Source organism: Papio anubis, chromosome 11 (assembly GCF_008728515.1).
Source record: "Papio anubis isolate 15944 chromosome 11, Panubis1.0, whole genome shotgun sequence".
Taxonomy (NCBI): Eukaryota; Metazoa; Chordata; class Mammalia; order Primates; family Cercopithecidae; genus Papio; species Papio anubis.
The window spans coordinates 68,443,171-68,584,224 of NC_044986.1; the positions used below are offsets into that span (position 1 = coordinate 68,443,171).

The 141,054-nt window shown below is 50.9% G+C and overlaps 3 protein-coding genes and 1 pseudogene across 10 annotated transcripts; 3 read left to right on the forward strand and 1 right to left on the reverse strand.

Annotated features, from left to right (window-relative positions):
- Positions 1–7,413: 7,413 nt before the first annotated feature.
- Positions 7,414–54,809, forward strand: CHST3 (carbohydrate sulfotransferase 3). 5 transcript variants are annotated; one of them, XM_017962958.3, is made up of 4 exons: positions 10,675–11,797; positions 14,993–16,715; positions 51,982–52,228; positions 53,409–54,809. In XM_017962958.3, exons 3-4 carry the CDS (start codon positions 52,071–52,073, stop codon positions 54,703–54,705), a joined length of 1,455 nt encoding a protein of 484 aa, XP_017818447.1. In that variant the 5' UTR covers positions 10,675–11,797; positions 14,993–16,715; positions 51,982–52,070; the 3' UTR covers positions 54,706–54,809. The 5 variants fall into 5 exon arrangements, with proteins under 5 accessions (XP_031508121.1, XP_017818448.1, XP_017818447.1 ...); XM_031652261.1 differs by lacking the exons at positions 10,675–11,797; positions 14,993–16,715 and adding an exon at positions 7,414–9,613; XM_017962959.3 differs by lacking the exons at positions 10,675–11,797; positions 14,993–16,715 and adding an exon at positions 9,941–10,623.
- On the forward strand, positions 54,809–59,805 carry LOC101008994. Its single transcript, XM_009214724.2, has one exon. The coding sequence runs from the start codon at positions 56,940–56,942 to the stop codon at positions 57,429–57,431; it is 492 nt and encodes a 163-aa protein (XP_009212988.1). The 5' UTR covers positions 54,809–56,939; the 3' UTR covers positions 57,432–59,805.
- LOC103887543 lies at positions 57,237–59,805 on the forward strand (annotated as a pseudogene). The gene has a single exon (XR_651686.3). The product of XR_651686.3 is annotated as an uncharacterized LOC103887543 (transcript).
- Positions 59,806–104,468: 44,663 nt separating this feature from the next.
- SPOCK2 (SPARC (osteonectin), cwcv and kazal like domains proteoglycan 2) lies at positions 104,469–134,402 on the reverse strand. 3 transcript variants are annotated; one of them, XM_003903805.4, is made up of 12 exons: positions 134,321–134,402; positions 133,475–133,947; positions 118,222–118,230; positions 117,827–117,872; positions 117,470–117,584; positions 115,336–115,450; positions 113,214–113,328; positions 112,640–112,759; positions 111,928–112,146; positions 109,477–109,539; positions 108,448–108,585; positions 104,469–108,315 (listed from the first exon to the last, which is right to left on the reverse strand). In XM_003903805.4, exons 2-12 carry the CDS (start codon positions 133,661–133,663, stop codon positions 108,170–108,172), a joined length of 1,275 nt encoding a protein of 424 aa, XP_003903854.1. In that variant the 5' UTR covers positions 133,664–133,947; positions 134,321–134,402; the 3' UTR covers positions 104,469–108,169. The 3 variants fall into 3 exon arrangements, with proteins under 3 accessions (XP_003903854.1, XP_009212986.1, XP_021799072.1); XM_009214722.4 differs by having other exon boundaries at positions 133,475–134,321; XM_021943380.2 differs by lacking the exon at positions 118,222–118,230 and having other exon boundaries at positions 133,475–134,321.
- Between the last annotated feature and the right edge of the window lie 6,652 nt (positions 134,403–141,054).

Consider the following 141,054-nt stretch of genomic DNA (forward strand, 5'->3'; position numbering starts at 1 on the left):
ATTGAAATACCTCTGATTTTTACATTACTCCTCGTCTGTATAATAAAACAGAGCATGAGTAAGAAAAAGTTAAGAGACATTTAAAAGGTCATACTGGACATTTATCTTTGGATATTGCAAAACTGAAGGAATAAGTATTTCAAGCCTCTCAGGGACATCTGACACTAATGCCAGGAATTGAAGTGCTTGAAGGAGCTGCAGGTGGATTAGCAGCTATTAACCCGTTAAAATGGATCAAGACACTTGGAGGCTCCGTGATTTCAATTATGATTGTGCTTTAAATCTGTGTTGTTTGTCTTTATATAGTTTGCAGATGCAGAAGCCACCTCTGGAGAGAAAGCCACCGCCAAGAGCAAGCAATAATAACTGTGGTGGTTTTGCAAAAAAGAAAAGGGAGGCATGTTGGTAGAAGAACTGAGGCAGGACTGGCTTGTCTGTCATAATGTAAAAGATGGAATTTTTCCAATGTAAAAATTAGAAGATGTCCGGGATCTAGGGTCTAAAACTCCTCATGGCCTTTGGAACACCAAGCTCTGTGCCAAAGGGTGGAAGGCTGCCCTGCTGTACCACAAATCTAAGTCCAGGGCATAAAACCCCTCCTGGCTTGGATGGAATCCAGGGCTCAGGGCATAAAACCCCTCATAGCCTCTGGAATGTGCACAGACTTCGTGTTGGTTGCTCTCCCAGGCTTGTAAACATGTTCTCCATTATCTCAAGCAGCAGAGCATATTCTATATGTGTCAAAGAAAACACTAAACCATCACAGTTATGCTTGATGCACCACTACCTTTCTATCCCCACATCTGCACGTCCTCACCACCTTCTTCTTTGTTTGATCACCAATAAATAGTGTGGGTTCCCAGAGCTCAGGGCCTTCACAGCCTCCATACCAGCGTTGGCCCCCTGGACCTACCTTATGCACTCTTACCTTGTCTTTTCTCTTTCCTTTGACTCCGCTGGACTTAGTAGCCCCCAGGGCCTAGTGTTGGGTCTGATTACCCCATCATTTGAGAGGGATGAGTCAGTCCTGAGAACTCAGGCAAAGCCAAGTAGGTGGCCCTGCTATTGATTAAAAGAGATCGGCTTACCTGCTGCTAGTAGAGTTACCCTGGGCTCCAATGCAGTGATTGCAGTGGGGGCCAGGAGCCCTGGGCCTCATCAGTCTTCAGTGGCTAGGCCAAGGAGCTGTGGGAGTGCAAGCGGTTCTTCACTTTTTGTCTTATTGAAGGGATGGTAGCTCTGAGGAGCAGGGTTGTCTGTCCATCTGTTGAGAGCACAGTCAGACTTCCAGTGGCCAGTCTGCTGGCAGACTGGGCAAGGGCTCTTCGGCACTCATGGGTTGGGACATGCCTGCACCCAGGGGCCTTCTATGCCGCACTTAAAACAAAGCCCAGGAGGATTGCTGCTATCAGGTCTTTTGTGCCCTTGGGTACCATGGCTAGGCTGACAGATAGCTGTGCTAAAAGCTGGTATTTAGCATGATCTCTTTGGGTTTTGTCTAATTTATTTCACTGATCCCTGTGACTAAAGACTTTGAAAGCCACGTTAAGGAGGTCTTGTTGTGGGATTTGAGGGCCATCTTCAGCCTTTTTAAGTTTGCGCTGGATGTCGGGGGCAGATTGGGAAATAAAATGGGTATTAAGAACAATAGATCCGGGGAAGGTTCCAAAATGGCTGAATAGGAACAGCTCCAGTCTACAGCTCCCAGCGTGAGCAACACAGAAGACGCGTGATCTCTGCATTTCCAACTGAGGTACCGGGTTTATCTCACTGGGGCTTGTCGGACAGTGGGTGCAGGAGAGCACGTGCAGCCCACAGACTGAGCTGAAGCAGGGCAAGGCATTGCCTCACCTGGGAAGTGCAAGGGGTTAGGGAATTCCCTTTCCTAGCCAAGGGAAGCCGAGACAGATAGCACCTGGAAAATCGGGTCACTCCCACCCTAATAATGTGCTTTCTGAACGGTCTTAGCAAATGGCACACCAGGAGATTATATCCTGCACCTGACTCAGAGGGTCCCACACCCATGATGGGACTAGCACAGCAGTCTGAGATCTAACTGCAAGGCAGCAGCGAGGCTAGGGGAGGGGCACCTGCCATTGCTGAGGCTTGAGTAGGTAAACAAAGTGGGGGAGGTTCAAACTGGGTGGAGCCCACCACAGCTCAAGGAGGCCTGTCTGCCTTTTTAGACTCCACCTCTCGGGGCAGGGCATAGCTGAACAAAAGGCAGCAGAAACTTCTGCAGACTTAAACGTCCCTGTCTGACAGCTTTGAAGAGAGTAGTGGTTCTCCCAGCATGGAGTTTGAGATCTGAGAACGGACAGACTGCCTCCTCAAGTGGGTCCCTGACCCCAGAATAGCCTAACTGGGAGGCATCTCCCAGTAGGGGCCGACTGACACCTCATATGGCCGGGTGCCCCTCTTGAGACAAAGTTTCCACAGTAACGATCAGGCAGCAACAAGGCTGTTCTGCAGCCTCTGCTGGCGATACCCAGGCAAACAGGGTCTGGAGTGGACCTCCAGCAAACTCCAACAGACCTGCAGCTGATGATCCTGACTGTTAGAAGGAAAACTAACGAACAGAAAGGGCATCCATACCAAAAGCCCATCTGTATGTCACCATCATCAAAGACCAAAGGTAGATAAAACCACAAAGATGGGGAGAAACCAGAGCAGAAAGGCTGAAAATTCTAAAAATCAGAGCGCCTCTTCTCCTCCAAAGGAATGCAGCTCCTTGCCAGCAACAGAACAAAGCTCTGACTTTGATGAGTTGAGAGAAGAAGGCTTCAGATGATCGTAATAACAAACTTCTCAGAGCTAAAGGAGAATGTTCGAACCCATTGCAAAGAAGCTAAAAACCTTGAAAAAAGATTAGACAAATGACTAATTAGCATAACCAGTGTAGAGAAGACCTTAAATGACCTGACGGAGCTGAAAACCATGGCACGAGAACTACGTGATGCATGCACAAGCTTCAGTAGCCAATTCAATCAACTGGAAGAAAGGGTGTCAGTGATTGAAGATCAAATGAATGAAATGAAGTGAGAAGATAATTTTAGAGAAAAAAAGAGTAAAAAGAAATGAACAAAGCCTACAAGAAATATGGGACTATGTGAAAAGACCAAATCTACCTCTGATTGGTGTACCTGAATGTGACGGGGAGAATGGAACCAAGTTGGAAAACACTCTTCAGGAGAACTTCCCCAACCTAGCAAGGCAGGCCAACATTCAAATTCAGGAAATACAGAGAACACCACAAAGATACTCCTCGAGAAGAGCAACCCCAAGACACATAATTGTCAGATTCACCAAAGTTGAAATGAAGGAAAAAATGTTAAGGGCAGCCAGAGAGAAAGGTCAGGTTACCCACAAAGGGAAGCCCATCAGACTAATAGTGGATCTCGGCAGAAACTCTACAAGCCAGAAGGGGGGGGGGGGCGCCAATATTCAACATTCTTAAAGAAAAGAATTTTCAACCCAGAATTTCATACCCAGCTAAACTAAACTTCATAAGTGAAGGAGAAATAAAATCCTTTACAGACAAGCAAATGCTGAGAGATTTTGTCACCACCAGGCCTGCCTTACAACAGCTCCTAAAGGAAGCACTAAACATGGAAAGGAACAACCGATATCAGTCACTGCAAAAACATGCCAAATTGTAAAGACCATCAATGCTAGGAAGAAACTGCATCAATTAATGAGCAAAATAACCAGCTAACATCATAATGACAGGATCAAATTCACACATAACCATATTAACCTTAAATGTAAAAGGGCTAAATGCTCCAATTAAAAGACACAGATTGGCAAATTGGATAAAGAGTCAAGACCCATCAGTGTGCTGTATTCAGGAGACCCATCTTACGTGCAGAGACACAAATAGGCTCAAAATAAAGGGATGGAGGAAGATCTACCAAGCAAATGGATAACAAAAAAAAGCAGGGGTTGCAATCCTAGTCTCTGATAAAACAGACTTTAAACCAACAAAGATCAGAAAAAAAAATCCTTCAAAAAATCAATGAATCCAGGAGCTGGTTTTTGAAAAGATCAACAAAATTAATAGACCACTAGCAAGACTAATAAAGAAGAAAAGAGAGAAGAATCAAATAGACACAATAAAAAATGATAAAGGGGATATCACCACTGATCCCACAGAGATACAAACTACCATCAGAGAATACTATAAACACCTCTATGCAAATAAACTCGAAAATATAGAATAAATGGATAAATTCCTGGACACATACACCTTCCCAATACTAAACCAGGAAGAAGTTGAATCCCTGAATAGACCAATAACAGGCTCTGAAACTGAGGCAATAATTAAGAGCCTACCAACCAAAAAAAGTCCAGGACCAGACAGAGTCACAGCTGAATTCTACCAGAGGTACAAAAAGGAGCTGGTACCATTCCATCTGAAACTATTCCAATCAATAGAAAAAGAGGGAATCCTCTCTCACTCATTTTATGAGGCCAGCATCATCCTGTTACCAAAGCCTGGCAGACACACAACAAAAAAAGATAATTTTAGACCAATATCCCTGATGAACATCGATGCAAAAATCCTCAATAAAATACTGGCAAACCAAATCCAGCAGCACATCAAAAAGCTTATCCACCATGATCAAGTTGGCTTCATCCCTGGGATGCAAAGCTGGTTCAACATATGCAAATCAATAAACATAATCCATCATATAAACAGAAACAAAGACAAAAACCACACGATTATCTCAATAGACGCAGAAAAGGCCTTCAAAAAATTCAACAGCCCTTCGTACTAAAAACTCGCAATAAATTAGGTATTGATGGGACGTATCTCAAAATAATAAGAGCTATTTATGACAAACCCACAGCCAATATCATACTGAATGGGCAAAAACTGGAAGCATTCCCTTTGAAAACTGGCACAAGACAGGGATGCCATCTCTCACCACTCCTATTCAACATAGTGTTGGAAGTTCTGGCCAGGGCAATCAGGCAGGAGAAAGAAATAAAAAGTATTCAATTAGGAAAAGAGGAAGTCAAGTTGTCCCTGTTTACAGATGACATGATTGTATATTTAGAAAACCCCATCATCTCAGCCCAAAATCTCCTTAAGCTGATAAACAACTTCAGTGAAGTCTCAGGATACAAAATCAATGTGCAAAAATCGCAAGCATTCTCATACACCAATAACAGACAAACAGAGAGCCAAATCATGAGAGAACTCCCATTCACAATTGCTTCAAAGAGAATAAAATACCTAGGAATCCAACTTACAAGGGACGTGAAGGACCTCTTCAAGCAGAATCACAAACCACTGCTCAATGAAATAAAAGAGGACAAACAATGTTCTTCCAAACAAATGGAAGAACATTCCATGCTCATGGATAGGAAGAATCAATATCATGAAAATGGCCATACTGCCCAAGGTAATTTATAGATGCAATGCCATCCCCATCAAGCTACCAATGACTTTCTTCACAGAATTGGAAAAAACTACTTTAAAGTTCATATGGAATCAAAAAAGAGGCTGCATTGCCAAGACAATCCTAAGCGAAAAGAACAAAGCTAGAGGCATCACACTACCTGACTTCAAACTCTACTACAAGGCTACAGTAACCAAAACAGCATGGTACTGGTACCAAAACAGATATATAGACCAATGGAACAGGACAGAGCCCTCAGAAATAATACCACACATCTACAACCATCTGATCTTTGACAAACCTGACAAAAACAAGAAATGGGGAAAGGATTCCCTATTTAATAAATGTTGCTGGAAAAACTGGCTAGCCGTATGTAGAAAGCTGAAACTGGATCCCTTCCTTACACCTTATACAAAAATTAATTCAAGATGGATTAAAACTTCAATGTCAGACCTAATACCATAAAAACCCTAGAAGAAAACCTAGGCAATACCATTCAGGACATAGGCATGGGCAAGGACTTCATATCTAAAACACCAAAAGCAATGGCAACAAAAGCCAACATTGAGAAATGGGATCTAATTAAACCAAAGAACTTCTGCACAGCAAAGAAACTACCATCAGAGTGAACAGGCAACCTACAGAATGGGAGAAAATTTTTGCTATCTACCCATCTGACAAAGGGTGAATATCCAGAATCTACAAAGAACTAAAATTTACAAGAAAAAAATCAAACAACCCCATCAAAAAGTGGGCAAAGGATATGAACAGACATTTCTCAAAAGAAGACATTTATGCAGCCAACAGACACATGAAAAAAAAAAAAAAACTCATCATCACTGGCCATCAGAGAAATGCAAATCAAAACCACAATGAGATACCATCTCACATCAGTTAGAATGGCGATCACTAAAAAGTCAGGAAACAACATGTGCTGGAGAGGATGTGGAGAAATAGGAAAACTTTTACACTGCTGGTGGGACTGTAATCTAGTTCAACCATTGTGGAAGACAGTGTGGCGATTCCTCAAGGATCTAAAACTAGAAATACCATTTGACCCAGCCATCCCATTACTGGGGATATACCCAAAGGATTATAAATCATGCTGCTATAAAGACATATGCACATGTATGTTTATTGTGGCACTATTCACAATAACAAAGACTTGGAACCAACTCAAATGTCCATCAATGATAGGCTGGATTAAGAAAATGTGGCACATATACACCATGGAATACTATGCAGCCATAAAAAAGGATGAGTTCATGTCCTTTGTAGGGACATGGATGAAGCTGGAAACCATTATTCTGAGAAAACTATCACAAGGACAGAAAACCAAACACCACATGTTCTCACTCATAGGTGGGAATTGAACAATGAGAACACTTGGACACAGGAAGGGGAACATCACACACCAGGGCCTGTCATGGGGTGGAGGAGAGGGGAGGGATAGCATTAGGAGAAATACATAATGTAAATGACAAGTTAATGGGTGCAGCACACCAACATGGCACATGTATACATATGTAACAAACATGCACATTGTGCACATATACCCTAGAACTTAAAGTATATATATATAAAAAAAGAACAATAGTTACTTCTTGGGAGGCAGGGTCAATGCAGGTATATTTTTGGAGAGCCTCTGAAAGGCGGGAAAGGAATTGGACAGGATTTTCATCTGCCTTTTGGGAAATTTCTTTAAGTTTTTCAAAATTTACAGCCTTATGGGCAGCTTTGTTTTTGTTTTGTTTTGTTTTTTGTTTTTGTTTTTGTTTTTGTTGTTTTTTGACATGGAGTCTCGCTCTGTCACCCAGGCTGGAGTGCAGTGGCACGATCTCAGCTCACTGCAACCTTTGCCTCTCGGGTTCACACCATTGTCCTGCCTCAGCCTCCTGAGTAGCTGGGACTACAGGTGCCTGCCGCCACGCCCAGCTAATTTTTGTATTTTTAGTAGAGGCAGGGTTTCACCATGTTAGCCGGGATGGTCTGGATCTCTTGACTTCGTGATCTGCCCACCTCAGCCTCCCAAAGTGCTGGGATTACAGGTGTGAGCCACTGCACGCGGCCTTTACCGTGCAGCTTTGTTAAGGCCTGCAATGAGGCAAGTAATCATATGGTTACAGACGCCCGGCCTGGGTCTGTAGGTTGGTACTCCCAGAAAGGCTCTTCCCAGGGAACAGCGGCGGCTCCTACGGGCTTAGTAGGATCTTGCCCATGAAGATTGTCAGCATGTGCCTGTGCTGTGAGCCACACTCTTTCCTTCTTTTCTGGAAGGAGATATAGAAGAGAGGATAATGTAGAGATCATGCCAAGTGAGTTCATAAGATTGGGTAAGATGTTTAAATTCTTTGATGTAAGTATCGGGATCAGAGGAGAAGGATCCGAGACATTTTTCAATCTGTTGAGAGATTGGAGAGGGAGAAAGGGACATGGACACGGATGGTCCCCTTGGCTCCTGCTACTTCCTGGAGAGGAAGCAAGGGAGCTGGTTGCTGAGCCTGCTGGGCCCAAGAGCAGGTGAGGGGCGGAGATGGAGAGGACTCAGAGTCAGAAGCGGAGTGGTTGGAGAGAGGGGGACAGAGGTTTAGAGCCAGAGCGGGGACATACAGTGAAGGATCGTGATGCTCTGGTGGAGGATCATGATGCTGTCAGGGAGGGGGAAAATTGGTGGGGTCAAAGAAAGAGGAGTTGTCGGCTGGGGCTGTTGCAGGTGTGGTGGGAGACCAGTCGGGAGAGGAGGATTTGGAAAGTAGAGCAGGACTGTCAGAGGGAAGGGCGGTTACGAAGAGTGAAGAAATCCTGAACATCAGGAATCTCAGACCATTTCCCATTGCGATGGCAAAAGTTGTCTAAGTCTCTAAGTATATTGAAATCAAAAGCGCCGTTTTCAGGCCATTGGGAGCCATTGTCCAGTTGGTATTGAGGCTATGCGGTATTGCAGTGAAAGATAAGCCTCTTAGAATGGACCTCTGAATGGAGGCTGAGAGCCTTGAGATTGCGGAGGAGACACCCAAGGTGGGTGGTCTTGGGATGGGTAGACTGAGAGGCTCCCATAGTGAATGGAGAGTGGTAGGTAGAGGAAGAAGAAACTGCCAGTGACAAGGATGGCAAGAGAGGGTGTCCCCTGTCCTGTGGGCCTTGTCTGGAATACAGGAGGCAGCCGCCAAGTCAGGCATCCTCCAGGCCTCCTCTATTCTGGACACCTCTTTTCTGAGGGGTGATGGAGGGTGTGGGGGAGGAGAGAGAGAGAGAGAGAGTCCTCTAAGTACACCCAGCCAGAGCCTATCCCCTTCCTGGGTTTCGGCACCAAAATGTAACGTTAGCCAAGAGAAAGAATGCAAGAGAGACCCAAAGTCAGGCAAGTAAGTTTATTATCCTGCTGGGCTGCTTCACCCCAGTCAGTCAGAGGAGGCAGCCCTGGAGCTTACAAAATGAGGGGTTCATATGGGGGAGAGAGACCCTGGGGTTGTCAGTTAACTTTACCACATATCATCTGGTGACCGGCTTGCAATATAGGAATTTACAAGAGGATGTAACTTAGGTTTATCCACATTTTTTGTGACCTTCCCCATGCCGCCCATTGGGCTGTAAGCAAGTCTGGTGACCTTGCTGTAGCACCTAGATAAGGGTCCAGGAATGCAGCTGCAGAGTATTCAGGGTCAGGGTCAGCTGCATTGTGTGTGTGTGGGGGGGGGGGGGGGATCCTGGGGCAGCTTGTCCCTAACAGGGTCAGGATCAGTTCTATCTGGTTCTGTATTTGCTGTCCGTCTGTAAATGCTGAGAATGGCAGAGGAAGGTCAAATGTAGACGTTCAGGTTTTATCTTTTTTGGATTTTCCTACTTCTCCTATACAGGAAATAACTTATTGTCTAAACCTCATACTATCCCATTAAATGTCAAGAGTGCTGTCTTAGAGAGGCCTGAATTAGTTCATGACGTTAAGTACTGGAAGTCCCAGGAGGAATGCCCAGCAAGTGGAATCCAAGACGTTCTTGCCTTCTAGGGGACAGGGCCATCACCAGGATTCAGACAAGGAAAGGGGAGGTTTGGTTTGTGTTCCAATTCTGAGCCCTTTACCTCGTCCCTCCAGAAGCTGGCCTTTGCACCTCGGAGCTGGTGCTGCCCAGCCAACCACGCCATGCGCGGGAGGCCACTGGGACCCCACTTGCCTGGCAGCCCAACCGGAGACCCAGCTGTCTGGGAAGGTACGAAGATAATGACAGGCAGCCCTGGCGGGCCGGGAAGACCCTCTGTCCCTCTGTCCCTCCCGTTTCCCTGTTCTTGCATTCGGGGAGCCCTGGACTGGCTGGCGGCGCAGGAAAGCGCGGAAGGGCGGGTGGGGGACCTGCTACCGCCCAGGGAGACGGTGCTGCGTTCTTTGGAAATCAGGGAGACCGTCCTCCAGCCCCCTTGCCCCAGGCGGCAGCGGGAAGATCCTCTCCAGGCAGAGATGACGGAGAACCCCTGCAGCCAGAGGGTCTCCCTGGCAAAGGTCGGGGGAGAGGGGGGGCGGTAAAGGCCCGGGGGCTCCGGCACTGAGACGCCAAGGAGGTTCTCCAAGCAGCCTCCACCCACCAGCCTCGCCAGGAGAGCGTGGATACTTGAGCGGCCCCAAGCGAGTCCCCGGGGACTGGAGGGCCTAGGGGCAGCGCCCGGAACAAAGGCCCGCAGAGGGGTCCTGGAAAGAGCGGCTCCCCGGGGGCGGCTCCCCTCTCTCCCCTCCTCTCCCGCCAGCTCCTCCTCCTCCCCTTCCTCCCGCAGAGGCCCGGCCGGCGCGCGGCCAGAGCAGCGCCAACTTCGCCAACGGTTCCCAAGTTGCCGGGCGCGCAGGGGTGGGAGCTGGGTGGGGTGAGGAAGAAGAGGAGGAGGGCTCCCGGACGCCTTGGACGCGGTTCAGGAATCCGCTGCCGCTCGCCGGCTCGGGCCGGAGCGGGGAGGGCGCCAGGCAGGACTTCTCGCGGGCTCGCTGCGCAGGACGGCGCCCTCCTGGCGCCGCTTCCCTTCCAGCGTGCGGACCGGCCCGGCCGCGCCTGCATCCCTCCCGCCTGCCCCGGAGAGGGCGCACAGCCCGGGCCGCGCGGGCGCGGGGGCCACGGAACCGCTTCTGTCGGGATCTTCCAAGAGGAAGGCAAAGTTGCGAGCGGATGCTGCCCGCGCCGGACCCCAGCCGTGGAGGGTCGGGGCCGCCAGCGCCGGTGGAGCCTCGGCAGCTGGGGTAAGTGCGGCGCGGGCGTCCTGGAACCGCCGCCCGGCCCGGGGGAGGCCGCCCAGCCGGGAGCCCCCCGCCTTCCGCGTCCAGGCGCGCGCGCCAAACTTTGGAGGGAGAGGGGGACGAAGCGGAGGGTGGGAGGTGGAGTTCCTGGCTCGGGGAAAAGCCCAGGCAGGCACCCACAACCCGCTGCACCCGGATCACACCTGCCAGGTACACACAGCTCATCGCCACTCATACCCCGCACATCGCGCAGGCCGATCTGCTCACACCCACACCGGCCAGGCACGTGCCACCCGCCGAAATGCACATTCCTGGGAGCGCGGTGGATTTGGCCTCTACACCAGGCACGTCCTCACATCCCTCCCTCACATCCATGGCCTTTGTCTGCTACCCCCGCAGCCCCCAAGGAGAGGGAGCCCCCAAAGCGCAGCGGGCAGGAGAGAGGCTGCCTGGGTTTTGAAAAGTCGTGGCCAGAACCCCGAGACCAAGGGCGGGGGAGCAGACGTTGCAGTGGGTTCTCGGGGTTCTGCAGGAGCGGATTTGGTGTGGAAACTCGGTGTCTGGGTGATGTGTCTGGGTGTGCGAAGCCCTTCCGGAGGCGAGGCCCAGAGAGAGGAGGGAGTGATTCATAAACTCAGAGCCGGCGTGCCAGGGTCTGTGAGCAGAGTGGAAGAGGCTGGCAGGCTGTTGCTGCGCTAGACAGAAGGGTAGTGGCCGTGACAGAGTCTTCCAGGGAAGCAGGGACCCTTCCCCCCAGCGGATGTGCTTCCTCCAGGGACTTCCAAGGGAACTGGATGAGCAGATTCCAGTCCTGGGTGTGGACGGAGTAAGGGGAGGTAAGGGAATTTAAGCCTAAAAGGTTAGGGAGACCAAGGCAGGCCTGAAGCCTTAATGTTTTTCCTCGCACCTGAAATTGTGTTTGGTTTCTGATGCGTGGTGTTCCTGGGCCCCAGGATGTCCCTGGGATTGTCCTGGGCCTAGCATAGTGCCTGGCACAGTGGGCACTCAGTCAGTACTTGCTTGATGAATAATGACACCGGTAATTATCACTCATTATGGACTCACTGTGAGGCAAGCCCAGTGGGCCTCTGCTGGTTTGAAATTGGTCTTCCAGCAGAGAAGGGGACCTGAGTAGCTCCTGGGAGCCCTGCCTGATCTGTTTGGGCCAGTGGCCCAGGTACTGTGTGTTCCACTGTGTCCCGTGGGCTGGCCTTGGGAGACTTGAGCTCATCATTGGCCTCTGCCCCTCTAAGGGCAGCAGGAAAAGCTTCATTTCTGTATCTGGCTAAGATGGGGTTGATGTGGGTTTTGGTAGATGGCAGGCTGTTTGGCAGATTCTGTGGGTTCTCAACTGAAGAGTAACTTTAGATCTGCAGCACAGAGAGGAGTTGATTCCATCAACCGCCCCCCCCCCCCCGCCCCCACCCCCGTCTCCTGACTGCAGGAGAGAGGGGTGGGTACCTGGAGAAAGAGACGGGCCAGGCTGCTGGGCATGTGCTGGGGGCAGGTAGAACATGGGAACATGTAGCATTCAGGGGCAGCTGTTTTTCTGCCTGGCCTCTGATGGCCTGGCTGGAGATGGGTCTCATGAAGGTTCTAGGAGCTGTGTTCTGCAGCAGTGGCTTGGCTCTGTAGTGGCAGCAGTTAGAGGGGTGGTCACAGTCCCTTTACTGAGTATTGCTGTGGAGTTTCCCAGAGGAGCAGAGACATTCGTGTTCCTGGAACTGGATTGCCAGTAGTCTTGGGATTGAGAGTGCACAAAGATGTGGGGGCGGCCTGGGCATGTCATCCAAAAGAAATGTGTCATTCCCCACCCCTGCCCCCTTGTGAAGAGCTCTGACTAGGTTCAGTGTGCATTTCAAACTTCTAAATGCTGAAATCAGCAAGGCATGTGGGCGACACCAAGGACTGTGGCCTCAGATGGAAGAGTAGGTAATCTGGGCTTGGCCATCCCCAATTTCAGGTGGAACCCTGCAGCCAGTTCCTTCCCTATATCACCTTTCCACCTTCATTATGCCCTCTGTGAATCGAGAGTTCTGTATATGTTTCCTAATTATATCATTACATCCTTATGAGGTTAGCATTTCATCTCCATTTTGCAGATTAGGAAACTGAGGATCAGAAAAGTTAAATAACTTTTTCAATGTCACACAGGCAGTGAGAGACAAGGCCAGTATTTGTGTATTTGGTTTTTTGTAACTTTGTGTTAGGTTCAGAGGTACATAAACAGGTTTGTTACACAGCTAAATTGCATGTCTGGGGGTTTGGTGTACAGATTATTTCATCAGCCAGGTAGTAAAGCATAGTATCCAACAGAGAGTTGTTGGGTTTGTTTTGTTTTGTTTTGTTTTGTTTTGTTTGTTTGTGTTTGTTTTGAGACAGGGTCTCTATTGCTCAGGCCGGAGTGCAGTGACATGATCACTGCCACTCACCATAGCCTCAACCTCCCGGGCTCAGGTGATCCTCCTGCCCCAGCCTCCCAAGTAGCTGGCACCACCATCCTGACTAATTTGTTTGTATTTTTTGTGGAGACAGGGTTTCACACAAAAAAAATGTTGCCCAGGCTGGTCTCAAATTCCGGAGCTCTAGCGATCTGCCTGTCTCAGCCTCCCAAAGTGCTGGGATTATAGGTCTGACCCACCGCACAGGCCCGAGATAGGTGGTTTTTGATCCTCACCCTCCCCACTCCCTCCACCCTCAAGTAGGCCCTAGTGTCTGTTGTTCCCTTCTTTGTGTTCAGATGTATATTCAATGTTTAGCTCTCACTTATAAGTAAGAACATGTGGCATTTGATTTTCTGTTCCTGTGTTAGTTTGCTTAGGGTAATAGCCTCCAGCTCCATCCATGTTGCTGCAAAGGACATGATCTCATTCTTCTTTATGGCTGCATAGTATTTCATGATGTGTATTTATCACATTTTCTCTATCTGGTCTACCACTGATGGGCATTTAGGTTGATTTCATGTTTTTGCTATTGTGACTAGTGCTATGATAACCATACATGTGCATGTATCTTTATGGTAGAACAATTTATATTATTTTGGGTATGTACCCAACAATGGGATTGCTTGGTGGAATGGTAATCCTACTTTGAGTTCTTCGAGAAATCTCCAAACTGCGTTCCACAATGGCTGAACTGATTAACATTCCCCCCAGGAGTGTATAAGCACTCTGTGTTTTGTTTTGTTTGTTTGTTTTTGATGGGAGGCGGGGGGATGGAGTCTTGCTCTGTGGCCAGGCTGGAATGCAGTGGTGCAATCTTGGCTCACTGCAACCTCCACCTCCCAGGTTCAAGCGATTCCCCTGCCTCAGCCTCCTGATAGCTGGGACTATAGGCGCGTACCACCACCATGCCCAGCTAATTTTTTTTTTTTTTTTAATTTTAGTGGAGACGAGGTTCCACCATGTTGGCCAGAATGGTCTCGATCTCCTGACCTCGTGATCTGCTCGCCTCAGCCCCCCAAAGTGCTGGGATTACAGGCATGAGCTGCCTCGCCTGGCCAGCACTCCCTTTTCTCCACAACCTGACCAGCATCTGTTAATGTTTGACTTTTTAATAATAGCTATTCTGACTGGTATGAGATGGTATCTCATTGTGGTTTGATTTGCATTTTTCTAATGATTAGTGATGTTGACCATTTTTTCATATGCTTGTTGGCCACATGTATGTCTTCTTTTGAAAAGCATCTGTTTGTGTCCTTTGCCCACTTTTTAATGGGGTGGTTTTTTGCTTGTTAACTTGTTCAAGTTCCTTATAGATTCTGGATATTAGACTTTTGTCGGGTGTATAGTTTGCAAGTATTTTCTCCTGTTCTGTAGGTTGTCTATTTACTCTGTTGATAGTTTCTTTTGCTGTGCAGAAGCTCTTTAGTTTAATTAAGTCCCATTTGTCAATTTTTGTTTTTGCCACAATTGCAAAGCCAGTATTTGAACCTGGATCGTCTAACTCCAGAACCCACCCTGTCTCTACCATGCTAGGCTGTCTGCAAGGTCCTTATTGGTTCTCCATGGCAACAGGGAAACAGTCCTGATGCTTCTTACTAACACGGTCCCAGGGCCTCTGCTTGCATTCTTCTTTTTCCACACACTCTGCCGAGCCTGGATTATATCTTAGGCTGTGGGAATCAAAGGCTGAGTGGTACCAGGCTGCTGGAGCCTTCTGTGTGGCTCTGGAGTCAGGAAACTGTGGAGATTTGAGGGGGCACACAGGGAGATGTTGCAGTAATTCCAGTGAGAGATGACTCACTGCTTATCTGAGAAGTTGGGGCAAAGCTGCCACTTGTGACCATACCGTGAATAGGGAAGAAATTGCCAGGTAGACAAAACATCCTCAAATGTTACTATATTTTTTTCCCCTTTTTGGTCCTCTCCAGGGTAATCTATTACCTGGGGAAATCAGCCCTCACCTGACACTTCCGATTGTCATTCACCTGGTGAACACGAGGGGCCATGTCACAGCTGTCCTTCTGCCCCTCCACATGCTCTGGAGAGCTGGACTCCTCAGCAGTGCCTGGTCCACAGGAGAGAAGGATAGGGCAGAACCGCGACAGCCAGGGGAGGTGATAACCACATGCTCATCTGGTTCCCAGCTCTTGCTTCTATACCCACGCCCCACAGGGAGACAGCAATTATCCGCTGGACCCACTTTACAGCTGAGGACATGAGGCTCAGAGAGGTGCAGTGGTTGCCCAAGCTCATGAAGCCAGGGAGCTGCAACGGCCTGGGACAGCCACGTTTTCAGTCACGGTGGTATTTTCTATCCCCGCCCCCAAGGGCCGAGAGTGGTTATCCCTGCTAGGGCAGGGTCCTCACTGCTCCCCCCACCCTCATCTCTGCCCTGAGAGCCCCCAGTACAGGTGTCCACAGAATGGGAAAGGCTGGCACCCTTCAAAAGACGCCAGGAGCATTGGTTGAGCACTGCCCAGCCGGCCCCTGCCCACCTTCCGCAGGAAGCCCGCCTGGGTGAGTTCTGAGAGCTTTCCTAGCGCTGAGCTGCAACGAAACTGGAGCCCTCTCGGCCTCCAGTGCAGAGGGGACCCGCTGACCAGGATGGAAGTTGGGGGACTGGGTGTGGGAAGAAGCCATCCCACTGCAGGGGCCAAGGCTGTCCATCTTTGTGCCCCTGGTTCCATGCAGGTGCCTGAGGCATGGGAGGTTCTTGGAAATGCGGTCAGATGCTGGGTGAAGCCCCGGGAGGGGCTATGAACGCTTCTGCTGGGAACTCCTAGAGGGCCGGCACAGAGAGGCTCTTTGATGCGACCAACACTCAGAGAGTCTCTGGCTTTCGTGAGGTCGTGCCTCAGGAGAGGAGACACTTCTCCTTTTCATCTGTAAAACAGAAATGATATTTGTCACCTTTTCTTCTCTGAGGCCTAAAGAGATGACAGAATGCTGCTGGTCCCACCCTGAGCCCGTGGACTCCCAGCAGGGTGTGGGGTGGCCCCTGACAGGCCTGGACGGTTTGCTCTGTGCTTGCTGGTGGACACGCTTCAGCCCTCTGTCTCCATGGCCCCAAATCTGGTCTGTGGCTCCTGGGCCCCCACCAGCATGGAGGGCAGGGGTGGGCCCCAGGAGCCCCTGACCACCAGTGACTTCTTGTCTCCAGCCGCCCTCCTTCCTCTTGATCCCCCCCGACCCCCTGCCACCTCCTCACAAAGATGGCTGTGTGCTGAGGGACTGTGGCTTCCCTGGGCCCTGGGAAATTTATCACTGAGGTTTCAGAGGACTCTATGAAAAGGATCTGGAGAAAAAGTGTGGAAAATAAACAAGCCAGTTCCCAGCTCAGCCTCTCCTGAATGCCACAAGTAAACAGCCACCTCGGAGGCCAGCCCGGGATGTTCTTATTTGGCCTCTGTGGTTACACCTGCCCCTTCCCCGCCCAGTTCCTCCTCCTTGACTTTGAGAGCCTCATAAGTCAGGGAACACACCCTCCGCTGGCCAGTCCTTGTGCTGCAGGGACGCTGGTGGCCGGACACAGGAGGAACATGTATGTGGGAGAGAAGACGGCCGGGGGTCCCAGCTCAGCCCTGCTCCCTCTGAGTCAGTCCCAAGCCCGGACCCTCCCCAGCAGGCAGACGGTGACCTCTTGGTTGGTTGGTGAGTTTAACTTTGATGGTGCAGAATGATGGGACTTTTCTCCAGTTTTGTGGCATCTGAGAAGCTTTACTTCTTAAACATTGCTTTAGGTTGGATAGACCAAAGCTAATTTTCTCATTATGTCTCTCCAAGGTGGGGCCTACCTGTGAGCAAACCCTCATACGTTCATTTACTTTGTAGGCTACCTGAACAAAAATGTCAGATTTCTTTGCTTTGGGCTCGAGTCCTGTCAGCTCAGGGGTGGTGGTGTAAGGTGGCACCAGTGATTTCCAGAAACTCAGGCACTATTCTGAGTGACTAAGTCTGTGGAATAGGAAGCACATTTTCCATCTCTTAATAACTTCGATTTACTTAGTGACCAACTTTAAAACCAAGCACCTGGTGAGAAGCGGGAGAGCTGGGCTTGGCAGTGGAGGGTCCTCACCTTGCATCCAGGGAGTGGCTGAGGGCTCTTCTCATTCTCTGTGGCTGTGCTGAGCTGAGTCTGCAAGCCTCTGGGATTTGGGGAGTAGGGCACTGCCAGAAGGTTCTGGTTCCTGCTTTGTCCTGCTGCTGCCAGGCTTCTGGAGAGGGTGGTTGTGGGGTGAGTCCTGCATTCTGCACATCCACTGGTTCCAATTCTACATATTGGGCTTCCGAAGAAAGTTCTGGTTCGTAAGAGGGCTTCACAGCTTAGCCGTCTGCAGACTAGTCTGCAGGTTGATCGGCTTTCTGTCGTGTGCATGCTGTTCCTGTTCACACATGCCGCGCCGATGCCTGCCTGTGCCTGTGCCAGCCCCAGCCCACACAGCTACCTGAGATTTAGCCCTGGGCGTCCCCCCCACCCTTTCCCGCTTCCCCCTTCTCCTCCCTTCCTCTCCAGCTGCCTTGCCATCTGCAGGATTCTGGAAAGTGCTAACGTGTGTGAGCCAAACAGTGCTATCCGAGGAAATATTTTGAAAACACCCGGGCCACCCGCTTCCCCACACTGTGACTATGCTGATTTTCAGCGAGGAGTTCACAACTCCAGCCACAGGGCAGGGCTGCAGGTGCCTGGCTTTCCTCTGGAGACTTCCAGGGGCTTGTCAGGGACCCAGAGACAAGCTGAGGGCCTGTCCTGCAGGGTTGAGGACAGACATGTCTGAAGAGGCCCCGAGAATAGGAACCTAGAACCTGCCAGTCATGAAGCAGTGTCAGCCACCAGAGGATGAAGAACCGACCGTGATCTCACAGGTCAAGCACTTGCCTTCTTTTTACCCGGACACATGCTATTTCTTTTTCACTTTTCTTCCTTCTTTTGCATCTGGTGTAGGTGTCTGGGGGTAGCATGCACAGGAAACAATCATAGTAAGAGCAGCTGGCGTGCCTAGCACTACCCTGAGCACCTCCAGGACATCCTCACTGAGTTCTCACCGGAAGCTCCAGAGGTGGCTCCGGTTATTCCCAACATTTTACAGATGGGAAAACAGAGGCAGACAGGCTGGATAAGTTGCTGACATGCCACAGCTGGTGAGGGACAAAGCCGGGCCCAAACCCTGCAGCTGACTCCAGAATCTGCACTCTCAGTACCACCTGCGTGTGCATCTGTCCCGTTGTGGCTGCACCAAGAGGAGAAACGGCACACAGACCCTCATTTTCAAACCGTGGCCAGTGCATGTCGTTGCATTCTGACTGGGAAGCTCTGGCAATGCTGGCATTGCATGGCCCATTGTGGGCACTACCAGTGAGCCTCGGCCTTCTCCAGGTCTGACTCTGGTACCTGTTGGCTGCCCTGGGTGGGGCATTTTGGATCCTGCATCAGGGTCTTTTGCCCGCTCTGCTGATTCTGCTCCCCTGGTCACAGGAAGGGTGCAAATGGCAGCGGGTGTGGTCTCAGTTAGCAAGGGGGACCTGGCAGATCAGGGACTTCTGCCTCCCTAGTGGCCATTCCAGCAAGACAGAAACCCCACCCTGAGTGATGTCTGGCCCTGTGATCTTTCAGTAAATATTTCTTCCCCAGCCTCACCTGGACTCGGTATCCCACGTTCCAAATTGTCCTCATTTCCCAGACACACACACCCTGCTCTCTGTAGCCTTCCCAGCTGCCAAGGACATTCCCTTCTTCCCCCTTTTTCCCTTGGCTTGAATGCCACATTCTCCTGGAAGCCTGGGTGGTGGCCCTCCCCATGGCTGCCCATGGGTCCCCCTCGCCGCACTTTGCCCACGGTATTGTGATTGCTGGTTCAGTGATCTGTGGTCTGCACCAGGCAACGGGATCTGCAAGGGCAGGACAGCTGTCTGCCTTGTTCATCCTTGTAGCCCCTGACTTAACAGTGAGTGCTGCTACCTGTTTATGGAAGGAATGAGTGACAGATGTGGCACAGGACCCTCAGGGGGCTGCTGGCTGGGAGGGTGGGGCAGGCCCAGTCCAGGATGCTTCTGTGAGGGAGTGCTTTGTGTCTGGGGAGGGTGGCAGGAGTCATGGTGAGCGGGAGGGGTGGCTAACATGGGCCAAGGAAGGGACAGGAAGAGTGGGACCCGGGCACATGGCCTTTTGAAGTCATTATCCCGTGGGTATTGGACTGGGATACGGAGGATGAGCCTGAAACCCTTCTAGAAGCCCCTCTAGTCTCGCCACTAGTCTGTCACTAGTCTGTCTGCCTGCCCTGGATACCAGCTGGTGGCTGGCTGCACTCTGGGCCCACTGCTCAGCCCCACCAGCTTGTGGACAGCCGTTCAACCGCTCAACGGTCCAGTCCCCATCTCCAAATAACAAGGCCTCCCGTGGCTGAGTCGTTTCCCTGAGCAGAGAGAAGGAAGTCCTGCTGGCCGGCTGCCTCCCCATGGGTGGGTAGAAGTGTTCTGTGGCCCCAGCTCCAGCCCTCAAGCTGTCTGTCCTTGCAGAAGTAGTGGGGCGCAGAGTGCTGGGTTCTTGGGCGTCACCTGTCCAGGTATTGCTCACCTATGCTCATGCTGACACTGCAAGATGGAGGGACTTTCAGGCTGGAAGAGAGGAGACCTGGGTGCCCCAGTAACCACCTTTGATTCCCGCTGTGATGAGTCCACAAAGGTAGACATGAGGCAAGACTTGGGGAAGGCTTCCTGGAGGAGGCAGGCATTCCAGTGCACGAGGGAAGCTGGGCAAAGGCACGAGGATGGGAAAGTTCAGATCGAAGACAGGGACTGGTGAGGAGTCTGACTGGACTGAACTGAAATGTATAGATGCACAAGGAGAGAGAGACAGGCAGGGTGGGCTTGCGGTTACGCACATAGGCTCTAGAGCCAGGCTGCCTTCATGGGAACCCCAACTCCCCACTTACTGGCTGTGTGGCCGTGGCCAAGTAGCTTACCTTCTTTGTGCTCAGTTTTCTCACTACTGGTACCCACCACATGGGGATGATATGGGAATAAAATGTATTTCTATACAAGTGTTGAGAGCAGTGCCTGGCACACTGAGCATCAAGAAGGGTGAGCTGATATTATATAGGTATATGTTTTAATGCAGCTAGAAAAGGAAATCGAGGTCAGATCATAGAGGCCCTTGAATGTCATTCTTTCCATTCACTAAGCACCTGCCATGTGCCAGATTCTTCACAGTCATTCTCACCAAGCGCCCTACAACCCGGCAAGGTTGTTATCAATGTCTCCATTTCACAGATTAGGAAACTGAGGCTCAGAGAGGTTGAGTAACCTGCCAAAGGTCACTCAGTCAGGGAGAGTCAGAGCCAGTAATAACACCCAGGTCTGCTGTCGCTTGAGTCTTCTCTCAAAGTGAAGATTGGAGAGACATGGCAGGGGCATCACAGGGATGAGCCCTGGGCTGGGGCTGCAGTCAGGAGCAGAGCAGGAATGTGGCAACTGTGGGTCCCTGGAACAGGGCGGAGACGGGGAGAGATGCCAGGCGGGCCTGGAGGGTAGGGAGGCCCGGAGGCCACAGCATACAGCTCACCATTCATAGCCCAGGGCAAACCATTGAGTCATTTGGGGAAAACATGACATCACTGAGTCTCACTGTCTGCCGCCCACCTGCTGTCTGCCCTCTGTGGTTCTCCTGATGACCTCAGTGCTCCAAGTCCTGCAAGGGGACCCACACACCCCAGGTCGCAGGGCCAGGTCAGCACTCCAGCTTCCTGCACTGGGTTTCCCTCCCCAGCCACTGTCTCCCACTTCCCCACCTCTCCCCTCCCTGCTTGGGGCTCCTGCCCCAGCCCTACTCATACACACTGCTGAGGCAGAAGCTTCTGGAAGTGGTACTGGGCATGAAGAGCTTCCAGAAGGGCTTCCATGCCAAGCCCTTGACTGGAATTCCGGGCGGGGAGGGGACAGCTCAGAAGCCTGTGTCGAGCGTTTAGAGTTGCTTTTCCTTGAGAATGGTGCTGCTGTTTGGGTGGGATCACTTTTAAAAAGTAGAGCCTGGTAGAGCTACGTGACCAGCACTATGCCATGACCTAGAGGAGATTCCGACTGACGGGCAGGCCCCGCCTTCCTGGATAATACAGTTGAGTGTCTGAGAGTTCTTTCTGTACTAAGCATCTTTGAGCTGAGTACTTTATTTTCATCCACCTGATTGCACAAGGTAGTCTCATTTTACAGATGCCATTCCTGAGGCCCAGAGAGGTTAGGCAACTTGTCCAAGGCCACACAGCCAGGATTCACACCCATAACTGTCCAACTCCAGATGTGCTCTTAGCCACTCTGCCATCCGGCCACAAATGAAGCTACCAGAGAACCATAGAAGGTGGAACGTACGCAATATTTGCCCCATAAATTGTACAGTGCAGACAGGAAGTGCAGGGAGTTTTCATGTCAGAGTGTAGGTCACTCCCCCGAGTGGCTTGAAGTCTGTAGATCCATTTAGGAGAACATCCAGCTTCACTGGCTGTGCAAATCCCACCCATGCAGCTGTTTGGGGTGAGAAGTTTCTTTAAATGTCTGTTGACTCTCCTCTCTGGAAGGAGCACGGGGACTCAGGGGGCGCCCGTCCTGGTGTTGGTGGCCACACCTGGAAACGGACTATGAGTCAAACCAGGGGCCCAGTGCCAGCTTCTTTGGCCTGTCTGTGGGTGCAGATGCCAGCCTTTGCAGCCTCTGCGCCAACTCACAGCTCTCTCCCTGTGCCGCCCCCATCAGGCCAGCTGGAGTGGAGGGGCCAGTGGCTGGGCCCTGTGCAGAATGATACCCTCTCACCTTCGCAAGGGAAGTGTGTTTATCCTTGCTTTCCAGGTGAGGACACTGAGACCTAGCGAAGTTTTCTGGCTGCCTGAGCTCCCTCGGCGGGAAAGAGGTAGAACCGAGACTCAAGTCTTCTTTCTGCAGGGAGATGGCCAGTTTCTTCCTAGAGGAGGGAGGAGCCAGCCTGCCCTCTGGCACTGGGTGGCACAGCCCTGTTCGGTTCTCTGGGGCTTGCACTTCTGATTCATTCTGCAGTCACCGGCTGCCTGTGATTCGGGAAAATGACCCTCTAGGGTAGGAGAAAAGCTCTTGGAGCACTTAATGAAGCCATAGAGGCCCTTTCCAGGCTTTGGGAAATGTTCCTTCTCCACCAGGATGCCAACACCACCCTGGTCCTGGCGGTACCTGTCCCTGGAACGGCCTCACTGTGGTGACTGATTACCCAGCATGCAGCACATTGCCATTGCTCTCAATGGGCAGGTGCTGTGGGGACACAGGTCTGCTGGCCTGCCATCTTCTGGGGTCCCCCATGTCTTGTAACGCCTACATCAATGTACCCCAAGCCTCAGTTCTGTGTAGTTTGTACAACTCTGGCCCCTACCCCAAGGATTTCTGGGAAGCCCCCAGGAATGCTGCTAAGTCCACAGTCTGCCCTCCCCAGCCCCAGTCTCATCAGGCTTCAGGGATGGCCATTCCTCCCCTATAGGAGAGAGAGAACTCAAACCAGTAACTCCCCCTCCTCAGACTCAGGCCCAATCATTGCAGTAATCATTTCTGGGGAGCTGTCTTTGTTCTTGCAGAGAAGGCAGGCTTTAAAGTTAGACTGGAGGGGCCATTTTGCTTCCAGTTGCCCCCAAATTTTCCTTTCTGTGATAGGATTTGTCCTTTGTCTCTGCCTAAATTCAAAGACTTGTTAAAATGACTTCTCAAACAAGAGGCTAGCCTCAAAATAACTTTGCCTCTACAGATAGAAAACTGGAATCTACTTTTATTTTGGTTTTACTTTTATTAAATTTTATAAAATCAATAATACATGTCCACGGTGCAAAGTTGAAAAGTCACAAAACAGTCTATGTGCGGTCTCTTTCCCATGCCAGACTCGGACACTCAGCATTGTTAGTTTCGTGTATGTGTAAGCTGCATTTAAATTGTCCAGCTTTAAAACAAAACCCTTCCCTGTTTCACAATTAGGTCGACCGAGGTACACCCTGAAAAATAACCTGGAAATAGCATCGGGCCCCCTGCAGCGTCCAACTCTTCCCAAGGACTGTTTTTATGATAATGATCATTGCTAAGGCTGCCCCTTCCCAAGCAGTGCTGCTGCCCACAGTCCCAGCCCCCAGACCTGAGCAGCCACCCACGCAGCATGAATGCGGCCAGCCCCAGCCTGCCCGCTCAGCTTCCAAGCCCAGCAGTCTCAGGTTCTGGGCTAACCCTGCCCTTCCAGCTGCCCCTTCTACATTGTCCCCTCTTGTCTTGCAGGGCACTAGCCACAGCTGGGGCTGTGGGGTCAGGGCATGGCAAGGGTGATCTGACCAAACTATGCTGCCTCTTAGCCAGACTGTGTATTCGGAGTCCCCTAAGCTCGATTTTTTTTGTTTGTTTGTTTGTTTGTTTATTTGAGACAGGGTCTCACTCTGTCACCCAGGCTGGTGTGCATCAGTACAGCCATAGCTCACTGCAGCCTTGACCTCCCAGGCTCAAGTGATCCTCCCACCTCAGCCTCCCAAGTAAGTGGGACTTCAGGTGTGCTCCACCTAATTTTTAAAGGTTTTTTTTTTAGAGAGGGGGTCTTTCTATGTTGCCCAGGTTGGAGCTTGATTGCTTGTTTGTTTGTTTGTTTGTTTGTTTGTTTTGAGACAGGATATTGCTCAGTTGCCCAGGTTTGAGTGCAGTGGCACGATCTCAGCTCACCACAACCTCTGCCTCCTGGATTCAAGTGATTCTCCTGCCTCAGCCTCCTGAGTAGCTGGGATTACAGGTGTGCACCACCACGCCCAGTTAATTTTTGTGTTTTTAGTACAGACAGGCTTTCATCATGTTGGCCAGGCAGATTTTGTTTTTTGTCTTTTTTTTTTTTAAAGAATGTATCCTAGCAGCTGCCTCTGAGCCACTGGCTGAGAAGGGAAGTCCATGAAGCATTCAACAGTAGTAACAGCACCACCACCTCCCCATATTGAAGAAGCCTCTATGCTTCTTCCTATGCCTTCCTATGCCTCTATGCTGACTTCTGGAGAAGCCAGTCACTTGCCCGGTCACACTGTACAAAGTGGCTCAGGGCTGGACTTGCTGACTTATGCCTATAATCCCAACACTTTGGGAGGCCAAGGCAGGCAGATCACTTGAGGTCAGGAGTTCGAGACCAGGCTAACCAACATGGTGAAACCCCATCTCTAATAAATATACAAAAATTAACTGGACATGGTGGCAGGCGCCTGTACTCCAGCTACTCGAGAGGCTGAGGCAGGTGAATTTCTTGAACCTGGGAGACAGAGGTTGCAGTGAGCCAAGATCATGCCATTGTACTCCAGCCTAGACGATAAACTGAGACTCCGTCTTGACAAAAAAAAAAAAAACAACAACAAAGTGGCTCAGCTGGGCTTGGATCTCCAACGTGCTGGGCCCCAGTCACCAGGTTCCTAACCCCGTGCTGCCAGGCTTCCCCAGAGGGTCTCATGAACTCAACAATCTACCCCCTTCTTCCACAAGGTAACCTCTCATTCCCCAGAGCTCATTTAATAACAAGAGGAGTAATCATAGTTAACCTTCTTTACCCTTTACTATGTGCAAGGCATTGTTCTAGAAGCACACACATCAATCACTGAGTCCTCACAGCACTCCCAGGGGGTAGGCACTGTCCTTATACCCTTTTTGCAGATGAGAAGCCCAAGACACAGGAGCCTGCCTGATCAGCAGCCCATGTTTAAAGGGCAGCGAGGAGCCAGCCTCTAGGGAATGCAGGGCTCCTCTTGTGCCCAGAAGGGAGGCACCCTGCCTCTTCTCTGTGGAACCTTTGGAAATGGCCTCCGAGGGGCCCCTGCTCAGCACAGCTCTGTGGGTCAAGAGCAGGAGTGTTTGAGGCACAGATAGATGATGTCTGGACCTCTCCCCGGGATGCCTCCTCATGTCTGACCCTGGGGGTCCAGGGCCAAGGGGAAGTTCAATAACATACCAGGTTTCTCCTTGCCTTGGTACAGATTCCTTCCCTTCCCTCCTCCCTGTATCCTTCTTTCCTTTCTTCCTTCTTTCCTTACATATTTATCCAGTGCCATACAGCGATAGCGCACACATGTGACCTCTGATACAAGGTGAAAAGCGATATGAATGGTGCAAGGTAGAGAGAGGAATGGTGCTGGGAGAGGAGCGTGTGGTAGGAGGCCCTCCCTTCACATCCTGGCCTCAAACCTCCAGCCAGGTGGCTTTGGGCGGGTCACTCAGCATCTCTGGACCTCTATTTCTCATCTGGATAATGAGGGAGAGGTTGGAGGTGAGGATCCAGGTTGCCTGCCAGGCTCTTGTGAGAATTGGAGGTGTAAAAGGGCTTTCTTTTTTTTTTAGACAGAGTCTCGGGAGAGGGGTTAGATGGCGGGAGAGGGGTTAGACTAGTCCCCTGGGGGATTGGTTATGGTTGTGGGGGAGGACGGAGGGAGGCTCTGGGAATGTGTGGGGTTTGGGCTCAGCCATAAGGGACAGGTGGAATTTGGCCCGGCACAGATGGGGGAGGGGGTGGTGCTTTGGGCACCACCAGCCCTAGGCTCACGGTTGCCACCCTCCCTTCGGGCACTGCCTTCCCTTTTCTGCATTTCCACCCAGAGATGGACTGTCAGCTTTGAATGCTGTTTAGGAAGTGACTTTATTGTTTGTATTTTTTTCTCTATCTAAGGCAGTCAGAATATTATTTTTGTAATGATGCTAGATGCTTAGTATGTAAAATTCAAGTACAATGGGTAAGTACAGAGAAGAATGCAGCAAATCGCCACCAATGCCACCACCCAGATGGAACTGTTTAGTTATTTGGTCCGTATGCATATAGACACCTCAATAGGCAGGCCTACCTGGCGGGCCTGGGAGCACGGGGGCTGGAGGGCCAGAAAGGTTTATAAGCACAGGGAAAATGCACAGTTTAATTTACCTTCAGGCCAGAGTTGTAAAGATTGTCTGACCTGAAACAGCCCTTTCCTTCTGTCCGCTGCCTACATAACTGTATCGGATGGGGAAAGAGGGAGTGGGGAACTCTTAGGCCATGGCCTTCAAAATCTCCCCATTCAGACAAATTTCAGAAAAGGAGCCAGTCTCGGTGAGCATATTCCAGCTCCAGAACAGTGGCTTTCCACCTTTTAGACTAAAACCTCAGACACAGACACCCACACATAACTGAAACAAAAGCCTTATGAAACCCGTATTTTGGCTGGGCACAGTGGCTCATGCCTATAATTCCAAACACTTTGGGAGGCTGAGGTAGGAAGATCACTTGAGCCCAGGGGATCGAAGCTGCAGTGTTTGTAGCGTTGTACTCCAGCCTGGCCAACAGAGTGGAAAAAAGAAACTCATGCTTATCAACTCATGCTTATCATTATGATACAGAGGCATTCTGATATTTTCTAATCTACATAATGCTGTTGTGTTTAAAAAAGAAAAAAAAAGTTTATCTTAACCTACCAAATTGTTGGCACAGCCTGCAGTTTGAGAAATGTCACTGTTGACCAGCGATTTTCAAACATTCGTGTGCGTCAGACTCAACTGCAGAGTGTGCTGAAACAACTTGCTCCCAGTCCTAAAGTTCTGAGTCATTAGGTCTGGAGTGGGACCTGAGGATTCGCATTTCCACCAAGTTCCCAGGAGGGGCTGATACTGCCAGTCTGGGGACCCCACTTTGAGACCCACCCTCCTAGGGTGTTTTTAAGGCAACATGCTCCCTTGGCAAAGACCATCAAGGGATTTGCTTTATTGAATGGATGAGAATTGCTGATCGCTAACATCGGAACTGTGGATCTCTGAGATACTTGAGGATGCTGGTCAGGCACTGTCATTGGGATCTTTAACACCACCCTCCTAAAATCCAGCTCACACTATTAATACATAGTGCTGAATGTAGAAAAGGTCTGCTAAGCAAAAGGACATTTATGCCTAGCCCTGGTTGAATTCCCTGCCTCTCAAATCCCAGACCTGCAGAACATAAAACCCTCCCAGCCTTTCTGAAAACACTGTTCTTCTAAAGGCAATGAAAGGCGCTATTTAGCATGTGGGTTTCACCTTTCTGTTTTTTTAAAGGGAAGAAGGTAGGTCAAGCGTGACTGCCCCATGGGGAAGGCTGTCCCCGCTGGCTCTGGTAGGGGCCTGGTGGGTTTCACTGGCAGTCCCCAGTTTCCCAGCTTTAACCGGAAATTTTCTTGGCATTGTAGCACACAGCAGCACCTCGGCCTTGCAGCCTGCCAGCTTTGGAGACTGGCCTATATCCCAAACTGCTTCTGCTCTCCAACCAGGGACTGTCAGCCCCCACCCCAATCCTCCTCCTCTGTAGCCTTGGGGCCCCCATGGGCCCCTCCCCAGCCTCACAGCCCTCCAGAAGCCAGCCCTCAGCTGGGAGCAGCTTCGCAAGGGAGGGGAGTGTTAAATGGGCACAGAGCACCACTGTTCCAGCAACAATGGCCCGTTGATGACTAGATTCTGCCCAGGTCAACCCCCTCAACTGGACTTTGGGGAGGAGAAAGGACTCCAGCCCCCGCAGGCAGCCATTTCTGGGTGTGAGATTGATTCAGAGGCCTGAGCCTCTGTCTGCCCACAGAACCTCATTCTTTAGGCCCTGGTGCAGCAGGGAGAAATGCCCGTCCCAGGGCAGTGTAAGGGCCCAGGAGTGATTCCATTCCGTCCAATTCCACAGACAGTTATTGAACAGTCCTGGCCACTGAGGTGTGGTGCTAAGTAGCTATGGGGAATAAGAATAACTGCTGACGTGAATTCAGTGCTTCTTACTGTCAACTCCGCCCCTGACTGCTCAGTAGTCTCTAGGGAACTTATAAAAAATCCCAGGCACAGATTCCCCCTACCCCGGAATCTTCAGGGGTGAACCCTTGGCACTGATATTTTTTAAAAGCTCTCCGAGTGATTCTCATGCCCAGCTGGGATGCAGCATCACTGGCCTCCAGTCTGTCAGACGCTGTGCTAAGCATTTAACTTGGAGTACCCCACTTAAGGAAGCAGGTGCTTATGGGATGCTGAAATATGGCCCCCACAGATGTCCACGTATGAGCCACTAGCACCTGTGGATATGTGAGCTTGCATGGTAGGGACTGTGCAGATGGGATTAAGTTAAGGATTTTGAGTTGAGAGATTATCCTGGATTATCCAGGAGAGCCCTAAATATAATCACAAGCATCCTTATAAGAGGGAGGCAGAAGATTTGACTACAGAAGAGGAGTGTCAGAATAATGCATGGTGAGAAGAACTATCAGCCATTGCTGGTTTGCAGATGGAGGAAGGGGGCATGATCCATGGAAAGCAGGTAGCCTCCAGAAGCTGGGAAAGGCAAGGCTGCAGACTCTCCAGAAGGAACCCAGGCCTGCTGGCACCTCCATGTTAAGTCAGTGAAACTGACCTCACACTTTTGACATGCAGAACTGTACGATAGTCAGTGTGTTGTTCCAGCTAGGCACGGTGGCTCATGCCTATAATTCCAGCACTTTGGGAGGCTGAAGCGGGAGGATCACTTGAGACCAGGAGTTTGAGACCAGCCTGGGCAACCTGATGAAAACCCTGTCTCTACAAAAATAAAAAAATTAGCTGAGTGTGGTGGCACCCACCTGCCCCAGCTACTCAGAAGCTGAGGTGAGAGGATCTCTTGAACCCAAGAGATTGAGGCTGCAGTGGGCCATGATCATGCCACTGCACTCAGCCTGGGCAACAGAGCATGACCCTGTCTCAAAAAAAAAAGCAAAGAAAATAAGTGTTATTTGAAGGTACTAAGTTTGTGGCAATGTGTTACAACAGCAGTAGGAAACAGATACAGGGCTGTCATTAACCCCGCTTTACAGATGAAGCATGGGGGCCAGGCAGTCACCTGGGCTCACCCAGCTAGTGGGCTACCGAGCCGGAAGAACCAGGGTGTCCGACCACTTCTTCACTGCCCGCCCCGCCTCACCACACTGCCCCCTCTTGGCAGTCAGACAGATAAGGGTTCACTCAGCTCTGTCATCTTCTGTCTGTGTGTCCTGTGCTGCTGGTAAGGCTTGTTTGGCCAGGGGGAGGTTCCAGGAGGGGGAGGTGTGGAGACCAGTTGGAAAGATAGAGTGGGACAGGTTGTCCCCAGGTAGAACAGTTTGGACTTGATTTTGGAGGAATGGAGCCCACAGAGCACTGTCTGGTCTCCTCTGCCGTATTTCCTGATGATGCCTCAGACCCACAGGCCTGCTCAGTCTTTGAGATCAGACATAATGCAGCAACGCAGCTCCCATTCAGAACCTCAAGATTGGGACCAGAAGCATCATTCTACTCCTTGTCACCCACAGCCAGTGACAGCCATTTATCTGGGACGGCCAGTGAGCTCCTGTTTCCCAGGAAGCCAGCAGTGGCCTGGTGCCAGCAAAATATGTTTCTTCCAAGATTCTCCTAGAACCGTGTATTTGGGGCCATGTTTTTTTGTTTTTTTTTTTTTGTTTTTTTTTTCTCGAGACCGAGTCTTGTTCTGCTGCCCAGGCTAGAGTGCAGTGGCTCGATCTTGGCTCACTGCAACCTCTGCCTCCTGGGTTCAAACAATTCTCCTGCCTCAGCCTCCTGGGTAGCTGGGATTATAAGCACATGCCACAATGCCCAGCTATTTTTTGTATTTTTAGCAGAGACAGGGTTTTACCATGTTGTTCAGGCTGGTCTCGAACTCCTAAACTCAAGTGATTCACCTGCCTCGGCCTCCCGAAGTTCTGGGATTACAGGCGTGAGCCACCGCGCCTGCCCAAGGCCATGCATATTTTTTAGAGTAAAAGTATGAAATACAAACAAATACAGAGAGTTGTCCAGATGAGGCAGGAAAATAGGGTCTAGAGGCCGGGAATGTAAGGCCAATTCACACTTCAGCTATAACAGGAAATACCCTCTGCATAGCGCAGTGCTCCGTAAATGACTTTGTAACTTTACTTCATCCTCTTCATTTACATAGGGTGCACCCGAAATAACAAATGGAATCCTCTAGGGGGTATTTAAACTCACCAAAATTCTGTAATGGGCTTTTTGTTTGTTTGTTTGTTTTGAGACACAGTCTCACTCTGTCACCCAGGCTGGAGTGCAGTGGCACAATCTCAGCTCACTGCAACCTCCGCCTCCCGGGTTCAAGCGATTCTCCTGCCTCAGCCTCTTGAGTAGCTGGGATTACAGGCATGCACCACCACACCCAACTAATTATTGTATTTTGAGTAGAGACGGGGTTTCATCATGCTGTCCAGGCTGGGTTCAAACTCCTGACCTCAGCCACCCAAAGTGCTGGCATCACAGGGGTGAGCCACCACACTCAGCGGACGGCCTTTTGAGCTCCTGTGCTCGGGCCGCCCCACACTGTGGAGTGCACTTTCTCAGTAAATCCCTTCGTCCCTTCCTTGCTTTGTGCTTTTTGTCTAATTCTGTGTTCAAGACGCCAAGAACCTGGACACCCTCCACCTTTAACACAAAGCCGCACCACAAGTTGGTGGCAGGTCCTGAAAGATCAATCAGTTCCTGACCAGGACTCTGATCTGCCCACTGCTGTACAGCTGCTCCCTTCTGGCTCAGTCAGCTTGCTCAGACCTAGAGCACAGTGGCTGAATTCGTGGACTGTGGAGCCAGGCTTCCTGGGTTCAGATCCCAGCTCTGCCTTTAACTAAGGGTAAGTTTTCTCATCCCCTTGCCTTTGATGGGGATGGTGACTATTATCTACGAGCATTATCCAGGGTTCTTCCAAAGATTAAGTACATTCATGTACGTGAAGTACGTGGAACAATTCCTTGTTCATTGTGTTAACTTCCGTTACTATTCAGCTCCTCTAGAGCAGGGGCTGTGTCTTGTCTTTCCTGTTCCTAGTGCCTGGTTCCATGCTTGGCCCAGAGCAAGTGCTCAGCAAATGAATATATTTGTTTTATGTGAGCTTTTATCACTCAAGGATTCTTTAGGTACTTTCCCAAAAGCTTTCAGTCTCACAAATTTCCATCTTAGTTCTTCAAATATTTATTCTCCTCCTTCCTGCCTGGGAGCTGCTGCAAAATTGCCATAGAGCAGCCTAAAGCTTGCTCTGCCCCTTACAAAGTACAGCAAGCAATTCAAAGATAACTCAGATGTCCCAAACCTCCCAGCCAGAGTGCCTGTGCTGCACAGCTGGCATGGCTGCCCCAGTCTCCTTCACTCCGAGGCCACGCTTGGCCGACCTGCTGAGGTTGCACAGAGCTTTTTGGGCCCTGTAGCAGCCCTGCTTGGGCAGCAAGACTTGCATGGTCCCACAGGACTCACTGCCTGCAGCCACTAGTCCCAGCCCCCCTCCTTAACAGAACCCACACCATGTTGTCCAGCTGATGGGGGATCACATATCATGCTATTCCCTCCAGGATCCTGTCCCCTGTTTTTCTCCCCCTACCAAGAGGAGTAGCATCCTCATTTAGCCTTTCCCTCAGAAAGTCCCCACGCTTATTACTACACATGAGTAGACCCCAGGAAGGTCACTTGCTCATGGTTCTGCAAAAAGCTAAACTCCAGTTGAGTTCCAGTTTGAACCCAACTAGTTCACTCCTCTGCCCTAGGGAGGCCGTTTCTGCTCAATCTTACTGCCCCGCCTCTAATTCCATTTTGCAAAGATCTCTTGAAACTCTGCCTGCTGTTGTGGGAGCTAGTTTTCTTTTCTTTTCTCTTTTTCCTTTTCATTACATGGTTCCATTTTGACATAATAGTAGATTCACATGCAATTTTAAGAAATCGTACAGCGAGGTCTCATGAATCTGTTACCCACTTCCCCCTATGGTAACATTTTGCGAAAGTCTAGCTTAATGTCACAACCAGAATATTGACCTCATACAGAATCCCTTGTGTTGCCCTTTTATAACTACACTCACTTCCCTCCTGCCCCCACCCCTTCCTTGACCCTTGGCAATACTAGTCTGTTCTCCATTCTTACAGTTTTGTCATTTCAGGAATGTTCTATAAATGGAATCATGTAGTGTGTAACCTTTTGTGATTGGCTGTTTTCATTCAGCCCAGTTCCCTGGAAATTCAAGTTATTGTATATGTATGACTAAGTAGGTAAAACAAGGGACACAGACCTGTTCTCCTGGCATCCCTCCCTGGTTAGCAAGAGATTCAGCAGCCTGCTGCCGCTCTGGCCTTGCTGATAGCTAGTGTGTGTGCAGGCAGCAGCTCCCGCTGTCTCTAAGAGCGCCAGGGTAGTGAAGCTGGATGCTCTAAAAGTAGTGGCTTTCCATGTTTGCTGATTCTAGGTTAGAATCACCTACGGAGCTTTAAGTAATCTTGATGCCAGGCCATACCCACACCAATGCAATCCGAATCTGGAGGTGGCACTCAGGCCTCAGTAATTTTTAAACTTCTCTGGATGATTCTCATGCTGTCAGAGTTGAAAACCAGTCCTCTGAAACAGCCGCAGCAGATTCACAATAGCTACACCATCCTCTACTCATGACAGATGTCACGGAGCAATCGCAGCACTCGTATTTTCAAATACAGCGCCCCAGGCAGCCCCTTCCCATCCGTCAGCCTTGGCCTGGAGTGGAAATTGACTTGCCCTCTTAGCTGAGAAATGGTTTGGCCATGGCCATGTCCAGGTGTGCCCAGGCCCGAGGCCTGATGTGTTAGGTGAGCGTCCCTGTAAATAATGCTGGAAAGGTGGGCCCTTGACCGATAGGAATAGCTGCAGCAGGCAGAGATCTCCTGGGCTGGTTCTATAGGATAAAGCCGAAGTGGATCAGCCAGTGTCCCTCCCCTGCAGCCCAGCATGGGGAGAGATGTACCCAAGCAATACCAACCAACGGTGCCATTGGCATAGACGGGCTGTGGTTGACATTTGTTCAGACCAGCAGTAATGCCCAGCCTGTGTGCAATCTTCCAAATTTTCAGAGCTCACACAGCTTCCTTGATGCTCACAACAACCCTGTCGCGTCGACCTAGGCTCAGAGAAGTTAAATGCCTCACCCAACGTCAGCAGAGAGTAAGTGGGAGAGCTGGGACTCACTCCAAGTCTGTCTAAGTTCAGGGCCAACGGTCCAATGCTCAGAGCAGTTAGACAATTGACCTCTGTTTCCACCGGCAGGCCGAGTGTAGATGGGCTCTTTTGTGGCCGTAGATCAGCCAGAGGATAGCAGCAGACACACGTGGACCAAGCCTCCTGCTGCCCAAGACCCCTGTGGCCCCTCTCTCCCTAACCCCTGCTTCTCCTACAGATCTAGTGTGGAGATGCTGGACAGAACACAAGAGGTTGAAGTCAGGGCGGGAGCAGGAAAAAAAAAAAGAATAAGAAGAAAAGAGGCTGGAGTTCCTCTTTTCATCACAGGAATAAAACCCCTTCCTGCTGTCAATGGGACCATTAAGTGGGAGTTTGAGGAAGCTCCAGAGGATTCCAGTTCTGTTGCCACTGTATAGAAACAGGAGATCAGCGCGGTGACTCACGTCTGTAATCTCAGCCCTTTGGGAGGCTGGGGTGGGCGGATCACTTGAGGTCAAGAGTTCAAGACCAGCCTGGTCAGCATGGTGAAACCCTGTCTGTACTAAAAATACAAAAAATTAGCTGGACGTGGTGGTGCCTAACTATAATCCCAGCTACTTGGGAGGCTGAGGCAGGAGAATCGCTTGAACCCGGGAGGCGGAGGTTGTGTTGAGCCAAGATTGTGCCACTGCACTCCAGCCTGGGTGACAGAGTGAGACTGTCTCAAAAAAAAAAAAAGACAGGAAACACTCAGAAGTAGGGTTGGAAGAAAACAGGGAGCAGAAGAAATTCTCCTCTCTGTCCTGTCCCTTACTTGGTCATTCTCCAGGAGCAGAAAGTCCCCTTAGAAGGTCAGGAAGGAGGATAGAGCGGGAATTGGGTATCCTAGACTTACGCATGGAGCGTTTTTCTCTACTTGGTTATCTCAGAAATCCTGTAATGGAGTCGTCTTTACAGAGGTGCAGAACAAAATGGGAAGCTGTGGCCACTGTGTAGCCATTGAAGGCTAGCCCATGGTCCCCTCACAGCTTCCATGGGCTTCTTCCGAAAATGTGCATGTATGATGCACCCATTGCATGTATACGTACGTGTACACATTTCTGGTCAAGAGGTTGCTGATTGATAAAACAGACAAAAGCTCCAAACCCCACAAATAGGCACAGCATTTTGCAATAATGAGCGTGACTAAAATGGGAAAAAATAGGGCACATGAGGGATGAGGGAAGGAAAAGGACTCCAGGGCCCAGAAGATTCCTAGCCTTCGTTAGCCACCGCCTCCTAAAGTAGGGGTAACAAGTACATGACACATATGCCAGCCCTTCCCCTGTGATAGAGTTGGGATATTTGTCCCCACCCAAATCTCACATTGAATTGTAATCCCCAATGCTGGAAGTGGGGCCCGGTGGGAGGTGTTTGGGTCATGGGGGTGGATCCCACGTGGCTTGGCGCTGTCTTCCTCATAGTGAGATCTGGCAAGAACTTATTTAGAAGTGTGTGGCACCTCCCCATTCTCTCTCATTCCCGCTTTTGCCATTTGAAGTGCCTGCTCCTGCTTCGCTTTCCGCCATGATTGAAAGCTCCCTGAGGCTTCACCAGAAACCAAGCAGATGCCAGCACTGTGCTTCCTGTACAGCCTGCAGAACCAGGAGCCAATTAAACTGCTTTTCTTTATAAATTACCCAGTCTCAGGTATTTCTTCATAGCAGTGCAAAAACAGCCTAATACACCCTATCTATACACGCAGCAGACATCACTCATCAACGGCCACATTCTTTCCCATAGAAAACAAGCCTGACTTCAGGATTCTTCTCATCAAAGTGCTCCAGGCTGCCAATTACCAAACTATCAGGTTTTACTTATGAGATGAAAATGATTTGCCAGCCCAGGTGTGGTGGCTCACACCTGTAATCCCAGCACTTTGGGAGTCTGAGGCGGGTGGATCACTTGAGGTCAGGCCAGCCTGACCAAAATGGTGAAACCCCATCTCTACAAAAAATGTAAAAATTAGCTGGGCATGCTGGCACTCACCTGTAATCCCATCTCAGGAGGCTGAGGCAAGAGAATCTCTTGAACTCAGGAGGTAGAGGTTGCAGTGAGCCGAGATTGTGCCACTGCATTCCAGCCTGGGTGACAGAGCAAGACTCTGGGGAAAAAAAAAAAAAGAGAGAGAGAGAAAGAAAGAGAGAGAGAGAGAAGGAAGGAAGGGAGGGAGGAAGGGAGGGAGGGAAAAAAAAAGAAAGGAAGGAAGGAAGGAAGGAAGGGGAAGGAAAGGAAAGAAAGGAAAGAAAAGAAAGAAAAAAAAGAATAATTTGCCATCCTCGGCTTGAGCCCAGGAGTTTGAGACCAGCCTAGATAATAGGGAAAGACCCTGACTCTCCAGAAAGTTTTTTTAAAATAGCCAGGTGTGGTGGCACATGCCTGTGATCCCAGCTACTTGGGAGGCTGAGGCAGGAGGATCACTTGAGTCCAGTAGGTGAGGCTGCAGTGAGCCATGATCACACCACTGCACTCCAGCCTAGGCAATGGAGCAAGACCCTGTCTCAAAAAAAAAAAAAAAAAAAAAAAAGTTGGAAATCTGGTACAGTCACTATCTTTGTCAGGATCCCTCTTGCTTATTCTGGATTAGGTTCATCACAAAGCTGCTTAGATGGACTTGGTCATTCAAGTAAATATTAAGTGCTAACTGTGTGTAGGATGATGGATTGGGACACAACTCCATACGCTTTTTATTTCCATTTATTTTTATCACCGCTTTCTCTTATGTTGATATTTTATTTTAGTAACATGGTAACAAATTTAAACAATAGAAGAAGTTAAAAGTCAGTGACAGTTCCCACCCATTTCCCAGTTCTCACAACCACTCTTGTTAATCTCTTGTCTCCATCTCCAAAGATACCCAGCACATGCCCCATTTGTGTGGATCCAGCCCGGTTTGCAGGCAGTTGGTAGCATGCCATGCGTATTCTTGCCCTTGCTTTTATCACTCATGTCTTGAACAGCATTTTATGTCAGCCCTCCAGAACTGCCTCCTTCTTTTTAATCCTTCTTTTTAATCATTACACGGATAAGTGTACCTAACATTGAGCTAGGCACGGATAAATGTACCTAACATTGAGCTAACGAGTTACTGTTTCTTGTTTTTGTTTTTGTTTTGCCTATTAACATGTGTTAATGTCATGGTTAGCCTTTTGTAATTATAATCGATTTATTGTTTTATGTGTCCTTGTTGTATCTATGCAAGTGTATCAGCAAGATTAGCTCCTAGAAGTGGAATTCCTGGGTCGAAGAGCATTACAGCAGTCCTTTGGGGCTACTATAACAAAGTACCATACACTGAGAAACTTACAAATAGCAGAAATTTATTGCTGATGGTTCTGGAATCTGGGAAGTCCAAAATCAAGGAGCCAGCAGATTTGGTTTGGGGAGGGCTGCTCTCTGCTTCCAAGATGGCACCTACCTGTGGCAACCTTACCTGGTGGAAGGAGCAGACAAGCTCTCTCAGGGCTCTATTTTTTTTTTTTTTTTTGACACAGAGTTTTGCTCTTGTTGCGCAGGCTGGAGTGCAATGGTGTGATCTTGGCTCACCACAACCTCCACCTCCCAGGTTCAAGCAATTCTCCTGCCTCAGCCTCCTGAGTAGCTGGGATTATAGGCATACACCACCCCGCCCAGCTAATTTTGTATTTTTAATAGAGACGGGGTTTCTCCATATTGGTCAGGCTGGTCTCAAACTCCTGATCTCAGGTGATCCACCTGCCTCGGCCTCCCAAAGTTCTGGGATTACAGGCATGAGCCACCACGCCCAGCCTCTAATTTAAAAGAACACTAATCCCATTCATGAGGGCTCCACAGTGGTGACCTAGTCACCTCCCAAAGGCCCTACCTCTTCATGCCAGCGCAATGGGATTCAATTACAACACAAAAATTTTAGAGGGGCAGAAACATTCAGCCCATAGCAAAGAGTATGCACATTTAAAACTGTGATGGTTTGGCCCAGTCGTCCTTCAGAAAGGACACTGCCATGAACATTATGTATTAGGACAGGACGGGCTATGCTGCAGGAACAATTAGTCCCCCAAATCTTAGTATTTAACTCAGCAAAGGCTTGTTTTTTTCTCTTGTATCACATCTGATGCAGATGGGATGGCTTTCTAAGCAGCATCCCGGGGATCCAGGCTGCTTCCATCGTGAACTAAGCCAGTTGGAACCTGTGGCCTCCACTGTTACCACAGCCAGGGTAGAGAGGCCTGGATGAGTGTGTGGGATAATTTTAAGCGAAATGGCTTACATCACTTTCATCCACATCCTACCTGTCAGAACCAGTCATATGGCCTCGGCCTGACCGCGAGAGACTCTGGGCAATGTGGAGGAGCCCATGGCCACTCAATGAGTCTCACGTCTCTGCCAGTCGGTTCCCCGGAAATTCACCCGCACAGTATATTCCAGGACATTTTGTTCTTCGCTAATTAAATATATGAAAAATGGCGTCGCGTAGACTGTCGTTCTGCTCTGCACATCTGTGCTTTCTTTGGGCAGTTGCCCTCCGCCTTTTTCTGCTGAAATACTCATAGGGGATTATGTTCACACTCCAAACACACTCCAGTGGCCTTCTCCAAATTTTCTCAAAACCCAAAAACCTTTTGTGGGGAAGCCCTAAGACATTCTATATTTTAGCTGTTATAGGCATACCTCAGAGATATTGCAGATTCGGTTCCAGACCACTGCAACAAAATTAATATCACAATAAAGCAAGTCACACAAATTTTTTTGTTTCCCAGTGCATATAAAAGTTATGTTTACACAAACGGGTGCAGTGGCTCACACCTGTAATACCAGTACTTTGGGAGGCCAAGTTAGGAGGATCACCTGAGGTCAAGAGTTCACGAACAGCCTGGCCAACATGGTGAAACCCTGTCACTACTAAAAATACAAAAAATTAGCCAGGCGTGGTGGCAGACGCCTGTAATCCCAGCTACTCGGGAGGCTGAGGCAGGAGAATCGCTTGAACCCGGGAGGTGGAGGTTGCAGTGAGCAGAGATTCATGCCATTGCACTCCAGCCTGGGTGACAAGAGCAAAACTCTGTCTGGGGGAAAAAAAAAAAGTTACATTTATACTATACTGTAGTCTATTCAGTGTACAGTAGCATGTCTTAAAAAAGTACATATCTTAGCTTAAAAATACTTTATTTGCTAAAAAAAAAAAAAAAAGCTAACAATCATCTGAGACTTTAGCAAGCCAGTTGTAGTCTTTTTGCTGGGGAGAGTCTTGCCTCAATGGTGATGGCTGCTGACTAACTGCTGAAAATTAGGGTGACTGTGGCAATTTCTTTCTTTCTTTCTTTTTTTTTTTTTTTAGTTTGTTTGTTTGTTTGTTTGTTTTTTGTGTTTTGAGACAGGGTCTTGCTCTGTTGCCCAGGCTGGAGTACAATGCCATGATCACGGCTTGCAGCAGCCCTGATCACCTTGGCAATGCCCCCACCTCAGCCTCCTGAGTAGTTGGAACCACAAGTGCATGCCACCACACCCAGCCTATGTTTTTATTATTTGTGGAGACATGGTCTCACTATGTTTCCCAGGCTGCTCTCAAACTCCTGGGCTCAAGGAGTTCCTGGGCCCACTTGGGCTTCCCAAAGTGCTATTACAGGCGTGAACCGCTGCACCCAGCCGCAATCTTAAAATAACACAACAATAAAGTTTGCGGCATCAATTGACTCTTCTTTTCATGACAGATTTCTCTGTAGCATGCAATGCTGTTTGATTCACAGTAGCACTTCTTTCAAAATTAGATTCAATTCTTTCTAACTCCACTGCTGCTTTATCAACTAAGTTTATGAAATATTCTTTTTTTTTTTTTTTTTTTTTGAGACGGAATTTCGCTCTTGTTGCCCAGGCTGGAGTGCAGTGGCGTGATCTCGGCTCACTGCAACCGCCGTCTCCCAGATTCAATTCTCCTGCCTCCGCCTCCCGAGTAGGTGGGATTACAGGCGTCCACCACCACACTTGGCTAATTTTTTGTATTTTTAGTAGAGGCGGGGTTTCACCATGTTGGCCAGGCTAGTCTTGAACTCCTGATCTCAGGTGATCCACCTGCCTCGGCCTCCCAAAGTGCAGGGATTACAGGTGTGAGCCACCATGCCCAGACAGTTTATGGAATATTCTGAGTCAAGCTTGTCCAACCCATGGGCCACGTGCAGCTCAGGACGGCTTTGAATGTGGCCCAACACAAATTTGTAAATTTTCTTAAAACATGATGAGATTTTTTTTGTGTTTTTTATTTGTTTGTTTGTTTTCTCATCACGTATCATTAGTTGTTAGTGTACTTTGTATGTAGAACAAGACAATTCTTCTTCCAGTGTGACCCAGGAAAGCTAAAAGACTGGACACCCTGCTCCACATCCTTTGTTGTCATTTCAACAATATTCACAGCATCGTCACCAGGAGTAGCTTCCATCTCAAAAACCACTTTCTTGACTCATACAGAAGAAGCAACTCATTCATTCAAGTTTATCATGAAATTGCAGCAATTCGCTCATATCTGCAGGCTTCACATCTAATTCCAGTTTTCTCTTATTGCTTCTACCACATCTGCAGTTCATTTCTCCACTGAAGTCTTAAACCCCTCAAAATCATCCACATGGATCCACTTCTTCCATCCACTTCTTAGCATCCACTTCTTCCAAATTAGCATCCATTTCTTCCAAATTCCTATCCATGTTGATATTTTCACCTCCTCTCTTGAGTCACAAATGTTCTTACTGGCATCTAGAATGGAAGGTTTTCAGTTTACTTTGCCCAGATCCAACAGAGGAATCACTACCTATGGCAACTATAGCCTTACAAAATGTATTTCTTAAATAATGTAACTTGAGGGTCAGATATGGTGGTTCACGTTTGTAATCTCAGCACTTTGGGTGACCAAGGCAGGAGGATTGTTTGAGGCCAGGAGTTCAAGACCAGCCTGGGCAACATAGTGAGACATCTCTACAAATTAAAATTTAAAAATTAGCCAGGAGGCTGGGCGCAGTGGCTCACATCTGTAATCCCAACACTTTGGGAGGCTGAGGTGGGCGGGTCACCTGAGGTCAGGAGTTCAAGACCAGCCTGGCCAACATGATGAAACCCATCTCTACTAAAAATACAAAAATTAGCCAGGTGTGGTGGCAGGCACCTGTAATCCCAGCTACTTGGGAGGCTGAGGCAGGAGAATCGCTTGAACTCGGGAGGCAAAGGTTGCAGTGAGCCAAGATCACGCCACTATACTCCAGCCTGGGTGACAAAGCAAGACTCCATCTCAAAAACAACAACAACAAAAATTAGCCAGGTGAAATACCATGCACCTGTAGTCCCAGCTACTTGTGAGACTGAGACAGGAGGATCGCTTGAGCCCAGGAGTTTGAGGCTACAGTAAACCATAATCATGCTACTGCATTCCAGCCTGGGTGACAGAGTAAGAAGAACCTGTCTCAAAAGAAAAAAAAAAAAAAAAATTCATTAAAAAACGACCTTGAAAGTCAAAATTACTCCTTGATCCATGGGCTGCAGAATTAATGTTGTGTTAACAGGCATGAAAACATTACTCTCCTCTTACCTGTCCATCAGAGCTCTTGGGTGACCAGGTGCATTGTCAATGAGCAGTAATATTTTAAGCAGGAGGTGTCAACAGTGGGCTTAAAATATTTAATAAATCTTACTGTAAATAGATATGCTGTCATCCAGGCTTGTTCCATTTACAGAGCACAGGCAGAGTACATCTTGCTTAATTGTTAAGGTCCCTAGGAGTTTTGGAAGGGTCAATGAGCATTGGCTTCTGCTTAAAGTCGCCAGCTACCTTAGCCCCTAACAAGAGAATCAGTCTGTCCTTTGAAGCTTTGAAGCCAAGCATTGACTTCTCCTCTCTAGCTATGGAAGTCCTAGATGGTATCTTCTTCCAGTAGAAGGCTTTTTGGCCTACATTGGAAACCTATTGATTATTGTAGCCACCTTCATCAGTGATCTTAGCTAGATCCTTGGGATAACTTGCTGCCACTTCTCCATCAGCACTTCCTGCTTTACCTTGCACTTTTATGTTATGGAGATGTCTTCTTTCCTTAAACCTCACGAACCAACCAAAGCTAGCAGCTTTGAACTTTTCTGCAGCTTCCTTGTCTCTCTCAGCTTTCCTAGAATTGAAGAGAGTTAGGGCTATACTCTGGTTTAGGCTTTGGCTTAAGAGAATGTTGTGGTTGGTTTGATTTTCTATCCAGACCACTCAAACTTTCTTCATATCAGCAGCAAGTCCATTTCACTTTATTATAATTTGTGTGTTCACTAGAGTAGCCCTTTTCATTTTCTTCAAGAACTTTTCCAGCCGGGTACGGTGACTCACGCCTGTAAATCTCAGCACTTTGGGAGGCTGAGGTGGGCATATCACTTAAGGTCAGGAGTTCGAGACCAGCCTCGCCAACATGATGAAACCCCCTCTCTACTAAAATACAAAAATTAGCCTGGCATGGTGGCGGGCACCTGTAATCCCAGCTACTTGGGAGGCTAAGGCACGAGAATCACCTGAACCCAGGAGGTGGAGGTTGCAGTGAGCCGAGATTGCGCCACTGCGCTCCAGCCTGGGCAGAGCGAGAGGCTGTCTCAAAAAAAAAAGGAAGAATTTGTCTTTCGCACTCACAACTTGGCTAACTGTTTGGTGCAAGAGGCCTCACTTTTAGCCTTTCTGGCTTTCAGCATTCCTTCCTCACTAAGCTCCATCATTTCTAGCTTTTGATTTTAAGCAACAAAAGCGTGACTCTTTCTTTCACTTGAACACTTAGAGGCCATGGCAGGGTTATTAATTGACCTAATTTCAATATTGTTGCATTTCAGGGAACAAGGAGAGGCCTGGAGACAGGGAAAGAGACCAGGGAATGGCTGGTTGGTGGAGCAGTCAGAACACACACATTTATCGATTAAATCCATCATCTTCTATGGGTATGGTTTGTGGCACCCCAAAACAATTACAATAGTAACATCAATAATCACTGATCACAAATCACTATAACAGGTATAATAATAATGAAAAAGTCTGCAATATTGTGAGAATTACCAAAATATGACACAGAGACACACAGAAAGCTCATGCTTTTGGAGAAATGGCGCTGATAGACTTGCCGAAGACAGGGCTGCCACAACCTTTGATTTGTAGAAAAGACAGTTATCTGTGAAGCATACTAAAGCAAAGCACAATAAAATCTGGCCTGTTCGTATTCACAAAAGCATATAAAGGCATGTGAGTAATAATATAAAATTAGCTGGGTCAAGATCGTTGCCAGCCATGGTGTGGAATGGATTGGCAGCAGTTCTGTGCCATTTCCCAGGCTCGCTGTGCTTCCATCTCCTCCCTCATTCATGAAAGACAAGCCAAGCAAGGGACAAAGGTATACAATAGTTGCTGTAAATGTCCCTATTTCACCTATGAGAAAACTAAACTCAAGGAGGTTTAAGTTCCTTGCCTAAGGTCACAGGGCCTCAAAGGCAATAAGTAAAAGCAAGGAAACTGAAAGCACCCATAGTGAGAGAGATTCATTGCTAACTTTGTCAGATGTTGTGCCAAGACTCTCTCTTTCTCTTTCTCTCCCTCTCTCTCTCTCTCTCTCGCTGCCCGTCCCCCCACCCCGTATGTGTCTCTCTGTGTGTGTGCATATGCATGTAGATACCCTTTTTTTTTTTTAACAAAATAGACTGCAACTGGAGATACTGATGTGTCCTATTTTTTGGTGCAGCATCATAACATAAGCATCTTTCTGGGCAATAAATTAACGTTATGCTGGCCTTCTTTTTTCAGTGGAGCATTAATTAAGCATCTTGTATGTGCCCAATATTCTGCTGGTTCTGGAGGGGAGAAGGCCAGCCTACAGGAAACAACAGCTAACTCTTTAAGGCAGTGCATAAGTCCATTCATTTGCTTCACAAACGTTCATTGAGCCCTGCCACGTGCCAGGCACTGTGGGTATCGTGGAGAACAAGACTGCTGTACGAGGCAAGAGCTGGGCTCCTCCTAACTTCCTCTGTCCCCCTAACCTCCCCTCACCCACAGGCATTGCTGGGGGTATTTTCCTGGGTTGGTTTGTTTGTTTGTTTTGTTTTGTTTTGTTTTTTGAGACAGGGTCTCGCTGTGTTGCTCAGGATGGTCTCAAACTCCTGGGCTCGAGCAGTCTCCTGCCTCGGCCTCACTATGCCTGGCTGTTGTTTATTTATGTATTGTGGTCAAATGTACATAGCATAAAATTGACCATTTTAGCCATTTTCAAGTGTACAGTTCAGTGGCACTAAGTACATTCACACTGTTGGGCAACCCTTCCCACTCTTCCACTGCAGAACCCCTTTCATCTTGCAGAACCCAAACTGTCCCCATTAAACATTAACCCCCCAGCCCTTCATCCCAGCCCCTGGCAGACACCCTTCTGTCTGTCTCTATGATTTTGGCGCTCTGGGTACCTCATAGATGAGTGAGATTTATAGTATTTGTCCTTTGGTGACCAGCTTATCTCACCAAGCATGATGTCCTCTGGGGGCATCCGTGTGGAGCAGGTGCTAGCATCGTTTTGACTTCTTGAACATCTCATGGGTGTCACCTCCCCCTCTACCTCTCTGCCACTGCCTTGCTCAGCTGCCTGCTCTCTCCTGGACCCTTGCAGAAGGGACTGACTGGGCTCCTGGCCTCCAGTCCTGCCCTCTTCTAATGTATTTTTCATACCATTTCCAAAGTGGTAATACATTCCTCTTTTGAAATTTTAGATTTGGCTATTAAAGCGATACAGGTGTATGGTTACCAAAAATTCCAACAGTATAAAAGAGAACACCTGCCTGGGCAATGTAGAGAGACCCTGTCTCCATAAATGTTTTTTGTTTTTTGTTTTTTTTTTTCGTTTTTGTTTTTAGATAGAGTCTTGCAGTGGCTTAATTTCGTCTCACTGCAACCTCTGCCTCCTGGGTCCCGGTTCAAGCAATTCTCCTGCCTTAGCCTCCCAAGTAGCTGGGGTTACAGGCATGCACCACCATGCCCAGCTAATTTTTGTATTTTTAGTAGAGACGGGGTTTCACCATGTTGGCCAGGCTGGTCTTGAACTCCTGACCTCGTGATCCTCCCACCTCAGCCTCCCAAAGTGCTGGGATTACAAGCGTGAGCCACCGTGCCTGGACTCCATAAACGATTTAAGAAAAAATGTAGCCAGGCGTGGTGGCACACCCCTGTGCTCCCAGCTACTTGGGAGGCTGAGGTGGGAGGACTGCCTGAGTCTGGGATGTCGAGGCTGCAGTGAGCCAAGATCATGCCACTGTACCCCAGCTTGGGTGACAGAGTGAGACCCCGTCCCCCCAAAAAATAAATCAAAGGGTGTAAGGTGAAAAGAATCGTAACATTATGTTTTTGTAGCTCTGCATCTGTGATGGTGCCCCCTGCATGGCTTGCTTTCACTGTGCCAATGCCCCACAGTTACCCAGCCTGCCGGCTTTGAGAAGATGCTCGCCACGCTTCTCCCATGCTGGGCTTGGGCACGTCCTTGGCCATGAATCTTGGTCCATGTCCAGGTCGGTTCTGAATGAGCCAGCAGACTCCTCCCAGGGCTGCCCGGCTACATGGTTGAGGGCATCATGGACACCAGCTTCAGCCACAGCTCTTTACCAGGCAGGTGCAGTGAAGCCGGGAGGTGTGGGTCAGTTCCTACCTCTCCAACCTGAGGTCCTGCACTTCCTGCAGCTGTTGGAAAGGACTGTGTCCAATGGGAGCAAGAAAGTGTGCTCCCCCACAGCCCCACGCGGGCATAAAGGGCTGAGGGGCAGCCAGGCCTGTCCTGGCCGGGGCTGGCTCAGAGTCTGTGGCAGCCCCACCCCTGCCAGGCTGGTCCTCAGCCCCAAGATCCACCTATGGCACTCGCCCCTTTACAGCTACGTGGACATCCACTGACACTCAGGTGACACACTTTTGTCTTGGCAGTGGTTGGACAAAAGGAAATCAAAGATCGGTTCTTTCTTGGGAGAGGAAGAGGAAGCTGGAGCCCCGGGGGGCTCGGATGCTCTCAGGAGTGACATAGCCCCATAGCCCTGGGGCTCTACTGGGTGCCGGTGGGTGGAGGTGGTGGGGGAGCTGGAGCCAGGCATTCATTGACTTCCCCTTCTTTCATTCCTGCTCTTCTTTCGCTCACTGGCCCATTCAGCAGTCTCTGGGCTGGGCATTTACCCTCCTGTCAGACACCACACTCCTGATTGGGTGGCCTTGGCCTTCCCAAGCTGTGTCTGGATGTCCCCAAGTGAAATGGAATCTGGGCTGGACAGGCCACCGGATGGACAAGCTCTTCTCATCTAAAACCGAGGCAGTTGGCATTTTGGGCTAGATGGTAAGAACAAAATTAAAAAATAAAAACCAGGCAGGCTGGCACAGGAGCCCCATTTCTCTGCCCTACTGTGCCAGTGGCCTGGGGGCTTCCCCGCCACCTCTTTCTCCACTCTGCAGATGCTGAGAAAACTCACAAAAGAGCCCACTCCAAGGTGTTTGGCAACAAGGTGGGTGGGGGCAGCCTCCCAGCACCCAGCACACGTGGCGCTTTCCCGCGGTGGGTTTCAGCGCTCCCACTCTGCCTTGGAGCGCCTCTGTCACCAGCTCTTGCCCTCCCTTGGCTCCTCTTTCCCATGCAGCTCCTCCTCCAGCTCGTGGGAAAGGCCAAGAGGCTGAGCCAGCAACAGCTGAGCACCAGCCCCCGCCCAACCTCCCCCTACCCCACCCCACCCCACTGTGCTCTTGGCCCCAGGCAGGCGAGGGGAGTGGAGTTTTGCTGCCTGATGCAATGTCTGGCGGGGCCGTCCCTTATCACAGCCGACTTGCTGGGACCCCCACCTTCCCTGGGGGAGGCTAGAACGGGGCCACAGTCCATTTTGGGCCTCAGTGGAAAGGCCTGGTTGGAGACCATCCAAGTAGAAAACTCGTTCTCTGGGAGGCACCTTGCCAAGTCACGAGGGAGGCCTGAGCAGAAAGACCCCTGGGGGAGAGAAGGGAGGGAAGCTGAAGCCTCACTTGCTGGAGCTTGCCCGGCCTCAGCTCACAGCCCCCTTTTTCCACAGCGTTCCCTTGCTCACATTTGTCTGCAGATGGCTTAGGCTGTTTTCTGCCCTCCCCCTTGTTAGCCCACAGCTGTAAAAGGCTGGATGGAAACAAGAATTCAAGAGACTAAAGTTATGTGCAGTCCCAAGTGTGAAGTTTTGCCCACAGTCGGTGCCCATGGTTCACACTATGCTCCCAGCACAGGTTTCCAGCACACACCCTTGGCATGTACCTGTGGCCTACGCACTCATGCTCACAGCCTGTGCACACGTGGACCACTCATCTATGGAGCAACTGCCATTTTTTCTTCCTCTTCACATCTTCTGTCAACTTAGAACGATTAAGCATCTTGCACTGGGCTCAATGCTTTGGGAAGGACATTGATTCATTCATTCATTCATTCAGCAAGTATTTATGAAGCACCCACTCTGTGCCAGGTACAATTCCGGGCATTGGAGATGCAAGGGTAGAGCAGACAGATGAAGCTCTCCTCTCGCGGAGCCAATGTTCTGGGGGATGAGAGGCCATCAGCAAGCACATTTCCATCTATGAAGGGAGTAAAGCAGGGTGCCGAGAGGGAAAGTGATGAGGGTGGCCCACATTAGGTCAGGGGTCAGGGAAGGACTCTAGAGCGGGGGGGCATTTGAGCTGAGTCCTGATTGCTTAGAAGGAGCGAGCCAGAGCAGATCTGGCCCTGGCAGAGGGACCAGCTGATGCAGAAGCCCCCAGGTGGGGAGCAGCAGGAAGGGCCGGGGTAGGGGTGTTGGGAGAAGAGGTGGGAAGGGTGAGCAGGGTCTGGATCTCGAAGGCCCTTACAGGGCTTTTTTTTTTTTTTTTTACCAAGTAGTGCATGGAGTGTTTGAAGCAGGAGCTGCCTTGTTGTCTGTGCCTCTGAGAAGTTTCCATGTGGCTGAGAAGCTGGGTGGCAGCACAGTTGTGATCAGGTGCTCAGGTGCTCCCCTGTCTGGGTGGCAAGTGTGCCCACATGGGATCCCATAGAGGAGGCCGGGCCTGAGGAAGCCAGGGAAGCAGGAGGGGGCGTGGGGAGGCCAGCAGAAATGTGGGCCTCCGCGGGGAGGGAATAGGCGATGCAGCATGGAGGATGAGAAGCCCACAGCAGCCGCACTAGGGCCCCGGGAGATTGTGGATGCCGTCGAGAGCATTATTCGGTGGAGGGGTGGGGACAAAAGCCAGATGAGACAGTTCGGAGGTGATAGGCAGGTGAGGACGTGAGACAGAGGGAGAACAGTGATTTGAGAACTGTGTCATAGATGGGACAGGAGTTCACATCCCAGTCAGCACCTGGAAGGTTGGGCTGGTTCTGCCCAGGGCCTGGCACGTAGTGTGCACTCACCAGATGGTCGCTGCCCTGAAAGAACTCAGCACTGTGCCTCCTTTCCTGCCTCTGGTGTTTGCTGTCAATGTGCAGAGTGCTGGACAAAACTGGGCCAAGGGAGCTGTCCCACTGCCTGCTGCCCTCAAGCAGAGCTGACCTGGCACATGCCTCTGGCATGCTTCACTGTTGGCCTGGCCTCCCCAGTGGGCCCAAGCAGGGGATGCCACCTGTTCCTTGGGCTGTTACGTATTTGCTGGGGCATTGAGGGGATGACAGGTTTTTTGTTTTTTGTTTTTGAGACAGAGTTTTACTCTGAGTGCCCAGGCTCCAGTACAATGGCATGATCTTGGCTCACTGCAACCTCCACCCCCAGGTTCAAGCAATTCTCCTGCCTCAGCCTCCCAAACAGCTGGGATTACAGGCGACCGCCACCACACCTGGCTAATTTTTGTATTTTTAGTAGAGACAGGGTTTCACCATGTTGGCCAGGCTGGTCTCAAACTCCAGACCTCAGGTCCACCTGCCTCGGCCTCCCAAAGTGCTGGGATTATAGGCATGAACCACTGTGCCCGGCTGGATGAAAGGTTTTGAGTACCAGGGGCTAGGAAGGAGCAAGAGAAAGAGGAAGAGATTTTTTGGTTCTTCCCATGAACTAAGCAAGGGAGGCAGGGCTAGCCCTTGCACCATGAAAGTGGGAGAGAAGTGATACAAAGGTTCATCTGATGTCACAGGTGTCACAGGTCTGCTTCTTGTAAAGGGCCTCCTGCACGGGGGGCCTCCTGCATGGTGGGTTCTGCATGGGGCTTTGCTGAGTAACCCCCATCCGGGCCCTATCCCCTTCCCTCATGGCCCTGTGACCTCCTGGCACCATGACCCTCTCCCTGCTCCTGGCTCTAGGAAGCTCCAAACCTCTCTCACCTGCCTGCCCACCTGCCTGCTAGGTTTCCAAAGCTGAACAGAGGGGCAGCTGTCTGGGCAGGGCAAGGGAGCCAGCAGCCTGCCTGGGTTCCTGTCCGAGTGTCCAACTTTGCTTCTTCCTTTTAGGGCAGCGTCAGGAAGGATCTTAGGAACGCCGTGTTGCTCTGGGGATGAGGAGGCTGGAACAGCAACTTAAAAATAGAAATAGTACCTGGAAGGGAGGGAAGGAGAAGGTTCAGAGGCTTGTCATTTAGGCACCCCAACTTCTATACCTTACCAAGGTGCCAGGCCCAGAAGGGAGGGGTAGCTAGGGCAGCTCCCTCACCCACACCTGCCTTCTCACCCCTCTCCTATTTCATGAGCATTTACCATGCATCAGATACATTCCTCACAGCACCTTTATCAGCAGGGATGCCCTTTTCATGCTACAAACAGGATCAGAGAGGTTGTCACTTATACAAGGTTGCACAGCATCTAGAGACACAGAAAGGACTAGAGCCCAGGACTTCTAACCCCAGCTCCTTCTGCTTCCCTCCCATCATCAGCCCCAGACAACCTGAGAGTGGAGAGGACAGAAAGTCAGGATATCAACACCTTGTACTCCGAAAACTCAGTGGTGGTTCTCACCCTCTCAGTGGGGTAGGTGGCCTCACACCCCACCACGGGCTAAACAGGGTGCATGGGGGATGTAGCCCCACTGGCCATTCTACACATTCTTGCCAACAGCTGCCAGGCACCAGCCTCACCATTGTTTTTTGCACAGCTGGTCTGTGCCAAGTGCCATTCTAGATGTGACCCCCAACTTCGGGGAGCTTGCATTCTGGGAAGGGAGATGGTCAGCCGGAAAGCCCCACCACAGGAGCTAGGCTGGAGTCCCCAAGGTACACCAAGAAGCTCAAATGACCTGGACCTGGGAGGGGTGGCCAGAGGCTTCTGCTGGAGGAACCTTAAGTAAGTTAGTGAACTTGTCTCAACCTCAGTTTCCTCACCTGGAAAATGGGTTAGTTGCTGCCTCATAGGGCTTTGCTGAGGATTGGATGAGTGCAAGTGCTTAGCATGGCACCTGGCACAGAGAAACATGCCTCAGTAAACTTCAGCTCCCCATATCATTGGTTGACCCTCCCAACCAGAGTACAAGCCCCGGGAGGGCACAGATCATGCCTGCTTGTTCACCGCCGTATTTTCAGTGCCTAGGCCAGAAGCCAGCACAAGGTAAATGCTCAGAAAATATTAACTTAATAAGTTCATGAGAAAAGGCCCAGAAAAATTAGGAAACGGCAGGACAATTCCAGTTAGGAATAGACTCTCCTAGGCCAGGTGAAGTGGCTCACACCTGTAATCCCAGCACTTTGGGAGGCCGAGGCAAGCGGATCACCTGAGATAAGGAGTTCGAGACCAACTTGGCCAACATGGTGAAACCCCATCTCTACCAAAAAATACAAAAATTAGCCGGGCATGGTGGCACACACCTGTAATTCCAGCTACTCAGGAGGCTGAGGCACGAGAATCACTTGAACCCGGAAGGCAGAGGTTGCACAGTGGGCTGAGATTGCACAACTGCGCTCTAGCCTGGGTTGCAGAGTGAGACTCCATCTCAAAAAAAAAAAAAAAAAAAAAAAAAAATATATATATATATATATATATATAGGAATAGACTCCTTTCTGCACCTGTATTTGCTCTAGCCGTAAAAAACTTTATAGTCAAGTGCAGTGGCACACCTGCAGTCCCAGCTACTCCGGAGGCTGAGGAGGGAGGATTGCTTGAGCCTAGGAGTTTGAGGCCAGCCTGGGCAATATAGCAAGACCCTGTTAGATATTATCTATTTAGATGATAATAATAATGACCTGTAATCCCAGTACTTTGGGAGGCCTAGGCAGATGGATCATCTGAGGTCAGGAATTCAAGACCAGCCTGGGCAACATAGTGAAACTCTGTCTCTACTAAAAATACAAAAATTAGCTGGGCGCAGTGATGCATGCCTATAATCCCAGCTTCTCAGGAGGCTGGGGCAGGAGAATTGCTTGAGGCGGAGGTTGCAGTGAGCCGAGATTGCGCCATTGCACTCCAGCCTGGGCGACAGAGCAAGACTCCATCTCAAAGTAATAATAATAATGATACATACTATTTTAGTCGAGAGTCATTTTTTCCTTTATCCATCTGTTGTTCACCAACTGTATATCTCTTGCCTGGCCCAGAATTGAGAGATAATGAGGGGCCCAGACAAACTCCCTGTCCTGCCTGAAGGGATGTTCAGTATTGAACAATTGTTGCTTTATGGCTTTATGACAAAGCCCCAGTGCTCACGATAATCTTTGTACAGTGGTGGGGCTGTAGGGAGCCCTAACATAGCCTGGGGAAGGCTGCCTAGAAAGTGGAGACCTGAAGGCTGAGGCCATGTTAAGGATTTAGGTAGAATTTATGCACTATGGTATTTTTTCTTTCGTTAATTTTTTATAATTTACACATACACATGGTAAAATGTGTAACAAGGCACAGTGTTACATAGCAAACATAAGCCTCACTCCACCTTCTCTCTCCACCTACCTGTCCACCTTCTAGATGCAGCCATTGTTACCAGGCCTTGCGTTTTCCTGCAGCCAGAGTCCATTTGTATCCCGCATCTATATTTTTTTCCCGGCATTTGTTTCCGAATGGGATCTTGCTACTTCGGAGGTTCTCCACCTGGGATGATTTGGCACCCCCCCACCTTCCCACCCCAGGAGACACTTAGCAATGTCTGGAGATACTTGATGGTTACAGATGAACAGGGGGTGCCAGGCATGGTGACTCGTGCCTATAATCCTAGCACTTTGGGAGGCCAAGGCAGGGGGATTGCTTGAACTCAGGAGTTCAAGACTAGGCTGGGCAACATGGCAAGACCTCATCTCTACAAAAAATTTTTTAAAGTAGCTGGGTGTGATGGTGTGCACTTGTGGTGACTAAGGAGGCTGAGGTGGGAGGATCAATTGAGCCTAGGAGGTTGAGGCTGTAGTAAACTATGATCATGCCACTGCACTCCAGCCTGGGCAACACAGTGAGACCCTGTCTCAAAAACAAACAAACAATTATTGCCAATTAGTGGGTAGAGGCCAAGAATGCTGTCAAACATTCTATAATTCACAGGACAATCCCCACTTATCTGGTGGAAAATGGCAACAGTGCTGAGGTTGGGAAGCCCTGTCCTGCATAAGCACAGGGTCTGCACCTTGTGTGTGTGTATATGTGTGTGTGTGTGTGTGTGTGTGTTCTCATGTATTTTCTGGATCATTCACATTTATAGATCCACCTCATTATTCTTTGTGGCCACATAAAAATCCATTACCTGGATGCTCCACCATTTTCATTTAGGTATTTGCACTCTTTCTGATATTATAACATTTATGCTACAAGGGTTATTCTTTTCCATGCACATGCCTTTGATGTGTGAGGTCAAGGGAGAAACTGATGGAGGTGGGATGGATGAACCCAATGGTTCATTAGCATTTTAAACAACCTATTAAAGATACCTTCAGTCTCTCTGGGGCACATTATGTCTGGAGAGTGGGTCTGGGCCCTGGCTGCTAACCAGGGCTGAGATCCTCAAAAGTCTGGTGGAGAAACATCCTCTGCATTCCTCGTGTACAGACAAGGGTGTTCTGACCACCTGTCTCTCCACAGGATGAGGGTGTCCCCCACCTGAAGACGACAAGCCGGGTCCTGAGTGATGCCCCTGAGCTGAGTGTCCAAGGCCGGCCCGAGGAACCCCCATGGCCCCACCTTTCCCCATGGAGAAAGGACTCACTTTGCCCCAGGACTGCCGGGACTTTCTGCACAGCCTGAAGATGAGAAGCAAATACGCTCTTTTCTTGGTTTTTGTGGTGATAGTTTTTGTCTTCATCGAAAAGGAAAATAAAATCATATCAAGGTGAGGGTTGCAAGCCCAAGTCTTCATCTTCCTTTCAAGGTGGGGTGGGTGGGGACAGGGAGGTAACTGCAGGGCTCTCTGTGGACCTGCAAATGCATTCCTTCAACAAGCCATCCCCAGGCCCCTCCTGTGTCCCAGGCAGTGGCTTCTGCACACGTCCTCATGACTGCACAGGGGCGAGACTTGGGCTCTGGACTCAAACAGCCTGGGTTGGAGTCCCCCGTGTTGGCCCTCTACAACTGTGAAAGGTTAGGCAAGATACTTCACATTTCTGAGTCTTCAGTTCCTCTTCTGTAAAATGTGGCTAATGATGGGACCAGCATTGTTGTAAAGAGTGAATGAGAAAATGTAAAAGCATTTAGCCCAGTGCCTGGCACATAGTTGGTGTCCAGTATTTGCTGGCTGCGACTATTACTATTAATTTACTTCCTGGCCTTGCATTAGCAGCACATCCCCTATAGAAGTCTTGATGTCATTGAACCCGTGGAAAGGCAAGGTCCTAGTATGGATACTCTGATGGGCAGGGCTGCCATGTGCAGCTGCCAGGCTGTGTACTGCTCAACTCCAGGAGCATGTCCCTCAAATAGGCTACCCTGGGAACGCCCCTTTACCTCTTTGAATTGGCAGCATACAGCTATGTGCAGTGGGCCTGTTAGATGTAGAAAGATTTCTTAGCCTGTTCTCCTCCCAGGCACAAGCCCTGCAAGAAAGCGTTAGCTAAGATGGGTGGGTCAGGGATTGGGCAATACAGTGGACACTGTCAATGCCCCACTTGGGTCACTGAGCAAGGACCATTCTAACTTGTGCCTATTGGGTTCTACTGCAAGCCCCTACAGCTCTGCACCTGAGAGCTTTCTCGCCACCAGCACACTGGCAAGCCGGAAGTACTCGGGAGTAAATGTCCCCCCAGATTCCCATCAGACTGAGCCTCTGATGCCCACACCTGCTTCTAGCAGCATATCTGTCATGGACCTCTTTCCTCCCCTGCCTCACTTCCCTATCCAGTTCTTCCTGTGATCATGTCCCAAATAAACTAAGCACAAATCCTTGCCTGAAAGTCTGCTTTTGGGGAAACCCAACTGAGACAGATCTTGTTCATCTGCTTGGGGGACTGCTTCGGGTTGCCCAGGAGACGGGGTCCCCAGTCAGCCACTGACCCTGATGTTCTTTGTCCTCACAGGGTCTCAGACAAGCTGAAGCAGATCCCCCAGGCTCTGGCAGATGCCAACAGCACCGACCCCGCCCTGGTCTTAGCTGAGAACGCATCTCTCTTGTCCCTGAGCGAGCTTGATTCAGCCTTCTCCCAGCTGCAGAGCCGTCTCCGCAACCTCAGCTTGCAGCTGGGTGTGGAGCCAGCCGTGGAGGCCGCAGGGGAGAAAGAGGAGGAGGAGGGAAAGGAGGAGCCACCCAGACCGGCCGTGGCTGGGCCCCGGCGCCACGTGCTGCTCATGGCCACCACGCGCACCGGCTCCTCGTTCGTGGGCGAATTCTTCAACCAGCAGGGCAACATCTTCTACCTCTTCGAGCCACTGTGGCACATCGAGCGCACAGTGTCCTTCGAGCCGGGGGGCGCCAACGCCGCGGGCTCGGCCCTGGTGTACCGCGACGTGCTCAAGCAGCTCTTCCTGTGCGACCTGTACGTGCTGGAGCACTTCATCACGCCGCTGCCGGAGGACCACCTGACCGAGTTCATGTTCCGCCGGGGCTCCAGCCGCTCCCTGTGCGAGGACCCCGTCTGCACGCCCTTCGTCAAGAAGGTCTTCGAGAAGTACCACTGCAAGAACCGCCGCTGCGGCCCCCTCAACGTGACGCTGGCCGCCGAGGCCTGCCGCCGCAAGGAGCACATGGCCCTCAAGGCGGTGCGCATCCGGCAGCTGGAGTTCCTGCAGCCGCTGGCCGAGGACCCCCGCCTGGACCTGCGCGTCATCCAGCTGGTGCGCGACCCCCGGGCCGTGCTGGCCTCGCGCATGGTGGCCTTCGCCGGCAAGTATAAGACCTGGAAGAAGTGGCTGGACGACGAGGGCCAGGACGGCCTGAGGGAAGAGGAGGTGCAGCGGCTGCGGGGCAACTGCGAGAGCATCCGTCTGTCCGCAGAGCTGGGGCTGCGGCAGCCCGCCTGGCTGCGGGGCCGCTACATGCTGGTGCGCTATGAGGACGTGGCGCGCGGGCCGCTGCAGAAGGCGCGCGAAATGTACCGCTTTGCCGGCATCCCCCTGACTCCGCAGGTGGAGGACTGGATCCAGAAGAACACGCAGGCGGCCCACGACGGCAGCGGCATCTACTCCACGCAGAAGAACTCCTCGGAGCAGTTCGAAAAGTGGCGCTTCAGCATGCCCTTCAAGCTGGCCCAGGTGGTGCAGGCCGCCTGCGGCCCTGCCATGCGTCTCTTCGGCTACAAACTGGCGCGGGACGCCGCCGCCCTCACCAACCGCTCAGTCAGCCTGCTGGAGGAGCGGGGCACCTTCTGGGTCACGTAGGGGCGCCGGGGCCCCGTGTGCCCCTCCTCGTGAAAGGCCTGCCCCGCCTTTCTGCCGCAGCCCTCGCAGAGGGCGGGTGCGCAGCGCCGTGAGCGGGCAGCGCCTCCTGTAGCAGTAGGGCCCCCAGCCAGCGCTCCGCCAAAGCGGTGGCCCCAGGGTTAATCGCGGAGAACAGGACAGTGTCCGGTCCCCTTGAGGGCCATCACACCCAGACCCAAGGGGTTGCAGCCTCCTGAGCAGGCCCAGGCAGGCCCGGGCCTGTTGGCAAGCTTCGATCTCAGAGAAACATACATTTGTGCCTGGAGACCCTGCAGGCCAGAGTCCAAATATTTAACAACCAGAAGGGGCAAGGCTCTGACCAGTGACAGTCAGACCTCCTACTTTATTTGGTGTTAACCGTTTCTTGTCTGGATGGTGAAGTCTGGAATCTGGGTGGGTCCTTGGAGGAGGGGCCAGGACAGCCCTGGGTGTCAAAGGTGGCCTTTGAGGCTCATTTGAGGTGACAGTGGCTGTTTACCAACCAGTACAGAGCGATTCAGCATTTTCATGAATGGAATGGCTGGGTGAATCTGGGCCCCATATCGAGCTGAAAAACACACACATGCGTATAGACATGCATACATGTACGCCACACTCAGACAAGCCTCATAAAGGCACAAGTGCACACACATCTATGCAGACAAGCTTCCTCGCTGCTTATGCCTACAGGGTTTTTCTGTATCACACACCTCAGAGGAGCCTGTGATTACATTTGTAGGATTATTTCGAGGGCAGGGCAGGGGAAGGAAATGCGTTAAAGGGCCATGACATGACACGGTTCCCTGGCCAGGTTTGGGACTGAACGGCGGATTCAGAACTGCAGCGTTCAAAGCCCCTGCCCGCCTTAGGTTCTCATGGCTACCTCCTCTGACCTATCCACATCCTTGCGGCTGGCAGGCAGGATGTTTTGAAATGGTGCAGCCAAAGGCCCCGTCCAGCTTGGCTCGCTCCCGAACATGTCCATATTTGAAGGCTGCCTCAGGCCTGGCAGGGAGAGGCAGCTGTGGTCCCTGCAGGCAAAAGGCAGCTCATGGGGCCTTCCATTTCCAGCCAGGCCTCATCTGGGTCAGGGCCAAGAGGAAAGTACAGAGTACCCGTGGGGGAGAAGTCCCGCCAGGATGCACCCCTTCCCTGAGAAGCCCGCCTTCTCCCTCGTGGACAGGGTCGGCCAGCTGGTTGCCGTGGTTACAACCAGTGCCTGGAATTCCTCCTTAGGGCTCTGGGAAGAGTATTGCTCAATGCAGGATGTGCTGGGTGTTTTATTTGGGGTTTTTAAGTTATTTATGGCTTGGTGTCTTTCTTGTTTTGTGGCTGTGTTTTTGCTTTTGTTTCTGCAGGAGCGCCTCTCCCAAGCAGTAGGGGCCTGAGGGCTTGAAGGAGGCTGGGGAACACCAGCAGGGAGCACTCGGCTCCTGGCAGAGGGAGAGGACAGGAGGAGGAGCCTTCCCCAGGAGGAGCGAGGAGAGGTGGCCGCGTGGCAGGCCACAGTGCCCTATGGGCTTTTCTGTTTGAACCCCATGTGGGATGAATCTCAAAGCCACCAGCGTTCTGGCCTAGTGTCCAGAGCAGCAGAGATTTGCAGCCCTCGCCCCTCCCTGAGAAGAAGCTGGATTTGAAAATCCCTCACAGGCCCTAACATGTTTCCTGGGTGGGCAGAGGCCTCATGATCAAGCAGCAAGTATACCCAGAGTAGAAGCCCTTCCCCACTCCCACCTCAAACCCAGGAGCAGAACTCAGTGTCCAGAGCTTGCAAGGGTTTGCCGAGGGCTGCCCAGCCCTGTTTCTGGTTTCCTGGACAATTTCTCTGTCAGATACGGCCCATTGTAAACCCAGAGGGCTGCATTTTGGGTTGAGTAATACGGACACTGGGGAATACAGAATGAGTCCAGCATTGCCGTGGGGGAGGGAAGAGTGTGTCCTGGCAGGAAGCCACCATTGGAGAAGGGGAGGCCAGTAACCGTCTCATGGGATTTGCAATCATCAGCCTATTTGAGCTGCTGGGTCTCTGTTACTGTGGACTCCAGTCATTCAAGGAGTTCTCCACTCTTGGGTTTTTTTTTTCTTTTCTTTTGCTATTTTGCCTGAACACCCCAACACTCTTGGTTTTAGAGGCCAAGAGTAAGTTGTGCAGAGACATGGTTCTAATTTGGAGTTCAAAGGAACACCAGCTCTGAAAAGGTGACCATGGGGCCAGGATGTTTCTGGCAGGCTCAGAAGTGCTGGCTGCTCTTCCCCAGCCTCCTCACTGCTCCCTCCTCTGTTCCCCATGTAGAGGTGGGGGGTGCTGGGACTGGGGAGAGAGCAGCCACCTCCATCCAAGGCTCTTCCTAGGGGCCTTGCTATTGTGGACAGCAGACTTTATCCCTCCTTCTTACTCTGGGCCAAGACCTCCCACTCCGCTCTCTGAGGATGGTACCAAGAATGGGCCTTTGGGACTTCTCAGGACATTGACAATGTGCACACTGCAAGTTGACTTAATTTATTTATTTTGTGAAAAGAAGAGACAGAAAATACCTTATTATCTGCAGGGACTCAACGCTGTACCCGAATCAAGAAAGAAAATAACAATAGAAACCATTCACACACTCTGTTCATGCACGGACACCAGAAGACGATTCAGAACACCAGAGGAGAATAAGCCGGAGTGCCAGCACCACGATGGCCCTGGCACGTTGTTTAAGATCTGAGATCCCTTGGTTTCTCTCATGTTTATCTGAGATGCCACATCAGGGCCCTTGCTGCTATATTACCTCTGCCCGGGTGTTTGAGACCGGTCACAAGTGTGTGGGTGTTTCCTGGAAATGTATTCCCCTGGGACTCAGCGATGCTCTGGGAACCGTTGGGGTTTGGGGAAGGACAATGTGGTGTGACTATTGGCTTGACACGTTGTGGATGTGGTTGGAGTCATCCACGTGGACACGATTTTCAGCTTGGAGCTGGGATGGAGAAGATGGAAGCGCTGGGGGCCGGGCCTCCTTTTCTAGCAAGGCTGGCCCTGGTTTCTCCTCTGTTCCAGCTTGTCTGCCAGAAGCCTTCCCCTGCAAACTGCCCACCTGCCCGGAGACAGAGGGAGCAGCTGAGGCCTCTCTCCACTGGCCGCCAGCCTCCCCAGCACAAGAGGACTATTCAGCTATGAGTGTTTACTCATGTTCTTTCTTATTGATGAGTTCTGCGGCCCAGCCTATAGAAATGGCTCAGAACATTCCAGGCCTTGGTGAGACAGAGCAGCATCCAGCGCTCACAGGCTGTCCCTGCTCTGCCTGTTCCCATCTTCCCCTTGGGGCCTGTTCATAAATTGAGGAATGGATAAGGGCCCTGGAGGGTCCTTGGGAGTAATTAGTGGAGGGCAGGATTCCCAGGTCCCCGTAGAGAGGGAAGGAGAAGCCCACGTGTGCACAGAAGCCCGTCTCTGTCACACACACACCGCAGGTGGTCACCGATTTATTTTCCAAAAGCTTAGAAATATAAAGCAAATTTAGGCTTTTGTCCCTCTGCGATACATGCACTTGAAAATAAACAGAAAAGAGATGTTTAATAACAAGTTTACTTCCTGTCTGCTAGCACCCTCAGCCTGGGAGGTACTGCCAGAGGCTGGCGTAGGGGAGCAGCTGCTGACCAAACCCCACAGAACGGAGGCACCGGCATCACACAACATCTTTCCCTCCCATCTTGGTCATCTATCTGTCTGGCAATGGAAGGAGCTCCAGCAGGAGGTCCTTCCCAGAAGGTTGATTCTTGGCCTGGGTGGTAGAGGAGATATCCTGACCCTAAAGTCTTCCAGCCCCAGGTCATCCTCTGCTATGCTGGGGTCTATTGACCGTATAGGCCAGGTGCGGTGGCTCAGGCTTGTAATCCCAACATTTGGGGAGGCCAAGGTGGGAGGATTGCTTGAGCCCAGGAGTTGGAGACCAGCCTGGGCAACATGGTGAGACCAGTTGACTGTAGGACTTGTCCCTTGCTAGAACAGGAGCAGAAGACTGAATAGCTGTGTCCTCAAGGCGGTCCCCTCCCACCCCCATTCCCAAAGTCAGAAAGCGAAGCCAGATCTCAAAGGCTGATACCTGAGGCAAGGAGAGCTAAGGGGAGAGAAAGCGGGGTGGGGTAGGAGTAGACACCTTCACAAGCCAAGTGTGTCTTACAGATCTGTACAAGCTGATAGAAGGACCGCCTGCTGAAATCCAGGGCTCCTGAGTTGATGGGTTTGCTTGTGAAGCTTCTAGGACAAGGCGCAGCCAGATGGAAGGGAGAGGATCCAGGACTTCCTAAATGCAGCCGCATCACCTCTCAACTCGCTGCAGTTTCAGAGACAGTGGAAGCTGCTCTTTACCTCAAAAGCACAAAGCAGAATTGGCAACTTCACATGTCTCAAGAGCTTCAAGATCCTTTGGTCTCGTGTCCTTTGGCACCCCACAACTGTATGGGGGACAAATTTGTTACATGTTTCCAAGGCTACAGACATGGTGCCATCCTCACGGGCCTAGCTCATGTGAGGTACTTTGTGGATCAGGTACTTTGCTGGATCAGGTACTTTGTGGATCAGGTACTTTGCTGGGGGGATACAATGACCCAGGTGGTCTGCGTCCTCTGCCATTGGTTTGAACAGGGCACCCCCTGAAGTCTCCATCTCGGCTGTATAGTCTAGTCCAAATTTGCCTGGCTCCCCCGCTCCCTCCCAGGTCCTGCACACTGTCTTTTTGCCAACACCTCAGCCCTGTGTGCTATTTCATGTCTGCATGGTACGAGACACCGCTTCACGGCATATACTGCCACGGTATGTACATATGCATCCACGTGTATGTGTAGCATGTAGCTCATTCTGCTCAGCCTCTGGTGCCGTTCCACATTGCTCCCAGCCCCACTGCTGTCACTGTCGTCCCAGATGTCCTTGCCATGGCCACAGACAATCTGCCGTCTCCTGGAAACGCTGGGGCTGCCCTTCAGAGAGCTGGCAGCCACTGGCAGTCAGGGCCTGCTTTGCAGAATAGAATGTGAACCCATCTCCTGATGGCCTACTTGACTTATTTAATTAAAGATGAAAACATGCAACGAGCAAAACCTGCAGCGTGTCTCTGCCTTTTCCTTTGCATTTGTTCTCAGCAGCAATTGGGTCACAATTTTTTTTTTTTAATTGACGGAAGGGAGGTGACTTCCAGCATGAAGCAGGACAGAGAATCCATTCCCTGCCCATTCCCAAAGGATCAAAGGCACTAGGGGAGTATGGGCAGGATGAATGTTCCTTGCGTTACCAGGCTGGCAGAGCTGGTGGGGACTGCGCTGGGGGGAGAGAGAGAAAACCCAGGTATTTGGGGGCAGAGACAGGTGCATTGGGCCAGCGGTCAGGGGGCCTGGGGATGAGTCCTAGCTTTGCCACTGTCTGGCTGTGTGACCTTGGATGAGTCACTGCCTTTACTTGGACACCAGTTTCCTTTTAGAATGAAAGTATAATCAGTTGTTCACATTGTTCCCAAAAAGCCCCATTAGGGATTCAAAAGTCAGCTGAAAGGGCAGGTGGCACGCTCTCCACGAGAGCCACAGTGTGTTTTGATCTGCTTTACATGTTCAGATAGCATTTCAGATTTATTTGGCCTTCAACTAAATCTCCAAAAACACATGAGAAGATTGCCAAGGACCCTTTCAGCTAAGAAATTGAATGGAGTCCTTTTAAATTGCAGTTACATCTGTCATAACAACTTCAGTTCTTACTATATTTCAGCCCTGCTTGTCTCCCAAGAGCTGCCTACAAAGCATGGGTGTTCCCCAGGGAGAAGGGAGAGAGCTCGTTTTGGAACACAGAAGCCAGAGCTGGTGGGGCTTTGTGGGTCTCAGGACACAGGGGTAGCAGGACCAGCAGCTGCAGGAAGAGGCAGAGGAGGGCTGAGCATGGGAACAGTGGCTCCTGGAGTGAGGGAGTGAAGACTCAGAAAGGCTCAATGTGAGGGAACAGGCCCCCTCCCCAAATCTTAACCTGTGTCTCTGCCAGTTCACCCAGTCCAGGCCTGGGAAGCTCAAGCCAGCTCCCTCCTGCCCATTAAAGTATTTGAGCTGGTACCTGTCATCCCGACCTGAACAGAAGCTGTCCATCCCAGCCAGGTGCTATTGCTGTCTCCCCTACTCTGGGGACTAGATATAGTTAGTTTAATTTCTGGGCTGTGTTTCCTACCACAAATGACCCCCTGGGGAAACAAATTGCACTAATCACAGAGCAGAGAAGCCTGGACGCCTCCCCACCTGCCCACCCCTCAGCCACGAGGCCGAAACCATCTCTCCTCCTCCCCCTTTCCCCCACCCCCAGACCCCTTCGGGATCCTCAGTCTTCCTTCCTACACCCCAATTTACTCAACCCTGGGAGGGAACCAAGTGCCCGGTGCGCTCTCTGGGACAGGGAGAGTCGGCTGGGACTCTCTGGAAAGCAGTTTGATCAGCAGGGGACGGGGGTCAAGGACCTGTGCCATTGCCCACAGAGCCCTGCCAGGCCCAGCACTGGCCCAGCCCTGGAGCCTGCAGCAGCGTCCCCAAGTGTGTTTGGAGAAACTGTGGTCACAGGGCTGCTCTTGGGAAGTTACGGTGCACACTTGCCATTACAGGCTCCACGCAGGCCACTCTCCTGACTCACCCAGCGTTAAAGATTACCTCCTAGAAGGAACCATTTTTACGGAATTCCTTTATCATGAAAAGCTTTTTTTTTTTTTTTCCCAAACAACAGTGTTTTTCAAGACTCTGGCCTTCTTTATTTTTTAAGACTCTGTCACCCAGGTGGGAGTGCAGTGACACAGTCACAGCTCACTGCAGCCTAGACCTCCCAGGCTCTAGCAATCCTCCTGCCTCAGCCTCCCAAGTAGCTGGGACCACAGGCATGTGCCACACCTGCTAGCTTTTTTGTATTTTTTGTAGAGATGGGATCTCACCACATTGCCCAGGCTGATCTTAAACTCCTGAGCTCAAGCAATCTGCCGGCCTCAGCCTCCCAAAGTGCTGGGATTATAAGCGTGAGACACTACACCCAGCCAAGACTCCGTCATTCTGCAGATAGTAGCTATCAGCAGCCTGCAGCTGGAAGTGTGTAGAACCAAAAGCCACCCTAAGCAGACATTAGAAGGTGGGTGAGTTGGCTGGGAGAAAAAATCCAGGGTTGGGTTTAAGGCCCATCCCCCTTCACGCCATCCTCCCCGAGCTGCCAGGGTAAGAGGAGCCCTCAGAGATTACAGCAGTCTCAGGGGCACTGTGGGCCAGGATTCAAGGCCCTGAGACTTGCTGTCCCCAAACCTCCCTGGTTCTTGGCTTCCTCAACTCAACCCACACTGTGGGGCCTCCGTGGCATGATCCAAAAGATGTGGAACTCCCCACAGAGAGTGGGGACTCTAGAGAACCAAGCCAGGTATAAACACCACAGGATACTATTTATCTGAGAAATAGGAGTTTGAGATCGCTCTTAAAGGAGCCATTTCTGAAACAGTAGGACAAAGGTTACCAGCAGTAAATAGGTTTCCTGGAGGTGTAATCCTCTGGTAGCTAGTAAAATCTTTGCTGAATGCTGTGGGCCGGCCGTTTATTGGAAGAAGAAGCAGGTAGTAAGTGCCCAGCAGGAGAGGCCCGCCCAAGAAAATTAGAAGGGGGAAAAAGAAGGAAGGGAGGGAAGGGGAAGGAAGGAGAGGGAAGAGAAGAGGAAAGAACGAAAAAAGGGAGGAAGAGGCCGGGCTTAGTGGCCCACACCTATAATTCTAGCACTTCGGGAGGCTGAGATGGGAGGATTGCTTGAGGTTAGGAGTTCGAGAACAGCCTAGTCAACATGGCAAGATCCCACCTCTTAAAAAGAAGAAAAAGAAAGAGGAAGGAAGGGAGGGGAAGGTTGGGAAAGGAAGGGAGAGAGGAAGGGAGGGAGGGTGACAGTGGGATGCATTTCATGCCTATGCAGAGGGGAAGACAGCCAAGTTGTTGAAAAGTACACCCTTGGGGATAACCACAGCCACAGTGCCCAAGAGTTTAGAGGGTCAGGCCAAGCCCAGGTACACTCAGTCCTATACACCTTTGACCATGGGGCTAATTTGCCCCATGGATATGTGGCTCACATCATGTTTGTTTTTGCTTTTAACAACTGGCAGGCCAGCACAGTGGCTCACACCTATAACCCCCAGCACCCTGGGAGGCCAAGGCAGGCGGATCACTTGAATCCAGGAGTTCGAGACCAGCCTGGGCAACATGGTGAAACCATGTCTCTACAGAAACAAAACAAAACATTCACCCGGTGTGGTGGCACGCACCTGTAGTCCTAGCTACTCGGGAGGCTGAGATGGGAGGATCACCTAAGCCCAGGAGGTTGAGGCTGCAGTGAGCTGTGATCACATCACTGCACTCCAGCCTGGGTGACAAAGTGAGACTCTGTCTCAAAAACAAACAGTTGGCATTCAAGGACAACACTTGAACATGAAGGGATTTTATATAAAAGGCTCCTCTTGAAAATCAGGTGTCTTGGTTTGGGTTACACCGGCAGCTGACCCTGGGACAAGGGCACAGTGGTTTCTTTAGGAGCTGCAGACGGTCCGGCAAGGGAGGAGAGGAGGCAGGCAGCCAGCAAGACTGCGCCGCTGAGCCAGCCGCCACTTTGGGGAACTGCAGCCGAATCCCTCCGGGAACCACGGTGTAAAGCCGGTGCCTTGGACTCACTCCACCCCGGGGTGAGGGGAGGCAGTCTGGAGGTTCCTACACCAGTGCCTGGCAGCCTCTGGCTGAGACTGCTCTAGGAGAGTATTAATTTCACAGCACAGCCGCTGGCCCCAGCAGAACAGCATTCCCAAACTCTGGAAAAACCCATTAGACTCAGAGGTGAAGATACAGGTGGCTGGAAGTTTCCAGAGCACAGTAAAAGGTTAGGTGTAGGGGATAGGGCACGGTCTGACAACATCTACACCCTGGGGTGCTCTCATTCCCACAGGAAAAATAGGCTCTGGTGGGAGGGGGCAGCAGCCTCTTTAACAGGAGAAGGGCAGAGTCCCCACCTGCCCATCCCCCGTCGCCCCAATTACTGAGGCAGCAATGCCCATTGCCATGTATCATAGCACTTGCACTGATGTTTGACTTCCAACAGAATATCTTCTCTGTGAATTCATGTCTGTCCAACATGAGAAAGTGTCAGGCCAAGAGGGCCACGGCTCCCATGCCATTCACTGTGACAGCTCCCCAGCCACTATAGGCATTTGGGTTTACAGCCCTGGCTTAAAGTCCTGGAATGCTAAGTTCTGGGCTGGCTTTCCTGACAACACTCACTCTAGACTACTCTTTTTTTTTTTTTTTTTTTTTTTTTTGAGACAGAGTCTTGCTCGGTTGCCAGGCTGGAGAGCAGTGGTGCGATCTCGGCTCACGGCAAGCTCCGCCTCCTGGATTCATGCCATTCTCCTGTCTCAGCCTCCCCAGTAGCTGCATCTCTACCAAAAAAAAAAATATATATATATATATACACACACACACACACACACTCTAGGCTTCTTAATGCTTAGACCTCAGGAATGAGGTGGTTGCTCTCCCTGGTCCGCACACCATGGAACTGAACACCCCCTGGCCATCTCTCACGGCACCTACCTAGACTTCTCCCGCCCATCTGAGCAGGTGGCCAGAATAAACACGGAGGAAGAGGACAGCTGGTTTTCCCACCTGGAGGTGAACAGGGTCAGGCCTGCATCCAGTCCATGCCAGAGCTGCCCCCCTGGAATGTTTTCAACTCATTTCTGCCTCGGTGCACGCGGTGGGGCATGCTCCTCTGTAGGGCACGCAGACCGCTTGGGCACGCTGTCTCTGTGATCAGCATGGCAATGCCCAGTGCCTGGGCTCAAATGCTGCTCCATTCTCTCCCACACAGGAAAGCTCAACAGAGTGACAGAGGACACTGTGTGTGCAAAGAGGATAAAGGGGACATGGGAAGTTTGGAGACCAAGAAGCAGTTTGCTCTGGCCGAGACGGTGATGAGACAAGAGGCTGGAGAGGAAATCTGGGGCCCGAATGTACTAAGTAAAAGAGGTTTGACTTGCTCCTAAGAGCTATAGAGAGCCATTGAAAGGCAGAGTGAAGCAGAGTGGTTTGGTCTGATCAAGTGTATTCTATTTTACAGAGAGAAGAATGAGGCACAGAGAGCTGAAATGGCCAGCCGTGTTGGAACATGAACCCATGCCACTCATCCTCAGATTCCAGGCCTGGATCCTCCTGTCCCATCCTTTGCCTCACACCTCACACCCGATGTATTAAGACCCCATGGGCTGTGTGCTATGGTTTGAATGTCCCCCAAGATTCATGTATCGAAACTTCATCACCAATGTGATAGTATCAAGAGGTGAGACGTTTAGAAAGGTTCATGAGGAGAGAGCCTTCAAGAATGGAATTAGCAGCTGGGTGCCGTGGCTTACGCCTCTAGTCTCAGCACTTTGGGAGGCCAAGGTGGGCAGATCATGAGGTCAGGAGTTTGAGACCAGCCTGGCCAACATGGTGAAATCGAATCTTTACTAAAAATACAAAAATTAGCCAGGCGTGGTGGCGGGCCCCTGTATCCCAGCTGCTCAGGAGGCTGAGGCAGGAGAATCGCTTGAGCCTGAGAGGCAGAGGTTGCAGTGAGCCGAGATCGCACCATTGCACTTCAGCCTGGGAGACGGAGTGACTCTGTCTCAAAAAAAAAAAAAGAATGGAATTAGCAACCTTAGGAAAGGGCTGGAGGAAACGAGCAATCGCTCCTTTTTGCCGTCTGCCATGTGACAGCACAGCACTTGTCCCTTCCAGAAGAAGCCAGAATAAGACAGGAAGCAGAGAACATCCCTCACCAGACACCAAACCTGCAACACCTTGATCTTGGACATCCAGCCTCCAGAACTTGAGAGATAAATTTCTATTGTTTAGAACTTGCCCACTCTGTGGTATTTTATTATATTAGGTTGGTGCAAAAGTCATGGGTTTTTTGCCATCACTTTAATGTAAAAAACTGCTTGCACCCACCTAATAGCAATACAAATGGGTGAAGATACTGTGTGGATGCTATGAAACCCAAGCCGGAATCGCAGGCTTCCCTCTGGGATCATACAGGGCAAGCACCAGCTGTCTCCTGGGTATCAGCTTTCCAAAGTCTGCCCTGAGTCTGCTCTTCTCCAGGCTTGAATAGCAACAATGTGTCCTGGCTGTGTGACTTTGGACCAGTGACTTGCCCTTTCTGAGCCTCGGCTGGCTCACGCGTAGAATGGGGGATAATATCGACGGGAAGGGTAGGGTGCTGTATGGAGCATGCCTGATTCACAGTGAGCCTAAATCAACAAATACTTTGAAGTCTGGAATGGGGGCCCGAGTAGAGCTCGTAATAGAACCTAGGGCCACATAGAATGAGTCCCTCAGCATGAGCGCCAGGCAGGCAGGCTGTAAACCTGGACAAATATTGAAAACCAGAACTGAGGTTCCAGGGACCAACTCTGAGATACCCCATGGAGCAATTCCCAGAGTGTGGACAAGTGAGCAGGGCAGAGTTTTCTCGTTCCTTTTGGGAGTATTTATTCATTCCACTTCTGTTTTTTAACATTCTCTTTCCCCTGACTCGAGGGTGATTTATTTAAGCAGTTTCTCTTCCCAGAAAAAAAATGCCCTCTGCCTCTGTCTCTATCCGTGGAGACCGACCCTTAGGACCAAGAAGACCCTGGTTTAAATCAGTTCACTCAAAGCATTGGCTAATCGGCAGTGCTTCTCCCTCCAGCCCTGGCTCTTGAGGGGTCTGACCAGCCCAAATAGTGGCATGTTCACACTTGGCCTGACCCACCACTTCCCGACACGTGTCCTATTCAGCTGGGGAGCAGGGAAACGGTTGAGAAGACATGTATCAAGACTTGCTCATGGAAGCAGGAATCCAAGACGCCCATTAGAGGGGAATGCTGCTGACGTCTTACTTCTAGATGCCAGTGCCCTTCTCTTTCTCTTTGAGGGGTGTTTAAGCCTCGGTTCCTGACCTCAGCATTCACATAGCCTGCCACTGTGTCTGACCCAGAAGATCAGTGGTTGGATGAATTAATTAATTAATTAATTAATGGTCATAAAGTTCAAGAAGCATTTGGAAGAATTTTTTTTTTTTTTTTGAGACAGGGTCTCACTCTGTTGCCCAGGCTGGAGTGCAATGGCATGATCATGGCTCACTGCAGCCTCAGCTTCCCAGGCTCAAGCAATCCTCCCACCTCAGCCTCCTGGGTAGCTGGGACTACAGGTGCACACCACCATAGCCAGCTAATTTTTTTGTATTTTTTGTAGAGAAGGGGTTTTGCCATGTTGCCCACGCTGATCTTGGTCTCCTGGGCTTAAATGATCCTCCTGCCTTGGGTTCCCAAAGTTCTGGGATGACAGCCATGAGCCACCACACCCAGCCATGTTTTTTTAAATACACAGTGATGTGCCATCTTTGCAAATGTCAGTGTTAGTATGGCATGGAAGATAAGAGTGTGGAATGTGGAGCCAGTCTGCCCGTTCTCAAGTCCTGGCTCTGCCCATTTCATGACTGTGTGGCCTAGGGCAAAGTACCCAGCCTGTCTTTGCTTCAGTTTCCTCATCGGTGAAATGGGGATAAAGTTGGTATCTACCTCGTGGGGTTGTTGTAAGTATTAAGTTAATGCATGAAAATTGACTGGTGCATAGTAAGCACTCAGAAATGATTACTGTTATGCTAAGAGCCTCGCCGGAGGTAGAAGTAAAGAGGGTAAAACAGGCAGTTCTAATGGTTTTCCTTTCCAGAAATTGTTACTGAAACCACAGGGGTTCGGGCTAGGTCCTGCTGCTCACAACACAGAAAGCCAATCACTAAGACAATGAGGGTTGCCAGGGAAGAAGGCTTCAACTGGGTACCGCGTCCAAGGAGGTCAGTCTCAACTCTATCCCCCTGACTGACTAAACTTAGGGGTTTATATAGCAAGGAAGAAATGTAACTACATCTAGGAAAGCAGGAATTAGGGAGGGATAAGGAAGAGGAGTTGGTCAACAACAGTCAGGCACTAGCTTAGGAAATCATGGCTTAGAAAATATGGCCTGTCATTGTCCAGATCCGATGAGTTTCAATTCCTTGATACTATCTGGAAGACCTGATGGTTGGTTTCCTGAGAAATGAACTCAGATAAGGCAAATGTCACTTTATCAAGTTTCAAGACTGGGAGGTTTCATTTCAATATTTATTCCAAAGAAGCCATAAACATCAGTTCTATGGGATAATTGGGTTGGTTTCAAAAATGACAAGATTGTGGCCGGGCACAGTGGCTCACGCCTGCAATCTCAGATCTTTGGGAGGCCAAAGCAGACAGATCGTCTGAGGTCAGGAGTTCGAGACCAGCCTGGCCAACATGGCGAAACCCCATCTCTACTAAAAATTACAAAAATTAGCTGGGCGTGGTGGCGGGCGCCTGTAATCCCAGCTACTCGGGAGACTGAGGCAGGGAGAATTGCTTGAACCCAGGAAGCGGAGGTTGCAGTGAGCCAAGATGGCACCACTACACTCCAGCCTGGGCAACAGAGTGAGACTCTGTCTCAAAAAAAATAAAAAAAAAAAAGAATTTGGCTTTTGATGCCAGTGATGCTGGCAAAGGCAGGGAAACACCACATGAAGAGCTCCTAGACAAAGTCTCCTGCTCCACTCCAGATGCAAGCCCAAAATAAACACAGGAATAAAAAGCTCAGACTCAGTGGAGATCAAAGAAAGGCAAACCCAAATAACGGTGACCTCTTACACTGGCAATATTTTTTTTAAAAAATAGCAAAACCTAGCTGGGCCCAGTGGCTCAGGCCTGTAGTCCCAGCACTTTGGGAGCCAAAATCATGCCAATGCACTCCAGCCTGAGCAACAGAGTGAGAGTCCGTCTTAAAAAAAAAACAAAACCCACTACTGGTGAAGGTGTGGGGAAACATCCATTCTTCTGATGGGAGACTTCTGAAGGGCAGTTTGGTGACATATATCAAACATCTTAACATGTTCCATACCCTTTAATCCAGCAAATCCAGTTACAGGAATTTATTTTATTTTATTTTATTTTTGAGACAAGGTCTCACTCTGTCACCCAGGCTGGAGTCCAGCAGGGCGATCTCGGATCACTGCAACCTCCACCTCCCGGGTTCAAGCCATTCTCCTGCCTCAGCCTCCTGAATAGCTGGGACTACAGGCACATGCCACCGTGCCCAGCTAATTTTTTTCTTTCTTTCTTTCTTTTTTTTTTTTGTTTTTTGTTTTGTTTTGTTTTGTTTTGGTAGAGACAGGGTTTCACTGTGTTGGCCAGGCTGGTCTCTAACCCCCGGCCTCAAGTGATCCACCCACCTCCGCCTCCCAAAATGCTGGTATTACAGGCGTGAGCCACCGTGCCCAGCCCAGTTACAGGAATTTATCCTAAGGAAGTAACTGTGGCTGAATGCTAATATTTAATGTCATTAAACATTAAATGTTGTTTATAATAGTGAAAAACTGGAAAACTGCTCAAGTGCTGAATGACAGGGGGCTGGTTACATCAATTATGGTTACATATGATGGATTCTCTGCAGCCATTAAAATGATCCTGCAGTTTTTTTCATGACAATTAAAAATGTTTAGGATACATTAGATGACAAAAGTGGGCTGTAAAACAATAAGCACTATATGACCTCATTTTTGTGAGATGAAATATTATCTCTAATGTGAATGTATCTGCACAGAGAAATGACTGGAAAGATAGAAACCAAAGTGCTGACGGCCGGGCGCAGTGGCTCACGCCTGTAATCCCAGTGCTTTGGGAGACTGAGGTGGGCGGATCACGAGGTCAGGAGATCGAGACCATCCTGGCTAACACAGTGAAACCCCGTCTCTACTAAAAATACAAAAAAAAAAAAAAAAATTAGCCAGGCGTGGTGGCGGGAGCCTGTAGTCCCAGCTACTCAGGAGGCTGAGGCAGGAGAATGGCATGAACCTGGGAGGAGAGCTTGCAGTGAGCCGAAATCGCGCCACTGCACTCCAGCCTGGGCCAGACAGAGCGAGACTCCGTCTCAAAAAAAAAAAAAAAAAAAAAAAAGAAGCCAAGTGTTGACAGTAGATGGTGAGTATTTTATGGTTTTCCCTTTCTTTATCTGAATTGTTAACAATTTCTTTAACAAACATGTATTCCTCGTGTCATCACATAGCAGTTAAGAGCGTGGACTTCGGAGTCAGGCTGCCTGAGTTCAAATCCCAATTCCATTCTGGGTTAGCTGAGACCTCTCTGAGCTGCAGTCTTCAAGTACAAAATGGAGAGAATAATAATAAAGCCAGGACCCTAGCTCGGAGGGTGTTGGAGGCTCTAAGTGACATGATACATCCCGTGTGCTGCCCCGGCGCAGTTCCCCACAGTTATCCGTTACCGTCACTGTTATCACCATGACTAATTACTGTTATAATTATTAATATAACCTTTGCAATTAGGAAGGTGATAAGCCTTGGCCTCTGCCCATATCCTGTGATCACCCAGAGTCCCCGAGAGCTGTCCCCACCAGCTCTTCCCCGCCAGGCTGGCGCTCGCTCTCAGACTTGCTGTGAGGCCCTCAGCCCACACTTGCCAGAACGCCTGCATTTTCTCCTCCGTGCCCTTTTCTGCAGAGAGCGCTTGGAAGAAACAGCCGAGCAAACACCAGTCTCCTGGCCCCAGAGCGAGACGTGGAAGTTTGCAGAAATGCATCACCAAATGTTTGATTTGGGAGGAGAGGAAGAGCAGAGCTCATACCGAGAGCAAAATAGGACAGAAAGGAGATTTTTCAGTAAGGGCTGAGGAGAGACCGTCGTTCATCACTGGAGCCTCCTTGTTTCCTCACTTCGCTTCTTGACTTCAGTCCTGACCACCTCGCTTGCTGTGGAACATCTGGCCCCAATATGGGGCTGATTTTAATACATCCAAGACATCTTCCTTTGCCCAGCAGACTTAGAAGAAGCCAAGGAGAAACCCCGTGGGGTTGCCAGCAAAGATCCACAGAGGCAGAGAGACAGGCAGGAAAGAGGAGGATGGTGAATAACCAAGTGGGAACCGGGGCGCATCTGGCAGGTGAGCTGAGACCCATGTGTTCAGATATCAAGATTATGGGCCAGACAGAGGCATGCCCATTGGAGCCAGCAGCAGCCTCCGGAAGCGACCACCTACCCTTGGTTTCTATCCTTTCCTGTTGTTCCTCACTAGGCAGGAGCTGGCTTTATGTAGGTCACAGATTTTCCAGATATGGGAGAACAGGATTGGGGGCACCTTGTAGTTGTTACACACACACACACACACACACACACACGCTCCTCCTCCCAGACCAGGAGGGCAGAAGGGTCATGGAACTTCAGCTAGAGTCCATCCTCCTGTTGGTCTGGCCTGGAGGGAAGCTGCAGCCCCTCTGCTTCCGGATGTCTCATGACCCGAGACAAAGCCGAGTGACTGTGGCTGACGAGCGCGTCAGAAGGGCTGACGGGAGCATCAGGTTGAAAACGAGAGAGAGAAGTGAATGAAAGAAGTTGTGGGCCGGGCGCGGTGGCTCAAGCCTGTAATCCCAGCACTTTGGGAAGCTGAGACAGGCAGATCACGAGGTCAGGAGATCGAGACCATCCTGGCTAACACGGTGAAACCCCGTCTCTACTAAAAAGTATAAAAAACTAGCCGGGTGAGGTGGCGGTGCCTGTAGTCCCAGCTACTTGGGAGGCTGAGGCAGGAGAATGGCTTAAACCCGGGAGGCGGAGCTTGCAGTGAGCTGAGATCCGGCCACTGCACTCCAGCCTGGGCGACAGAGCAAGACTCCATCTCAAAAAAAAAAAAAAAAGAAGTTGTGATTCCTAGAAGTTTCCACGCCACCCACTTCCCACAACAACTCCACTACTCTAAATGAGCGATTAATTCTTCCAGGATCAGGGTTGTGAAGGAGGTGCCAAAAGCTAAGAAAAAGGCCTTGTGTTTGCAGGTCCTGGACCTCTTAGCATTTCAGGAGAGTTAGCAGGGCTGCCCTGCGCAGGGGTGGGGTGGATCTCTTTTGTTACTGGTGTTGGAGATAGAACAGTGGTCAGGGACATTAATTGTGGCCATCTATTTTTCTTATTCTCACTTATGTATGTAGAAGATGTTCAAAGAATGGTAAAATCATTATCCCCCTTCCCCTACAGGGAGTAGAGAGAGACCAGCTTTCCTCATTCTGAACTCTGCCCCTCAATAGCGAAGAAAGAGTCCCCAAACTCAATACTAAACAAACCCAGTGGTTTTCAGCACTGGACACAAGCTAAAATCTCCCACTGGCTCTCACACTTTCCTGGACATCTGACGCCCTGCTCCTGAAGACCTTGTTAAAACAGATCTCTGGACCCCACCCTAACAGCTTTGGATTCTGTTGTCAGGGTGGGGCCTGAGAGTTTGCACTTTAACAAGTGCCCTGGTGATGCAGATGCTGCTGGTCCCCGGGTCCAACTTTGAGAACCACCACCCTCCCCCAGTCCTCAGAGACTGATTTGGTTGGTCTGGAGTGGGGTTTCTTCGGCAGCTGTTGTTTAAAAGCACCCAGGGTATCCCAGAAGAGCCAGGGTTCACACCACCAAGGCCAGTTATGGAGAACCTACTACGAGAGCACATTATAAAAGTAAGCACTTTCAGCAGGACATGGACTCTAAAATAATAAATAACACAAAAGTATAAAATAAGCAGAAACATCCGGCTCTCAGTTAAGTACTTGCTAAGCTCCAGCTGCTTCCACCTCATCTAACTCCTGTTCCCTTTCCACATCCTAGTCTTAGCCCCACTGCGGCTCTGCAGGAGCCGTCTCCACGTGGCCCTGCCTTGCTCCGGTTCTGGCTGAGCTCTGGGACAGGAGCGCTTGGTGGCGCCTCTTGGCTCTGAGTCTGCGTTTCCTTGACATCTTATTGCTCTGATTTTCTCTCAAGTGCCTCCCCTTCTTTCCTTTGTTGTGGGAGAAACATTCCCTCGTCTTGTCTATGTGCAGAGATCCCCAATGACTCGCCTTCCTTACCACTGAGCAGATAGAAAGTGACTCGCCTTGGTCTTTGGAACAGCCGAGATCCTATGACCCTTATCCCTCCGCCTGGCCAGACCCACATGGGCATAAATCACAAGGATGCCAAGGCAAGACTGTGGACCCTGCCTCCAGCTAGGTCCGGCAGAGGGGAGCTGTGGGCTTCCAGCCCCCTTTGGGAAGATTTACCAAACAAAGAGCAGATGCTTCAAACAATGACTTCATTGCAGACTGGGTCCCAGTACATTCAGGAAGGGAGTGGCCCATGGATGCTGGCCAATCCTGCTCAGAGGAGCCTCAAAGAGAGATCAGGCAGGCAAGCTCGCTGACCCAGCAGCCACAATGAGGACTGGGGAGGAAGACACACACATTACACCTCTCCTGGGCCAGGCACTTATAGGCAATATCCTAATTAATCCTTTTGACAGCCAGGTGCAGTGGCTCACGCCTGTAATCCTAGCACTCTGGGAGGCCAAGGTAGGTGGATCAGGAGGTAGGAGTTTGAGACCAGCCTGGCCAACATGGTGAAACCCCATCTCTACTAAAAATACAAAACTTAGCCAGGCATGGTGGCAAGCGCCTGTAAGGAGAATCGCTTGAACCCAGGAGGCAGAGGTTGCAGTGAGCTGAGATTGTGCCACTGCACTCCAGCCTGGGCAACAGAGCAAGATCCCATCTTAAAAAAAAGAAATTAAATTAAAACAAAATTAATCCTTATGACGCCACAGTAGGTGCTGTCAGACCTTGATCTAGAAGACATGACTGCTCACCCCTATCCTGCCTCCTTGGGTCTGATACAAACAAGCCGAGTGGGAACTGGCATAAGGGCACGTGTAAGTGCATATGTATGCTCATGTATGTGCATATAGGTGTGTGTGTGCCTGTGTGCATGTGTGTGTTGATTCGCATACCTTCCTGCCCTCTCCACACAGATTCCTACCCCTCAGTCTTCCCAGCCCCAGCGCACGCAGACTCCATCTTCATTTTCTTAAATCTTCATCTTTGCCCATAACCTCCCCCCGGGAGCCTCCCAGCCTAATTGAAAAAAAAAAGAGAGAGGGAGAGAAAATGTTGAATTGGTGTAGGATTGCCTTATCTCAGACGGGAGGAAAATCGCTGGAAAGTTTTAAAGTCTAGGTGTCAATAGTCCTGTAAGTCATTTTATGACTGGGTTTGTGCAGCCCCGCAGCCAAGCCTTCTTGCCTCTCTGAATCTGTTTTACCATCTGTAAAATGCAGGCAAGGGAAGTGGGGAAGGCTTCTAGTCAGGTTAGTTTCACATCCATGCTTTGAGGCCCTGTGGTCCCAGAAACAGCATTAAATGGGCAAAACATTAAAAGGGAAAATTTATTTTTTAAATTATTTATTTATTATTTATTTATTTATTTTGAGATGGAGTCTGACTCTGTCGCCCAGGCTGGAGCACAGTGGTGTGATCTCAGCTCACTGCAACCTCCACCTCTGAAAGGGAAAATTTAAAACCATCCCCTCTTTTAGAAAATAAAAAACATAGTCACACTCAAAATCATTGTAGACTTATTTGTGGTACAAAAATGGAATGAAACCCCAACGCTGTAAAGCTCCAAAGCCCTGACCCCTTGGGGCTCTGGGTCAGAAGTCAACTGTCTAGGTTGGGCGTGGTGGCTCATGCCTGTAATCCTAGCACTTTGGGAGGCTAACTAAGGTGGCAGGATCACTTGAGCCCAGGAGGTGGAGGCTGCAGTGAGTCATGATTGTGTCACCTCACTCCAGCCTAGGTGACAAAGCGAGAACCTGTCTCAAAAAAAAAAAAAGAAAAGAAAGAAAAGAAAAAGAAAGATGTTTCTTTATTGTCTTATCTTCTTTCCCGGCATCTCTTACAGCTAGGTGTACCTATGTGGCTAATGTCCAACCAATGGAAAGATGGAAAGTAAGTGGAAGCGTTAGGTGCGATTTCATAAAGGGAGAGTGGTACTCTTTTTTGCTTCTTCCACCTCATGACAGCTCAAATGCAGACATAATGGCAAGACTCAAGCTGCCATATTGGAGCATGGAGTAAAAGTCATTCACTGGGCACAGCAGAACTGGATAGAAGTCTCCTGAGTCTTTGATAAGGCACGACACTAGCCTTGGATAGCCTATCTCTGGAATGTGTGTGAAGTTTGTGTTTCATAATGTTGCTCTAATTTTGAGTGTTCTATTACTCAAGACTGAATCTAATCCTCACTAAATCAGAGGTGTCACACTTGGTGCCACTACTCATTAATCTGGGGCATTAGATTTACTTTCAAATTGTTTTATTCTAAATAGCATAACATGAACCTCTTTATGTAAAAAAAAACAACCTGCATCTCTGGGGGTTTTTCCCTCATGTATTCTATTATCTTCCTAGGATACATTTCTGTTAACAGAACTTTAGCATCAAAGGACATCTAGGCTGGGTATGGTGGCTCACGCCTCTGATCCCAGCACTTTGGGATGTCAAAGTGGGTGGATCACCTGAGGTCAGGAGTTCGAGACCAGCATGGCCAACATGGTGAAACCCAGTCTCTACTAAGAATATAAAAATTAGCCCGGTGTGGTGGTAAATGCCTGTAATCCCAGGTATTTGGGAAGCTGAGACATGAGAATCACTTTAACCCAGGAGGCAGAGGCTGCAATGAGCTGAGATTGTGCCACTGCACTCCACCCTGGACAACAGAGTAAGACTCTATCTCAAAACAACAACCACAACAAAAATCTACATTTTAGTATCTCTCAATACATGCTGCCAACTAATGTTGTTTTTGTTGTTGTTGTTGTTTTTGTTTTTAAAAAATAATAGACATGGGGTCTCCTTATGTTGCCCAGGCTGGTATCTAACTCCTGGGCTCAAGCAGTCCTCCCACCTGAGCCTCCCAAAGTGCTGAGATTACAGGCCTGAGCCACTATGCCCGGCCTACCAACCAATGTTCTGAAATGGTTGCACAAATGACATTCCTGCCAGTTGCATATTTGAATGCCTATTGCATGGTTCCTGCGCTAGTACAGGAGGCAAGGGAGTGGACGCTTTCTGTCCCCCAGCCATGCCCCTTGAACCACTCCGGACTTGAGCTGCAGCTGAGCAGTCTCTCCTGTCCCCGCTCACAGCATCCCCCTCTCAGGTGCCAGTAACATCTCTCATTTCTAACCCAAGACTTCCTCCAAAGCTCCAGAAGCTTACTCAGCTCTGAGGCAGGTGAAGTGTGGCAAGGAGTTAGTGCCGCAAGGAGACGGGAGATGCTGAAACATACCTGGGTGTTTTTTATTTGTTTGTATTGGTTTTTTTCCCTTTTCTTTTCTTTTTTTTTTTTTTTTTGAGACAGAGTCTTGCTCTGTCACCCAGGCTGGAGTGCAGTGGCGCAATCTCGGCTCACTGCAAGGTCCGCCTCCCGGGCTTACGCCATTCTCCTGCCTCAGCCTCCCGAGTAGCTGGGACCACAGGCGCCCGCCACCTCGCCCGGCTAGTTTTTTGTATTTTTTGGTAGAGACGGGGTTTCACCGTGTTAGCCAGGATGGTCTCGATCTCCTGACCTCGTGATCCGCCCGTCTCGGCCTCCCAAAGTGCTGGGATTACAGGTTTGAGCCACCGCGCCCGGCCTTCCCTTTTACTTTCAATTGACACATAATAATTGTACGTATTTATGGGATACAGAGTGGTGTTTTGATACGTGTTCTTTTTGTTAGTGATTTATAAAAGAGGAATAACTGAGTCAACTGGAGATATTTTTGAGGATAGAGGTGAGGATCAGATAACAACAAAATAACAATAGCAATTATTTGTTTAACATCTACTCTGTACCAGATACTGTTTCACTGTTGACATAAAACAATCTTGGCCAGGCTTTGTGGCTCACGTCTATAATCCCAGCACTTTGGGAGGCTGAGGTGGGCGGATCACCTGAGGTCAGGAGTTCAGCCTGTCCAACATGGTGAAACACCGTCTCTACTAAAATACAAAAATTAACCCGGCCTGGTGGTAATCCCAGCTACTCGGGAGGCTGAGGCAGGAGAATCACCTGAACCCGGGAGGCGGAGCTTGCAGTGAGCCGAAATTGCATTATTGCCCTCCAGCCTGGGCAACAGAGCGAGACTCAGTCTCAAAAAAGCAAAACAAAACAAAAACGAAACAAAAGTAAAACAATCTCTCAGCAACTCTGCAAAGTAGATTATTTTATCCTTCCCACTTTGCAGATGAGGAAACCAGGGTTTGGAGGTGTAAAGTAACTTGCTCAAGGTCTTGAAATTACGAGGCTGAAGCAATACGGCTTGAACAAAGCCTGAGCCCCACCTCGTCTGAGGTAGCAGAATGTGAGGAACACTGTCTTAGGAGGGAGGAAAGAGTGGATGATCCTAAATGAATCCCAGTTTCCCCTACAAAAAATGATGGTCATGTGCAGAGAACCCTGGCCAGGCCTCCTGTGAGTGTGTGTGTGTGTGTGTGTGTGTGTGTGTGTATTAGGATGGATGGGACAAAGTGAAACATTACAAAAAGCCAGAAGAAGGAGCTTGGTCCCATGCTAACCAGCGCTATGGGAGTGAGGCTCCTATCTTCCTACAGAGAGTGAGAGCAGGGGCCCTATCTTTGGGGCTTGGCTGGAACAAACAGTTCTGGTGGCAGCCTTGTGTTTGTTTTCCCGGGGAAGGCAGCTTAAGGGGAGGCAGGGTCACCCTGGACTGCAGCCTTGAGCTGTTGCAAACACTGCCTCACATCCCGCCTCAACCCACTCAATGCTGGGGCTCTGGGCAGGGGAACGATGGTGGGTCTGTGAGGGTGTCAGGTTGTCAGGAGCAAGGCTGCTGGCTTCGAGCAAGTGGTGCAACCCCTTCCAGCCCCAGGTACTCATCCTTCTGGTGGAGGATGTCATGGCTGCCTTCACAGGAGACGGAAAGATCAGCCGCTCTCCCAGTTTCTTGTGGTTCATTTCTCTGACTCTCCTGAGCCTCCGTTCTACCCCTCCCCATTTCCTTCTTCTCCCCTTTTTTTGTTTTTGGGGTATTTTGTGATGAAGTCTCACTCTGTCACCCAGGCTGAAGTGTAGTGGCACGATCTCGGCTCATTGCAGCCTCCGCCTCCCGAGCTCAAGCAATTCTCGGGTGTCAGCCTCCCAAGCAGCTGGAAATAGAGGTACCCACCACCACACCTGGCTATTTTTTTTTTTTTATCTGAAAAGCTAGTAAAAATGCTGAGACGTTTCTCTGCTACTAAGGTATGTGGGCACCGGGAAAGGGTCAGCTGCCTTGACCCGATGCTGAGGGGCTAGTAGAGAGAAACATCAGCAGATGGGAGAGCTGCTTCTGTCCCACAGAGGGGCCAGCTTGAAGCCATGGGCTTAGGGACCCAATGTTTGGGCCAACTGTGGTTAAGAACACGGTTATGACGTTCCCCTGAGCTGAGTTCCCGTCCCGGCTCACGGTGGTTCCCTGGCTGGGCAACTTGGGGCTCGTGATTGTCCCTTTCTCAGCCTGTTTTCTCATCCCTAACAACTCGTGAACATCGTGAATGTTGTGAGATTTGAACGAGATAATGCAGACAGAGCTTTCAAAGAGGCCGGATGCAGCAGTGCGCACCTGTAATCCCAGCACTTTGGGAGGCCAAGGCAGGAGGATCATTTGAGGACAGGAGCTGGAGACTAACCTGGGCAACTTAGTGAGATCCTATTAAAATTTCCACGGAAAATTTAAAAATTAGCAGGGCGTGGTGGCACATGCCTATAGTCCCAGCTACTCAGGAGGCTGAGGCGGGAGTATCACTTGAGCCCAGGACATCAAGGCTGCAGTGAGCTGAGATAGAGCCACTGCACTCCAGCCTGGGCAACAGAGTGATACCTTGACTCCAAAAAAAAAAGCAGAGAGGAGGGCTTAGAAAAGAGCTTGGCATGTAGAAAGCCCTCCAAATGTTACCTTATAATTATGGCAGGGATGAATTTCAAAATCATAAAGTGCTCACAGACAACAGGCCGCCTTGTCCACAGAGATGGCTGCAATTCCTCTGAAATACTGGGGGAGGGTGAATGGTGATGACTGAATCTCCCCTTCCCTCAGGCCCCAGGACTCCAGAGCAGAACTTCCTTAGCCCTAGGGGGAGGGGTGAAGCATGGGACCCTCCTTCCAGTCCCCACTGCCAGCCTCCCTGGCCCCCCAACACCCTGTCCTGCTCTGTGCCAGGAGGCTGCTCACACCCCCCAGAGGGCCTTATTCCTGTGACTGGACCCAAGACGAGGCTGGGCCCAGTAATGTGTCACACGTGAATCTGTCACACATGAAGACACAGAAACAGCCCCTTGGCTGTTATTAAAAGGAAAAGAGGCCAGCAAGGTGACTCACGCCTGTAATTCCAGTGTCAGAGGCATGTGAACCAGAGCAACTCCATCTTGAATAGAAGCTGGACAAAATGAGGCTGAAACCTACTGGGCTGCATTTCCAGATGGTTAACACATTCTAAGTCACAGGATGAGACAGAAGGTCGGCACACAATACAGGTCATAAAGACCTAGCTGATGAAACAGTTTGCAGTAAAGAAGCCACTAAATCCTACCAAAACCAAGATGGTGATGAGAGTGACCTCTGGTCATCCTCACTGCTACACTCTCATCAGTGCCATGACAGTTTGCAGATGCCATGGCAACATCAGGAAGTTACCCTATATGGTCTAAAAAGGGGAGGCATGAATAATCCACTCCTTGTTTAGCATATCATCAAGAAATAACCATAAAAATGGGCCCACAGCAGCCCTCAGGGCTGCTCTGTCTATGGAGTAGCCACTCTTTTATTCCTTTACTTTCGTAATAAACTTGCTTTCACTTTGCACTGCTGACTTGCCCTGAATTCTTTCTCGTGTGAGATCCAAGAACCCTCTCTTGGGACATGGGGTTGAGACCCCTTTCCTGTAACACCAGCACTTTGGGAGGTCAAAGTAGAAGGATCACTGGAGCCCAGGAGTTTGAGACCAGCCCTAGCAACATAGCAAGACCCCATTTCTACAAAAACTTAAAAAAAATATTAGCTGGGAGTGGTGGCATGAACCTGTAGTCCCAGATACCCAGGAGGCTGAGGCAGGAGGATCACTGAGCCCAGGAGGTCGAGGCTGCAGTGATCTGTGATCGTGCCACTGCACTTCAGCCTGGATGACAGACCTGTCTCAAAAAAATAATAATAAAGGAAAAAGGAAAGAAAAGAAATGCTCCTCTTCCAAGCCTTTCCCTGAAGAGAGTCCCAGCCTTAGACTGTGACCCATCCCCTCCCAGGCACTCTAGACTCCTGTGTCATGGGGTGACCCCCCCACACACACACCAGCCCTGTGTCTCTCCACTGGGTACTTTTCATCCAGTATTAATTCTCCAACCTTTGTTGGTGAATCCTCCCCACTCCCCGCATATGATCTCTCACGTGGGGCTTTAACTGATTTTGAAAAATAAACATTAACAAACCATGAAACTAAAAGCACAGCTATGTTGAAGCCTTGTCCTCTAATCTAGCTTTAAATAATAATAATGATAATGATAACAGCAGTTATTATTTATTGTGCTTTGTTGGAAGGATATTAGACTATAATTCAACATTCACAAAAATCCCGGGGTAGGTATAGTGATCACCTGCATTTTACAGAGAGGAAACTGAGTCACAGAGACGTTAAGCCACTTGCCCAAGGTCACACAGACCAAGGGAAGATTGTATAAAGCCCCCTCCCACACCAGCTGCCGCTTCCTGACTGCGGAGGCTCAGGTGCTCTCTCTGTCCTCAGAGGCTTGTAACCATCTCTGCGTCCCTGTTGCCCGCCTGGATGTTCTTGCTTTCAGGGATGGGCACAGGGATCCCTCCAGTTGGCCACAGGCAGGAGCATTCTGAGTGAAATGCCAAGCCTGAGTTAGAAAACTCTGCCCCAGACAGCAGTCCGAGCATCTGCCGCTGGTCGCCTTCCTGTGTTTATTCTGAGGCCACCATGCCTGACAAAGGCCCCTTGTCCTGTCCAAGAAGGGGACAGATTTTTAAGGACATGGATTGAGGATAAGGGCTATTTATTACTAGGACTGGTTCCCTCTCCCAGTGGTGTAGGAGTTGCTGTCATGGGCTGTGTGGAGGTCGATGCCAGCCTTGCAGCCCCCCCACTGCTTGCTGACCCGGCTCCCTGCCCGCACTCGGATTCACCTGACAGTTTCCTACACACACACGTGCACATGTACACAGCTTGCCAGGGTGCAGGGCAAAGCAAAAAGGGTATCTCCTGAGAATATAATGGCCTATAGGATTCCTGCACACCTAAAGTCATTTGCAAAGTGGTGGTGCATGTGGACACGTGCATGCCAGTGTAGCACATGCAGGACAGACTACATAAGTTTCAGGGCCCAGTGAAAAATGAAAATGTGGCACCCCTTGTACAGAAGCGTTAAGCATTTCATGATGGCAACAGCAGAGCATTAAACCAAAGATGGGGCTCTTATGAATTTGGAGTCCTGTGCAACTGCACAGGCCATACGCCCAGGAAGCAGGCCCTGCACACACATGCTGTGTGTTTACACCTCAGGCACTCTTCTGGTTAAAGGGCTCCAGGCTTCCATTAGAATCTCAAAGGGCAGTGACACAGTGGCTCACACTTGTAATATCAGCCCTCAGGGAGGCTGAGGCGGGTAAATCACTTGAGGTCAGGAGTTTGAGACCAACCTGGCCAACATGGCAAGACCCCATCTCTACTAAAAATACAAAAATTAGCCCTGTGTGGTGGCACATGCCTGTAGACCCAGCTACTCCAGAGGCTGAGGCACAAGAATCGCTTGAGCCTGGGAGGCAGAGGTTGCAGTGAGCTGAGATCACACCACTGCATTCCAGCCTGGGCAGCAGAGTGAGACCTCGTCTCAAAAAAAAAGAAAAAGAAAAAAAAAAAGTCTCACAGGGGTCCATAATACTCCAAAGGTTATAAACCATTTAGTAGCAGAAGGCCAGTGTCAGACAGGCCTGGGTTTGAGTCCCAGGCACGTTACTTATCCCCTGCAGGACTGGACTAAGTTCTGTGCCCTTCCGAGCCTGTTTCCTGGTCTGTAGAAGGGGGATTGTCATAACACTGACCTCCCAGTGCAGGAGAGATGGGAGCCAGCTCGACACAGTGCCTCGCACATTTCAAGTTCCCAGTTGGTGGTTGGCTAGTTAACCTTTAGTTAGGTCTGTTCTGCTTGTTACTGTGTGATGTCACCTAGAAGTTTCTGAATCCTCCTGCCAGTTTGACCTCAGCTAGCTGTGCCTTCCATGGATGTCCCCAGCAGGCCCAGCACAAAGCATGGCAGGAGCTCTCGGGGACCCAAGTTGGTGTTTCTGTCACCTGGTCTGCTGTGAAAAGGGGTGAGCTGCACAGGCTCGGCTGGCCTCTTCCCCTGGCCCTGTGCGTTCGTTGGCTGACCTGACTGATCTGCTCTGCAGTATCTCTACTGTAAGAACACGTGACAGGGGCAGCAGCCTGAGAGGACCTAGGGCTGGCCGATGCAGGGTTCTAGGCTGAGCTCGAAGGGGCTGGGCTACCTGATAGCTTCTGAGTCAGTGTCACTCTGGACAGAGCCTCTTTCCAAAGCAGGTCACCCAGGAGAGGGTTCTCAGGAGACCTGGGGCCCAGTGGCCCTTGGTGGCCATATTTCCCCTCCAGTGTGGTAGCTCCTCAGGGGTCTCTGTGCTGCCTCCCCAATTGTCCCCAGTGGGTCTGCTAGCATCACAGGGAGAGGACGCCCTGTTACCTAATCACCCCTTCCCTCCTTTCCCCAGCCTGATCTCCTGGTCCCTCCCCTCCTCTTTCAGAGCAGAGACTCCCAGCGGAGAGGAAGGAGGAGGACACCAGGCTCTAGGGCCTGAGAGGAGGGGCTGAGACGCCTGGTGTGACCTCATCTTGAGACATCACAGCCCCTCGGGCCTCCATTTCCAAGGCTGCAGTGTGCAAATGGAATCTTTGCTTCTGCCCCAGGGAAGCCCTGCCCTGTGCACCCAGGAAGGCTTTCCAACACACAATGTGCATTTCTTTTTTTTTCTTTTTTTCTTTTTTTGAGACAGAATCTCACTCTGTTGCCCAGGCTGGAGTACAGCGGTACAATCTTGGCTCACTGCAACCTCTGCCTCCCGGGTTCAAGCGATTCTCTTGCCTCAACCTCCCAAGTAGCTGGGATTACAGGCGCGTGCCACCACGCCTGGCTAATTTTTGGTTTTTCAGTAGAAACAGAGCTTCGCCATGTTGTCCAGGCTGGTCTTGAACTCCTAACTTCAGGTGATCCACCTGCCTCGGCCTCCCAAAGTGTTGGGATTACAGGCGTGAGCCGCCGCGCCCGGCCACACAATGTGCATTTTTGAATTGATGAGAAATGGAAAGAACCAAAGGTCCACCACGAGGGAGGAGCAGACACATGGCTGGAGAGTCCTATTGTGAAAGGTATGCAGCAGTCAGAAGCTAAGTGGGCTGACAGAGAAAGGTATCCAGGAAATATTTTTAAGTGAAAAATGAAAATTGCAAAACAACACCTACAGTATAAATCATTTACGTGAAAACAAACTGCTATACATTCTCTAAACATGTTGATGTGCAGGGAAGGATCTAGAAAGATATATTTTACATGGGTGATAGCGGTTACCTGAAGGGGCTGAAGGGGTGACCAAGGAGGACTTTCACCCTCTGGAGCCCCTCCCCCACGCGCAGTGAGCCTGGCCAGGCTCCCAGACCCCACAGAAGGAATGGAATTTCTAATCCCAGGGCTAAGGCCAGTTATACCACGGGCACTCAGGGTGGGAATCCCGTGTGGCTTGTAAATAACTAACTTCCTGGCCACTGATAGTAAAATTGTCACAATCACCTTTTATTAACCACCCACCAAGGGCAAGGCATGGCCCGGCATCTCCCTCACAGCAACAAGGTAAGTATTATAAGCATGGCATTGGCCGTCAAGAACTGCGGAGGTCTGAGTTCCGCCCTGCCTTCAGGCTAGCCAGCTAGCCTGCCCTGCTTTCATGGATGCTGGCAGAAGATGCAAGACTCCTGGGGCCCAGACAAAGGGCTTTATTGCTCAAACACAACAGGCGATAGGCGTTCCTGTTCGCCTTGGTTCCCCTTGTTTCATCGGGCAGATTTGGAGGTGGGCCCATGTTCAGTGGGTTTAGCTGAAGAATCCTGAACCTGGAAAACTCCCAATCTTAGAAGGGGGTTTCCAGTAAACTTGCCCTGAAGGGAAACATTGTTTTTATTCCCCTGGAAAGCAAACAAAGAAATCTGCCCTCTTCCCTGGAGGGAGACGCGGAAATCACTAAGCCAAAGGGAAGAATCAAGCCAGGAACTAAGTCAAGCAGGTCCTTAACCTGGGAACTGAGTAGTGCAAACCTGCCTCCCAAGATAAAGCTACATACCTCCCTCACGATTTGCCTACAAGGAATGCCTACAAGGAAACTCCTTGTGGACAAAGGACAGACAGAGTTCAGAGTCATCCCTCTGCTCACAGGAGACAAATGCAGGTCTGATTGTTTCCTCTGCCCTATTGTTTCACTAAGCCGGACTATGGCACAAGTAGCTATTCCTGTAAATTGGGTATTCAGTGAAAGGTTAATCAGAAACTCCAAAGAATGCAGCCTTTTGTCTCTTATCCACCCTATGACCTGGAAGCCCCCTCTTTGCTTTGAGTTGCCCCACCTTTCCAGACTCAGCCGGTATACATCTTACATACATTGATTGATGTCTCATGTTTTTCCTAAAATGTATAAAACCAAGCTGTTCCTCAACTACCTTGGGCACATGTCCTCAGGACCTCCTGAGGACACATCCTTAACGGTGGCAAAATAAATTTTCTAAGTTGATTGAGACTTGTCTCAGCTACTCTGTGTACACTTCCTAGGCTGTTGACTACACAAACATCCTTGAAAAGATAATCCAGAACAAAAGCTGTCACAAGACAAGCAGGAATGCAAGAGGCCCTGGAGAACGATCTCCCAGTGTTGACAGACTGGGGAAGGGAGACTAGGGAAGGGAGGCGCTCGGAAGTTGAGTCACTTCTCAAGGTCACACAACCAGGACACAGCTGAGCCCAAAGCCCTTGCCTTTTCCTCCTGCCTCCAAAATAGGCTGCTGGTCTAGCCTGGGAACCAAAGACCCACACGCAAGATTGTTTCCAAGCGAGTGTCCATGGAGTCGTGGTTATCACGGTCACCTAGCAATACTGCTTCCACGGGAAAATCCGCTCTGAGTTCTGGACAACGACTTGTAGCAGAATCGTGGGCACAGGGCCTGTCTGTGGCTTGTGGAGCAGGCGCCGCCCAGATGTGCCTGATTCTGGGATCCAGTCATCCCAGAAGAGAAAATTCCTCCCTGGCTGCCCCCGCGCGATGTCAGAGGAGCTGGAAAGAAGAAATGAGCTTCTGGAGGTGGGATAAATGCTCTTTTCTTTTGCAGAAGGGAAAAAAAAAGTCACGTTGTTCCATATTTATTTAAATATGAAATTTATTTATAGAGTAAAAAGAGTAGGTGTTGACTTCCAGCACCCGGCCGGGAAGTGGTTTGGCCTTGTTTTGTCTCCTCAGAGCACCCTGTCCCCTGGTGACCTAATGTGATTTTTCAGAGTTGGAGGCTAGACCCTGTCCCCAGGCTCTCAGACCTCCCTGGTCCCACCTGGTCTCTGGAGCCCACCCCTCCCCGCCTGGAGAATGGCAGGTCGGGGCTCAAGCTTGGCAGTGGGCTCCCCTGTCACTCGCTCCTGGTCTGCAGAATGGGGGCATGCACACCTGCCTCATGCCGCCCTCGCAGATAAAAAGCAGTCGAATAGTAAGCCAGGCAGCTTCTCACTTGGTAAATTGCTAATATGTGCATCTGTATTTATAGAGAAGGAAGCTGAGGTTTCAAGGCTTCCCTATCTGTAGTCAGCCACTGTCCCATAGATGCCTTTGAAGAAGGTCTGTCCCTGTCACAGCGCCCCTCTTGACTTCCTCCCAGCCACCAAGGAGGAGGTGTCTTCCACAGCTGTGCCTCTGAGCTGTCTCTCAGTCACATGAAGTTTGTGTTCTCAGAGGCTTGGGCAGGGCTGAGACTGGGGTCTCATCCTACAGAGAGTGAGGACTCTTACCCGGGAGATGCTCCCTGCAAGACCCTTTAACATTGCTTATTGCATTTCAACTTAGCAGCAACCCTGGGAGAAAAGGGCTTAACGCCATTTTCCAGATGGAGAAACCTAGGTTCTGAGGGTCTTGTGTGGCCAGGCCTCATGGTCAGTGGGGGTCAGAGATGGGACTAGAACAGTGACAAGTCTTCCACTGTCTAGGCCCAGCTTCCTGTCCCCACACTGGAAAGCTTCTGAACTGTGATGCCGGACTGAAAGCCTGCACCCCTGATGCCACCTCTGATGTCTCACGTGTTATGGTACAGCCTCAGTTTCCCCCTCTGCACCCTGGGATGATGCCGGGCTCCTCGCCACCTGAAATTCTCATGGGATTCTAAGTTCTCCTCAATTGAACTGTGTGGTGTTAATTTGGAAGGGTCCAGAGAGGGTCAGTGACATACCCAGGGTCACCCAGTGAGCTGAAGCATACCAGGACAAGGTCCAAGCCCCCCACCACAGGGTCAGGGCTCTGCCAGCCACACCTCCATAGCACAGGCCTCTGCAGGGAAGTCGTGGCAGTGGGTGGGCAGCCGCCCTGACTCAGGGTGAGCACTGAGAACCCTGTTCTTGCCTTGTGTGAGACAATTCCTGGTTATGTCCCAAATAAGCTCCCATGGCAGACAGGAAATTACAGGGCGGGTGGCGGTGAGGAGGCCAGGGAGGACTAGGAGGACAGGGAGGATGGAAAACCAGGAGGAGCAGGCCAACCGCCCACGCTTTCCTGCCCGGGGATAACTGGCAGCTGTGGAGATGGCACTTGCAGCAAGATGCACCCAGGAGCCTTGGGGAGGGCCGGGCCCTCATCTCGGGAGATGCCTACCTGAGCCAAGACTGGACACCTGGGGCTGGGGATGACCCCGTGACATCTCTCACCACCCAGGCAGGGTAATGAGGGTGTCCCCTCTGCCTGGAACCCTTGCTGCTCCCTCACACTTCAGGCCTGTTTCTCTCTTTTAAAAAAAATTTATATAAATATAAGAGGTACAGGTACAGTTTTGTTCCATGCGTAAGGTGAAGTCTGGGGTCTTAGTGCAACCATCACCTGAATAGTTTATGTTGTACCCACTGAGTAATGCCTCACCCCTCACTCCCTCCCTGCCTCCCAAGTCAGCAGTGTCCTTCATTCCCCTCTGTGGGTCCATGTGCACATTTTTTAGTTCCCACTTACAAATGAGAATATGTGGTATTTGACTTTTTTCCTGAGTTGATTCACTTAAGATAATGGCCTTTGGCCAGGTGTAGTGGCTCACGCCTATCATCCCAGCACTTTGGGAGGCCAAGGTAGGTGGATCACCTGAGGTCAGGAGTTCGAGACCAGCCTGGCCAACAGGGTGAAACCCCGTCTCTACTAAAAATACAAAATTTAGCCAGTTGTGGTGGTGTGTGCCTGTAATCCCAGCTACATGGGAGGCTGAGGCAGGAGAATCACTTGAGCCTGGGAGGCGGAGGTTGCAGTGAGCCGAGATCACGCTACTGCACTCCAGCCTAGGTGACAGAGCAAGACTCCATCTCAGGAAAAAAAAAAAAAAAAAAAAAAGATAATGACCTTTGGTTCTATCCATGCTGCTGTAAAAGACATGATTTTACTCTTTTTTATGCCTGCATAGTATTCTATAAGTATATATACCATATGTTCTTTACCCAGTCAACCGTTGATGGACACTGAGGTTGATTCCATATCTTTGCTATTGTAAACAGTGCTGCTATAAACATATGAATGCAGGTATCTTGTTGATATAATGACTTCTTTTCCTTTGGGTAGATGCTCAGTAGTGGGATTGCTGGATTGAACAACGGTTCTAATTTAGTTCTGTTTCGAGTCACCTTCTCAGGAGGGCCTTCCTGACCTGCCCTAGTAGAGCAGCCAAGCCTGCCGGGTGTTGGTGACTATTTTCACCTGCTTTATTTCTGCCTCATCTTCCTGGATTCACAAACTTGTGAAATCCACGGAGCTCAGCTTTATCTGGCTTCCCCACTGCCTCCAATACCCAGGACAGGGCCTGGCATGCATGGGGTGCCCGGTCCCTGTGCACGAGGCCCGAACTGTCATCGTGGTTCACTTGCTCGTGGGACAGGATGACAGGAGGGCAAGCTGCACCAGTGGGTGTTCGTGGATGCATGGGATAAAGGCAAGGCCCCACACAAGATAAAAATGCAGGGCTCTAGTTCAAGGATTCCTGAGCAAGGTTAACGTCAGTGGTGAGGCCATGTTTGTACCATGTGCCTTTGGTATGAGGTGAGGAGAAGAGCACTTTACCTCTAGGGTCCTCCCAAAAACCCATAACTCAGGAGGCACAGTGGCTCACACCTGTCATCCTAGCACTTTGGGAGGCTGAGGCGGGCAGATCACCTGAGCTCAGGAGTTCAGTACCAGCCTGGCCAACATGGTGAAACCCTGTCTTTACTAAAATACAAAAAATTAGCCAGGCATGATGGTGCATACCTGTAGTCCCAGCTACTCAGGAGGCTGAGGCAGGAGAATCGCTTGAACTGGAGAGGCAGGGGTTGCAGTGAGCCAAGATCACACTACTGCACTACACCCTGGGTGACAGAGGGAGACTCTAACAAAACAAAACAAAACCCATAACTCCAGTCTAACCAGGGGAAAAGCATCACACAAATCCAAACTGAATGATGTTTTATAAGATACCTGACCAACACTTTGAGGTTGGTCAAAGACTATGAGGAATCTCAAGACGACAGCAGAGTGTTAAACCAAAAGCCAAGCCCTTCTAAGCGCAGGGCCTGGGCGATGGCACAGGCCACATACCTGAGAAGCAGCCTGGGCAGGAGGCCTGAGTAGCAAATGTGGGGGTGCCCCAGGCCCCCACAGCCCTTGGAAACAGGAAAGGGGGCCCTGAGAAGGAACCCTGCAGGTGGGGGTGAGGATGGGGGAAGAACCAGGGACCTAAGCTGGAGAAGGGGTAAAGGGTATGACTGTGGGCAGGACCCAGGGCCCCTCTCTGAGGGTCCTCAGCACAGCGGGGGGCTGCCATGAAGTTGGGCACTGCCCAAGCAGACCATGCACCCCATCTACAAACAGACCCCCCATAGCTGCAGGGCCCCGGGAGCTGGGATGTCAGAGCTCAGCCACCCACAACCCATGAGTGTCCCCTGCATCCCGATTCTGCTCCTGTCCCCAACAACAAGCAAAATGAAGAGGGGAAGAGCCCCCTCAGTGTCAGAGACCCTTCACAGTGAGGATTGGCTCCGACCCGCACTAGGGTGTGCAGAAGCAGTGGCCAATCAGGAACAAGACCAGCACTTTAAATTAGACAGGACTCATTTAGAAAACCACGTCAGCAGAAAAACAGAGAATCTTCTCAAGATATCTCCAAGGGGTAGAAATTGGGGCATTTGGCTTCCCCCAGCCGATAGCAGTGTTTGGATAGAAAGTAACATGCCTTCATATTCAGGTCAAACTGGTACAGATTCCTCAGCAGTTCCCAATGAACTCTACAGGGCATGCAAAGAATGTTCTAATGAGGAAGGGGTCAGGAGGCCTGGGCTCTGGTTCTCTGTGGCTAATTTGCTGTGTGATTGGAATGAGTCCTTGGCCCTCTCTGGGCCTCAGTTTCCTTGGCTGAACAGTAAGGGAGCTGTTTGGGGCAAACTCTGGCCGGCAGGAGCCTACTGTCCTCACTCTGCTGCAGGGCTGACAGGGCAGAGAGAGAGACAGGCTGGGTGAGGAAGGAGATAGACAGGAAGGAAAGGAGGGCAAGAGGGAAGGAAGCTTGAGGGAGGCCAGAGGAAGGAGAGTATCAGAGCAGAGCCCACACGAGGCACCATAGCGACTGCAGGTACAGCCTGCTCCCCGAATGCTCTGAGTGCAAACTCACACCAAGACTTGGATCCTGGATCTGCAGTCTACCTGCTGGCCACGTCCCTGGCCACACAGCGCTGGCATCCTCCCTGCAGTCCAGCAGCCATCCTCCACTGGCCATGAAACGGCCATCCCTATCTCATGAGGGTGCTGTTATGTAGTTGAGGCCCTTCCCACCTCCATGGGCAGCCTCCAGACACTGCCGGCAGGCACGAGGACACAGCCCCTGCCCGCTGCTGAATGTGAGCAACGGTGCTTTGTGAGCTGATACTACCTTACAACAACCCTGAAAGGTGACACTGTCACTCCTTGAACACTGAAGAAACGGACAATGCTGTCCCCCTCCTGCTCATCCAGGAGGTAAACAGGACTGAGAGCCAGCCTCTGCCACATTCCCAGCCCCCTCCCCACCCCAGCTCTGTGAGGTCCTGACTCCAGGAATGAACACACAGCCCCTGTTCTGAAAAGATCCTCAAGGCCCCATGTGGCAGCTCACACTAGTAATCACTGCCCCTCTGTGGGGCCAAGGCAGCCTGTATCACCTGAGGTCAGCCACTTTGACGCCTGCTGCCTGGACACCATGGTGAAACCTGGTCTCTGCTAAAAATCCACCGGCCTCCTGGAGCTGTGGGTGAGGCAGGTGCCGGGAGTCTCAGCTACTTGGGAGCCACAGCTGGGGACAGTTCCAAGCTGTATTTCTCATTTTTAAAACACTGTGTGTATTTAAACATGCCCTGCCTTGTTCCACAGAAGATCTAAAGCAGCTGCAAGGACACATCAGATGCAACCAGTGTAAATGAAGACTGGGACAGAAATGCTCAGAACGACTTTTTTTTTTTTTAAGAGACAGGGTTTTACTCTGTTGCCCAGGCTGAAGTGCCGTGGTGGGATCCTAGTTCACTGCAGCCTCAAACTCCTGGGCTCAAGCAGTCTTCCTGCCTCAGCCTCTTTAGAAGAGACTACAGGTGCCCGCCACCACACCAGGTTGAGATTTTGAGTATAGTTTAAAACAGAGGAACATGAGAAGCCATGTAAATGTTCAATGATAGGGAATTGATTAAATAAATTACAATATAGCCACACAATTCAATTCATAATAATATTTATTATGCAGCCATTAATACTGAAATTATGGGCATAGAACCTAATTAATTTACTACTTATGTATTTATAGAATCTAACGGCAAGTTTGTATGTATAGGCCTAAGAGGAATTTTCCTCAAAGGGAGCTAGAAGTCTCGTGACCTTCTTGAAATGACTATGGCCTCCAAGAAGTTAAGAGTCACAGTATAAACTGTATGTATTGTGAAATCCCACTTTCATGTATGTGTGTAGTCTAGGAGGCTGTACCACAAACTTCAAAGCATTCTTATCTCTGAGTATTAGAATTGTGTATTTTTTCATCATTTTCCTACCAGTATGATCTATACCCTTATCATGGTAAGCCACAACTGTGGCCACATATCTTCCAGCAACCAAAGCAAAAACAAAAATGTGGTCAGTTACTAATTCCCAGTGTTCATAGGAGAAAATAAGTGACTGATTTTGGCATTAAAGAGGGTAGAGGGTTCTCTGAACTCTGAAGGGGTTCAGAGATTTTTTTTTTTAATGTATTTATTTTTTGAGATGGAGGCACGCTCTGTCGCCCAGGCTGGAGTGCAGTGGCGTGATCTTGGCTCACTGCAAGCTCCACCTCCCAGGTTCAAACGATCCTCTGCCTCAGCCTCCTGAGGGAGAGGAGGCTGGCTCATATAGAGTGTGAGAACAGGGTGCAGGGAAGTCTCCATCAGGGGCTGAGGCATCTGCAAATATCAGATGATGCATCTGTCCAGAACATCTTGCAGCCCCCCTCGGCTGGCCCCATTCAGGAAAGGCACTGACTCATTGCTTCACAATAGGGTAGAGTGAGATGGGGTCAGACACTCGCTGTTCACGTCTTCATAAGAAGGACATGTAGCAGTATCACAAGGAGTCAGCCAAGAGTTGTCGACTGTCTGGCACAAATAGAAGAATATTTGGAGGTTACTGAAATCAGAATATACAGAAAGCTGTTCACTCCACCCAAGCCTAGGAGGGCTTTTCCACCAACCTCAGAGGAAAATCTGCAGAACATATTCAAGAGTGTTCCAAATATCTATCGCTGAGTCACAAATCACCCCAGAACTTAGTGAACTAAAGTTCACAACAGCAATCCTTTTATTATCTCTCACAGTTTCTGAGGTCCAGGAAATCAGGATGGGCTCAGCTGGGTGGTTCTGGCTCAGGAAGGATCTCATAAAGTTGCAGTCAGATGGAGGCTGGTGTTGGAATGGCTCAAGACTGGAACTGCTAGGGATGGCCAAGTATCTCTCTTCATATAGTCTCAGGGCCTCTCCACGTGGTCTCCTCATGTGTGACAGCTTGGGCTTCCTAACAGCATGGCAGCCTCAGGATGGTTAGTCTACTTATATGGTAGTTCAGACCTCCAAGCCCAAGTATTCTAACTGACCAAGCAGAAGCTGCATCACATATTATAGGCTAGGATCGGAAGTCATCCATGTTACTTCCATTGCTTTCTATCGGCTATGAGCAAGCCACAGGCCCATCAGATGCAAAGACACAGGACACAGACCTCTCCATGGAAGAAGTGTCAAGGTCACTCAACGTCATGTAGATTGAGGGATGTTGCAACCATCTTTGGAAAATATAATCTTCCACACAGAGCCATCACCAATATCCAGAGCAGGTAAGAACAAACTGAGGCAGATGCAACATTTGACGTGGACACCCTAAGACTACCTTTTATCTATACAAATTTCAGCCATCATAGGCCTCGTGATGTGGCAAACACTTTGAGCTGTGATAGGCACCACGTGTCGGCCAAGAAATGGGGTTTGGCAGTGGCCATCTTTGTCTGTCAGCAGGGCTGAGTTTAGGCAATGATTTAAATACACTGTTGAGGCTGGGCGCGGTGGCTCATGCCTGTAATCCCAGCACTTTGGGAGGCCGAGGCAGGTGGATCACCTGAGGTCAGGAGTTCGAGACCAGCCTGGTCAAATGGTGAAACCCTATCTCTACTAAAAATACAAAAATTACCCAGGCGTGGTGGCACACACCTGTAATCCCAGCTACTTAGGAGGCTGAGGCAGAGGATCGTTTGAACCTGGGAGGTAGAGATTGCAATGAGCCAAGATCACGCCACTGCACTCCAGCCTGGGTGACAGAGCGAGACTCCATCTCAAAAAATAAATAAATAAAAATAAAAAAATAACATACATCATTGAGTTATACCCATAGTATCTGATTTTTAAAAAATGAGTGGAGGCCGAGCACTGTGGCTCACATGTCTTATCCCAGTTCTTACCTGCACTGGATATTGGTGATGGCTCTGTGTGGAAGATTATATTTTCCAAAGATGGTTGCAACATCCCTCAATCTACATGATGTTGGGAGGCTGAGGCAGGAGGATCGCTTAAGCCCACAAGTTCAAGATCAACCTGGGCAACCTAGTGAGACCCCCATCTCCATTAAAATTTAAAATAAAGGTGGAAAACAGAAAAGTGGACCTTCAGATGGAAATGATGGAAAAGGTGTTTGTTCCCACCCCTAAGACAGTTGAGGCTGAGATGAGTTAAGAGGGGCTCTCATCTGCCCATGTTGGCTGCTGATCAGCCTGGAGTCCGTTAGCTGTGAATTAGTTCTCTGGTGGAAAACAAAGAATAACAGTAACAATAAAAGAACAAATAAAACAATATGTCTATCTAAAGTATTTTGGGGTAAAACTATACAATGCCTGGGATTTGCTTTAAAATACGCCAGCAAAGTAACAAAAAGTACGTAGAGGGACCAAGATTTGTCATGAATTGCTAATTGTTGAAGTTAGGGGTGGGTACATGAACGGCGTTTGTTTGTTTGTTTGTTTGTTTGTTTTTGTTTGTTTTTTTGAGACGAAGTCTTGCTCTGTCGCCCAGGCTGGAGTGCAGTGGCGTGATCTCAGCTCACTGCAACCTCCACCTCCCAGGTTCAAGCGACTCTCCTGCCTCAGCCTCCGGAGTAGCTGGGATTACAGGCGCCTGCCACCACGCCCAGCTAATTTTTGAATTTTTAGCAGAGATGGGGTTTCACCATCTTGGCCATGGCTGATCTCAAACTCCTGACCTCAAGTGATCCGCCCACCTCGGCCCTCAAAGTGCTGGGATTATAGGTGTGAGCCACCGCACACAGCCATGCGTCAATTTTCTTAAGTTAATTGATTGATTCATAATCAAGAAAAATCATCAAATGATTATTGTTGGCTATTACTTTCTTTTCCCTGTAGTTTTTTGTTTTGTTTTGTTTTTGCTGTTTTTGAACTTGTTTTGTCTGCCAAGGGAGCAGGTATCTTTAGTGGACAAGAGGTACCAGGCATAAAAGATTAGGAGACAATTATGGAAGAGTAAGTGTTAAATAGAATGAATTTTGGTCATTAGCCTAATCCTAGACCTCCCCCGATCCCATCCACTCCCAGACTTGAAAAACCTCCGTTGGATTTCCCAGGACACCTCCCGGGCCTGGTTGCCAGAGGCCTTTTCTAACGCAATGGCTGGCGCGCCCTCTGGTGGCTACTTGCAGAAGTGCATAAATCCGTGCTTTTTTTTCTGAGCTCACAGAAGCCAAGTTTTAGAGCTTCCACTAGAGATCACAAATTGGTTGCTCCAAAGGCGGAATGAGACCTATAGATGCGCTATCTACAAAGTATGCATATAGGGGCCAGGTTCTTCATATGTTACCAGCATTTAAAAATCTAGATATTTTACGTACAAATCGAGATTTCTGACTTCTTTGGAAAGCCAGGTCTGACAATGACAGGCCAAGGCCTGTACTCTCCAGTTACCTGTCTGGCCTCTGTGGTTTACGTTCAGTTTCTCCAGCACACGATCCCTGTAGTGCGTGGAATAATAACTCCCAAATATTTGTGTCCACCAGGAACCTTGGAATGTGACCTTATTTAGAAATAAGATCTTTGCAGATGTAATTAGTTAATCATCTGAAGATAAAATCATACTGAATTTGGAGTGGGCCCTAAATCCAACAACTTATGTCCCTGTAGGAAGAGGGAGGATACCAGCTGGGTGCAGTGCCTCACATCTGTTATCCCAATGCTTTGGGAGGCTGAGGAAGGAGGATTGCTTGAGGCCAGGAGTTTGAGATGAGCTTGGGCAGCATAGCAAGACCCAATCTCTACAGAAATTTTTAAAAATTAACCAGGCTTGGTGATTCACACCTGTAGTCCTAGCTGCTCAGGAGGCTGAGGCAGGAGGGTCACTTGAGCCCAGGAATTTGAGGTTACACTGAGTTATGATCACACTGCTGCACTCCAGCCTGGGCCACAGAGCAAGACCCTGTCTCAAAAACAAAAGAAGAAGAAAGAAAAAAAAGAAGAAGAAGAAGGACAAGAAGAAGGATAAGGAGAAAGAGGAGAAGAAGAAGAAGAATCAGGAAGAGGAGGAAGATAGAGAGCCACAGAGGAGAAGGCCATATGGAAATGGAGACAGCCTGGAGTGAGGCATCTGCAGGTCAAGGAATGCAAGGATGGCTGGCAAACACCAGAAGCTGGGGACAGGCCTGGCACAGATCCTCCCCAAGAACTTCAAGAAGGAGCCAACCCCACTGACACCTTGATTTTGAACTTTTGGCTCCCAGAACTGTGGGAGAATAAATTTGTGTTGTTTTAAACCACCCAGTGTATGGTCATTTCTCATGACAGCCCTAGAAAACTAACATGCAATCCCCAGGAAACCCTTGCTCTTCTACAACAACCCCCAAACAGGCCTCTGCTCTAAAGCCTCAAGGGAGGGAGAGCTCACATCTCCCTACTGGGTGATGGACTAATCATTGGAAAGTTCTTTCTGCTAAACCAGTACACAACACCAACAACACAAAATCAGGCTGGAGTCTATAAAAAATGGGGGGAAGGGTACCTGGAAAACACGGAAAAAAAGTGGGTGGAAACAAGATCATAAAAAGAAAAGAAATCCTGCTGGTTGTGGGATCAGGGAGGGCTTCATGGAAGAGGTGGCGCCTGAACTGGGCTTCAAGGACGGCTATGACAAGACAGGCAGAAACTGGTGGGAGTGCAAGGCATATTCCAGGCAATAAAGCAGTGAAAGGCCCAGAGGAGGAACATGTGGGTCATGCACAGTAACATTCATCCACCCATCCCTTCCATGAATGTTTCTTCACTAAGCAGTGAGCAATGAGCTTAGTTGGATGGAGCCCTGTGGCTGAGTGGGGTCAGTAGGTTGAAATGAAACAGCAGAGTCTAAATCTTTACAAAATCCTGGGTCCCCAAGCATGCTAAGTAAAGAATTTGACATTTACACACCTCCCCAGGGGTTTTCCTTCAAGTTAAACTATTTCACTCACCTCTTATATAGAGAAGGCTGTTGGTTTTGTGTCTTTCCAGGGTCCTTCCCCTGGCAATAGACCAAGGCTCTGGAGGCAAGCATGGGCACATGACTGGCCCAGACTTGGCCAGTCACTGCATTCCATCCACTTGGCAACAGTAACGGATCCAATCAGGGTCATTCCCTGGGATTAATATACAGATTCTGGGTGCAACCAGCTCTCTGTCTGCTGGGGCAGTCTTGTTCCCTGCCACATGCAGACAGCCCGTCAGGAGTCAGACAGACTGAGGCCAACAGGTGAAAAGAAACAGTAAAGCGAAGACAGTCAGCATGGAGAAGCCCAGGGGGTGCTGAACTCACAGTTGCCATCCCCGAAGACCTGGTTCCTCAAATTCTTCCTTCAATTCCAAGACCTGCTGCAGGATCCCCACATTCTATGAGAGCCAATACATTCTTTCTCTGTCTAAGCCAGTCGGAGTTAGGTAGGTGTCTGTCACTTGCAACCAAAGGCTCTTGGCTGGTACAGTCCTGTTTCTGAAACCCTGCCCCTGCGGACCAAGCAACCAGTGAAAGCAAAGGGAGACGGTGCCCATCCCGGCAGCAGCCCTCTCTCCGGTTCAGACAGGTCACTCCAGGGCACTTTCTGGTGGGTGCTTGGTGCTGAAAAAGGTGACACTGAAAAAACACAGGGATGTGAACTGAAGTCAATTATGAATAGGGTAGAAAAGATAACAAATCAGACTCTCTCCAAAGGACGCACATGTCCACCCTCAGTCGTTCCTTTGGATTATGGCTTCCTTTGAAATATAAGCTAGGACAAAAGTTCAGGAGGTAGAAAGTAGGCCAATTTTCCAAAATACCAAAATGCCTTAGATGCAGCCACCGAATTTACTGGTGCAAATTTTGTAAATCAAAATTACTAAAAACTTGTTTCTTTTAACTCAATATAACATTTTCAGAAATTCATGTAAAGTATTGACATTTTGGTTTCCAACAAGAAGCAGCTGGGATACATCGACTTGGAAAAAATTTACAGAAAGATTCTGAAGGGAAAAGTAAAATTGTTTAAAGTAACTGAAAAGAAATGAATCTCCAATGGTGAGAAAAAGTACTAGGAGTGCTTGTAGATGTTTTATTTTATTTATTTATTTATTTATTTATTTATTTATTTATTGAGACAGGGTACTGCTCTGTCACCCAGGCTGGAGTGCAGTGGCATGATCTCAGCTCACTGCAACCTCCACCTCCTGGGTTCAAGCGATTCTCCTGCCTCAGCCTCCCAAGTAGTTGGGATTACAGGCACGTGCTACAACTTCCAGATAATTTTTTAAATATTTGTGTAGAGATGGGATTTCACCACATTGGCCAGGCTGGTAGATGTTTTAGACATGGATGATATTCAAATGATAGGTAGAGAAGGTAGCGTAAGGGTGATGTCAGGGCTGAATTGGGTCAAGATCATTCATTCATGCATTCATTTCAATGTATGTCCTGGTTACCCACCAGGCCCAGGCCTCAGGGATACAGATGTGACAAGACATGATCTGTGCCCTAAAGAGCTTGGCAGGAGGAGCTTCAGGGAGTCAAGAAGATGTGACCCAGTTCTATATCCTTATAGATATATCCCATATCTAGTCAGGGCAGGGTAGAGGCCTGTGCAAGGCCATCCAGGAGCAGAGGCAGCCCGGTTCTCTCTGCCTGCAGAGGTCGGGGAAGTCATGATATTTGAGCTAGGTTAATTTTTTTTTTTTTTTTAGACGGAATCTCACTCTGTCACCCAGGCTGGAATGCAGTGGCACGATCTCGGCCCACTGCAGCCTCTGCCTCCTGGGTCCAAGCGATTCTCCTGCCTCAGCCTCCTGTGTAGCTGGGATTACAGGCACCCACCACCATGCCAAGCTAACTTTTTTGTATCTTTAGTAGAGATGGGGTTTCGCCATGTTGCCCAGTATTGAACTCCTGGGTTCAAGCGATCCACCTGCCTCAGTCTCCCAAAGTGCTGGGATTACAGGCATGAGCCACTGCAATGGCCTGCATGAGCCAGGCTAATTTTCTTTTTTTTAAGAGCAAGGGTTCCCTATGTTGTCTAGGCTGGTCTTGAACTCATGGGCTCAAGTGATCCTCCGGCCTCAGCCTCCCAAATAACTGGGACTACAGACATGCACCGCTGCACCTGGCTTGGCCTGGATTTTGAAGGATGTGTAGGAAAGTCAAGAAAGGAGTGGTGAACATTTTCAGGCAGGGGGTGCAGCCCTAAGCAAAAGGCTGTAGGGCACAGAGGGTAGAGGAAAAGGGAGGACAATGAGGCTGGTGACAAGGGCAAGGACCAATTCTCCTGGCTTTCAAAAGGTGAAGGAACTTGGCTTTCACCCTGTGGGTAGTAGGGAGTCATTGAGGGTTTTATGTAGAAGAAAGACCCCACCTCACCCATCTCAATGGTAGTTATGACAAAAATGGACGAGGAGCGCTAGAAAGGAAGGGGCTACAAGCCCAGTTTGCCAGCTGCTGCAACTGTCCAAGTGACAGGTGATCAGGGCTGAGCTGGGGAATGCATTCATTCAGCAGGTATGATGCATCCATACTCAACTAGAAGGCAGACTTTAGCCTGGACAATTTGGCCCCAACTACTTCTCCAGTCTTCATTTGAATCCTTTCCTGCCTCCCAGCCACAGCATGCACAAGGTCTACAGCCCCCTCTGCACAGGGTATGCACCCAGCAGACCGCCACTGTTCCCAGCCCTCCCTACTGTCACACAGGCCCCGTCACCCCTTCACAATGAGTTTGCAACCCCTGGGAAAGCACTTTCCTCCCTGAGAAGAATCACACTGGGACACATGTTCTTATATCTTTTTTATTGGACTGTGGGCTTCCTAAGGCAGGCCAGGCACTATTTCCCTCTGTATCCTCTTTTGCACCACCTAACTCAATTTCTCCAAGCCTGATAAGCAAAGAGCCTTGCATACAGCAAGGGTTCAATAAACTCATCCAAGCTGACATCCCGTCTCCAAGGGTCAAGGGCAGATGGTGTAGCTCTAAGGAAGGGGCGGACCAAACGAGCTTTGACATCTCTGGGATTTGATGATCCCAGGATTCTGAATCCAAGAATCTGGGGTTGAATGGGCTCCTTGGAGCCCAGTGTGTGAGCAGAGGGAGAGGACAAGGAGAAAAACCAAAGAGACCCAGCTTCAGTGGAGTCCCGAGCCTGCTGGAAACAATGCTGAATGAAGAAGGGGTGCAGGGAGAGAAAGGTAGGAGCCCGCGTCTCCCTCGCTGCCCTCTCACTGCTGCAGGACAGGCCATCACCTGCCCATCAGCACCTCAGCAAGTGAACAGGCCCCCTCAGCCCTGGCCCAGGGGTCTTGCCTCGCCTGATGGGGGCCCCTCCAGGGTGGTCCTAGGGGCCCTGGGGCAGATCTCCTTCATGTTGAACAACTGGGCGTTGCCAGGCCCCAGGCTGGCCCTCCGGGACAAGGGGAGTGTTGGAGGACCCGGCTGGAGCCAGCTGCCTGGCAGATTTGGGGAGGAGGCTGGGGCTGCGGAGGAGAGAATGCAGTCTCTGTTGGTGTCACTGACTGTGATATCGTGATATAAGAAGAAATATGTATTTGGTCTTTGTCCCAGTTCCTGACCCAGAGTTCAAAACCTTTGTAATTTCCTGAGTAATAGGAACTACTGACGCAGAGCTCTGAAATCCCTTGGAATTTCTGGAGTGATCTAAGCATCTATTGTTCCAATGAGGTGACTCCTGGGGGGCTCCTGGATAGCCTTGTGATGAGGGCTGGCTGCCAGGGGAACCAGCTCCCCAGCCGCTGGGGAAGGGAGAGGGGCCAAAGGTTGAGGCGATCACCAGTGGCCAGTGATTTCATCAGTCATGCCTACGTAATGAAGCCTCCACAGAAACCCAAAAAGACAGGGTTTGAAGAGCTTCCTGACAGCTGCACACACGGAGGTTCCCGGAGGGTGGTGCCCGTGGAGGGCATGGAGGCTCCACATCCTTCCCACCCACCTCACCCTATGCGTCTCTTCCATCCGGCTGTTCATCTGTGTCCTCTGTAATATCATTCACCATAAATGGGTAAAGGTGTTTCCCTCGGTTCTGCAAGCCACTCTAGCGAATTAACTGAACCTGAGGAGGGAGTTGAGAACCCTGATCTATAGCCCGTAGGTCAGAAGCACAGGTCAGAACCTGGGGCTTGTGACTGGCATCTGAGGTGGGGGCAGCCTTGTGGGACTGAGCCCTTTTTAAAATTGTTAAATTCATTAATTTTAATGTTTTTAGATAGGGTCCCACTCTCTTGCCCAGGCTGGAGTGGAGTGGTGCAATCATGGCTTACTGCAGTCTTGACCTCCCAGGCTCAAGAGATCCTCCACCCTCAGCCTCCCAAGTAACTGGGACTGTAGGTGCATGCCACCTCATCTGGCTAATTGTTTTGCTTTTTTTGTAGAGATTGGGTCTTATTATGTTGCCCAGACTGGTCTCAAATTCCTGGCCTCAAGTCATCCTCCCACTTTGGCCTCCCAGTTCGCCACTGCGCCTGGTGGGACTGAGCCCTGACCTGCAGGATGTGCCACTCTCTCCAGGCACTGTGGGAATTGAACTGAATGTGGGACACCTAGGTGGTGTCCCCTGGAGAACAACTTGGTGTGTAGAGAAAAATCCCCACACATTTTGGTGACCAAAGGGGAAGCCTTCTGTGTTGACAGAGTGAGAGTAGAAGAGAGAAAAATAGTTTTGCTTTTTTTCCCCTTCAGACAGACTGTAAAGGAGATTGAGGCCAGGCACGGTGGCTCATGCCTGTAATCCCAGCACTTTGGGAGGCCAAGGTGGGTGGATCACTCGAGGTCAGGAATTCTAGACCAGCCTGGACAACATAGTGAAAACCCATCTCTACTAAAAATACGAAAAAAAAAAAATTAGCTGGGCATTGTGGTGTGCACCTATAATCCAAGCTACTCGGGAGGCTGAAGCAGGAGAATCGCTTAAACCCGGGAGGCAGAGGTTGCAGTGAGCCGAGATCATGCCATTGCACTCCAGCCTGGGTGACAGAGTGAGACTCCATCTCAAAAATTAATTTAATTAATTAATTAATTTCATTAAGGAGATTGAGAGGAGATAGTGCAGGGAGAGGCCTCCTTCCCCACCAGGGCCGGGGAAGCAAATGTTCCTGGGAGATTTGGAAGGCATCCACCCTCTCCTCTACTGGCATGGCGGGAACCAGAAGAGGACGGGCAGCCGGAGCAGCAGCTCCACCTCAAGGGTCAGCCCAGCTTTCTCTAGAGGCTGACTCATCCCACAGGGGTGCATCAAGGATGCCCATCCTTCCAGGGAAACAGTGGCAGAGTCACACCAAATGTGCAATGTGAGAGAGAGAGAGAGAAAGCAAGACAATCCTGAACCTAACAAGACATTTTCTGGACTCGTACCTGTGCATGTTTTTTGTTTTTTGTTTGTTTGTTTGTTTTTTCACCTGTGCACGTTTTCACAGACTCACAACACTGGACAATTGAGTCCAATCCCCTCATCTTACAGATGGAGAAACTGAGGCCCATGGAGAGGTGCTGACCCAAGTTCAGAAGCAGAGCCTGGCAGAATCTCTATATCCTACCTTCTTCTGTACTTCCCCAGTACCCACGCTCCCATCCACATTCAACCATGACTTATTGATGAAAACACAGGATTTTCCACCATGGGCATTATCTCAGTGCGGGAGGCACGCCAGGAGTGGCTACAGCCCTGGGCAGCTGACATTGCAGTGAGCCAGGCCTGGAGCAACACCAAGGCTCCACCGCACACCCCTGCCTGAGCCAAGGTCAGCCCTGGGAAACGGAGTCTTCTCATCCATAAATGGGTCTGAGTGGCTGGTGATCCCTGCCTCGTGGAGTTGCTGAGGGGATTCAACAGCAGATGCGGCCTGGACTGGCTCACACCTGTGATCCCAGCACTTTGGGAGGCTGAGCCCAGGAGTGCAGGACCAGCCTGGGCAACCCCCATCTCTACAAAAAGTTTAACAATTAGCCGGGCATGGTCGCACACGTCTGTAGTTCCAGCTACTAGGGAGGCTGAGGTGGGAGGATTACTTGTGCCCAGAAGTCTGAGGTTACTGTGAGCTATGATCTCACCACTGCACTCCAGCCTAGGTAACAGAGTGTGAAACCTGCTCTGAATAGTAATAATAATAATAATGATGATGATGATGATGATGTAAAGGACATAGGGCATTGAAGGGAACATAAAAACATTTTTTTTCCTCTCCTCTCCCTCATCTATTTTGCTCAAATATAAAAAGTTCTGGTTTTTGTTTGTTTTTGGTCAAATGCACCCCCTCCCTTCTCTGCGCTCTGCACAAAGGTGGCGGGTGGAAGGGAAAGGCTCCTGTAGGCCTCTGTGTGCAGTTTGGGTTTTTTCTTTCAGATTTGTTCCCAGGTCCCAGTTATTCACTGGAGAGAAGTCAGTACATAGACCCTGTTCCCAGGAGGCTAAATGCTGAGGGAAAGCAAGGTGCCCACGCATTTGGGCTCTGGTGACAGCTTCCCGAACGGCCTCAGCCACGTCTGCACTGCAGGTCAGCACGTGGGCCTGTCCCCGGCAATGCTGTTTGCTGCTGGGCCAAGGAACCCTGAAAACCCAGGTTGACAGGACATGGTGACAATGGAAGGATTGTTCCAGACGCTGGGGCCCTGGCTGGCCTCTGGTTTCCCATCATCTGAGCAAATGTCGATCCGCCAGGTACAAAAGCCAACATTTCCCTGACGATTGAAGACACTCATTCAGAAGGCTCCCCCTCAGCAGGCTGCAGGCTCCTCCTAGCCACTCCGAATCCGAAACCGCTGTTCTCATCGCCACCCTTTTCATCCTACATGCTGGGAGCAGCCCTTTGGCAAACCCCATCGCTCCTCACACTACCTTCCAGAAAGCTCCTGAGCCTCCAAGTCTGAGCCTGCTGGTGGCAGCGAGACACAATGAATAGCAGAAAAGCTCCCCTTCCTAAGGAGCCGCTGCAGCCAGACGGGCAGAGCCTGCCCTGGCTGCAGGCTGTCACCTTGGAAAGCACAGGGGCTGGTTACTACCACAGGTGATCCATCCATCAGATCCTGGCCTAAGGTCACAGTTAGCAAGCTCCAGGGCTAGAGCTTAGAGCTCCTGTGCCCAGATTCCATCCCTCTCCACACCACAAAAGGATTTGTTAAAAGACACGTCTAGTGACAAGTGGGCAGGGCCTAAGAGAAGAAAAGGCACAGAATAATGATGACAGTCCCCCAGCTCAGATAATCCCAGAAATAAAAGTAAGACACATGGTTATTCTTCTGCTGCTCTGGCTGGGCGTGGTGGCTCACGCCTATAATCCCAGGACTTTGGGTTGGCAGATCAGCCTGGCCAACAGAGTAAAACCCTGTCTCTACTAAAAATACAGAAATTAGCCGGGTATGGTGGCACACACCTGTAGTCCCAGCTACTCGGGAGGCTGAGGCAGGAGAATCGCTTGAAGCCGGGAGACGGAGGTTGCAGTGAGCCGAGACTGCACCTCTGCACTCCAGCCTGAGCAACAGAGACTCTGTCTCAAAAAATTAAAATAAATAAATAAATAAATAGAATCATGGGCTGGGCGTGGCAGCTCATGCCTGTAATCCCAGCACTTTGGGAGGCCGACGTGGGAGGATCACTACAGGTCAAGAGTTTGAGACCAGTCTGGCTAACATGGTGGAACCCCATCTCTACTAAAATTACAAAATTAGTCAGGCATGGTGGCAGGTGCCTATAGTCCCAGCTACTTGGGAGGCTGAGGCAGGAGAATCACTTGAACCTGGGAGGTGGAGGGTGCAGTGAGCCAAGATCGTGTCACTGCACTCCAGCCTGGGCGACAGAGTGAGAGTCCGTCTCAAAAAAAAATTTAAAAAATAGAATCATAACGCTGACAAGCACGTAAGGGCCCGATACTCACGTACTCCACTGACGGCGCTGTCTCAGTTGGTTTTACCATTCTCACAAGCCATTTGCTAAGAGGTGGTTGAAGTCTCTGAAAAGCTCCCACCCTGGATGAAAATGCTCTGGAGCTGGATTGTGGTGATGGCTGTACGACACGCGAATGTACTAAATGCCACTGAACTGGACTGTACTGTATTTTTATCTTTTTAGAGATATGGTCTCCCTCTGTTGCCCAGGCTGGAGTGCAGTGGCACGACCATAGCTCACTGCAGCCTCAACCTCCTAAGTTCAAGCAATCCTTAGCCTCACACATTGCCCCCTCTTCCCAGCCTAATTTTTAAAACTTTTTTTTTTTTTTTTTGGATAGATACAGAGTCTCGCTATGTTGCCTAGGCCGGTCTCAAACTCCTGGGCTCAAGGGATCGTCCTGCCTCAGCCTCCCAAAGTGCTGGGATTATAGGTGTGAGCCACCGCGCCCAGCCATAAATGCTGTTTTTGTGAAAAATAATACCAAGGGTAAGAATAATCCGAGTATTGCCAGCAGATGGTGTTTATAAAGTTTTTATTTTCCATTTTCTTAAAAATAACATTTGATTTCCTTTATGCATGTGTGGAGTGTACTTGTTTCCTTAGGCTGAGTAATAGGCAGATAAAGACGACACGAGGCAGCGTCCCCAAGTGGAGGCGGGGCGGGACGTGAGAGGATCGGGTGCAGGGGAAAGGGATGGCTGGATGACTCACGGGACGCTTGAGTGCCCATCAACGCACACACACAGTCTAACACTTGGTTTTTCGATTTTTTAAAGACATCTAAAATTACTGAGAGATACAATTTCAGCACTTAAATCTACAGACGGAAATCCAAGCACTTGAACACAATTCCTAACTCTAAGCTCGGTTATTGCACATCACACAGTTTAAGCAGGCTTCAGGCTGGAAAGCAGTTTGCTCGCTGGGAACTTCCTCGGGATGTCTGGGTCTCCTTCTGCACCCGTGGTGTCTCTCCCCTGGGACTGCCACCAGCCTGCAGCCTCTCAAGGACCCCGGGAATCAAAGCTCAGCCATTTGTTCTCCCCAAGGGCTGAGGGCTCGGGCTTTGGTGAAGCAGGGGGTCCCGTGTTGATGCCAACAGATCCCACCTCCAAGGTGAAGTTGGAAGCAGGTGGAGCTCATGGAAGGCTGAAGCCAGGCGGGCTGGAGTGAAGAGGTGTGACCACCCCCGTGTGGGACAACAGGGGGCAGTCAAGATGCCACCACCCACCGCCCCTCCCTTCCAAGCTCCCAGGCCATGCTTCCTTCTCCATCACCCTTGGACCTTCTCTGAGTGGTCTCTCAAGGCACATTTATTTTCTGTGCTCCAACCTACCAGATCTGACATCCACCTCCCCCGGCACCCACGGGCCAAGGAGGCCTGGGGCAGCCAAGGGGAGTTCCAGGACCAAGCAAGCAAGAAACCGTTCTTTGAACACATGGTTAAGCTTCTTCCAGCATGGCCCTAATTCCCTTACCTGCCTAAGCCAGGGGAGTGGGGGCAGGAAGAAGCAAGGCATCGAGGAGAGGGTGCTGGAGGGGCTGGGTGGCAGGCCCCTTGGTCAAGGGCATGAATCAAGGAGCTGAGGAAGGACCAATCTGCAACATTGATCATGAGGAAATCTTAACCTTGTCTAACAAGAAGCCACTTGGAGGCCGACCTTCAGCCCCACTGGGAGCTGCTGTTCTGTCTACCTTTTGAGGGGCCCAGTCTCAGTGGGGCAAAAAGCAGTGTAGAGGCTTCTGAGACAGGCAAGGCTGGACCCCTGCAATCCTGCCAGAGGCTAGTTCAATCCCTTTTGCTTTCTTCCTAAAACATATTTACAAGGACACACAAACGTGTACAGTCAGAAGACCCAGAGACAGAGGGAGCACGTGCCCCAGGAGCAGAGGGCGACAACAAGAGGACAGGGAACACCCTTCCTCTGAATTCCTTCCCTTCCCAGGCCCCCCAGCATCCTTAACAACCTCTCCCCCAGTAGGAAAGTTCCAGAACTCCAGCTGGGGCAGAGGGAAGAGACAGGTAGACTTCAATCCTAGCAAGAGCGAAGTTTCAAGTAGCTCCGAGTCAGAGGCGCGGCTGCCTCAGAGAGCAGAGGGCTGATGTGGAACAGCATTTCCCTGAACTGAGCCGGGGCTGGAGGGGGAGGTGGAGGACAGAGAGAGGACAGGAGGAAGAAGGGGCTGGGGGACCTGGAATGGCACGACACCTCAACAATCAGAACTGGGCTGCGGAATGGAAAGCGGTTTATGGGGCTAAGTGGGGCTCTGCTATTTCCCCCAAGAAGGACTCGGAAGATGTTGATTCCAGGGCAGAGTGAGGGGCAGACAGGGTGAGGCTCTTCTGTAAAGTCCAACAGACACTCGCAGATGCTGGGAGGCTGGGGACTGCCAGGTTGGGAGCTTCACCCAGAGAGCCTCACCGCATTGACCCCACACCCACCGCCCACCCAGCACACAGGAGGCCCCTCCTCACACTCCCAGGCCACCAAGACGGCCCCCAGGTTCACACACAGGCACACACACGCACGCTGCTCTCACGCACTGAAGGGCATCACAGCCCCAAGTCTGGGTAAGAAATTCTCCACCAAAGGTGTTAAGGAATTTGCTTCCATGGGGAGAACTTGACGGGTGGGGGAAAACAGCAACAAACAAGCAAAAGAAATGCACGGGGCCTTTTCTCATCTGGTGAGATGAGCTTACACTGCTCAGGGGATGTTGGGAACAGCGAGGTGTGAGGTGTGGCCGCAGAGCCTAGCTGCACCTGTCCTGTCCCCTCTGACTTCTCACTTTTCCGTACTGCAGGCTTCGAAACAGAGCTTGGGGAAGCCCCTCTGCTGGGGCAACCCTAGGGGATCTTCAGAGGGGCCAGAAGGAAACCCCGGGGGGCTGTGGGGAGTGGGGCTGGACATGGCCTGTGGGTGGCTCTCCCCTGGCAGGAGGAAGATCATGGTCTCAGAGCGCGGGAAGCCTGCAGCCTTCGACAGCTGCTTCTCCCTGGGGTCTCAGGGACAGGTCTCTCTGTTGGTCTGGTCAGGACGGTGTGAAGGGTCAGGGAGGAGGTGGGCACACACACCCCTAGCCTAGACCGAGGCTCCTCGCCTGCTGCTGCTGGCCCTCAGGCGCCCTCAAGTGGACGAGGGGACCCCAGCAAGGGGATGAAGGCAGGAGCAGCACCCCATGGGATGGGCTGTACCAAGGGGGAGCCAGGCAGAGGTCAACTGTGTAACCACCGCCCAGTGTCCCCAAGAGAGCAGCCCAGATCATGGCTCCACCACGAGACCCAGAAAAAAGGGACAGGCTATTCCAGGGTCTGGGATTCAGAGCTGCCCCTTCTCAACTCCTAAAAGCTCCTCCAGTCTCTGCAGCCACAGCCTCCTCCTGCTGAGCTGACCCCTCTCCCCACCCTGTTCTACCCGCACCACCTGGGCCCCCTGGGACAGACCTTGGACAGCCTGGCAAGGCACCCTGTCCCCGGCCTCTCAGCTGCTGCCCTCCTCCTCCACCGCCGCCACCTTCATCACTCTGCCTTGGGTCAGGAGAGTTTCTCCAGTGCTTGGGGATCAGCAAAGGGACAGGGCTTGCTGTGGCTGGGCGTCCTGGCCCGTCTCATCTGAGGCTGGTGGGGATGTCACACCACATCGGCCCAGTTTTGGGAGGACATCAGCCAGCAGACAGCTCCCTGCCCTCCCTCCCCTTTGCAATGGGGACAGGCTCGCAGGCCAGAGCTTGACTTCAGAAGCGAGAGGCAGAAGGGCAGGCAAGGGCCGGTCGAGCCAGGGTAGGAACCCAAGGGGTCAGGGCTAGGCTGGGGGACGCGGCTGGGGGCATCTCATTTCATGGATTTTGACCTGTCAATTTGTATTTGTGTGTGAATGTATTTTAAAACCAACAACAAAAGGAAAGAAAACAGCTACAAGGAGGCCGAAGCGGCCTTTGGGTGACTCACTCTGCCAGGAGCAGTGTGGATCAAGGACACATTTGTCAGCACATGCCACACACACACGCACACATACACACGCACGCACACACGCACTCACACTGTCACCCATCCCAGCCATCTGTGCCACACTCATGCCATGCACACTCACACTCCCGGTCCCCCCGGGTAGAGCAGGGTCCTTCTGACTGCATTTCCGGATCCGTTCTCGAAGCTGCCTGCTGCTGCTCAGAGCTCTGCTGTTGAGTCCCCCCGGCCGCCGGCTCCTGAGGGCATCTACCAGATGTAGCCCCCGTCGTCAGCCTCGCCTGCCTCGCCCTCCTCCTCCTCGGCCTCCTCGCCTGCTTCCTCCGTCTCCTTCTCCTCCTCGTCCTCCCAGCCAACGCCGCTCCCAAAGTCACCCGAGAAGCCCACGATGTCATCTGTGAGGGGACCAAGCCAACAGGGGGTGAGGGAGCTTCTGGTACGCCCCCACCTGGCATCCTATGACAAGGGCCCCCAAGGCCCGGGCCCCCAGTGGGCCCCCAGCAGGCCCCGAGCCGCCCAGCCCGTACCGCAGTCGGGGTTCCCATGCGTGCGGGTGCCAGTCAGCTCCAGGCCCAGCTGGTCCACACACCAGCAGTCGCCGCTGCTCTGGTCGCACTGCATCTTCCGGTAGTAGCCATCCTCGTCGCAGCTCGGGATGAAGATGCCTGAATGAGATGGGGCCAGGCAGGTCAGAGCAGGGACCTGGGCTGTGGGCCCCTCAGAGAGGTGACCTCCGGCTCTACTCGCTGGAGATGAGGACACCCGTTTCCTTGAACCACTGCTCAGGCCCCTGTGCCAGCTCCCGGCCACCCCATCGGTTTCCCTGACTCTGTGGCCCAGATCTTCTAGGACAGCCAGTCTGACTTCACCGGGTTCGACACTCTCCATCCTCCCACAGTTCCTGCAGCCTGGCTGTCCCCTGCCAGGAAAGCCCAGCCTTCTCCTCCCAGCCACTCGGAGTCTGACCTGCCTCCAGGGCCCACTCGCTTTCCTGTAGGCCCTGCAGCTGAAGGTCCTGGGCGCCTGTGTACAGGTCACACTGCTGGTTCTATCTTTTTGGTGTGTCCATTTGTGTGTTGTGTGTCTCCTGACTGGCCCAAGCTAAAGGGTTATGAGGCCGAGGAGTGCGTCTGTCTTGCCACCCGCTCTGAGCTGGGTCTGTTGCTGTTGTATCTCTGGAGAAGGCCCCCAGGTGTTTATGGAGTATGTGAGGGAGTGTCTCTCAGGGAGCCGCCTCACTCAAACACTAGTCACACGCTTGCTGAAGGAAACTGAACTCAAGGGTTCCAGCGTCCTTCTGTATCCCAAACTCTAGCTCCGGCATGGATGGGCATAAAATTAGTGCCTAGAACACGCTTTTCTGGGGCAGATTGGGAGGCCCTGCCCCCCACAAGGATAGACACAGGAAGGGGGCATCCCTCTCCTGTCTTCCTAGGCCAGGGCCTCCTCTGGGCTCCATGTCTGCCATGAGGCCCAAGGCTTGAGCCACTGGGTCTCAGACGAACCCAGGAAGCCGTCCCCACCTCCTCCTCTGAGTGCCTAGTCTGGCCCCTCACCTGGCTTCTTCTTGGCAGCCTCCTGGATCTGGACGCGCTCCAGCTCCGCCAGGCAGGGGGGCTCTGTGGGGAGAGAAGCAGTCTCTGATGGGGCTGTCCCCTGGTGCTGGGGGGACGCACTGAGCCCTTCAAGGCTTAGAGACCCAGGCAGGGGCTCTGCAAGATGAAAACACCCGTTTCTGACACAGGGCCACCCCACAGCAGGGGTGGGAAGCACAGGAGCTCTGTGGCATGAAAACACCAAGTCTCTAATTAGGGGAGCTCATCCCACAGCTGTGGATGACCTGAGGTCCCCAAGAAGTCCTAGGGACCCATGAGAGGAGTAACGGGATTCAGAAGAGGAGGTGGGGTGAACACATAGACACCCAAGGGTGAGAGACCCCAGGGGAACGTAATGCTAGAGGGAATGTTAGAAAGAACTCCCAGGCCTGAAAATACAGCCACACGCTACATGACAACATTTCAGTCAATAATGGATGGTGGTCCCATAAGATTACAACACTATTTTTACCGTACCTTTTCTGTTTTTAGCTGTTTATTTTATTTTATTTTTTTTGATGGACTTTTGCTCTTGTCTCCCAGGCTGGGGTGCAACGGCGCGATCTCGGCTCACTGCAACCTCTGCCTCCCAGGTTCAAGTGATTCTCTTGCCTCAGCCTCCCAAGTAGCTGGGATTACAGGTGCCTGCCACCATGCCTGGCTAATTTTTGTCTTTTTAATAGAGACGGGATTTCACCATGTTGGCCAGGCTGGTCTCAAACTCCTGACCTCAGGTGATCCATCTTCCTCGGCCTCCCAAAGTGCTGGGATTACAGAAATGAGCCACCACGCCCAGTCTATGTTTAGCTATGTTTAGATGCACAAATGCTTACCATTGTAACACCATTGTAACAATGGTAAGCATTTATGTGTTACATGTTATGTGTCTGCAGTATTCAGCACATAACATGCTGCACAGGCTGTAGCCTGGGAGCAATGGGCCAGGTGCACAGGAGGCCGCACCACCGGGGTCTGTGGAAGCACTCCTGTGATGCTTGCACAGTGAGGAGATCACCTCATGATGCATTTCTCAGAATGTATCCCCCTCACTAAGTGACGCATGACTGTAACTGGCAGCCAGCCTCTAACTTGTCTGCGACCTTGGGAAGTCCCCACCTCTCCAAGCTGGAAGCCTGCCTGGTTGTAAAATGAGGACAGTTCCCAGCCTCCTGCCCAAGAAAGCTGCTGTACAGAATGGATGGAATGGCCTTCAAAGGCCTGGAAAGTCAAAGTGCTGGAGTGACACAGGTCACAGGAGGGCTGGGCAGTCAGAGTGTTGAAACAGATCACAATACCACGCATTTGCAGAGGGATTTGTGAATTACACGGTGCTCTGCACAGATTTTCTTGGCACATCCTCACAACAGGCTCCAAGATAGGTATTGTTATTTCCTGATGCAGATGAAGAAGCAGAACTTAGAAAGATTTGGTCACTTGCCGGGGATCCCTGACTAGCGTATGGTGGGGCTCGGGCTGAAGCTTTGGGCCCTGACTGCCGATCCCCCACCAAGATGGGGAGAAGCATCCAGCGAGGAACACCAGGGCTTCCCCAGCTCCGGCCGCACAGGTCAGGTGAGCCCTGGGGACCTCAGTCTCCCCAGAGAGGACTCTGGTTCGAAAGCTCTGGCTTCAGGTATATTCAGCTGAGAAATTTCATCACATCTCTAAGGTTGATGACAACGTATGTAATCACTTATTGGCGGCACAAAACGTAAGATGTGCCCAAAAGAAGAATCACCGAGAAGCAAATGCATCTTCAGCTCTAAGACCCTCACTTATACAGCCCTTTCCCAAGCCCTCCCAAGGGGCCCCAGAAAGTTTACATTTGTAATTTTTCATACCCTTTCTTTCCTTTTTTTTTTTTTGAGACAGGTTCTTGCTCTGTTGCTCAGACTGGAGTGCAGTGGCACAATCTCAGCTCACTGTAGCCTCAACCTCCTAGACTCAAGTGATCCTGCCACCTCGGCCTCTCAAGTGGCAGGGACCACAAACGCATGCCACCACGCCTGGCTATTGTTTTTTCTTCTTCTTCATAGAGATGAGGTCTCCCCGTATTGTTTGGGCTGGTCTCCAACTCCCAGGGTCACATGATCCTCCCACCTTGACCTCCCAAAATGCTGGGATTTTTTTTTAACTCTTTCTTAAAGAAGACCTCCAAAAGTATATAAGCGTCAGGACCCACAAAATCTGGATCCGCCTGGGAGCCTGCCAAGTAAGGGAGCTGAAAGTGTTGGCTTCCCCGGGCCTTAAAGGATGAAGCCCTGAGGGAGTGCAGGAAGTGGGCAAGCTGGGAAAGTGCTGAGTCTGGGGACGTAGCCAAGAAAGAGCCACTCTGACTTCCCAAGAGAGCCTGGAACTTCAGGCAGAGCCCACACGGGTGAGGCAGGGGCCTGGGAGAGGGGTCACACTCACTCTCCCTCCAGAAGCAGAAGCACCACTCAGCAGTGGAGACCCGGCCATCCTTGTAGGTGTCACAGGAGTTGAAGAAGGGACGGATGCAGACCTCGTACTTGTCCAGGTTGATGGCAGCCAGCTCCGTCTGGTCCAGGAAGAGGTCGGCACTGGTGTCCAACTTGGAGAACATCCAGCCAATGGAGTCCTTGCAGCTGGCCCCCAGGCTCTTGTCCAGCCCTGGGAAAAGACCAGGTTCAGGCATGATTCATCTAGCTCTTCAGTCATTTCTCCAGCCCTCCAGCCCTCCACCTCACCATCAGCCCCAGCCCTCTGTGCTGGGTCTGGGCAGCTTGGAATCTAACCATGGCATTGACAAACTCGAGAATGGCCAGGGGTCCTTCCTTTCACCTCCACATAGGACTATGCCTGAACCATTCAAAACCCTGTTCTGAAAGCCCTTCAGGGAAAAGAATTCCTGCTTTCCCTGGGCTACCCATGTCAGGGTTTAAGCTCCCTCCACCCATGTTAAGTTCTTCCTACTAGCTAACTAGTACCCTTCCTGCTCTGGTGGAAGTCGACCTCTTTGGGGTGAAGGTTCTTTTGGGGCCCAGATTGTAGGACCCAGAGTCCAGCAGGAAGGAGCAAGAGTGGGCTGGCTCAGCATACACCTGTGTCCTCAGCCCCTTCCCTATCTCCCTCCCTCCTCCACGCGGAGCAGCAAGCTTCCTACCGCTGGCCGGACTGGCTGCACTGCTGGCTGAGCCATTCTGCTTGGAGTTCTCATGAAGGAGCTGGAACCAGTCCCGCAGCCGATCTCCCAGGTCAGCCAGGTCCTGACCGGTGCAAGTCTCTGCGGAACAGAGAGAAGGCATGGAGGGTGAATGTGCAGTGGAGCAGCAGGCTCGATCTCAGTCTGGGATCCTGCCCTACAGGCCAGGAGGCTGAGCAGGGGTCAGGGAGGCAGCAGCAGAAGGGAAGGTGGAAATCGGACTTCCTCTTGAGTCCTCTTCCATCTCCCACCACCCACTCCTTCCTAGCATGAAAAACACACAGTCCAGATTCCCTGTGGCTGAGTCCCTCCCTCCGCCCATCTTCCAGGCACCCAGGGGGGGAAACGAGGGCTGAGCCCAAGCCTCCTGCTCTGTGTTAACCTGGACCTCTAACCTCACAGCTCCCTGAAGCCTTTCTGCATTTTTGCCACTTCCCTCTTGCTCTGCACACCTCTTCTACCATCCTAGAGCCCTGAAGGAGGTGCCAGGAGGCCCTGCAGCGCCCCCAGCCTGGTGGCCCAGTGCTCTCCTCACCTGGTTTGCCATCGGCAGTGGAGGTGGCCGCCTGCTCCGTGGGGCAGGGGCAGGGGCCCTCGCATCGCACGGCCAGCTGCTTGTTGCTCAGGCACGCCTGTTGCTCCAGCTTACACTGCACACAGGGAAAGGTGGGACAGGGGACTGAGGGCTTACCCCAGGGGTCCCCACAACTGGGGTCACCCTCAAGTCTCCCACGGCAGCCACATCTGCCTCCCCCCATGGAGCGCCCATGAACAGCCGGAAGGGCCCCTCTTGGTCCCTCTGCAGACCAAGGTGCACGGTGGAGAGTGGCAGGGCCCGGGAAGCAGAGTCCAGAGCTGGTCCTAGCCATGCAGGCTCCCATGAACCTGCGCGGCCCTCTCTGAGGATTTGTCCCTCCCAGGACACCCATCTCCCCTTCCCTCCCTGCCCCTGTCACCCCTCCCCTGTGTTAGCTGTCTATCGCTCCCCCTGGTTCTCATGGCCTGTTCCTTGGTCCCTGTGTAATCAGCCATCAGCCCTTCCCTCAGTGATCTCCCCACAGTCACCCCAGTGGGCTTTTCTCAGCTCTCCTGAGAAGACACAGCACCGCCTATGGAGCATCTAACAATTCCTCGGCCTTCACTGAGAACTGCTTCTGCCACAGCTGCCTGCTAAAGCCAGGTTCTCAGAGAGGCTCATGCACTCCTCGTCATGAAAGCCTTTTCTCCTGGTCATATCTCTTTCTTCTCATGGGGCGGCTGCTAATGGGAAGCAGGTCATCACAGCACTCGATAACATTGTCTCACTTGGGAGGCTTGGGTTTCTCCTGCTCAGCAGAGAACAGCAAGGCGCAGAGAGGCCCAGTGACTTGCCCAAGGCCATGGGCCAGGGTGAAAGCCAGATTTCCTGCTGACTCCACCTCCCTAAAGGACAGCATGATCCCCGAACTGGGCCACACTGCAGCGTCCTGCCCAGACCTTGCCCTGGCCTTGGGTCGTGGGACACTAGCTCCTCTTCTTCTCCTCCTCCCTCTGCCAGCTCTGCCAGCTCCTCTGCACCCCTCCCACCTCCTAAATACAGCCTCTGCCTTGGCCTCTTCCTCATTCTCTCTCTCTCTCCTCCCTTTCTTCTCCCTGGTGACCTCATCCCCACAGCAACGTCAATCATCACCCACAGCGGGTGACTGAAATCTGCATCTCACTCCAGGAAGGCCCCTCAGCCCTGGCATCCACCCCGAGCCAGCTGTCAGTGCCCTCCCAAACCAAGCAATTCCTGACTCCTTGTTGCCAGTAAAAACATTCATAATCAGCATCTGTATTTCTATGTTACTTTTTTTTTTTTTTTTGAGACAAGGTCTCACTCTGTCGCCCCGGCTGGTGCAATCATGGCTCACTGCAGCCTCGAACTCCTGGCCTCCACCTCAGCCTCTCAAATAGCTGGAATCACAGGCATATGCCACCACACCCAGCTAATTTTTATATTTTTTGTAGAGACAGGGTCTCACTATGTTGCTCAGGCTGGTCTCACACTCCTGGACTCAAGCAATCCACCCGTCTCAACCTCCCAAAGTGCTGAGATTACAGGCGTGAGCCACCATGACCAGCCTAACATTTTTTAAATGCTTTCTCAAATATTGTCTCCTGAAATCCTCACAAAAATCCCCATAAGGTGCGAATTCATTCTCCCAGTCAGTTCCTTCTTCCATCGCCTTCTTATGGAGGATTATTTCCTGCTGCCGCAGAAGGCTCCTGCTCACTGGTGAACACTGGCGCCTCCCTGTGGAAATCCTTCTTTCTTCGCCCTCTAACAATTGGATGCCAGAGCTCCTTCTTCCACAGCCATGGACACTTGGCTGAGGCTTCCCTCAGTTCCTTTGATTTGCAGTTACCTGACTGCAGAGTCTCTTCCAGGCCCCACTCCCTACCTGCACCTGTCCGAGGTCAGGGACAGACAGGGTCTGGCTCCAACTCTCAGGTAGTCCCAGCCAGGGCTGCAGGTGGCCCCAGTATGGCTGGCTGCATTGAACGCACTGACCTTGCCATCTGGCCCCACCTCAGTCCTGGAAACCCCTTGGGAGGCCCCAGCTGGGTCATCCTTTCTGCTTCCTGTGGCCTCGGGTGACTCCACCCCCACCCTACCTGGGGCCAGGGCTCCTCACCACAGAGCTGTATGTGTGGCCATCTGATCCGCAGACAGAGGCAAGCTGGGCCATGTGGCAGGGCTTGCAGATGGAGTCTTTGTTTCCATGGAGTTTCACGGTCGGCTGCTTGATCCTACAGGAGAGGGTGGGGAGCACACCAGGGTGGAGGTGACAATGAGGAAGGAGCAGGGGAAGGGAGGGCTGAGGAGACCTGTTCCAACAGGAAGGCAGCAGCAACCTCCAGCAGATCAGCCCCTTCCTGCCCCTGCCCACCCTCCCCACACTGCTGCCAGACCTTCCTCCAGCTCAGAGGGTTGAACCAACTGGGCAAGGCATAAATTCCCCCAGCTTCGCTTCTTCTAGGCTTCACTGAGTCCCATGGGGCCTTCAGGTAGCAACTCCAGGTCTGACAGCCAGAGGTAAAAGGGAGTCACACTTCACTTAAGGGGTCAGACCAAATCTGAGGTTGCAAACTGATGACCTCTGGGCCATATTTGGCCACCAAGGGTTTTTTGTTTTTTTTTAAATTGAGTTATTTATGCACTAACATTTACCAAATGGGAGAGTTCACATAAATACCTGGATTCTTGGCCTTTCTTTGAAAAATGGAAGACGTGGGAGTCCTGGACCTGCATTCCCACATAATGGGCCAGGGCCAAGAAGGAGCTGCCAGGCCTGTGCTCCACAGAGCGGCCCGTGAAAAAAACGCTCTTCATGCATTACATTACTGGCCACGCTCCTGCAGCCTTCTAAGACTGCAACTCCATCTTTCATCTTCTGTGATTCAGGAGAGAAGGGAGGGAACTGGAACCTTTTCCAGGGTCTTGAAGCCAGACAGAGCCTTGTCCTTGGGCTGGAGCTAAGACTTCCTTTTTTTTTTTTTTTTTTTTTTTTCCGAGATGGAGTCTCACTCTGTCACCCAGGCTGGAGTGCAGTGGCGTGATCTTGGATCGCTGCAACCTCAGCCTCCCAGGTTCAAGCAATTCTCCTGTCTTCAGCCTCCCAAGTAGCTGGGACTATAGGCACAAGCGACCATGCCTGGCTAATTTTGTATTTTTAGTAGAGGCAGGATTTCATCATATTGGTCAGGCTGGTCTCGAACTCCTGACCTTAGGTGATCCACCCACCTTGGTTTCCCAAAGTGTTGGGATTACAGGCGTGAGTCACCACACCCAGCTGGAGCTAAGGCTTCCTTAAATGTCCCTCACTCCTTTCTCCTCTGCAAGCTACAACCTCTCACAAGCTACCACCTTAAATATTTCATGAAGTCACTGCATGTCAAAGCTGAAAGGAACCTCAAATTATCTAGTCTAACCTATTTGTCTTAGAGATACTACATCAAGGCCCAAAAAGGAGATGTGACCTTCCCTGGATCCCACAGTGTTTGGTAATTGTTCTTTTTTTTTTTTTTTTTTTTTTTGAGACGGAGTCTTGCTCTGTCGCCCAGGCTGAAGTGCAGTGGCCGGACCTCAGCTCACTGCAAGCTCCGCCTCCCGGGTTCCCGCCATTCTCCTGCCTCAGCCTCCCGGGTAGCTGGGACCACAGGCGCCCGCCACCTCGCCCGGCTAGTTTTTTGTCTTTTTTGGTAGAGACGGGGTTTCACCGTGTTAGCCAGGATGGTCTTGATCTCCTGATCTCGTAATCCGCCTGTCTCGGCCTCCCAAAGTGCTGGGATTACAGGCTTGAGCCACCGCGCCCGGCCTGGTAATTGTTCTTATATGGTGTGGCTTTCTCCTCACTCATCTCTTGAATGACTTACTTTAGGTGAAGGCAGCCGCCATGTTGTAAGGACACTCAAGCATCCCTATGGAGGGGTCCATATGACCAGGAACTGAGGCCTCCCACCAAGAGCATAAGAGTGAGCTTGGAAGTGGATCCTCCAGCCCCTGACAAGCTTTCAGATGAAACAGCCCCAGCCAGCACCTTGATTATAACCTCAAGACAGACCCCGAGCCAGAACCATCTAAGAGAACAACTTCTGGATTCCAACCCTCAGAAATGATGTGAGATAATACATATTTGCTGTTTTAAGCACTAAGTTTTATAATTTATTTCACAGTAGTAGATGGCTAATTCATAAGGAGAGGGTCAGTTGAGCCCTTGCTCTTTGAACACACCTCCTCCAGGGCTCCCACCTCCCCAAACCCCTCACCTGTGCTCCAGCTTCTTGCGACTGATGCACATAGCCCGCTGGTAGCCCTGGGCAATGCACACTTTGTGGCGGCTGCACTTCACCTTCTGGCAGGGGTCCTTGGTGGTGTCCAGGGCTACAGGGGCAGAGTCAGGACACAGGTCACCTGGGAGAACCCAAGAACCTCCAGCCCCGCTTCTGAGCTGGGAGCCCTCTCCCTCCAGCAGCCCTTGATAACCAGAGCTCCTGAGCTCAGGAGTCCCACCCCTACCAGGGCCTGGCTGCTCAAGGAGCCTCCAAGGGGGGTCAGGGCTTGCCCTCTGGTCTCAAGTCTTCACACTTGTCAGTCACCTTCCCCCACCGGGAGAGTCATGTTACCTTCATCTCCTTGCTGATTGTCCTCCCAGCTCTTGATGTAGTCATCCTAGAGGACAGAGAGGGACAAGGGAGAAGGGAAGGGCTAAGATCCATATCCCAGAGGTTCAACTGCGGGGCCAAGGAGAGGCCGGGCCAGCAATGCCATGTGCCAATGGCCGTCATCCTGATGGCTGACTCCTGTCCACCCAGGCCCTGCCAGCTGCCTTCCCCACACCTCTATCCCTGTAAACCCATGTCTAGAATCCTTTCCAGCCTCTCCCGTGAGCTCCTTATTGCCCCCGCGCCACACTGGAGGCTGGCAGGGAAGGCAAGTCAGAGTGAGGGTGTGGAGGGACAGGAGGGGAGGGGGTGTGCTCTGCAGAGACCACACAGACTGGGCCCCTGGCAGTACTCACCTCTACTTCCTGGAGATCAGGGAACAGCCGCAAGCCATGGAAAACGGAGCAGGAGGAGAAAGGGAGAAAGATGGGGATACCAGTGTGAGGCCCTCTGGTGTTTCTGGGGTCCCCCGCCTCGTCATGTGGCCATGGGTGCTGAGCAATGGCCTTTGATGGCTGTGTTCCTCTGACCCCCAGGAACCCCAATAGGAGGCCAGTATTCTTACGTCTTCACCACAGAGCTTAAGACTGGCCTTAGGAGAAGAAGAGGCTTTTTCTTTGAGAGGATGGGGCACCCCCACTCCATTCCCAGCCCCACCACCAGGACAGATGTCCAAGGGGCCCACACTGCACGGGAACAGAGCTTCTCATGCCTGTGCCCTGGGTGTCCCAGAAACTGCCTGAGAAACGGTGCACTGTCTGTCTCCTGCCAAGGCCCCTTCCTTGTCAGTCCGCTCTCCTGACCTCTGCCCACCATGTGAGTGAGGCGGGAAAAAGGCCCTCTCATCCAGGCTGCAAAGGGATGCTTTTTGCTCAAGGTCTCACTTCTCTACAGAGCTCAGCTGGTGCACGGAGTGAGTGGGGAGGCCATGCTTGTGATGAGGCTTCCCCAGTTATCACAGGTCAGCTTCAAATCCTGAGGCAGAGGACCCAGAAAGGGTCCTACGAGGTCACCTGGTCCAGCCCCCTCTTTGTGCAGGAGAAAGCCCAGAGACAGGAGATGACCTGACCCAGGTCCTCCTGTCACAGAACCCAGGTGTCCTGACACCCAGCACAGGCCACTCTTCTTGCTACAACACACTCTCTGAGGCCTAAGACACAAGGGAGACCTTCTCACCCTGCTCTGGCTGCAGAGGCCTCTCGGGCCATGGACCACAGAGTGGCCAGAGGCAGAGCACCTCCCACCCAACCCAGCTCCCTGGTAAGAACACTCAACGTATCTGGCTTCCTCCCTTTCCCCTACAGGGCAGAGACAGTTGCTAAAAAACACCAAACAGTCCCAGGGCACTCCTAGTGGAAGCTCCGCCAGGCAGGCAAGGAGGGGGCTTCCCAGGCCTGGAGGCTGGCAGTTACAAGGACCAGCTGCCCACTTCCTCTGCGTGGGGCTCCAGGAGGGGCTCTGGGAGCTGGGGGGGAGAAGGGCATGAGAAGTCATGCGCAGCTGCCCCCTTCATCCTGAGTTCTGCCCTAGCCCAAAGGAACAGAGATGTGCAGGGGTGAGCAGAGCTGTCAGGTCTAGGGGAAAAGCGCACGGGGCCATGGCACCAAAGGGCACCCACATGCATGCAGCAGTGGGCACACAGAACCGTGCCTAAAGGGCTTTGAAATCCCAAGGCCTTCAGGCTTCTGAAGCCTCCCCTGGAAGCTGGCAAGCATCAGAGCAGGCAGGGTGAGGCCTCCTGGACAAAGGCCAGAAGGGGCCAGACCCGAGCAAGCAGTTGGCATCACCACCAAGAAAGACGCGGTGTGCACAGGCATACACCCAAGTGCATGCTTCTGTGCGTGTGTGCATTTATGCAGACCCAGGTGCACTCATGCAAACTCACAGGTCTGTACTATGTAGCGTGTGTGTGCAGGTGCGTTTGTGTGTATGCACATCCTCATTTATGCACAGGTGGACATATGCACACACGTGTGTAGCTACAGTAGGAAAACAAGGACACTAACAAGGACACTGTTCACCCAGTGCCAGATGGTTTTTATCCAGAAACGAGGTGACAAGACCCACTCTGTGAGCAGCCTCCAGTTTCGCACTCGAGGCTCTCCCTCAGGCTGGCCTTCCTGCCTCTTCCGCAGTGCGAGAGGGAGGCAGCAGGAGACGGGAAGGAGGGAGAGGGTGGGAGGACCACAAACTGCTCCCATGAGGGCCCAGGCCGGCTCTCTCCCTCTCTCTCCTTTCTCTTGCTTTCACCTGCGTCCCCGTGTGTTCCTGTGTCCCTTTCTCCTCTGTCTCTCTCACTGAGCCTCTTCCCCACCCCTCTGCTCGGCCCACACCTGGCCCACACATACCTGTCCCAGCAGCCAAGAGTCCCGCAGCCCCTGGGCCCAGGAGCAGACAGAGGATGGCTGCAGGGGTGCTTCCTGGGAGCCTGCGGGGCACCTGGCCTCACACCCACCCCATCCCTGGGGCTTGACCTGAGCACTCCTGAGCCCCTAGGCAAGCTTCCGCGGAGGTACCACTTCCCTCATTTGCTAAAACCAACGAAGCCTTCTCCAGGAGCTCCTCGGGGTGCAGGGGTCCTCTACTGGGGGTCCACCCCACAGAAGATAGAGGGAGGCCAAGAGTGGTGCAGCTGCTGAGGCCATGATGACAAGCGTTGGGGCAAAAGTGGCAACTGGTCTCCATCAGCTGGGGTCTTCCCATCTGTACCCATCATCCCCTGGGGCAAGGGTGGGGACAAGACTGTGCAGGTGACAGGAAATGGCTGGGTTCTGGGAGGGAGGTATGAGCCCTCAACCATACCTGCCCTCAACCAACAAGATCTGTGTGCCCATAACCCACCTGCCCAGAGTGGGAGTACGGAAGGCACCTCCAGCCCCTGGGCGTCATCTGAGGCCCCTGATACTTCCATCCTCTGGCCCAACCCTGCTGCCTTAACCTCCAGCCAGGCTGTGAGTGGAATCTTTGGGACTCAGTACACAAAGTGGATTCTCAAAGATCAAGACCAAGAATTTCTGATTAGAGATTTGGGGGAAAGTGGGGATGGGGTGGGAGTTCTAAGAAAGGGACTTCCCCAGCAGCTCCACCATCCCCCACTCCCCTCCTGACTCAGTTGGCAGGGAGGCAGCCCCTTCTGTGCAAAGCACTGCCCCAGGTTCCAGCCTCGGCTTTTTGCCTCTGCTGTGGCCAGGCTGGGTGGGAGGGATGGAGGGGCCCCGGTGGATCTGGATTCCAGGACCCTCACTCTCAGGAGAGCAAAGACAGCCAGCCAAAGAGGGACGAGGAGAGCAGGGCCCTGGGGTCCTGCAGATCCCCAGGCTTCCCCTGACCAGTGCACCTTGGGCAAGCACCCGACCTCAAGGGGCTCAGTGCCTCACGGCACTACTCAGAGATTAAAGCAGATGGCACCTGTGGGGTGCCTGGGATCCAAGAAGCACTTAACAAATCAAAGCTGAAAAGGCCCCGGACTGTGGGTGGGGAAATGGGGGATAGAGATGCCACATGAGGAACCCCGTAAAAGTGGAGAGGGAGAGGCCACCACGGGGACAGCAGAGACCATAGGCGGTGTGAGGAGAGTCCCCTAGGTGGTCTTGCAGGGAGGAAGGATGAGGAAGTCCTGTGGGCAACTTGGGAGTGGCCACTTTGAGGGCAAAACCCAGGGACACACTGAGGGCCCCTGAGGCCAGGTGTGGGCTGGTGCCACCTTTAAGCTGATAAGAAGGTGTTTGTTGGCAAGTGCGAATAATGCCTTTCAGTGCAGCGTTGGGTGTCTATTTCTGGCACCCCAGTGGGCTCATTAGCAGTTGTGAGAAATAGTCTCATCAGGGCACCTGGGGCTTCTCAGGAAACAGAGGCCCCGTTCTACACCTGAGAGTGCTGGCAGGTGGCTCTGCTGCCAACCTCACCTGGAAAATGGGGATTTGGAAGAGCCCATGGCTTGTATTGCATGGTGCTTAGATATGCTTATCTATCTACCTATCTATATGAGTAAAGCTTTTAATTTAAAAACATTTTTTTTAATAGAGATGGGGGTCTTGCCATGTTGCCCAGGCTGGTCTTGAACTCCTGGGCTCAGGCAATCCTCCTGCCTTAGCCTCCCACAGTGCTGAGATTACAGGCGTGAACCACTGTGCCCAGCCTGCATGGTGCTTTTAGAGTAAGTTCTCTCCAGGAATTTGGATGGGTCTGCCTTTTGTCTTCACAGTCCTATGAAGTAGTCAGAGCCAACAGGATCAACACCAGAAGAAAGGAGAAAATGAAGGTTCAGAGAGGAACAGCAACTGGCCAGAGATTGCAAGATAAAAGAGAAACTGAGCCAGGGTTCCCCATCCCCTACTCCCACCCCATAAGTTAGAGTATCTCTCCTTGAGAGAGGATCAGTGTCTGAACTGAGAAGGAGGAGGTAGAGAGAGGACATAGAAGGGGCATTGGACCAGGAGTCCACTTTCAGCCTGGCCCACGGCGTGTCCTCAAACAAGTCACTTCCTTACTGTGCCATGAGGACCTCAGTGGTGACTGTGCCTTAGAATCAGCCGAGGAGCTCTTTATTTTTATTTATTTATTGAGACAGGGTCTTGCTCTGTCACCCAGGCAGGAGTGCAGTGGCACGATCATAGCTCACTGTAGCCTCAAACTCCCAGGCTCAAGCGATCCTCCTGCCTTGCAAGTACCTGGGACCACGGGCATGTGCCACCATGCCTGTCTAACTTTTGGTGTGGTTTTTTTCATAGAGATAGGGTCTTGATATGCTGCCCAGGCTGATCTCCAACTCCTGGGCTTAAGTGATCCTCCTGCCTCAGCCCCCCAAAGCACTGGGGTTACAGGCATGAGCCACCGTGCCCTTCCCCGAGGAGCTTTTTAAATCTTCCAGCACCCACGTGCTACCTGAGACTTCTGGAATCCCATGGGCAAGACCCAGCTTGGGCCAGGCTTCTGCGCTGGCTCTAGGCAGGCAGCTTAGAGACCACTGAGCCAGCCATGAGGCCTCAGGTCCCTCCCGCTCTGTGCTTATGTCTAACACTTTGCTGATGTTCTTGGGTGTCTTCACCCCAAACACGGGGCCTCTGGGATGAAAAAGAGCAGCCGTTCTTCCTCCCTCCGAGGGTGCCTCACACAAAGCAATACAAGGTGCGCTGAGGAACAGGCTGGTCCCGGGAGAACCCAGGCTCCTGCTTCCCATTCCAGGCCTGTTCCTGCAGCAGGCTCACAGTGCCACCCTTGCCAACCCAAAGACTGTCCTGCCCCTTCCCCTCCCAAATCCCTCTTGCCTGCCCTCCCTGCCCTCCACCCACTGGCCTGGACCACCCCAACCCGAACAACTGCAGCGCCTCCTGAGGGTCTCCCTCCTCCCACCATCTTCCACATGGCTGTGGCCACCCAGATCCTTCCAGAACACAATTCTGACCCGGTCTCTCCCTCCTTGAAACTGAATATACAGTTTGATCTCATTTTGGGGAAAAAGAAAGTGAGTAGGTGAAAAGGATTTACACCAAAATGGTAATAGTCATTTCCTCTGCTGGGTAGGAATACAGAGAATTCTGACATCTTTCTGCTTTTCCCCAACTTTCCCCAAAATTTCTGCAATGAACATATATTACTTTGTAATAAAGGGAAAAAACATAATCATAATCATAATAAATATAAATAATAAAATAAAATAAATTCTAAAAATAATAAAAAATATCATAAGTATTATATTTTGAAAGCCCTTCACGGGTTCCCTGTCACCTACAGAAGAAATTCCATCTTCTCTTGATCTCTCCCTGGCTACCCCGGCTCCAGGTCCCTCCTGCAAGGTTCCAGCATGGCCAGCACAGCCTTCGCCATCTGGAATGCCAGTTCACGTCAGCCCCAGAATTTCTACTCATCTCCCCAAACCCAGCTCGGCCATCATCTTCCCGAGCCCCACTCCTTATCCTTCAGGCCAGCTGCGCCTCACAGAAGTCTACCATTGCTCCAGTGACACCAGGCAATGTCACCTCCGCCTCACTCCGCCCTAGTTAGATGGCCAGTTCCTTGGATGCCCTCCTTGAGGGCAGAGATCATGTAAATTTCTTCTCTCTATGCCCAGCATCTAGTAATACACACTCCTAACACTGGCTGACATCTTTACAGCAATTACCATGTGGCAAGCATTATGCTAAACATTTTACATTCATTGGCTTGTTTCCTCTTCACAACAACTCTAAGAAACATTACTATTATTATCTCCATGTCTCAGATGATAAAATTGAGGCTCAGAGAGGTTAAGTGACTTATGCAGGGTCACACAGCAATTGCAAAGGAGAAGAGTGCTGCACCCAGAACTGTGATTCCAGAATCCATGCCTCTAACCAGTACTCCATGAATGTTAGCTGATGAAAAAAGTCCCAGGCCAGGGGCGGGTCCCAGGAGGCCCAATCCCAGCCCACAGGTGGTTTCTCCTACCACACCAACTCAGCTTCAAGCCCTAGGCAGGGAGTTTTGCAGTTAGGAGGGGAGGGTCTGGCGGTGGAAGAGGAAGACACCTGGGGGCCCCCGTTCTCCAGGCATGTTTCAGAAACCCCTTCACACGACCCCTGGTTTGACTGGTTTGGAGCTAACCCATCTCCAGCTTTGATCTCTGCAGCTCAGCTCAGTTGCCATGGCGACGGTGCCCACTGCGCCAAGCTGGGGGAGACAGCAGTGAGTGCGCAAGCCTAGTCAGGCTTAGGGGGCACATGCTGGGTGTTTCCAAGTGCTGTTTACTTCCTGTCATTTTAATTAGCACCCAAATCACCCGCTCACTTCACAGCTTGAATTAACCCAATCTCTCCCAGCTTCTCCATCTGGTGGGAAGCTTGGGGCCCAGCAGCGCATCAGCAAAGAAGAGCAGCCCTCCAGACCCTGGCTTATGGGGTCAAGATCCACCTGCTTCTTTGCAGCACAGTGTGACAGGGAGACCTTACCCCCTACACCCCTCACCACCAAGGACTCGGGGGCTTGGGCTCCTGCTTGGTCTTGCCACTGACTGCCAGCAAGTGAGTTGCTTCCCTTGCTGGACTGGCTTCCTTGGCTGCAAAATAAGGAAGACCCCCTTGCCTTCCCCTCTGAGCTACAGAAGAACCCGAGCAATCATGTCTGCAAGGGCACTTTGTGAACTGAAGCTCTGTACTTTCAAAACACACAAGACAGGACACCTGAACCCCGGGTTCTCTGGCACACACCCGGGGAGCGTAGGGGCAGGGCTGGGCGGAGGCTCTGTAGGATCTCAGTGTTACAAGGGGCCTCAATATGGATGTCTGACATTGTCTCCACTTGCCACACAGCCAGAAGCACAGCAAGAGGACGGAAAGAAGACGGTCATCATAAGACTGAATACACTACAACTTCCCTAACCTTGTTACGGCATTTCTTCATTTTTTAATAGACCAAGAATCTCTAAAAATGGAAGTGGGCCAGGCCTGGCTCAGCATCTGAGAGGCCCTGTACCTGCCATTATTTTGACCTCATTCCTCAGGCAAGGGAGCCTGTGATGGAGGCCAGTCCACCGAAGAAGGCCCAGGACTGGAAAGAAGCTGGCCTCTGTGGCCTTCTCCTGCCCTCCCTGGAAACAGCCACAGGGCACAGAAAGAAGGACCCAGAAAAGAGCGAGGCGGGGCCCAGTGGCAACACCTGGGATCCTCCTCTGCTGAGGATTAACACTCCATCACACACCTAGGAGAGGACACTTGGGGAGGCAGCGTCCCTGCGAGGGGGTGGGGGTGGCTGGGCAGGGGGGTGGGGGGCAGAGGGGCCAGATATAAATACTTGCCCCTCTCTTGGAGGCGGCGGCAGAGGCTGTGTTAGGCCTGGATAAACAGAAGGAGACAGGCATCTAGAAGACTCCAGCCTCCCACCTCCTCTGCCCTCAGAGGAATTTCCTTGGAGGGCAAAAATGTGCTTATCATCACTCCCCGCATGCCAGGAGCCGGGCTGGGCCTGGGCTCAGGTATGCCTGTGCCAACACCCACCTGATGCCCGGGGCCTGACCTCCCTGCTGGTCCAGTGGCATTTTGGTGGTTGCCCTAGTCCTTGGTCCCTGCCCCAATAGTCCATAAAGGGCAGAGAACAGTGGGAGGAGTGAGAGGCCCGGGGCTGTGTTCTGAGCTGCCTCAGGACCCTGGCTTCCCTTCTGGAACATGGGGATGGGGGTCAGAATTCAAGCCCCAGGGAGGTCTGAGGGAGACCCCAGGGCTGGAGCTGAGCCACAGGCCATGGTGCAGGGGAAGAGCCCCAGGCCGCAAGAGGAGCGGTGTCGCAGGTGCCTGCCCTTTCTCTGGCCCTGTTTCTTTTTTTTTTTTTTTTTTTCTGCCCTTTCTCTGGCCCTGTTTCTCTTTTTTTTTTTTTTTTTTTTTTTTGAGACGGAGTCTCGCTCAGTCACCCAGGCTGGAGTGCAGTGGCCGGATCTCAGCTCACTGCAAGCTCCACCTCCCGAGTTTACGCCATTCTCCTGCCTCAGCCTCCTGAGTAGCTGGGACTACAGGCGCCCGCCACCTCGCCCAGCTAGTTTTTTGTATTTTTTAGTAGAGACAGGGTTTCACCGTGTTAGCCAGGATGGTCTCGATCTCCCGACCTCGTGATCCGCCCGTCTCGGCCTCCCAAAGTGCTGGGATTACAGGCTTGAGCCACCGCGCCCGGCTGGCCCTGTTTCTTTACCTGTGAAATGTGGGGCTCAGTGCTTCTGAGCCTCCAGGATTCTGCTCCCCCAGTTCTTCCAAACTGAGAACTTGGAGATTAGTAGAATAGGAGCCTGAACGATTTCAGACTCTTTGCGTCCTCTGCCCTATGCCAGGGGACAAGGGGTCAGGGAAGGAGCGAGCTGTTTGCATCCAGGCAGAGGTAAGACACCAGCGGGGTCTGGCTTACCCTTCTGTACAGGGCAGCCTTGACAGATTGGCAGGTGTCAGGGCAGAGAGCAGGAGGGGGCTGCACACCCCGCCCTACAGAAGCTGTTCTCTACCCGAGGGAGCCCTGTCCCCACCATCCACATGTCTGATAGGTGACTGGCACACTCTTTGGGCATAATAAGGTGTGGGAGTGGGGAAGAGGCTCAGAGCACCCTCTCCACAGGAGACTGGCTGCAGCCAGGGACAGGCACAGAGGGCTGAAGGACAGGGAGACCCGGGGACAGTCGTCCTTCATTTATCATTCACTCCCTTATCCCACAAATGAATCACTGAAATTCAGGGAGCTGAGCGTGTTGCTGTGTTTGTCCCAATGTTTTGGGGTTCAGGAAGAGGAAGAGATCTCCCCAAATCACCAGCACAGTCAGACCAGCACCCCAGCCCCTCTTTATTTGAACCCACAGCACTGCTACTTGGAGAGGAGAGGGAGGGGTGCAGAGAATGTGCTGGATGAGATCCTGTCTGGCTCTAACATGCCACAGTGCACACGTTTACATTGAGCACCTACTGTGTGCCAAACACCCCATGCAATGCTCTGGGGATGGGGTGGTAAGCTACGCAAGGCAGTCTGTTCCCAGACCCTGTCCTCAGGGGATTACGATGGGAGGAATGTGACAAACATACATTACAAATACCAGCAGGAGGACTCGGAAGATACAGCCCGCAGTTTAAGTGATGCTATGAGGTGGCATCTAAACCTGTGCCAAATGAGTTATGGCCAATAAATGCTGCAGGAACTCCAAGGAAGGAGCCACACCTGCAACTGGATGCTGGCCAAGCCCTTGGGCGGTCAGAGGCTGGCACACTTCAAGAGCCACAGCCGGGCCAGGTCTGCACACTGAGGCTGGGCACAGTGGTATCTAAATTCTGTATCCAGGCCTAGGCCTGGGCATACATTTTTCCCATCCGCAACTCTAAGAAGACCCACATTGCTACTGCAAGGAGACGCAGAGATGGCGTTGTAGACTGCATGTTTGTGTTCCCCCAAACCCAAATGCTGAAATCCTGACCTCCAATGGGAGTTGATTAGGACGCGGGGTCTTGGGGGGGTGGATTCAGTCTAGGTAAGCCATCAGGGTAGGGCCCTCATCGGGGTCTGTTTAAGAGGCTAGAGGCTGGCATGGTGGCTCATGTCTGTAATCCTAGCACTTTGGGAGGTGGAAGCGGGTGGATTGCTTGAGTCCAGGAGTTCAAGACCAGCCTGGGCAACATGGTGAAACCTCCTATCTACAAAAAATACAAAAATTAGCCAGGCGTGGTGGTGTGTGCCTGTGATCCCAGCTACTTGGGAGGCTGAGGTGGGAGGATCGCTTGAGTCTAGGAGGTGGAGGTTGCAGTGAGCCAGGACTGCATCACTGCACTCCAACCTGGGTGACAGAGTGAGACCCTGTCTCAAAAAAAAAAAAAGGAAGAGGCTACATAGAGCTCATGCTCTCTCTCTCTCTGCCATGTGAGGCTATAATGAGAAAAGTGTAAGCCAGGAAGAGGGCCCTCATCAAACACCAAGTCTGCCAGCATCCTGATCTTAGACTTCCTGGCCTCCAGAAGTGTGAGGATAAAATAAATCTCTGTTGTTTAAGCCACCCCATCTCTGGTATCTTGTTACAGCAGCCCACGCTAACTAGCTAACTAAGAGAGATGATACGTGCGTCCTCAGCCTGGTGCTTGCCCCAAGATGTCATTAGGCCCCATTTCTCAGGTTTCTTGGTCTCCAGCTAATATACACCCTCCCCTAATCTGGTCACAGGTACTTTCTCTGGAAAAAAAAGAGAATCTCTTCCTTAAACCCAAAGACTTGCTGCCCAGCCTGTGGCGGTGGTGTGGTAGGATAGGCAGGGTATACCTGTGGGTGGCCAGGCCATTTCCAGGCTCTTCCTGGAGTCACAGCATGCTAAAGCCTCTGTAGATGATTTGGTTTCGCCTCCCCACTAAACCACCAGGAAAATCAAGGCCCAGAAAGGTGAAGTGGCTGCCCTAAGGTCACAACTAGTTCTATCCCCTCACTGGGAAGATGAGCAGAGCACTCTCTCTGGCCCTTGGGGCTCAGGGTAGGACAGAGCTCTTCTGTGCTCCAGGTAGCCTTCTGACCTCTTCGAGAAGGGGAGGGGAGGGTGCTGGCTTCCCATCCTCTCAGGCTGCTGCAAGACTGGAGTAGCATACGACAGCCTCTCCAGGCAAAGAGGGCTCTTCTCTCCCTCTCTTCCCAGGCTTGGAGTCTGGCTGGGTGTTCAAGAGCCCATCGCTCTGCTGACACTGCTCCAATTAGAAGCCGGGGTGGAGGGGAGGTCAGGGAAAGGCCCACCCTTCCATTCTCAAACCCCAATTGTTGTTGTTGTTGTTATATGTTTTGTTTTGTTTTTAGTCACTTTATCTGGCAGAGGACCCAAACCCCAATTATGAAATCCATCCTGACCCACTTTTGGGTTCTTCTCACACACCCACACTTACCCACAGACATTGGCGCAGCACATCCCCACACTCACGCTGGTTTAGGTGTGTGGGGTGGGAAGCAGGGAGGGGTGGTCAGGAGGGAGCCCCTTTGTGGCTACTTGCTACTTGCCTTTTTGGTGTTCCTAAACACATGAGACTCATATGTAGCCAGCAGGTAACAATATCCCTGGACCAGACTCCAGGATCATGATGAAGTCCCTGGCATCCAGGAAGTGCTCAGATCTGCAGTGAATGAGTGACAGTGAACGTGCAGTAACGTCTTTCTCACAGGGACAGGCATGGTGTGGGCCAGCCCCAGAAATGAGGACCCATCTGGTGGTTTTTACATCGGGAAGGAGCATAGTACCTGCCCTGGAAGCCCTCCAGCCCCCTGACAAAGTGCCTTCAGGCTTATGCGTCCCTTTTAGTTTCCTAGTCTGAAACCGAAGCTCAGAGGGGTTATGTGATGTGCCCGGTATCCTGGGGCCAGTCAGTGGCAGAGTCTGAACCTGCACCCAGGCCAGAGCTGTCCCAGCACACTGCACCCCAGCCCCTCCTGGGTGGAGAGCTGCCTCTGGAGTGTTGCTAGGCCTGGGTGGGGAGCAGGCTGTGGGAAGGCTGCTGGAGACACTGGGGGCTTTGGCCCACCTTCCTAGGAGGTGACACTCCTACTCAGGGTATCCTTGAAGACTCAGAGGACACGAGCCAGGGTAGACTTTGTTCTTCAGGATAGACCCTTCCTTCTCACTTTTGCTAAGGGTGAGCCCTAGAATTCCCTGAAAAGCAAAATTAAGTGAGATGACGTGGATTCAAATCTCAGCTCTGCTACTTACTAGCTATTTGACCTTTGGGTAAGTTACTTCTGTGTGCCTCAGTTTCTACAACCATAAAATGGTAGTCTGTAAAGTAACAATAACTATCTCCCAGGTCGTCGACAGGCACAAGAGACCACTCAAATTAAAGTGCTTTCCGTAGGGACTGGCAGACATGAGTGCTCACTGCACCAGAGACTCAACTTTTATGAACTGTGCGCCTCCTGGGTGCCAAGCACTGTGCAAGACACTCATAAATATAATGAAAACTTCGTAGAAGTGGAGTACAAAGTAGAGAAGAACCAAGAAGAAAGAGAATAGTCAGTTCTTCATAGCCAAGCTCTGTGGAGCCTGCCCTGAAGAATGCTGTGTAATGGACCTGTCTCCTCCAAGTGTCCATCCCTCTAGGCCCTAGATGCTTTGTTCCAAAGACCTGCATTAAATTCCACCCAGTTGTGCAGGGAGTGAATTGGGAGGTAGGAGCATCGGGCAGCAGGGCTTGGAAAAGCCCAGGACTGCCCAGGGCAGGGCATGGCTAGATCTGTGGGCCAGGGAGCCAGGTGGAGTCCACAACCTCCCTGCTCCTCTGCCAGAATCCCCTCCTCCCTGGCAGTCGGGCACCTAGCATTAGAAGAGATCTAGCCAGGCGCAGGCTGTGAAAGCCCTGAGCCCACTGGAGGGGAGGATTACTCAACTGGTAAATCCTGCCTTCCCTATAATCCTGGTGCTCAGAGAAAGATGCTAAGCTGCGCTCCCTCTCAACCAGCTCTGGCCAATTCCAAAGTGGAGCAACTCCTCAAGTTTTCTTGCTCTTCTTTATTCTCCTGACCCTTTCAACATGATTCCCTCAACTTCCCCCTTCAGTTCTGTCCACATCATTTAATGAGGCATTTCCCTCCCAATCCTGTTGCCTGAGAGTATCCCACTCCTCCTGCTTGCCTCCACCCTACTAGGGCAAATGAGGGGCCCTGTACCATTATGGGGTTATGAACAAAGTCCCAGTTCAACCTTGCAACCCCTTAAGGGGTTCAAATGAAATTCCCATCTCTCCTTTGAGGAACCAAGGAGCATATTTTCCAAAGAGCTGGCCTAATGGAAATATAAAGCCCATTGCTACTGGGCCCAGTTAGAGTGCCTTCAGCCCTTAGGCAGGAAGTAGGGCTTCTTCTGGCAGAAGAGGAATACGTTTCTAGTGCTGGTGGGGACCCTGTATACTGTCTGTGCACTGCACAACTTCAGGGGGCGACATTTCTATTGTGACACCCCTAGAGTTATGCAATGCAGTGGCTCTGAGCTAGCAGCCTCCTTCCTGCCTTTCTGCAGAGGCTGTCAACAGATCCCCAGGGCCAGGCCCTCCTGCCCAGCCTTCTTTGTCCTACTTCTCTCCCTGACCCTGTCCTCCTGCAGCCAGGACTACCTTCAATGGGGTTTTAGAGGACATCTGCCCTACAAAAGCCTGAGGCTACCAAAATCAACACACGCCTAAAGCTTTCCCATAAATCTTATATGTGCAAGTCCTGAAGACTTTCAAATCTAGTGCCCTTCTTCTGATGAGCATGGGAGGAAGGGGGAAGTGGTTGGCACCAATACAGGGAGACAGGTGGGCAGCCCAGTGCCATGGGGTCAAGCAGTAAGTCATTTATTCTCACCCACTGAGCTGGCTATTAGAAGCAGGTGGAAGAAGGGAGGTGGGGAGGAATCTTTTATTTTAAACCTTTCCTATTCTGATTAAGCATCTCTTTTCCCTCTGACCTTCACTGGTCTCATTTTGGCAGATCAAACAGCCAGTGAGTCGGAGGGAGGCCCAGGCCAGTGACACATGGATTCCGGATGGGCCGGCCTGCTGCCACCCCCTCGCTGCTGCGGCCAGGCTGCTGCCCAGGAGGCGGCAGGAGACTGCGGCTCATCTGCGCCGGGCCTGCAGGTGCCTCGGGAAGGCCTCGCGGGGCTCAAGGCTCCTGCGGCTGAACAGGTCGCAAGTGGGGCGAAGGCGGAGATCAGCAGCCCATCGGGGGCCCGGCCACTCAGCCTGGAGACCTGGCTACCCGTGGTTCCTGCTGTCCTCTGTGAATTACAACCTGCCAGTTTGACTTTGGGGAGAAACAGTCACTTGTCTGACGGTAACAAAAAGATCCAAATCTCTGCCTCTTCCCATTGCTTGTCTGGACAGCCTATGAAGCAAGTGTGTTTTAAACAAATTTCCAAGGAACTTGTGGATGCACACAGTTTAAGAGAAAACCGGAGAGGTCATGGTGTGGCCTGCGTTGTACTGGGTGGGTCGGACGAGGGAATCTGGGGAAGCAGGAGTAAGGACCGGGGTCCTAGAAGAGGTTTTCTGGGGTCAGGGCGATGGTGAGCACCAGGTCGCCAGGAGCAGCCGGCGTCGCCTCTGGCGCATCCGGGCCCATCCCCCACAGCACCCCCAACGATCTCGGGGTCCAGCCACACCCTCCGCCCGCCCTGCCTCACCCCTGCTTCCCCAGCCCACAACCCGGCCCGGCCCGGAGGAAGGAGCTGGCCCGCCAGGCCGCCGCCTGCGACTTCCCCTCCGATCCACAGGTGCCGGTAAACAAAAGTGCCGCAGCCGCCCCCCCGCCCCCACCCCGCGGAGTTCGGCCCAAGGTTACGCAGGGGTTCGGGCGGCGCCCGCCGGGGGCCCCCAGACCCAGCTTCTGGGCTCTCCCGGGCTTCTCAAGCCCACCGGGTCGGGAGCCTTCCTGCGGCTCCGAGCTGCTCCCCTCGCTCCGAGCTGGGTTCCCCCCTGAAAGATTGGTCCAGGAAAACCCTCCTGGGTCCTCGCGCGCCCTTCTGCACGGGAACCCCAGCCCACCCCCGTACAGACACGCCTTCCATCATCTCGCCTAGGAAGGCTGCTGGGACCCCAGACCCAGAGCCCCGGCCACACTCCCGTCCCCTGCTGCCCCCTCCCGCAAAGCCCACGGTGGGAACAGAGGGCACCGCGCGAGCCGATGCCACCCTCACTGCCGGCCCCACCCAGACCTGCCGGTGCTGCAGTGCCCCGTATGTGCAGCCTGCAGCATCCCCGTGGCTGGGACAGGCCCGGGGGCGGCTCGCACAACGCAGAGGGGGAGCGGGTCGGGGTCCAGCAGCAGCCAGAGCCCGGGTTCCCCCGGCCCCGCACCCCTTCCCGCTCCCGGGCCGCAGGGGCGACCCCGGAGAGCGCGCCCCCGGAGTGTCGGGCGGGTGTGGGGCTGAGAGCCCCGGGGCTGGGGGGTCCCAGGGCCGCCGGCCAGGGCCACAGGGACAGGGGAGGGCGCCAGGCTGTGACCCCCCCATACTGTTTACTCTCCGTGTAATTAGCCGGCCGGGCTGCAGAGCCTTGGGCTGCGACGTGCGGCGGCCACTCCCGCAGATCCTGGAGCTCACTCCCCTAACCCGCAACCGGAGCTCACTCCCCTAACCTGCAACCCCGGGCCTCTGCCCGGGCGGCCCTGCGGACTCACGTCTCGGAAGCGGTTCCAGTGCTTGATCTTGCCGCTGTACTGAGAGATGGACGACAGCCATTGCTCGTCCTCCATGAAATTGCCAGGGGTCTCGCCCTCCTTGAGACCCTTGGCGTCACCTTCGGCCAGGGCTGCCGCGGTCAGGAGCAGCAACGGCAGCACCAGTCGCCCGCAGCCCGGGGCGCGCATCGTGGTCCGGGTTCTACCTGGGGGTCTTGACTTCTGCAGTATTTTAATGTCCTTCCTCCCACCCCGCTGCTGGTGAAGAGCACGCGGCTGTCCTCAGCCCTCCTCCCGCGGTCTGCGTCCGGTGACTGGCGGAGAGTGGGTCGCGGCTGAAATGTGACCTGGTTAGGAGATGCACTTGTCTGAAAAAGCCCAGCACTGGACGCGGAGAGGAAGACAGAATCAGAGAGGCTGCGCCAGCAGGGGCTGTAACTGTAGCATCAGCATCACGTTTGACATCATCATACCTGGTTTAAAAAAAAAAAAAAAAAGGAGTGGGTAGATTTCAAAGCGAAGCGCTCTCTGGATGAGAGCGCCAAACGCCAGCCAGCCGCAGCGGGGCCCAGCCCAGCCTGGCACACAGGGAGTTGCAGACCAAGAAATCAGAATCCCGAAATGTCCCTGAGCTCCCTCCAAGGATGGAGAGCAAGAAGGGCCCCAGGATCTCCCCGGGGAAGATGGGATGAGGGAAAGGGCGCAAAACTCTCCGGTTACAAAGCCAGCCAGGCTCAGGTGTCAGAAAGGGAATTTGGCCAGACACCGTTTTTCTCCCCTTGCCTCCCACCCGCAGGGGCCTGCGCCACAACCCTGACAGCTGGCTTCCTGGAGTTATGGCTCTACCGTAATGGGTGGCTTCGTTAAAACAAAAGCCGTATAACAACTGGCTGCTCAGAACCATTGCTCCCCAGCGGCACCGCGTTGCGCGAGGCAAGGCCTGAGCACTGAGTGGCTGGTGAAACAGAGGCAGATGTCCTCCTCCCCAAGCAGCTGTTTAGGGGCTGTCACCCTTTTTGTTAGCTCTTCCTAGGACAACCCTAAAAGGCAAATGTCTGACCATTTCATCTGCCTTGGAGGCTGCAAATTTGGAAAAGGCATATTTGCTTATGGTTTTTTGACTTTAAGTTAGTTTGAATGAGCCACTGGGGAAGCTGGGACGTGCGGGGATGGGGTGGGGTGCTGGTTTTGTTTAAGGTGTTTTGTTGAAACTGTGAACCTCCTCATTGGCTGTAGATTTAAATGTTGACATACCAGCGGTGAAAGGTTGGAGGCTGGCCACAGTTCCAAGATCACAGCAGAAATGGGGAGAGGTTTACATTACAAATACATTAAAGAGGAAACATCATCTAATGGGACAAAACCTAGTGAACTTTTGTGACCCAAGGCCTAGACTGTGTTTTTAAAAAGACTTAGCTGCTGTGATCTAAAAAATAAAATTTTAAAAGGCAATGAAAAACATGATCTTAATCAGTAGGAAAAAACATAGCTTACAAGGTTCCTCCTCACCCTGAATCTGGCCTGTCTGGGAACTCTGAATGCCTCAGTGGCTCAGGCTGGAGTCTCCTTGGGAAAACAGAAAACAATAGCTCCCTTTCCGTGTTTTCTTGTTTCCTTTGCTGTTGGATTTATTGGTGGTGCTGCAGTGAGGCCCTGGCCATTGACGTCTTCATCTCACAGTAATAAAGCATTCTTCCTGGGTGTGTCCTGGCGCTGTACAGTGGGAGAGCACGGCTTGCTGTCATGGAGACTGGGGGACAGAATCCCACTTACTGGCTAGATTCTTGAGCAATTACCTATTTTCTAACTAAAATTAATGGTAATACCACCATTAAAATTGCCGTAAAGTGCAAGCAAAATTACATACTAAGTGTCTGGGCATAATAGGCATTTTTTAAAAAGTTAGTCTTCCCTCTGGTTGGGAAGAGAAGGCTACGGTGTCCCATAGTTCTGAAAATTTATGAAAATTTGCCATCTTTTCCACTATCTCAATCCTACAATCCTTGTGTGTGTGTGTGTGTGTGTGTGTGTTTTAGCAAAGCTAACTATATATCTCTAAGGCACTTAGGAGATAGGTACCAGATACCACAGCTCTCCCATTCCTGTGCTATCTTAGGGGCTTCCAGAATTACCAAAGTTGCTAAATGAAGAGTTTGGAAAGGTGCTGTCAAGATGCCCATCAATATGACAATAGCTGTCTCCAGACTCTCAGGGTTAAAATGGCTCCCACAGTCCCAGGTAGCTTCTCCAGTGGGACTCGCCTTCTGTAGCACCTTCAAGCTGGGTCAATACTAGTCCAGTCCCATTAGTGAAGCCAATAGTAATGCTATTTAGGAAGAAGAACCCAAATTTCCAGATGACTGATGTAAAACTTGTAGGAAACGGCCAATAGTTTTAGTTTACAAGGAAGAAAAAAAGGGCCACGTGTGCTGATTCACACCTGTAATCCCAGCACTTTAGGAGGACTAGAGGCAGGAGGATGGCTTGAGCCTAGGAGTTCCAGACCAGCGTGGGCAACATAGCGAGACCCTATCTCTATTCAAAATTTTAAAAATGAGCCAGGTTGCACATGCCTGTGGTCCCAGATACTCGGAGGCTAAGGCGAAAGAATTGTTTGAGCCTGGAAGCTAAGGCTGCACTGGGCTAGGATCATGTCACTGCACTCCAGCTGGAGAAACAGAGTGAGACTCTTTCTCAAAAGAAAACAGAAAAGAAGAAAAAGAAAAGGTTTTCCTTTTTTTTTTTTTTAGACGGAGTCTTGCTCTGTCACCCAGGCTGGAGTGCAGTGGTGTGGATCTCAGCTCATTGCAACCTCCGCCTCCCAAGTTCAAGCGATTCTCCTGCCTCAGCCTCCTGAGTACCTGGGATTACAGGTGCCCACCACCATGCTCAGCTAATTTTTGTGTTTTTAGTAGAAACGGGGTTTCACCATGTTGGCCAAACTGGTCTTGAACTCCTGGCTTCAGGTGATCTGCCCTCCTCGGTCTCCCAAAGTGCTGGGATTACAGGCATGAGCCACCACACCCAGCTTGGTTTTCCTAATGTTTGAAAGAATTACTGGCAGGTCAGCCTTTTCAAGACAGTGGCCCCAAACACGAGGAGCTGCTAAGTATATGTGCTAATTGGTACATATATTTTACACATTTTTCTGTTTGCACTTAATATTTAGCAGTTCTAAAACGGAGAAGAGAAACCTTAGTTTCCTAATAAGAAATCCAAATTGAATACATCTTTTTTTTTTTTTTTGAGACGGAGTTTCGTTCTTGTTGCCCTTGCTGGAGTGCAATGGCGCGATCTCAGCTCACTGCAACCTCTGCCTCCCAGGTTCCAAAGCAAATCTCCTGCCTCAGCCTCCTGAGTAGCTGGGATTACAGGCATGCAGCACCACACCCGGCTAATTTTGTATTTTAGTAGAGATGGGGTTTCTCCATGTTGGTCTGGCTGGTCTCAAACTCCTGATCTCATGTGATCCACCCGCCTTGGCCTCCCAAAGTGCTGGAATTACCGGCGTGAGCCACCATGCCTGGCCTGAATACATCTTAAAACCCATTTAATTCCATTTCTAGATGACCCCACAAGCACAAAAAGATAAATTCACAAAGATAATTGTTCATAATAGCCCATCCTGGAAACCAATTCAATGCCCATTAGCCATTAAAGGATAAAACATACCTATAACAGACTACTGGTCCAGACATTAAAAATAATGATGTAGATCTGTATCTATTAAAGACCAGTGTGATCCACTATGTATTGCTGGGTGAGAAAAGCTCATTATATAAGATCATATATAATAGGATCCCATTTGGAAGTACAGTATAGTGTAGCCATTCTCAAACTTTCTGGCATCAGGAGCGCTTAACACTAAAAAATTACTGAGGACCCCAAAGAACTTTTGTTTAGGTGAGTTATATATATAGTGATATTTACTGTATTTGAAAATCAAAGAATTAAATTTTTTTTACTTTAAAATAAATGTACCCATTTCATAGAAACAGAATATTTTATGAAAAACAACAGTCTCCACCCCTCCCCCAAATTAGTAAGAGAGTGGCACTGTTTTACAGTTTTACAAATCTCTTTAGTGTCTGGCTCAGAGGAAGACAAGAGTCACACATAAGCTTCTGCATTACAGCAAGCGTATCCGTCGCTGGGGCTGCCGTAACAAAGTACCACAGACTGGGTAGCTTCAACAATAGACAATTATTTTCTCACAGTTCTGGAGGCTCAGAGTTCAAGATCAAACTGTTGGTAGGTCTGGTTTCTCTAAGCCCTCTCTTCTTGGCCTGCAGGATGGCCGCCTTCTTGCTGTGTCCTCGTTTCCTCTGTGCACATACTAGTCTGGTGTCTCTGTGTGTCCAAATTCCCTCTTTTTGTAAAGACACCAGACAGACTGGATTAGGGCTGACCCTAACAGCCTCATTTTAACCTAATCACCCCACTAAAAGCCCAATCCCCAAATAAACAGTCACATTCTGAGTAACTGGGAGTTAGAGCTTCAACATGTAGATTTTGGGTGGTCATGACTCAGCAGCAGGTATAAATGAAAATAGCTAGTAAGAGCTTCTACTGTGGTAGAAGCACTGGCAGCAAACTGAGTTAATCTCTAAAAACACATACATTTATACCCTACACCTATCAATTTACAATATTCTAGAAAACAAAAGTACACACGCACACATTCTACTAACCGTCAGAGTGATGTCACCATGTCACAGACCCTCTGGAAAACTCCACTGAACACTCGTGAGAGAATGAGTTTAAAAGGCACATAGCACCTTAGTATTCTTATGAAGACAGTTTGGACCTCCTCATAGACATCCCCTAAAAGGTTCCTGGGGACTCCTAGAAGTCCAAAGTCCACACTTTGAGAGCTGCTGGTACAATCTATATGACTTAAGGCAATTTTTTTTTTTTGAGACAGGGTCTCACTGTCACCCAGGCTGGTGTGCAGTGATGTGATCATAGCTCACTACAGCCTTGCCCTCCTGGGCTCAATTGATCCCACCTCAGCTTCTGAAGTAGCTGGGACTAGTCACATGCCACTATGCCTGGCTAATTTTCTTTTGTACTTTTATTTTGGTAGAGACAGGGTTTCACCATGTTGCCCAGCCTGGTCTTGAACTCCTAGGCTTAAGCAATCCTCTTGCCTCCCAAAGTGCTGGGATTACAGGTGTGAGCCACTGCCCCCAACTTTAAGGAAAACTTCTTAACCTTGTTAAGCCTCAGTTTGTAAAATGGGGATAATATTACCTACTTAAGTGGGCTATTGTAAAGATTGAATTAATGTACAAAAAATAACATACGTGAGCACTCCACTAATATTAGTTATTATTTGTGAAAAAATTTCTTAACTTCTCATAGTTTATATATGTCTAAATGTATAGGGAGTAGTTACCTCTGGAAGCTAAAATTTATTTTCATTTATTTATTTTTTTTGTAGAGACAGGGTCTTGCTAGTTTGCCGACGCTGGTCTTGAATTCCTGGCCTCAAGCAAACGTCTGGTTTCAGCCTCCGATTTAAATTGAAGTATAACACACACTGACAAAAGCACAATGCATAAACTTGGTTATTTTTCATAAAGTAAACTTGTCTTCATTTAAAAGGACATTTTACCAAAAAAAAAAAAAAAAAAAGCCGTAATAAAAACCATAATGGCAGCCACTTTCCTCACTTCTAGCAGCATAGGCTTGAACGTTCATGCTCCCTATGGTATCAAGATGGAAGCTGACAGGTGTTCCATTGACTCAATACACCTCCAGTGCCACTGGGTTCCCTTGAGCTCCAGGACAGTGAGTTCCAGCACAGTGCAAGGGAAAACAGGAACCAAATCTGAATTATTACAATGCTGGATTCTACTCAACGCCCAGTTTTGGAAACTCTAGAGCTCACTTTAAAAATAATCATTACAAGAAACATTTATAATGTTTCTAAAATAAAAATTACTCTCCATAACAAACTTCCATGTATAACAACACAGATTCTGTGAAGTAGCAAGTGAGAGATTTTTTTCCCCTCTTCCTCTTAGAGGAATTGAGGGTGAAGTCAGTGCCTCAAAAGCTGGCTGGAGCAGTGTTAGGTACAATGAACTATTTCAGTGTAGAATGAATTACAAAACAGTAATATGAAGGAAGGTTTGATTGTAAGCACAGCAGCAGCAAATCCTCCAACATTTACCCCATTATCATTTGGTGAGAGGGGGCCTGAATCTAGAAAAACTCTTTTCTAACCCTAACTCTAACCCTTTTACTGTTGTTGCTCTCTACCATTTTGCTTTTTCATAAAAGTTCTACATCAAAACTGTTACTCCCTCTTCCACCACAGCCCTGAAAACTGTATTTCCTTAGAGCTACACTGTCCCCCAAATTGGAATACAGACCTCATGAAAGAACATTTTATGTCTGCCTACCACAGCACACAAAAAAAAGGAATTTTTTAAAATTTAAATTTAAAAAACTTTTCAATTCTACCAATACCTACCAACTTACAAAACTCTAGAGAACACAGAGTTCTCTAGAGTGTCGTGTCACAGAGCCTGTGGAAAACCTCACTTTATAACTTGTGAGAGAAAGAGAGGGAAAAAGGCAAACAACTTGAGAAGAATTACTTAACAAGATATAGGGAAGAGTAATCACTAAATTCTCAATAACACAATTTCCAATTCTATTTAGAATTTGGTATTTGGGCCCAGTGTGGTGGCTCACACCAGTAATCCTAACACTTTGGGAGGCCAAGGCAGGAAGATGGCTTGAGCCTAGCAGTTCGAGATCAGCCTGGGCAACACAGTGAGACCCCATCTCTGCAATTTTTTTTTTTTAAAGTAGCCAGGCATGGTGGGGCACACCTGTAGTCCCGGCTGCTTGGTAGGCTGAGGCGGGAGGATAGCTTGAGCCCAAGAGGTCAAGGCTGCAGTGAGCCGTGATTGTGCCACTGCACTTCAGACTGGGTGCCAGAGTGAGACCCTGTCTCAAAAAAAAAAAAAAAAAAATTGGTATTCAATATATAAAGCTAAATTTTCCAAAGACAAAAAACTTAAAAAAAAAAAATTCCTACAAATGTTAGTCATAAGTCTCAGACACCCAAAAGAAGTGGCATTTACTTCCTGGCTGAGGTTGCCCAATGGCTTGTCAGAAAGAAACCAACGAGACAGAGGCACACCAAGAGGAGATGGGGCATTAACTCCACAGTCAGCTTCAGAATTCAGCACTGTCCCTGGAGCACTCATTCCCAAGTGCCATCTAACAACAATCTGAGGTGAGGTAACATCTCAATTTATATAGAAAATGAATATCCATAGAAAGAGGAGGCCTTCTGGGGAAAAAATTAACCTTGCGCCGGGCACGGTGGTTCACGCCTGTAATCCCAGCACTTTGGGAGCCGAGATGGGCGGATCACGAGGTCAGGAGATCGAGACCATCCTGGCTAACACGGTGAAACCCCGTCTCTACTAAAAATACACACACACACAAAAATTAGCTGGGCATGGTGGCAGCCGCTTGTAGTCCCAGCTACTTGGGAGGCTGAGGCAGGAAAATGGCGTGAACCCAGGAGGTGGAGCTTGTAGTGAGCTGAGATCACG

What these genes read in the sequence shown, in the direction of transcription:
- LOC101008994 (XM_009214724.2), top strand. Translation starts at nt 56,940, where the DNA reads ATGTTTCTGGCAGGCTCAGAAGTGCTGGCTGCTCTTCCCCAGCCTCCT.
- CHST3 (XM_031652261.1), top strand. Translation starts at nt 52,071, where the DNA reads ATGGCCCCACCTTTCCCCATGGAGAAAGGACTCACTTTGCCCCAGGAC. An exon ending in GAAAATAAAATCATATCAAG is followed by an intron (nt 52,229 to 53,408) that starts GTGAGGGTTGCA and finishes TTGTCCTCACAG; the next exon opens with GGTCTCAGACAAGCTGAAGC.
- SPOCK2 (XM_003903805.4), bottom strand. Translation starts at nt 133,663, where the DNA reads ATGCGCGCCCCGGGCTGCGGGCGACTGGTGCTGCCGTTGCTGCTCCTG. An exon ending in CTTCTGCTTCTGGAGGGAGA is followed by an intron (nt 109,540 to 111,927) that starts GTGAGTGTGACC and finishes CTCTCCCCACAG; the next exon opens with AGCCCCCCTGCCTGGCGGAG. An exon ending in GCATGGGAACCCCGACTGCG is followed by an intron (nt 108,316 to 108,447) that starts GTACGGGCTGGG and finishes GTCCCCTCACAG; the next exon opens with ATGACATCGTGGGCTTCTCG.